The sequence below is a fragment of the Aquarana catesbeiana genome, linkage group LG12, assembly GCF_042186555.1.
Source record: "Aquarana catesbeiana isolate 2022-GZ linkage group LG12, ASM4218655v1, whole genome shotgun sequence".
Classification (NCBI taxonomy): domain Eukaryota; kingdom Metazoa; phylum Chordata; class Amphibia; order Anura; family Ranidae; genus Aquarana; species Aquarana catesbeiana.
This window is the reverse complement of record NC_133335.1, coordinates 39,345,686-39,489,864: the sequence shown is the minus strand read 5'-3', so window position 1 is coordinate 39,489,864 and position 144,179 is coordinate 39,345,686. Positions and strand designations below refer to the sequence as shown.

Here is a 144,179-nt window from a genome sequence, read left to right as displayed (position 1 = left end):
CTATACAGTCCAATCACACAGTAAATTACATTCACACAGCGGTATGATGCCTAACATGCTATGTGAAGTGAAGTTCCCAGAACCATCACATCCTGCAGAACATCTTTTACACCGTAAGCATCATGTAGACCCTACGGTACTACCAAAATGCTTAGCGGTGCAATGTCAGACGTGAAGTTGAACCACAGTGTGACATGTCATATATGGCACCGCAGCAACAAACCAGCTGTACAACACGCTTAACCACTTGCCGATCGCCTAACACTGTAAATGTACGTCATGACTTTACAGGTAAATACTAGGATTATGGCAGCAGCTAGCTGCCATAACCCCGGTATCTATTTTTTTTCTTTTTTTTCTTTTTTTTCTACAGGTGGTCTCAGCGCCATATTCGCCATGAGATCACTTTGGTGATCACCTTGTCTTAAAGTGGTTAAAGTGTTTGTTATCCATAGAAAAAAAAAAATCATGTTCCCTTAATACATGTTATGTTATACAGCACAGCACAGTACTTGTGCTGTAAAATTTGGTTCTTCTATCACCTGAAATACCTGGCTGAGCCTGTCTGGTTCTGCCCTCCCCCCCTGTAAACTGACCACTGTTTATCATGGCTGCTGAGCCCTGACACCGTGGTCAGTTTACTCACCTCCGTCATCCGCAGCTCTGCTCTCCTGTGTCTCCTGTTTCCTCACCCTTTCCTCCCTGCCTGTCAGCTCGTACCAGTGCCCCCGCTTCCTGCTTGGTGCTACAATCCTCTGTTACAATAAATGATTTGCCCCACTGTATGTTTTTTGTAAAAAAAAAAAAAATCCACCGATAAATACCTTATTTTATCACGCCGCTCGGCAGTCACGTGACCGGCAGTCTCTCTCCTCCTCCCGGCTGATGTTAGCGGGGGGATTCTCGGCTTTTCTGTCAGATCTGGAGACTGGCGGTCACGTAAGCGCTGAGCGGCGCTATAAAATAAGGTATTGACAGATTTTTTACAAAACGCATACAGTGGGGCAAATCACTTATTATAACAGAGAGGATTGTAGCAACAATACGAAGTGGCTTAACAACCAATTTTAAATTCCTGATACTCACCTAAACTGCTTTAAAAAAAAAAAAATGCTTAGGTGAGTTTATAATGCTGATTTCCACAGCGTTTACAAGAGACCAGTGTGCATGAGGCCTTAGTGGGAGAAGAGTAAATCTTGTAAGATGTCCTTATCCTCCCTAAAGGCTATAAGGCCATAAAGTCCCCCTGCCAATGATTCATCTACAATCTTTTAATCGTGCTGAGAGGCTCCAGTTTATGCTAATGATTGGGAACCAATCTCTGTGGTTCCCAGTCAAGCAGTGACAGCCAATCAGTGTTTACATGAGGTTTCTTTACAAACAAATCTGCTGGCTGCAGCTGTCACAGCCCAATACCGTGTGTTATACATTTTTCAATATAGGAACCATAAAGCCCTTCACTGAACCAGTGCAAAGTACAGAAGAATATTATTAGTTTGCATCTGTGCTGTAACCCATCAGATCTGGATGCACAGTTGACCACAAAGGCAGACCGAAATGATTTGCATGGCCACACCCGGTATCAAAAATTAGAAATGAATCCCTCGTTTTGAAGATTTGTGATTGAACTGCTTTAATAAACTGCTTTCAAAGAAAATCTGTGTTTTTAATATATTGTATCCATTCTTTGTTAATTCCAGTTGGAGGATCTCTCAGATTCATCTTTTGCGGCTTTGCATGCAAAGTGTGAAGAGACGGAACGAGCGAGGTGGGTCAGCACGAGCCTCCCACCTCAACGTCGGGGCAGCAGGTAATGTGACGCCACCCTTACTGCGGGTACAGGAAGCACACTGCTCCAGACTGGTGTTGTTATGATGAGGACTTAAGGTGTAATCGCTGTCAATCTGTTTTCCAGGACTCATCGGACATCTGAAGGCTCTATGACCCCTCAGTCTTTCTCAATGCAGCCACCCTCTCCTGACACCAGTAGCTGGCAGGCTGTGTCTGACTTCTCTCCACTCAGCCCCGATGTCTTGTCTGCTCCTCCCACACCCACTTCAAGGGACACTCCGCGTCTGATCTCTGAGGAGACGCAGAGCTCTGTGTCAGACTCAGGTTATGAAGAGACGGTAAGTGATGTAACTGGTATTTTACAGTGGAGAGAGGGGGGAGGTGTTTTGTTTTTGTTCTCCCTCCCTGAACTAAGGTGACAACTCTGCTTTTCATAAATATAGTACAGGGAGTGATCGTTGTCACCCTAAGTCAGGAAGTTACAGACAGGATCACCTTTGAAGGATAAGGTGTGTTGGGTTTTTTTTGTTTTTTTTTTTTTCAAATCTGAGTGGATCAATTGACCTTAGCACTTAGATATTCATTGAGATTTGCTAATCTTAAAAAATCTATAGGCCAAACTTTTTTTTTTTTTACTTTTTGGATAGAGTAATTGAGAGTTATAACCCATGAAAGGTTTATTTTTTTACATCTGTGTGTCATTGGGGAGATTTCCCTTCACTTCCTGTCCTATAGCATAACAGGAAGCTAGAGGAAATCCCTGCAAATTATGGATATCTCTTAGGAACCCCCAGATCACCAGAACTAGTGTCCCCTTTAGAAGATTTCCCAGCTTATTACTTTTCTGGGGACAACCCAAAATGTAGGATTTTCTTTTACATTCACTTTTAATGGTAAACAGGACAGATAGTGGGTGAATCTAAATCCTAAAGGGGACATAGACAGCAATAAAAAAAACCAAAAAACTAACAGATGTTCTAATCCAGTGGTCATCAACCCTGTCCTCAGGCCAGGTTTTATGTATGACCTTGGGGATATGACCTGTGATGTATTTAAGTTATCTTGCAAACCTGGCCTGTTAGTGGGCCCTGAGGACAGGATTGATGACCACTGTTCTAATCCATCTACCCTCTATCCAAAAAAAAAAAGTTTTGACTTTAGTTACTTTAATTCACCCATTGAACATTCGACTTGTTGATTTGTTTTTGTAGAATGTGTAGTACCAGGTGTGTACAGCCATTCATTAACTCTAGTAAAAGGCAGCATTTGTTATGGGAGCAATTTATAGTGCCACCTGCTGGCAACTTTGTAAACTTATCCAGGCTTTGTAGTTTACATTTTGTTTGCTAAAGCCTTTTTATTTATTTTTTGTGAAGATGGTGTTTAGGGCTGTCATTGACACAGTTGAAGGTATTGTTACATTTACCAGGCAGGTAGACGTGAGTTTACGCTGAAGTTGTTAGTAACACAGCAAATATTTTACTTAACGGGGAAATCGCCCATAACCAATATTTGTTTTGGTTGGATGACAGTTGAATTTTTCACTAGTTTTTTATATTTTTGAAAATCTCTAGATCCCATCTCCTGAGTCCTGAACTCTGCCCTTCTGCTGTGATCCTTATGTCCAGGACAACCCTGACTTTACTTCTGCTTCCCACCCTCATGTATTCCTTCCTAGTGACATATAGGCATTGAATGGCCCTGAAAGTCATAGCAAAGTAAACAATCTACAAAAAATGCAAAAAAAAAAAAAAAATGTAGAAAATGTAATCTGCAGAATAGTATATAGCAGGAAAAATATGAAGCGGGTGTTTGTTATTTTGGCTTTAAGTACACTGTATGCATGAAGTTTTTATTTTCCCACCTCTGTCTTTTTCAGACTGTACAGCCCTGGGAGAAGCGACACTTTCCTCTTACCTATACCCCAAAACCAGAAATTGCGGGAACCAGCGAACCTACAGACTGGGGAGGTCCGCGCCCTTCGCGCCGATTTTCCTGCAGCTCCCGAACTGCCAAAGACACAGAGGGACCCCCTTCCTCTCCGCCCTGCCCTTCCTCCAGACCGCGGCCCCTCCACAGATAAAGAACAGTGGCGGGTGAAAAACTTGCAAAGGAAAAAAAAAAAAATCTATATAAATATATATAAATCCGACAAGACAATTTGGCTTCAGAAGAATCCTCTGTTTGATATTCAAACTTTATCCCCGGAGCAGAGCGCCAGTTTCACAGTTTTTAGTGAATTTAAGAACTTTAGAGATCTGTTACCTTCTCCTCGTTATCTTTGTTTCTTGTTTTTGTTCTTTTTTCTTTTTTTTTTTTTTTTTTTTTTTTTCCTTTTTCTTTTTCCTTTTAATCAAGCTATGTTGTATGTGTGACACCGTGTACTTAACCTGCTGCCGTCCCTCCGGCTCTCTGTGTGCAGCTCAGGAGTCGGAGGTGCAGTTGCTGCAGTTTGTGGCTCCCCATTTTCCCTAACGCCTGAACAGTGTGTGCTTGTAACAGTTTGTTCATACTAGCTCCTCAAGTGCGGCTGCAGCTGAGGTATCAGAGACGAAGGGGAAGGGCTTATGGCATCTCAGATCCCACCCATGAGGTACCTCCTATGTTCTAGTAATCTTAAGAAAGCACTTATTACCACGGCAGGATGATCTAGGGCTTGGTTCAGATGCCAAGTGTGTATGTTAAGGCCTGTACTGATCACTTGAACAGGCAACATTTCATAGTCCTGATCATAGTTCAGAAAGTTTAAAAAAAAAATACATTTCTATAAAGTTTTCATTTTCTGTTGTAGCTTTATGGTGTTCCACGTGAGCAATGTCTGCTCGCTGTTTATTAGTCCTAGGATGACCATGCTTGACATGCCAAATGCCGATTATTTGAAGGATAATCAAAGGCTACTATTTAACTATGATGTGGTTACAGGGTATAAAAAAAATTAAAAATGAGCAGAATCTGTAAAAATGCCCATTTCAAGCTAAAATGTTTAACCAAATGATTTTGGTTATAGTTTTATTAGTGCCTAAAGCTGACCATACACAAAGGTACCTGATAGTTTGTTTCAAAATAATCCAAATCTTTAAGAAAGAACCGGCGAGGATAGGAATATAGGATAGCTGCCAGCGCTGACTTGTTTTTAAAGGTGCAGATTCCAGGGCTGTCATCCTGCCTGAACTGGAACAAGCCAGGACTGCAATTCTATCTTCATAGCTGTATTCTTGTTGTAGGTCAGTATGTCCATTTTGGAGCCAGGATAAAGAGCACACAACCCTGGAGCCTTCCCTTTTTAAAAATAAGTCAGCAATACATCCCACCCTGTATTTCTATCTTAACCGCTTGCCTTTAAAGTCTGTATAAAACGAAAAATCTATTTTTCAGTAGGTTTGTCATCGTGCCTCATTGGTCTTAGAGTTCCTTTAGCCTTCTGATGAGATTTTTCACTGTCACAGCAAAAGGTGGTTGCAGGTCAGCTAGCTACAGTTGTAAAGCAAGTACCAGATTCTAACAGCCTTCCACAATGCCAACCTTCCTTCTGTGATTGGCCATTTCTATCTGGGCCTGGTTGCAACGTTTCTGCTGGTACCAGTGCAATTTTGTAAAAGCAAATTATTTTGTGAATCTTTTGCAAAGCTTTTTTTTCTGAATATCCTGCCAGTAACAGCGCTTCTGTTGCAGGCTGACAACCCCAATCCGCCGCTGTTTTGTACTTAGCAGTAGCCTGCTGTGTGCACCCCTTCAGTTGGCCGGTGGGCTGGCGATCAAAACTGCAAGAGGCATTTGCAGTAGATATGATGGGCAGCCCCAATGCCTAACTGAAGGCTGACAATGCAATTAAGTGGAAGGCAATGGCTTAGCATTGGCAATAGGAAGCGCTGGTACCGGCAGGATCTTAAAGTAAGAAACTTGCAACCGGGCCCAGATAAAAATGGCCAATCGCTGAAGGAAGGTTGGCATTGTGGGTAAATTAAGGCTGTTGGAATCTGGTACTTGCATTACAACTGTAGCTAGCCGACCTGAAACAACCACCTTTTGCTGTCAGTGAAAAATCTCATCAGAAGACTGAAGGAATTAAAGGACCAATAGATCAACCATTCTTCTAAAATTCTGCTCCTGGTCTGGTTTTTCGAGACTGTCCTTTAATAAGAACGACATACTGAAAATAGATTCTGGCTTTGCATACACTTTAAGGTCCAGCACTAGATTCCACCTCCATTACCAGTCGCTCCTGACATTGTCCCTTTTCTAATTTGCATCATGTGACAGTCTCATTGCATGTAAGGTCAGCTTTATAAGACCTGGTTGACTGCAGCAAGCAATCCTTCTTGGGCTTTAGTACTTCTATAATCTTTGTAGGCTACAGCATCTTTACAGAAGAAATTGTTTCCAATTTGGTTTTGAATCATTGTGTTTTCCATTTAGACACGTTCTTTATTTTAATTTGGTGATATCAAAGTAAATACTTGCTACGTAACTGCCTGCTTGTATTAAAAATGTTGTTGCATATCCATCTTGCAACTTGTCTTCTCTTAATTCAACAAGGGTGTTGCGGGGACACTAACTGTAACCTGCAAATTGACTCAAATGAGATGATTTTCTTTTGGACGAAAGCAGGACTGGGACAAATGTGAAGGCTGCCATTGCTGTCTCTTCCTTGGAAAAAAATGCTACCTGTCTGGCTCACCTGCTGCCAGTTCGTTGTCATTACCGGAAGATATGTCAGACTTGGGTCCTGGTTTCACTGTCTTCACTTGTAGCATACTTGCTCTTGGCAGTGACTCAGGAATTTGTGAAGCCAGGCAACTAGTAATTTGAAGTGGAAGTCCAGGCTAGAACTAAAACCCCTGCATCTAGAGCCACCAACATTCTAACACTGACCTATCTAGCCCTGAAAAGAAAAAATCAGTACACATACCTTTTGTACAGGCGATCCGACCCAATCTCCAGGGGCGGAAGCTCTGCAGAGGACACCGCCGACAGCGTGAAATGAATGGGAAGTGACGTCACCCATAGACTTTCTATGGGGCTTCCATTGACTAATGTGTCCTCTGCACCCGCCCACACAGAGAAGCCGCGGCTGACAGCTCAGCGTGGAATCAGAGCTTCCGCCACTGGAGATTGGGTCTGATCGCCTGCAGAAAAGGTATGTATACTGATTTTTTTTTTTTCCAGGGTTAGTGTTACAATGTTGGTGGCTATAGATGCAGGGATTTTAGTTTTAGCATGGACTTCAGCTTTAATGTCAGCACAGTTTTCCTTTAAAGTGAGCCATATGTCAATGGCAAGTCCCTGTACTAGAAGAGGAATATTAAAGCGGTTGTATTGTCTGCTGGGTCATTTTTACCTACAGATAAGCCTATAATAACCCACCTGTAGGTAAAATGAATATCTCCTAAACCTGTGCGATTTAGGAGATATTCACTTTGCATGCAGCCGCAGCAGTGGCGCATGCGCAGTGAGGGTCCGGCGTATCGTGCCAGAATGGAGTGACGTCATCGCGGCTCCGGCCACTCACAACGCCGTAGCCGCAAACCCGGAAGAGAGGCAGAGGAAACATGTCAGCTCTCTCAGCGGTGACTCGGAGGTGATGCCGGCGCTTCGTTCTAAGGTAAGTATTTTATAATGGGCTAGTATGCGTTGCATTTTAGCTCATTATGCCTTTGCCTTACAGGTGTTTGTTTTTTGTTTTTTTGTTTTTTTTGTTTTTTTTTTGTGGGCATACAACCGCTTTAATGCCCTCTACAGCAGCCCATGTCTCGCACCCCCCATCCAGTCCATCGCTGCAGCCTCTATCAGTCTCTTCAGCTTTTAACTCCACCAGGAGTGTCTGATGACTGTGCCCCCTACTGTGCATTATGGTTTCATCCTCTGGCTCCCACGTCACCACAGCAGTAATGTAGGGGGTGGTAGATGGAATCACAACAGCAGTAGGGGATACAGACATCTGGTTCTCCCAGAGGGTGATGAATGCGAAGAGTCTTGCAGAGGGAACTGCCATTGAGAACTTTGACAGGGTCACTTTAAAGGACCACAATATTCTTGTGTTGTGAAAGAACTGCTGTTTATACCCACACCTGTACAGAAACTGAGATATTTGTCACTTTGCATCGCAGTCTATTCCTTTTATGTAAGCTGCCATGTTGGGCAAAAGATAGGAGGAATACATTGCTAGTTGACAGGTCGGGTTCACATATGTGCAGTTACGGGTTCGTACCTGGGGTCCGGTGCGTTACTGTACACCGCTTCAGGTGCAATTCAGGTCTGAATTTTAGCCTGATTTCGCACCTGAACCGGACCTAAAGATGAGCCTGACCCTTTTCCAACCTGGACCGTGGCCACCAACAGATGTGTGTGAACCGACACCATTGAGAGCCAGTCACACTTGCCTGTATCAAGGTAATTACCGCTCCAGGTGGTATCGCTTGTGTTCACACCATCCTAGTATATAGGAGATTAAGGATGTCGGCTCAGCAAAGTCAAATGGCAGAAAAATGGAAAAAGGACGGCCGCACTCCAAAATAACGCCTTTATCGAATAAAGCTTGATCCATACATCAGAGACACAGGTTCAGATGAATGCTGATGCATTTTGCACCGTTAATGGCGCTTAATCATAGCTGTAGGACTATCGATCGCAATCTGTCTTTTATACACAACAAAATATTTGATGGTCACCTGACCAATTGCATCTAATCCAGATAGCAATCAGCTGTGGTCCTGCAAGAACCTTTCACACATGTGGGGGAGGAGTAATCAAGGAGATGATCAAGGCAACCAATATGTTAGATAATATCAACCCATGAAGGAAAAAGGAACTAAATATATATAAGAATGACCTTATAAATACAGGGTTAGATTATGTTAGATTAATGGGCTCCAACAGATCGCTCTCCTTGGCACTCTGTACATACATTATATTTCCAAATCAAATGCATAACATACAGTATTCATGTATCTGCCAAATACCCAATAAAACCATTAAGTGAGGTATAAACATCAATAAAAGTGCAAGACAAAACATGTAATATAGAAATGTGTTAGAAGAGATAATATTGTAACATATTGGTTGCCTTGATCACCTCCTTGATTACTCCTCCCCCACACGTGTGAAAGGTTCTTGCAGGACCACAGCTGATCGCTATCTGGATTAGATACAATTGGTCAGGTGACCATCATATATTATTTTGTTGTGTATAAGACAGATTGCGATTGATAGTCCTACAGCTATGATTAAGCGCCATCAACGGTGCGAAATGGGTCAGCAATCATCTGGACCTGTGTCTCTGATTGATGTATGGATCAAGCTTTATTCAATAAAGGCATTATTTTGGAGTGCGGCCGTCCTTTTTCCATGTTTCTGCCACACTTTCCCTGTAATGTGAATTGGATGCAGAGAAACCCACGTCCAATTCGCATATGTGTGAACCCAGGCTTAAAATCCTGAGGATCACTGAACAGAAAATCGGATGCGTTAAAAGTCCCCCTTTCGCTCCCCAAATAAAGCACCTTCATTTAAAAATTGAATTGTCATAATATACTGAAACTGTTCCATATCTATGCAAGATACAATCTAAAGTCTTTTACATAAAACATAACTTTGGAGTAGCAGTCCTTAAATATTAAATATGAAAACCTGTGCTTAAAATTAAAAGCCCAACTTTGTGAATCTTAAAAATTATCCCTGACAGTGGGGGGGGGCTGCTCTACCCTGCAATGTTTAATCGCTCATTTAGGTCTAGGGTGCATAGAGAAGGTCTACTTACCTGATCTTAGGCGCTGCTAGACCAGTCCCCGCAGTGTCTTTTCCCCATACTCCAGCGGTCTAAATTCTGATACCATCAAGAAGACCAATGCAGGAACCCTACACTGGATGTGATGTCTGCCAGAGAATGGAGAAGTGCCATCTGCTGGGGAAACGGAGGATCTGATAAGATGACTTTTAAAAAGCTCTCTCCTAGACTAAACAAGTGGACCCCCCCCCCCCCCCCCACTGTTAGGGATCAATTTATGTTTGTGGCCTTAATAGCCGGATTCTATACGTAACAAGAACACTTAACCATCACCCGAACAGACTGGTGCTGGGAAACATCTGTGGTGTGAATTAGACTTGCCTATGAATGTTTAACAGGGCTTGCTTCCCCCATGGGCCCAGGAGGTTGGAATTAAACCTCTCATGCACCGGGCGCCTGAGGGCCATAGAATTGTATGTAAAATTTGGCCGTATTTGCCCCACCCAACAGTCAGACTTTACAAACAGCCGCCCATAAAAGTCACTTACAGGAGGCAGCTTTACACGGGTCTGCGCTGCTAGATATGAGCTTGTGCATGGGCATACACCCCCTAGGTACAGACAGACCTGCATCCAGGGGCATATGTTCTGAAAGTACCAGCATGTCACCCACGTGCAGCCACATCCTGTATTTTAATTTTTATGGGCAACTTTTCCAAATTTACATTGTGTGGCACCATGAAGCCTTCAAGAGCAACCATTTTGGTTTGATCCACTCCCCATCCATAGTAACTTAGATTTGTTTTCCTTTGCTCCTCCACTGTTCTGTTCAGCACCCGGAGCAGAAGGGAATACCTGGTACTTTTGGGTATGGGGTAGCATGAGACTCGCTCCGCTGGGAAGGCTTGCATGAAAGTGAACCTGTTGCTTTGCTCTGGTTGAAGCTCAGGTTTGCTTGGAGGCTATTGCTGGGTGCACACCATGAAAAGAAACCTTCAATTAACTGTCTAGGTTACCTAGGTTTGTTTTTTGTTGTTTTTTACCATGTTAGCAAATGTTGGGCATCAAAATCTAACACATCAAGCTTTCCTCAATCCCGTTATCCAAAGCCAGTACTAAAGTATGTCTTGCCACTTATGTCTGTGCATGGTGACCCCCATGCTTATATCTCATATTCTGTCAAGGTGGGGGAGGCATTGTGTGCACCAATAATGTGATCTCCTAGCTTTAGCCAAATGTGTATTTTTGTATTTACTGTACTTTTCACAACTGGTCACTTCATACTGGTCATCATTTTATATGTTCTAAATTCGCTGTCGATTTTCTGTCGTTCTTCCTGACCGTCTATAATATGTTCACTCACGGCTACCGACAGAAGACCTTGTCAAAGTAACTAAAAGTCTCTTTCCATGCAAAGGGTTAAACTCAGTCTGTATTTATCTTCCCCGTTACCATTTTAGTTGTATATATCGTTTTTCTTGTCCCATTAAAAAAAAAAAAAGCAAAAAAAATGTAAAATATATATATATATTTTTTTTTTTTTTTTTTTTAACCCTGTGCAGACACGGACAGTCCTCAGCACTGAAAACGTTGATGTTGTTTTAAACCTTGTCCAGTTCTAAGCATTAATAATGGCTTCAGTTCTCCAGCAAGAAATTGTTGAACATTTTGAGAACATTTAGCATTGTATAAAGGTAAAAAAAAAACAATAATGAAACACAATACTTGTATTTTGTAAATAACTTTTATTAGCTTTTCTGTTTATTTCCACCCTCCCTTTTCCCAGGCATTGTAATGATGGTTGAATCTCTATCTTTTGGGCTGTATAGAGTGATTTTTTTTTTTTTTTTTTTTTTTTTTATGTTTAACCTTTTATCCTGTTGGAGAAAAATTCCAGAAAAAAAAACAGTGCTTGAGAAAAAATAAAGAAAAATAAACAAGTTAAACATGACTGTATTAGACTTAATTTTTTTTTATGTATATAAAGTAGTGCTGGGTTCAGTTGCAAGCTGTGTACCATAGGGGTGTGTGCAGGAACTTTTCCAACACTTGGTGACTGGGTTCACGTCTACTTCAGTGGTTCTCAACTCCTGTCCTCAGGGCCCACTAACAGGCCAGATTTTATGTATTACCTTGGGGAGATGCAGACTAGAATACTGCAATCACTGAGCAGCAAATGATATCACCTGTGATGTATTTCAGTTATCTTGCAAAGCTGGCCTGTTAGTGGGCCCTGAGGACAGGAGTTGAGAACCACTGGTCTACTTTAAAAACGCACAAATTTCATAGAAGTGTTCTGTCATTTCAGAAATCATTTTTAACACCTCAAATCCAGACACTTCCAGGCCAATTTTCAACTTCCAGCGATGTCGCACTGTCAATTACACGGTCATGCAACACTGTACCTACATGAATTTTTCATCACTTTTTCACACAAATAGAGCTTTCTTTTGGTGATATTTAATCACCTCTGGGTTTATTTTTGCTATAAAAACGAAACAAGACCGAAAAATTTAGAAAAAATAAAACTATTATTCTTGGCATGTTTCCATTTATAAAATTTTGCAAACAAATAATCTTTGAAATTTAGGCCAAAATATATTCTGCTACATTTCTTTGGTTAAAAAATAACCCAAATCGGGGTTTATTATTTAGTCTGTGTGAAAGTTAAAATCTATAGTCTATGATTTTATACAGTGGCTCTAAAAATTCTACACACACCCCTGTTAAAACGTCAGGTTTCTGTGATGTAAAAAAAATGAGACAAAGATAAATCATATCAGAACTTTTTCCATCTTTAACCACTTAAGCCCTGGACCATTTTGCTGGCCAAAGACCAGAGCACTTTTTGCGATTCGGCACTGCGTCGCTTTAACTGACAATTGCGCAGTCGTGCGACGTGGCTCCCAAACAAAATTGATATGGTTTTTTTTCCCCACAAATAGAGCTTTCTTTTGGTGGTATTTGATCACCTCTTCGGTTTTTATTTTTTGCACTATAAACAAAAAAGCCTCAATTTTGAAAAAAATGCATTATTTTTTGCTATAATATCCCCCAAAAATATATGAAAAAACTTTTTTTTTCCTCAGTTTAGGCCGATATGTATTCTACATATTTTTGGTAAAAAAAAATCGCATTAAGCGTTTGATTGGTTTGCGCAAAAGTTATAACGTCTACAAAATAGGGGATAGTTTTATGGCATTTTTATAAATTTTTTTTTTTTTTTTTTACTAGTAATGGCAGCGATCAACAAATTTTTTTTTTTTTTTATTTATCGTGACTGCGACATTATGGCGGACAATTTTGGCGCGATTTTTGGGACCGTTCACCTTTATACAGCGATCAGTGTGATTAAAATTGCATTGATTACTGTGTAAATGTGACTGGCAGTGAAGGGGTTAACACTAGGTGGCACTGTAGGGGTTAAGTGTGTCCTGGGGAGTGTTTCTAACTGTAGGGGGGATGGGCTAGCTGTGACACATCACTGATCATAGCTCCCGATCACAGGGAGCGGTGATCAGTGTCCTGTCATTAGGCAGAACGGGGAGATGCTTGTTTACCTTAGCATCTCCACGTTCTTTCTCTCCGTGAGACGATCGCGGGTATCCCCACGGCGATCGAGTCCGCGGGACCCGCGATCCTACTCACGAAGCTTCCAGCTGGTGCGCACGCTATGGCACGGCGGCAAATTCAAAGGGACATACAGGTACGCCCATTTGCCCAGCCGTGCCATTCTCCCGACGTACATCGGCGTGCACCGATTGGGAAGTGGTTAATGTGATTTTATAAACTGTACAACTCAGTTAAACAAACTCAAATCTTTTAGGTGGAGGGAAGTAAAAAATAAAGTAATATGGTTGCAGAAGTGTGCACACCCTTAGGGCCAGTTCACACCATAGAAACACAGTCCGGATGCGTTCCAGATGCTTTTCTGTGTGCGCGTTTTAGATGCAGTCCAGTGCATTTTTCCCACCTTTTTTCTCCCTTTTTTTTTTTCTTGACCTTAAATAAGGACATGTGTGTTCCAGTGTGTTTTCAATGTGTTTTACAGCAGTCCAGTGCAGGAAAAATGCAGCATGTTCTACTATGCCACTGAAAACCATATAACCTACTTTCCATGCGTTTTTGATGCAGAAAAAAACGCACTGAACTCCATATAGTCTGAACTGGCCCTTAAATTAGTACTTTGAAGCACCTTTTGATTTTATTACAGCGAGAAACAAGGAGAGGGGCACCTCCCTGTGTATATATCATAAACAATTTATTATAAAAACAATATCCACTCACATGGAAAGAAGTAAAGTTGAGTTTGGGTGCATCTCTACGGCCAGAGCAGGAACACAAAAAAAATCACACCAGGGTGTTCTCACAGTGGTCAACCACTCAAGGAGTGGGCAAGGAGTCTGATTCTTCCTTGTTTTACCATATGTGGGTCTCGGATACAATGCATCGGTCTATCCAACAGGTCAACACAATTGTCAGATTGTGTGTTCATCACAAAATTGATGGTATTCACAGTGCCTCACTGTTATGGTATTCACATGTAGAGGCTGGCTTTCACCACATGATCCTATCCTGCAACTGTCCAATGTGTTGTCCGCTTAAGCCCCAACACATTGCACAGTTGCAGGATAGAATTGGACTCCTTGCCCACTCCTTGGATGGTTGAGCACCATGAGAACACCCTGATGCACCCAAACTCAACTTTACCTCTTTCCATGTGAGTGGATATTGTTTTCATAATGAATTGTTTGATATATACTCAGAGGCGCCCCTCTCCTTGTTTCTTCCTAGTTCTACTGGAACTTGCTTCTGGTCTCTCTGGTGGCAGCCCTGACACTTGCCTATTTTTCCCTTGACACTTGCCTCTGGACTATGATGGACCATATATTGTCATATTGAGGTATCTGAGCATTGCGCCTTTTGCTTGTTAATGATTTTATTACAGCACTCTTTTTTGGGTATGAGTCTATCAGCACGGCACATCTTGTCTTGGCAATATTTGCCCACTCTTCTTTGCAAAAACACTCCAAATCTGTCAGATTGTGAGGGCATCTCCTGTGCACAGCCCTCTTCGGAACACCCCACAGATTTTCAATCGGAATTCAGGTCTGGGCTCTGGTGGAGCCATTCCAAAACTTTAATCTTCTTCTGGTGAAGCCGTTCCTTTGTTGATATGGATGGTATGCTTTGGGTCGTTGTCATGCTGAAAGATGAAGTTACTCTTCATGTTCAGTTTTGTAGCAGAAGTCTTAGGCTCGGTTCACACCTAAACTGGCCACGGGTCGCACCTGTGCTTCCCTATTATTCTTTGCCTGAATTCGGCCCTGAAACGGAGCCGCAACTGCCCCTGGAGGTATGTGAACCGGCTCTGTAGAAAGTCGGTCACATCCTCCTGTTATGCGACTTGGATGCGGGAAACCTGCATCCAATTCGCATAGGTGTGGACCCAGCCTAAAGGTTTTGTGCCAATATCGACTGGTATTTGGAACTGTTGATAATTCCCTGTACCTTGCCGAAGAAAAACAGACCCAAAGCATGATGCTGCCACCACCATGCTTCACTGTGGGTATGGTGTTCTTTTGGTAAAGTGCAGTGTTTTCTTTTGCAATTATGGCCAAAAAGTTCAACAGACCAGAACACGTTTTCCCACATGCTTTTGGGAGACCTCAGGTGTGTTTTTGCAAAATATAGCTGGGCTTGGATGCTTTTCTTGGTAAGAAAAGGCTTCAGTCTTGCCACTCTACCCCATAGCCCAGAAATATGAAGAATACGGGAGATTGTTGTCACATGTACCACACAGCCAGTATTTGCCAGATATTCCTGCAGCTCCTTTAATGTTGCTGTAGGCCTCTTGGCAGCCACCCTGACCAGTTTTCTGATCGTCTTCATCAATTTTGGAGGGACGTCCAGTTCTTGGTAATGTCACTGTTGTGCCATATTTTCTCCACTTGATGATGACGGTCTTCACTGTGTTCTATGGTATATCTAATGCCTTGGAAATTCTTTTGTACCCTTCTCCTGACTGATAACTTTTAACAATGAGATCCCTCTGATGCTTTGGAAGCTCTCTGCGGACCATGGCTTTTGCTGTAGGATGTACTAAGAAAATGTCAGAAAAGACCTACTAGAACAGCTGAACTTTATTTAGGGTTAAATCAGAGGCACTTTAAATGATGGCAGGTGTGTACTGACTCCTATTTAACATGAGTTTGAATGTGATTGCTTAATTCTGAACACAGCTACATCCCCAGTTATAGAGAGGGTGAGCACAATTATGCAGCCACATTATTTTAGTTTTTTATTTTAAAAGATTTCAGTTTGTTTTTCAATTGAGTTGTACAGTTTATAGGTCATATTAAATATGGAAAAAGTTTTGAAATTATTTACCTTTGTCTCCTTTTTTTTACATCACAGAAACCTGACATTTTAACAGGGGTGTGTAGATTTTTTTTTTTTTTTTATATATCCACTGTATGTTTGAAAATAGATTAGTCCTGATGTACGGTCTAATTTTTATCCTGGTTATCCTCCTATCTAGGCGCATTTTCAGTGTCACTTACAACTCCATCTCCTCTACTCTGCTTCCTCTCTCTGTTGGGGTACCCCAAGGCTCTGTCCTTGGGCCCCTTCTATTCTCGCTCTATACTTCTTCCCTGGGCCAGTTGATAACCTCCCATGGCTTCCAATACCACCTCTACGCCGATGACACCCAAATCTATCTCTCCACTCCTCAACTCACCCCCTCCATCTCCTCGCCATTAAGATCAACAGCACAACCATTGGTCCCTCCACACATGCCAGGGTGCTGGGTGTAATTCCTGCCGCCTTAACCTCCGCAACATCTCCAGAATTCGACCCTTCCTGACTAATGACAACACAAAGCAACTTATTCACTACTTGATTGTTTCCCGCGTTGACTACTGCAACTCTCTCCGTAATGGCCTACCCTTACGCAGGCTATCCCCCCTTCAGTCTATTATGAATGCTGCTAGACTAATACACCTCACTAACCAATCTGTGACTGCTGCCCCTCTCTGCCAATCCCTTTACTGGCTTCCCCTACCCCACCGTATAAAATTCAAAATACTAACCACAACATACAAGGCCATCCACAACATCGCCCCCAGCTACATCACCAATCTCATCTGCAGATATCGCCCAAATCGTCCCCTCCGCTCCTCCCAGGACCTCCTGCTCTCTAGCTCCCTTGTTGCCTCCTCTCATGCTCGTCTTCAGGACTTCTCCAGAGCCTCTCCCATCCTCTGGAATTCCCTGCCCCAGTATATCCGATCAGCCCCTACCCTGTCCACCTTTAGGAGATCCCTGAAAACTCACTTATTCAGGTAAGCCTATCCCACACCCACATAACAACCCCATCAAATCATTCCCCCGCATCTATTACCTTTTGTACCACCACCCCCTTCCTTTAGAATGTAAGCTCTACAAGCAGGGCCCTCCTGTCCCTTCTGTATTGAACTGTACTGTGATTGTGCTGTCCCCCTCTACATTGTAAAACGCTGCATAAACTGTTGGCGCTATATAAATCATGAATAATTTCTCGTGGCCCTAAAATGCCAGGACAGTACAACTGCCCCCCAAATGGCCCCTTTTTTTTTGGAAAGTAGGCAGTCCAAGGTATTTGGTAAGAGGCATGGTGAGTTTTTTGAATTTGGTCACAATTTTTTGGAAAATTCCTTTTTTTTTTCACAAAGGTGTCATTTTAATATATATAATGTTTTAATCTTTTTACATGCTGTTACCAAAGCAGTGCAATGTTACCATAGTGACACGCTACTATGGGAGGGTCTGGATTTTTTTTTTTTTGATTGCTCATTACATGATCACTGTAAGGCCCCTTTCACATTTTCCAAATTAGTTTTTTTCTGTGCAGAGCGGGGGGGATGACAGGTCTGTGTCCGCTCCGCTTATGCAGAGTGGACACAGACAGAGCTTTCTCTTCTCTATGGGCAGCCGGATGTGAACGGCACTGACTGCCCTCTGATCCAGCCAGACGGAGGTGAACAACAATCGGCTATGTCCGGTGGACACAAGGGTTCACTGATCCTGCCACTGCGCTCTCTAGAGTGCACGAATGGGCAATGAGGGAAGATGTACGGGTACATCCACTCGCATTGGCACTGCTCCCTTCTAGCTGTGTATATATATACTATATATGAACAGGAAGCAATTAAATATTGCAATTTTCAATGAATTCTAGGAAACCTGCCATGAAGATCTTTGTTAAGCCACTTCCTGTAATAGGGTGACAACGATGTGACCCGTTTCCCAATTGTGCTCCTGTGCTGTTGCCCTGTTACATGTTCTCCCAATGAAGACTACAAGTGGCTGTGCCAGATCACATTGTACAGACATGGTCCACTGTTGTCACCAACAGGAATTCTTCCCTGGGATTTGTGCAGCAATTGTTGGAGCAAGTACATGGAGTTGGATGCAGGAGACTGCCAACACTGCGATGGATGCAACTAAGGCTAAAAAATGAGTATGGTGCATGCTGCTTTAAAAAAAAAAAAAAACATATTCAATGAAGATTTACATCTAAATAAGACAGCATTCTGATGGTTTTGAGTTGTATATTTATCTGGGAAATAGCTGTTCTTAGAAAGTTGGATAATGGACAGGTATTCCTAAAAATTGGTAGAGCAGGGAATTTTGGTCGTTTTTAGGCGTTCTTCCTCATGTCTATTCTGTGATGACCTGTTTTACTCCATAAACATGCATTTCCTGAAATTTGCAGTGGTGTCAGATGACATCAGAATTGGGTGTACTTGAAACCACAAAAAACTGGGAAAACTTATTGACTCAAGTATAAACCTAGGGTGAGAAATGTGCAGCTACTCTAAGTGGAAAAGAGGGTTAACAATGCCCATTTGCTGCCATAGGTCCCCTGAACTTCAAACTCGGTAGTTAAGGGTTCCTAGATGCCCCTAGCTGCAGCCAAAATCTGGGGTCTCTGGACCCAAAGGGTCCCGAAATGACATTGCTGCAGATGGACACAGTTGACTGAATTTGGGGCTCCGTATCTCGGGGCCACTTGGTGCTAGGAACCCCAAAGTGCAAACCCAGTGGAACTAGCACTACAACATATCCAAAGCTGGGGTTCCTAGCACCAAGTGGCCCCGAGACACGGGCCCCAAATTCGGTTTGGAAAATGTCAAGCACTTTTCTGCAGCAGAGAATGACATTTTCTGAACCGACTTTGGGGCCGCGTATCTCGGGGCCACTTGGTGCTAGGAACCCCAGCTTTGGATATGTTGTAGTGCTAGTTCCACTGGGTTTGCACACCAAGTGGCCCTGAGATACGGGGCCCCAAAGTCGGTTTGGAAAATGTCATTCTCTGCTGCAGAAAAGTGCTTGACTCGAATATAAGCCGGGGGGTGGGGGGGGATTTTCAGCACAAAAAAAGTGCTGAAAAACTCGGCTTATACTCGAGTATATACGGTATATTGTGAGTGAACAGTCCTTTTCGGTAAATTACGTCATTTTTTAATGAGAATGATGCCGCATAGCAAGGAGCATAGCCTATTGTCTGTGGGAGCCTCAGGGGCGTATGAACGTCACAATCTCCATCCTCAAATCTCAGAACAGCTTGCAATCAGTGAAGAGAATGTAGGGCCTTTTCTGAATGGAGGAGGTGCCAAGCGAGCATACAACCTTTGATTTCTCTGTTACAGTCAGAACTACAGATCTCTGTGCTGGACCAGAAGGCTGTGGGCTGAATAAACGTAAAGATTTGACAAAAGCTGCAGTAGCCAGAGATGGGGCACATGTCATTAGACATAACTTTTTGCATATTTGCACAGTAAAAATAACTAATACACCTTCAAATGAAAGCTCTGAAAGTTTTTTAAATTGGTATATTTATTGCCATTACAGAATTAGGTACGTCTGTTTTGAGCTCAGATCACACAGCCTGCAATGGCTAATATGCTCCTCAGAAACTCCATTGTTTCAAGCAGGCATGTGGATCCATAGCAGGCCAGTATGTTGTGGATTATTGAATTATCTACTGGGTGGTATTTCATCCACAACCTTAATACAGACACCGGTAAGTAGCTCTTGCTCTGCTTTCTTTGTAAATGCTGTCTATAGTTTGTTAGTAAATGAGGCTGCTTAATCTATACAGGGATAGTTTGTTGAACAGAGTTTGTGGTGGGTCATTTGTCATCGCAAGCCTGGCGAAGGGCTCTGAAACATTGCACTTGTGATCTTTCTGCAATAAAAGCTTTAGACATTTTGAAGGTCCATGGTGTGCGGGCAAATATATATGTGGCTCATTTGTACAGGTACCTCTGGTTAGATTTGGAGTTTGTGAACTAGGATTGTGCTGTTCCCCAGGGAAGGGGGTTCAGTTCTGTGTTTGTCATTCCCCCCTGTCCAGATTTGTGGTTGTATAGTTTTGTGCATGTCACGTCATATAGAAACTCCCCAGCATATGGTTAAAAGTTTTTGTGACGGACTCACCGGGGACAGAGGCTTTTGGAGGGGACTGCGTGTCAGCCTCTTGCCTACAGATTATGAGCCCTGGCATTTGGGGTACCCTTGAGGTGTTGTTACTTTGGCTTCGGGTCCTTGTCCCCCAGGACACAGACTCTGGGGACCCTGTATTTGCCATATTAGCAATAGTGACTGAGTCATACTGTTGGAACTCATACTGTGAGGAGATGCTAATATCAACTCCACTCACCTGTCTGATGTCTGCTATGTGTTTAATGTAAATGAGTCTAGTCTGGCTTACCGCAGCTTCTAAGGGTATTCCACATATTGTTGGTTGTTCTAATTAACCCTGTGTTGATGTTTATGGTAATGTGTATTGTATGTGTGTATAGGCTAGGAGACGTAAAGTCTTAAACCCAAAGGTCATGTCTCTGAGTCACCTAGTCTGGGTAAATGATTTAGTAAATTAGCTCAGGTTAATTTGTTACAGGTGTATTGTTAGAGTAATATGAGCAGGAGGGGGGAACCTCCTCTTCTACTGTATAAAAAGTCTTGTATTCTGGTTCTGATAAATGAGTCCATGTTAGCATCTAAGCAAGTCTCTCCTTGTTTTGTGCTTTGTGAGCGGTTGGAATATCTGATATCTGTATCCAGACTGGGAGGAAGCGGTATACTGACGGAAACACTCAAGCGGAGTGTGGGACGTTCCGTGACAGTTTTTATAATTGTTTTGTACTGTACAAAGGATCTGTAATCACAGACCATGGGTTAGGTGCTGCTACCTTCAGGTGATTGGACACTAGCAAAAGCTTTGTTGGGAATGGTCCCCCTGTGCACCCTTGTGTAACCCCAACTTCTCTGTAATCTAAAATCCTTTTCTACAAAGCATAACTCCTGACGAATATTCAGCTCCTTTCAGTACGGGCATAAATTTAGAAATTATAATATTGTGGCGTTAGGGCTACCTGAAATGTAGTCTTCAAGTGCTTGCAAGGCATAACTATTCAGCAGGGCTCTATAGTAATCCTGGGCCCAGGGCTGAAGGTAACCGGTTTAGAGCACTGAGCCATGGTTTACAAATTGTGATGAAGGTCGTTTCTCACTTCTGTCTGATTTCACAAAGAGGGGGAAGGAGGTGCAGTGGATGTTGAGAGGGGTCATAAGAAAATCTACAGTTCAAATAAAACAAAAACTAAACCACCTTTTTTTTTTTTTTTTTTTTTTTCGGTGGCCTGTATAGCTGAAATGTCATACTGTGTATAAAGCAGAATGTCAGTCTTTCATCTGTGCATTGCTGCAGCATGTCAGTCATTCCCTTTTTTTGATCTGTGAACCATTGCTTACCTGTTAGATGAGCAGGAAAGGGTGAGTTCCTTGTGTGAGCCTGGATGGTGTACAGCCAATCGGACACAGGTACTGAAAATACTGTATGTGATGTATGTTCTGGGACTTGGAGCAGGCATGTTTTCCTCCAAGGCCTCAATCACACAGGACTTTTTTTTTCCTATACTGCCTATGCCCATGGGGAGGAAAAAGCCTAAAGCCGCATTTTGCAAACTCGTTTAGGCGTCTTGGGCATTTTTTTTTTCTTTTTATTATTCAAATGGCCAGAATATTAAAGGGGTAATAAACCCTCGTGTTTTTTTACCTTTAATGCATCCTATGCATTAAGGTGAAAAAACTTCTGTCACTGACCAGCCCCCCCGTTTTACTCACCCGAGCCCCGTAATTCCCACGCCAGAGATGCGCTCTCCTTCTCTGCCCGTTGTCTTGGCTCTTGATTGGATAGATTGATAGCAGCGCAGCCATTGGCTCCTGTCAATCAAATCCAATGATGCAGGGGCAGGGCCGTGTCCAGCATTCTGTTTCTATGGATGCAAATGCTGGACTCGGGAGCGCGCCCGCACGGGGAGCTCCAAGGAGAGCGCTTCTCCTAGGTGGCTTCCCGATGCAGGGAGGAGCTGCGAGCCCCGTTGGGGGACCACAGAAGATGAGGATCGGGGCCACTTTTTGCAAAACGAACTGCACAGTGGAGGTTAGTATGAGATGTAAATTAAAAAAAAGAGGATTTAGTATATTCTGGCCATTGGAATGAATGATAACCCAAGCGCTAAATGTGCCTAGCGCTAAAAGCACGTTTACACATGTTCGTGGGAGCCTGCCTTTTTTTGTTCAAAATGCGCTGGCCTTGGTTTTTTTTTTTTGTTCTGCCTCTAAACACCTATGTGTGCAAGGACAACATAGAAGGGCATTTAAAAGCAGGTAAAAAAAAAAAAAAACACAAAAAAACACACCTCTAAAAGTGGCGTATTTAATTCCCTGTATGGATGGGGTCTTCAAGTCACAAACTCTTAGCTTATCCATTTGTTTTCTAACCTTTGACCTTTTCCATGCATTGTTTGTGGAAGAATTGTGGTGGATCAGATGACGGCAACCGGTGACCTCATCGATGCCCGAGATGAACTGTGGATAATCTCAATCTGGATGGCTCGCCTGTGGTTTTTCCTCATTTAATATTTATGATATACTAGTTCAAACAGCCTACATTTTCTACAGGACTACAAGGCCCAGCATTCCCTGCCATCCAATGGGATAGAAACATTTGTGTAAGTGAAATTTTTTTTTTTGATATGTGGAATTTATTGTCATCAAATGGTCCAAGCAGTCCCAGAATTCCAAGTCTCTGTAGCAGTAATTTTTTTTTTTTTAATTATCTTATGAAGGAGTGCAGTGTTAATTCCCGTGACAGTATAGACATGATGGGAGTTATGAAGACTGTCAGGAAGGGTTTTCTATACTGCAATGGGAACTGTTAGGCTGACAAGTGTGTGTTTATTACCATGAGCCAGTTTGGTTACAGTCACATAAATCCTGTACACAGCAGCTGGACTACGTATGTTTATTTTTTAATCCAAATAATGCTCTCTTTAATCTGGTGATCTGGGAACTTCAATTACTCAGTCATAATTTTACAGGCCGGGAAAGGCCACTTCCATTGTAAGCACTGTGTGTGCAAATCTTCCATGATGCAACAAGATTTTTAGATTTTTCAGATTTTCATGAGCACTTTGGAAAATGGCTCCCTCCAGTGGTATGGTGAGGAACTGCATGGCAGTGTGTAGTACTGAGCATGTCTCTGTCCCCACCAGTCCTGCTGAAGGGCTGTACTGCCAGCCAGACTGGAGATGTATACTGTGTCTGCAAGATATTCCACTGCGTTCATAAAGTATTCAGACATTTCTAAAATTCTTTTTTATGGGTACTGAGTGTAGATTTATGAGAAAAAAAAACTGTAGTATCAGGCTGCAACAGAGCAAAAGTGAAAAAAAGTGAAGGGGGTCTGAATACTTTAGGTTGGGTTCACACGGAGCGGCTCACAACAGGGGTCCGGTGCATTTCCACTCACCGGTTCAGGTCCTATTTCAGCCCGAATTGGGACCTGAAATGGAGGAAAAGACACACAGGACTCCTGTGCAATTCGCACCAGAGATGTGTGAACCGGCTTCATAGAGAGCCAGTCACAATCTCCTGCTATGTGAATTCACAATAGTGTGAACCCAGCCTTATCAATGCACTGTATATGAAAGAAAAAGGGCAGTGGTCCACCCATAAAGGAGAATTATGGACTTTAAAGCGGAGTTCCAACTGTTAAAATTTTTTATTTTTTTTGATGACTATCGTTAGTTTAAAAGTTCTATTTATAGCACTCACCTTTTCTGTGATGTATCTCCACTTAATTGCCGATTTCAAAGAGGAAGATATCTTATATTCCTCTTTCCTGGCAATTTCCATATTGCTTGTGGGCATGTGAAGCCCACAAGCACTATCTTCTGGGATCAGGTGCAGCTGAGCGACCAGCATGCACCACCCGTTATCGCGCATGCGCAGGAGGTACGGCTCACAGCGGCGTACACTTCTGACGATGCCATCACAACGGGCGGCGTTGTTGGAACTGGCGGCCGCATTGTGATGGCAACGAAGCCCTCGGCGCTGCCCACTGACTCCTGGGAAATGATGACAAGCATCTCCCAGGAGCACAGGCGCCGAGGGAAATGATGTCAGGCGCCATGGAGAGGAAGTGGCAGAATACAAAGGACCCAATAGCAACAGTGCTGAAGGGGTGAGTAAAAAAAAAAAAAAAAAATCCAAATGTTTTTGCTGATGCATAATACTGTTGATTTCTGCAAAGTTGATTTTATGGGTGGAACTCCGCTTTAAACAACAAACCTCTATAGGCCTCTCATCTACCAATGTGATGCTGCAGCTGTCCCATATCGGCTCTAAGACCGAAAATCACATGGCTGCTGATCACTGTTTTCAGTCTTCTCAGAGTGGAGAGCAGTGACTGTCAGTCATCACTCTCTGCTCTGCCCCTCCAGTGCTCTCTAGATTGCCAGGCTGGGGAGGGACAGGCGCAGCTGGCTCCAGCTCTTAGCTCTTAGAACTGGAGACAGCTGGGTGGATCCTGATAACATGGTCGGGATCCTTTCAGTGCCTGGAGCGTCTCTGTGATGGTGGGGCTTTAGGCTGATTCTGGGTCACAGGAAAGCAAAGGTACACTCCTGTGACCCACAAGAGAAGCTTTAAACATGCTGGGGGAATACATGTAGTTCTATTCCCAGCGTGTTTAAAGTTATTGAACTACATATATTCCCAGCATGTTTAACGTTATTTAAGACTAAGCCAATCAGGACTGGTTCTCCTTTTAAAGGGCTACGTTTGACAAGACAATATTTCCATTATTTTTCTAACTTTGCTTCTATCTGATCTGAATAGAATTTTGGGTGAGTTTCTGGTGGTGGCTTCTGTTACCGCCAACGTATCATTTCCCACAGAGACTTGAGTGGGGAAGGTTTTCCCACCGTAGTCCAGCTCTACCCCATCCAACAAGGTTATAACAAAGTTGTCACTCTGCTCCCTGGTCCTACTTGGTGGTAGAACTGGGTATCAGCCCTGTAGCCCACCACCCCCAAGCCATATAAGCTGTCGGCAGCTGCTTTAGTTTTACTGGTTCTCAACCTCAGCCCTTAAGTACTCACAACGGGCCATGTTTTGGGATCTTCCCTTAGATAAAATAGCTCTTTATCAATACCATGTCATCGATATTAATTTAAAGCAGCTGTGCAAAGAAAAGGAAAACCAAAAAACCTGGCCCACTGAGGGTACTTGAGGACTGCTGTTGAGCAGCACTGCTTTAGTTCACCCACAACCCTGCGCCCTTGTAGGTTTAGTGTATCATATCTACATGCCGATAGAGTTGATAAATTAGCCCCCAATAGGTAACAGACTAAATCCCAGAGACCCTGATATTTTGTATTAATAACTTTATTTCCAAATCCACTTTTACAGCAACAGACCGTGTGAACCAGCTGGTCAGACACGACACAGAATATGGACAGCCACAGACACAAGGGTGGGGTTGGGGGAGGGGAATTGATTATCAATGATGTTAACAGAGGAGAAAGGAAGGCAATACTGAAAATTAGGGAGGGGGTGGGGCTTGCTGAGATCAGACGACTTGCTTCATTGAAAACTAGCAGCCACTGCAACTTCTTCAATCCCGTATTTTTGTTAACGCAGCGAGGTCAGAGATAGAGGAAAGCTTGGCAGACTTTTGCAGAGATCCTTAGCTTATTAAAAGGCAAAACAGGGTAGATGTGTGGTTAATCATTGGCAGGATACAATGAAAATGATCAACATGCTTCTACAATGGACTTAACCCGCTCACTGCCAATGCAAAGGCCTTATCCTTCCAGGAACGAGCTGCAGAGGGTGCTGGGTGTGAAAGTGTTAGAAATCTCCTGCAATGGAAGTCTCCCTTTGCACTATTTTGGCCATACCATGTTTGCAACAGTTTTTTTTTTTTTTTGGTTTGTCCCTAACTACAGCTGGGGGGGGAGGGGGTTTGAGAGAAGAAACTTGGCAAGAGGAAGTGCCAGGCGGCCCCAAACAATTATTTTGTGCCTCCATCTGAAGAACACGCAACAGCTTTCAAATCAATCCATTACAATCTTAATTCTAGAAGATAAAAAATAAAAAAAGGGGTTAAACTGAGCAGATGCTGACTTAAGGAAGCCCTCTTAGCCTGCAAGGTGCAAATGACCACCTAGGTAGGAAACAGAAACTGGTGCAGGACATGTCATAACCTGCTCCCTCTAGTGGTGAGCTTCAGGTACTGTCAGATGTTGTATGTAGTAATGGGGTAGTGGTATGCTCTAGATCCAAACACTGTGTTCTGTTTCAGCCTATCGGGTACCAATGCAAGTGGGCACTTAGGAACAACACTCTCCTTCAACACCCATTTTAATAACGCAAACCAAAATATACATAAACATTGTTTAATACCATCTTTGCCTCTGGAGCAATGAAAAGAATATACACCTAAGATTTTCTCCCCTCTGCTACTAAGTGGGTGGAGATGGTCTTCCAAGGATGGGAAGTGTAATAAATAAGTATACAAGAGGCCCAGTTTAATTATGTAATTGAGTGTGGGGTTTTCTTTTTGTTACTTTTTCCCTTTTTATTTTACGTTAAATGTGTCCCTCGCACCCTCCAGCTCCCATCATCCTTCTTCCTTGGGGGAAGGGACATATCACAAGCCTTGTTTGGCGAGGGAGGCGGAGACTTGGTCGGCCAGTGTGGACAATTGCGGGGAATCAGACATGTTTATGCTGCCAGAAGAGGAGACGTTGCTGAGACGGCGGGGGGAGGTGTCCCCGGATGGGTTGGGAGACTTGTACACGATCTCTGCTCCGTGGTCCGTCTTGGCTTTTGCGTTCTCCCGGAAAGACAGTTTGTGGGACTCAATCTGGGGGGGCAGGAACCAAAAAGAAATTAGAGGGGGACTGTAATGTACCAGTGACACCACCAAAAACAGCATTTACATAGGGCAACCCTGTGCTACAACCCATTGTGACCACTAGGAAATGGCTGAAACGGTTTGCTGTGTGTTTTACAGAGCATGGCTCTTGGTTTGGGTTTGTTAGGATGTTTGGTATGACTCTTTTTTTTTTTTTTTTCACTTTAGCTATTATACATCATTAATTTTCATGATCTGAGAATCACAGTAACATTTATTGAGCCACTGAAAAAAAACTGTTCAGCAATATGCTTTACTACTTTCCTAATCTCAGTGCAAATATATTGACAGAGCTATTAAACTCCAGCGATGAAGGATTAGGACCTCTACTTCTTGTATGGGTCAGGAATTGAGTAGAACTCTCAAATTTTTAGATGTACATATGTGAATGTAACTCAACGTCATGCGTTTTAAGGGGAATTTTTAACAGCCCTATACAAAAACCTTATTTCTCTGGTTCATTGATGGAGACAAAAATTCAGATACTGTAATGTTCTATTTCTACCTGTGGGCAAACAAGGCCCTTCGGTGTTACTGGGTAACCTCAGTGTCTTCCTTCTGCAGAGGAACCCTCTATCCTGCTAGGTCAGCTGGGACCAGCTTTGACTGTCCTTCACCCTGATAGGTCTGCATGGGTTGATGGGGTGATACTGAGGATTCAGATCCCTGTTACTTCAGAGCATTGATTTCTGTGTCTGGCATCCCCTGTGTGGGACACAGCGACAAGCTAAAGAGAGTAGACATCATGTCTTCTAGTGGATTATATATGCCTCCACAAGCAGCTTTAGGTTTCAGCACTGGAAATGGTACAGATGGTAACTAACAATGGTCCCTCACTGGAAAGGTTCACAGCATGTTTATCTCCAGGCCCACACCATCATTAGATGGGCATTTGCCACTCTCCTCTCCTTTGCAGGAGCCTTGGCCACAGACGGAACCAACCTACCTACCAACCTTAGCCACCTTCTCCGCTGTTGAAGGTCTAGTTCTGTGCAGTCTAACGTATCTGCCTCTTTGGACCAGGTATTACCTGGTTTGATCACTCAGCCTCTCCATCAGGCAACTGATGGGATTCTTCTTTCCTCTCTTGGAGAATCTTTAGTTCTGGGGTTGCACTCTGGTGTTCCAGGACAGGTGATTTCTTCTAAATCGTGGGGTCCTGCTTTGGGCAGGTCTCCTAATTTTGTATCTGTTGGACACCATCTAGGTACAGCTATGTCTTCACCTCTGAGAACAAATGCACGTCCTTTTTATCATTGGGAGAAGTAGTCTGGTTCCTGTGCTGGTCAATGCCATGCGTCTCTGACTCCCCTATAAGGACAGTCCCCCTGAGAACTTGTTTCTCTTAACTGGTAGCCTCTGGCTGTGGAGGAGAGGGTCACACATCTAGGTGCATCTCAGATACCTGCATTGCAGGTGAAATGGGAAATGGTTAATCTTTAACTTAGTGTTTTAGGGTATGCTGTACACAGGAAGCAGTGTGGTCTTTTTACTTCCCTCTTTGTACTAAATATAGAGCATCACCTGTTCTGGCACCTTCACCGCTTTTTTTTTTTTTTTTTTTTTCTTCTTTCATGAATACAATGTATCTCTCATTGGCTGAATCAGAGATAATGATATGTCATCTTCCCATGTCAGCCAAGCAGAGGAAGCCTTGTATTCAATGATTAAAAAAAAAATGCAAGGCTTCTCCTGAGTGGCAGAGGTGTCAGAACAAGCAATGCTATATTTAGTGTGTGGAGAAGTCCCAGGAGTACTCACAGGAAGAGGATGCCACTTCCTATGGTTAGCATAGTCTACAACACTAAATTCAAATTAACATCAGGATTTTGTTGGAGCCAAGCTGGCCCCCAAAGCAAGTGTTATAATGTATTGCCATTCGTGGAGTTTAATGTTTTTTGGGACCTGTCCATCTGCAGTTAGGTACTCCAGCCCTCCCGGCCAGTTTTCAGACTTTTAACCAAAGGTCCTTCAAACACCTTCCCCATATTGTGCTTTCCCCCTATAGTGATGACATTCCTGTTCTTTGCTCCACAAATGCTAATGCTTTGCTGGATGGGGCAGGAGCCTACTTCGACCGATAGTTTGAGGTCATGCAGAGCAGGCAGGATTTGTTCAGATCTCTCTTGGGTTTGCACCAGTGGTATCTTGTATACTTGTGTGGGTGTGTTCGTTTCTTCCCCACCCCTCTCCCTGTTTTCTTCCCATCTCAGCAATCTGTGGTTAGGTTCTAGTTTACATCACCTGTCTTGTGGGTGTGTTTCCCATGGATTACCCTAATCATGGTGACTTTGTGGGATTAAATCCTGGGGTTCTCTGGCAGACTCAGGAGATACTCTAGCCCTTTGTAGGCCGTTTTAGTTAAATTTAGTGTTTTACTTAATTTTAGTTGTCTGGCCAGACCATCCCTATGACATGGAGTTCCTTCTCCTCTCTTGATCCTAGCGGGTCAGAGGCATAAAGACTTAGTCGGGCCTTCCTCCTTAAACGGAGTAGTCATATGAGGTCAACTCCTTTCTGATGACTTTTGTTCTTGTTCTTCAGCATCAGGTTGATTCTCAGTGTCCTTCATCTGGTCATAGGTTGGCAGGGGAATTTCGCCTCATTTGGGTCAGATTCAGGCGTTTGTCCTATAGGCTCCTTGGGCTGCAGGTAGTCTCTATTTTTGCATGGCCTGTTAGCAGTTGTTGCCGTTTGCCCACCTCTCAGCTAGACTTTTAGGCATCCCAACAGTATCTGAATTCTATGTCCCTTATTGGGCACCCTGTGTTTGTTTTGGTACTGCTTGCTACAAAATGAGGGATCCTGGGTAGAGGTGGGATCAAAAAGAAATCCTCTTCTAAGTATAATCTAACAATATCTGAATTCTGTATTCCTCAATGAACTCCTAAATTTTTTTTTTTCTTTCTATATAGACTAGTCACTAGACTGACTTAATAACCCCACCACTGCCTCCTAGCCCTTTAAGATGATTTAAATGCCAGGAAGCAGAGGCTGTCACAGCAGTCACATGACCGAAAGCTCCCAATTGCAAGTATGTATCAGGAGATTTCTGTGACCCTTTAGGGAAATGGTTTACTATGCTGTGAGTGTGCCCTCAGCACAATAGACAGTTTCCCTATATAGGCGCATATGTGCAGCCGTTTGGAGTTAAAGCCCACTGGCCGACAGGCCACATATTGTGCAGCCAGCGGGAAGTGCTTATGTCTCTATTACATAAATCAGGGATATGCAATTAGTGGACCTCCAGCTGTTGCAGAACTACAAGTCCCATGAAGCATAGCAAGACACTGACAGCCACAAGCATGACACCCAGAGGCATGATGGGACTTGTAGTTTTGCAACAGCTAGAGGTCCGCTAATTGCATATCCCTGACATAGGTGAAGGTTATCATACAGTTGTACTTGTTCTGTAATGTTGAATGCATTTCATCTCTCATCTAAGTGGCTTTCTTCATTCTGTACCTTAATATGTCTGTTGGTGATGATCAATCTCAGTCTGGTGTTGTAGAGGTTTTTAATAATCATCCCCAGTTTGTGTTCCAGTGGGTGATGGGAGTCTAAAAGCAGACACTGTGGGTGGTTTCATGTTGACTTCAGTGTCGTCACCCCCCCAAACATGCAATACAGTCTGAATGGGGTAATTTGGTACACAGAACAAATGACCCTTTCTTGTTGAAGGGGAAGGGGGGGGGGGGGACGGGGACGTGACTTGGACACTGAATCTTACAGGAAACCTACACACACAGACCCAGGATCTGCTTTTTGATTTCACTACCCAATGGAACAGAAACTGGAATTTATTAAACTCTGCAACACTGGACAACCAACAGACTTAGTGCTTTCAAAGTTTGTGTCTACCCAGACCGGGAGTGATTACCAATTCTATATCGGGTAGATCGATCTCATTCTATAGATGTCAAATTCTATAGACAATGTTAACAGAGCAAGGTTGTCATATCTATATGACAGAGGTGGGGATTTTTTTACATGCATGTGTACAGCATTATATTATACAGAAGAGCACTTTTAAAAAAGAGAACATTTTAGCCCCTACCTAGGCCAACTTAATTCTATGTTTCCAGAAGTAATTGCTGCATGCTGTAGCTCGGGGGAGGGGGGGGGGGGGGGGGGGGAGTCTGCAACCTGTAGATCGCAATTTACCAGTTTGATCACGGTCTGGGCTTACTGACCGGCCATCAAACGGAGTGCAATGCAGGACTACTTGTAAAGTTGGAGCTGTAGTAGGAAGCAAGTGCAGCATAAACCGATGCCCCCTCTGCAGTGCTGGCTCCTGTCCCATACGGAGTGATACCAACTGCACTCCACCTCTTATCCCGGCTAGCGGTCTCCAGTGTGGTAGCAGCAGGTCAATGGGAAACAATACACTGGGCATAATGGTATAGGGCTGTTTACCCACACTGCGCAGGTGCAGCCTTCCTGCGCTTCGCCATAGACGTCTATTATATCCTACCTGAATGCAGGAGTTTTGGTACGCTTTCAGAAAGTGCACCGCACCTGCAGAATATAAATAGTCTACGGCTAAGCGCATCTAACCCAGAAGAGTTGCAGATGTATTGTGGTGCAGGTAAGCCGCAGCTTATAGTGGGCTCAGAACAGTAAGAGTTCATTTACATTTGCATTTGGGGGGGGGTAAAACCCCATAGTTAAGGTGTGTTTTTACCACCCAACCGCATGACCTTTAGCTGCAGTGGCCAGGGGTGTACATGTCGCAGCAGGAATTATATGCTCTGTCATAGTCGGTGTAGCACCTGCCAAGCATGAGCCATTCAAGTAAATGAGGCCTCTCTGCAAATGCCCTGCAACCTTGTGCAGTACAGCTAACAAGGTTAAAGCAGGCAGCCTTATGTTGCATTCTCGCCACCTGCTTTAACCCCCTTGGACCCCGCAGAAGCATTTAGTTGCGGGGCACTTGCAGAGTGGCCCCATTTACTTGAACGAGTTGCGTTTGGCAGGCGGTAGCACCCACCAAAAGCAACAGGGGGTTGAATTCCTGCTGCATTTGTACACCTTTGGCTGCTACCTCAGCAGCTAAAGGGTGTAACCATTGGGGGGGGGGGGGTAAACTCAACCGCAGGGTTTTTTACAGCCCCCAACTTTGTGTGAACAAGTTCTAAGGGTGCCGCTGTGGACTGCAACTAAGGGCTCATTCACAAGGGCAGCAGGCATCTCTGTGCTTCTAAAAAGCGTCCGAGTGTATTTGACAGGTGGTGAGGAGGTGATACGTTGCTTCCTCCCCACCTGATTTAAACTCATGATTGCCGTGCAAAGCAGGCAATTGCGACACGGTAGTATGGCAAATGGAGGTTTAAACCAGGTGTGAGGAGGCAACACTGTGCCCGGTGATTTTTTGACTTCTCCCGTATTGTTCAGTTAGATCTTCACCTCCTTGAAGGTTGCTTACCCCTGCTGTAGCTGGATATGTTCTGGAATACTTGCTATAGCATGACCTGGATCCTTCAGACACGCTCTGCACATTGTGATTTCAGTACATGTACTATTTCATGTGTTCTCTTGTATCTTTTCTAAACAAATTGAACTGTAGTTAGTTTATGGGGACTACACATGCACAGCAAAGTCATATCTGGCAGATTTCTGATGTTTTTCCCATTAGACTTGTTTAATAGAGCTGTATAAAAGGTATCCCATGAGTTCCCTTAACCACTTGCCTACTGGGCACTTTCTCTCTCCTCTTGCCCAGGCCAATTTTCAGCGCTGTCACACTTTGAATGAAAATTGCACAGTCATGTAACACTGTACCCAAACTAAATTGTTATTTTTTTTAGACCATTTAACATTTTCTAAATAAGTCATTTTTCTTCTGCACTGGTGGGGCTTCACTGATTATCAGTGTAAATGTCCCCTGTGTGGATTTGCTGGTTATCGGCTCTCCTCACACGCGTGTCATTGGACACAGCTGGTCACGTGGTAAAGAACTGCTGATCTGCCAATCTGTGGTCAGCTGCTTCCGAAGGACACAGCCAGGGCTGGTGCAAGGATTTTTGACACCCTAGGTGAAACATAATTTTGCTGCCGCCCCTCCCCCCCCCCCCCCTTTGCCCTGCCCATGTACACCCCACCTTTTTAATGAAGTGCTCATCAAGTTTAGCCCACCAGCGCCCATCAATGAATGTTTGCTTGCTTCCATTCATTTGGGAGTCGGGACACAGTCCTCCGCCGCAGATGCGCTTCTGACACTATGTGCGAACAGAGCGGCGGCTGCCTGCTAATGCTAAGACTTAGTTGCTTGCTGCAGAGAGAAGAGAGTAGGAACACCAGTGGCCGTGCGCCCTAGCTGGCTGCCTAGTGGTAGCACCGGCCCTGGACACATCGATCACTGCCTGAGCGCGAGAACGTCATACGATGCCCTCCTGGCAATGTGCGACCGCGCTGTAGCTGTCATTCAGCTATAGCACGGTCGTGAGGAGGTTAAACTGGGTATACATGTATAGTTTTTTTTGGGGGGGGCGGTTCCCTTCAACTACAAAATAGGGAGTCCCCCTCCCTGTCAGAACACAATAGAGCAATGGGAGAGATTCCTCCATCTACATCGCTTGTGTGGGGGATCTGTTTTTTTTTTTTTTTTTTCCAGAACCCCACATCAACACAAGTGATGTAGATGGAGGTATCTCCACCGTTGCTCTATTGTGTTCTGACATGGAGGGGGACTAACTATCATCTAGTTCAGGGATATGGAATTAGTGGACCTCCAGCTGTTGCAGAACTACAAGTCCCATTAGGCATAGTAAGACTGACAGCCACAAGCATGACACAGAGAGACAGAGGCATGATGGGACTTGTTTTGCAAGAGCTTGAGGTCCGCTAATTGCATATCTCTTGTCTAGTTGAAGCGGGGGGGAAAAAAAAAAAAAAAAAAAACTATACATGTATACCAAGTTTAAGGGAGCTCATGTGATACGTTTTATACAAATTTAATGGCAAAGCCATCAGAAATCTGCCAAATATGACTTTTGTAGGGACAACCCCTTTTACCCATTCACACCAAACTAACCAATTTAATTTGTTTAGAAAAGAGAATGCATAAAATAGCACCTGGACTGAAATCACAGTGCACAGAGAGCATGTCTCAAGGTTCTTGTTGATCCAGGTCATTGGTAAATGGCTCGTAGTATTCCAGAGAGCTAGTACGTCTTCCAGAACATTTCCAGTTAAATATGACTACATACAGCATGCGCAAATACTGGAAACATACTAGATCAGTCATAAAATGCTGGTGCCTTAGGGGGCTTAAAAAAAAAAGAAAAAAACCTGTCAACATTGTTAGCGCTCTTCTGAATCCTGTATGCATGTGAAAAGCCCATTGGCTGCAGGCGCTGATTGAATGCTGGTTTTCCAGCAAAAATGTTGGACAGAAGCCGGTTGTTGGACCAGCTGAACAGACAAATGATACATACATGTACTGAAAGTGACACATGATACATGTGTACGGGAGCTTTAGTTTGCATAGGGGGCAGTAAAACAACAGGTAATTGATATGTATTTTACCACCCACCTACAAAAGAATGGTGGGGGGGGGGGGTGCGGTGCTTAGGTCCATTCACATTGCTGTGGCTTGACAAATTTAACTGGACATGTCACATTTAGCAGACGCTGCTGCTTGCCAAACACACCCATTGAAATCATTAGACCAAGAACCGTTTGTCAACCACTTGGCTGGCACACGATTACCATGCAGTATTGCAATACAAAATCCCCTTTTTAGTTTTGGGGGGGGGGGGGGGGGAAGGCAAGCAGGAAGCAGCAATAGCTCTCCCTGAACATTATTCAAAAGCCTATGAAAAGCGATTATCCACCACAGATTGCTTTTCAGAGGTGTGGTAACAAGGCCTTAGCCAGTAGTAATAAGAATAGACACCAAGCCTGTGTAACAGATTGCCTTGGTGCAACAACCTCCATCCCAAGGACACTTCTTGGACTATAGGCCCAATTCTTCAGCAAAGTGATCTGCCGCGAGGGCTTGTACAGCATTGATTTTATCTAATAGCACCTTATTTACAGGCAAGGCCTTGCAGTACATGTGTTTTCGCTTGACAAAAGGGGCCATATTTCTGTTGGAGCATTTTACATTTTATGGCAAATGCATGGTAGTACAAAAGAGGAAAAGAGCCATTGGCTGAAATAGATCATGTACAAACTCCACATTACTTGGAAATGCCATTAGCAAGTGTAGTTAAAGCGCTGTGTAAACTGTTGGCGCTATATAAATCCTGTATAATAATAAAGTTGTTCCCTCTGATTTACTCTTTTTGTAAAGGTTACGTGCTAAACATTCCATCTTCAGCCAAGTGATTATTTTCTAGTGTTGAGCTGCAAAGACCAATACCTGATTGTTGCTGAAAATATACAGTCTAACAACTGGATCTTAGTGCTTGGTTATAACATATTTGCAACTGGATGCTTGACAACAAAGAGTCCTGTACTTACCCCTTTCCAAAGCTAGTAGTTCAGGTTTATCTGGCTCCTCAGGTAGGGGGGGTAGTAAATCTGGCTCCTCGGGCAGGGGGGGTGGAGGAATGTTGGGGAACCCGTTTGGGGAAAGGCTCCCCGTTGGCTTGTCTTCATTCCCTTTCTCTCTCTGAGGGGTGAAAAGATGAGTTGGGGGTGGATGAAGGGGATGGAATGTACACAGAGGAGGATGGAGAAAGTAAAGTAGTAGCTGGCTTAGAGAGAGGGGAGCATCAGTGCCATCAGGGTTCAGATGTTCCTAATTACCCCTACGCCTTTGTGTCCTGTTTTCAATCCCATAAGCTGGCCTTACACCATATCATTTCCTTATTCGATTTCCTTTTAGATTTCCCTTTTAACTATGAAGTGCAAGGACCTGCCTGATTGCATACAGATTGAGAGTGTTTAGGTTTGACCTCATATTATATGGTTTTGGTAAATCTAAAGGAAAATTGTATAATGTATGACCAGCCTAAGGAAGCTAAATTCTGGAATATGTCTGAAGTAGAGCACACAAGAAATGTACACATGCTCCACTGTGGACATGAGATCGATCTATGCTGGATTTTGAGTATGTATGGGCAAAATGAAAACACGATTTTAGTACATTTCTGCAGTACATGCACACCTTCCCATGGTTTGATCTCTTTAAATTTACTGCAAGAACAAAACATAGGAGCCAAGTGCATTTCTGCCCAATCACCAGCTAACAACAAAGTGCCTTGGCTGCATAGAAATCTCAAGAAGTGTTACTATCCCTGGACTACAGAACAACTTCTGATCTCCATACATGGGAGGGTTCTGTAATCAAGCAGGGGAGAACGGTTTGGAATTGTAGTGCAGCAGAGGCATGGTGGTGTTGGCTCACTACAGAAACTTTGGACCTCACAGGATTTTTGGCAGATTAATAGGTATTTTTCTGTACTTGGAGGGATCCATAGGAAATCCACTTTCCTGCTCTCCCAGCCAATGGCCTTAGATTTTACAGAGATGCTGGAATCGGGCTTGAATGCTTTTGAAAAAAAACATCCTAAAGACTGTGGCTGAAATTTGAATTAGACCTTACAGTGGGAGTCGGCAACTGGTCTCCTGTGATCTACCCATCAACCTCTGGCAGGTGACAGGTAGATCGTGAATATGTCCCGGTCCACCCAGAGTGGCACATGTGCCTGCTAAGCCAAACCTAGGCTGCAGCCCCCCCACCCCTTGCATACGTGGGGCAGGGAAAGCCTCTGGAATAGCTCAGGCTCTTGTCTAAACATCTTCCGCTGACTCCTGAGTGTAGTCAGAACTCAGAGCAGATAGCCAGGCCTGAAACTAGTCAAGCAAATCAGCCTGAAGTAGCAGATGTTCTGCTTTTTATGACTCTACAGTACTAGCCTTGTTTTATCTTCATGCTTCTTTACTCTCTATTGGGGGCTTGCACTAGTTCATTTCTTTATTGGTGCTCCACCATGTTGTCCAAGTAGATCGCTACCTCTCAAAGGTTGCCTACCCCTGGACCTTACAGAGTAGAGTCAGTTATGGTATAAGGTTATAGGTGCCAATATTTATTGTGGGTAGATAAAACCACCTGACCTGGCTTTGATTATGTATGACTTTACAATTGTATGCTTACATTGTTCGTGCTAAACCTTTTACTATTATTGAACCCTGTAGATCAGTGGTCATCAACCCTGTCCCCAGGGCCCACTAACAGGCCAGGTTGTAAGTATTACCTTGGGGAGATACAGACTAGAATACTGCAATCACTGAGCAGGAAATGATATCACCTGTGATGTATTTCAGTTATTTTGCAAATCTGGCCTTTTAGTGGGCCCTGAGGACAGGGTTGATGACCACTGCTGTGGATGGCTCTATTATGGTCTGTGTCAACCTCAAACTGAATTAAAGAATTGTAAATGAGAAATACTAATTTCTCTGCTGGCACTGATGACTGGTGGAATAGGACAGACCAGGAATAATAATGTGAGAAGGCAACAGTACAAAGATGAGGAAATATGGAAAAAAAAAATGTAAACTGAATATGCAAAGAGTGGCTGTATCCTAGAAGGAAGTAATTGGCATTTTATATGAAGAGGATTTATGCCTAAAGACATACTAAGCTGCCTAATTAGAGTAAGGCCAATACATTCTGGAGTGCAGATCTTAAGTCCTGCATACTGGTGGTGCAGTCTGCACTTTATCTTTTTAATGTAGCATAGACCATATTAAATGCCATGACTTCCCTCTCACATTACAGCTTAAGAAGGGAGGAAACAAAAAGAGAATTTGGTGAGAGAGAGAGGCAATATTTTTGTAAAGCTGGCTGGGCAGAGCGGAGCCCAGGAATAGTTTTGCAGATGGGTGAAAAGGTGCACAGACTGGAGAAAAACCAAACAGTTCTGCATAGTCAGGGGGAAAAAGTGATTTCAGAGAGATTGGAGGCCCAGCAATGAGGCCTACCCTACAAAGTAAAGCGGTTCTCCTGTAGAGGGACACACAAGAATGAAGAGTATGCAGAGTAGACCAGTATTTTTGTCTAGGAGCGGAATAGATATAGCTTTGGTTCTGCAGAAAAAGTGTGAAGTAAAGCCAGGTTCTGCTCAACGCAGCTAGAGAGAAGTGCTTACAAACTGTTATTAGAAGCATCAACACACACAAAAATTCATAGAGACCAGTTAGTCATACATTGGAAGAACACTGCAGCGAGATGTCCACGGCTGCTGCCCTAAGAAATCAGCTTCTACTGCCAGCTCCAGGATAACAAGTCTTTTTGGCTGTAATAACTCAGGGGAGACATCTTGGGCTCGTTGCACTGCTTCTGACCATCATGTTAACGTTATTGTAAACTTTGGATCCAAGGACAGTAAAGAAAGGAATATCCCCCCTAATATAATCATCTTAGTCTGACCATACACAGTGCAAATTTCCTTCTGGTTGCAGGAAAAATTTGCACAATTTCCCCCCCATCAACACAGACAGTGCTACCCCCCTACTGCCCAGCCATTGTCTGCTCCCAGCGGGGACGGTGAAGCCACTAGCAATAATCAGAAGAGAATCCAGCAGGCTGGTTGTACCCAAGTTGATTGGTCGTTTCCTGCTGAACTGGCCAAAATTCAAACCATGTATGGCCAGCCTTAGTGTACACTGCGTATATTTTTTATTCCAAGATACCAGCTTGGCACACACCAGGTCTATACTCACAATGGGGGAGTGGATGCCCCCCTGCTGTGACTATGCATCCCTTTTACATTGAACAACTCACCTAAAGGGGGTGGGGACAAAAACAAAGAACACTACCCTAATTGCCCTTAAGGCTACTTTCACACTGAGGCGCTACAGCGCTAAAAATAGTGCCTGTAAAGAGTGTCTCCTGCCTCGGGCTTTCACACTGGAGCGATGCGCTTGCAGGACGGTAAAAAAAAAAAAAGTCTTGCAAGCCGCATCTTTGCAACGATGTAGGAGCGGTGTATACACCGCTCCTACAGCGCCCCTGCCCATTAAAAACAATGGGGCAGCACCGCCAAACTGCCACTGCAATGGCACTTTTGCGGGTGGTTTTAACCTTTTTTTCAGCCGCTAGCAGGGGTTAAAACTGCCCTGCTAGCGGCCGAATAGCGCCGCTTTACCGCTGACGCCCGCCACAGTGTGAAATTAGTCTTAATCACCAGTCTTCTACACTAGTGCTGAGGTGGAGGACTATGAGTAATTCACCTGCCCCGAAAAACCTTGTAATGGTGATTTCCTATTTAGGGACTGCAACTAAAAGAAAAGTATCTCCTTTTATACCATCAATTAAGTGGGCTTTAATTTAATTCTTGACGTCAGCTTTACAGAAACTAAGCCTCCATCACATTAATTTTTGTTTCAAAGTATAGCTTTCCTTAAGTAGACTGTCCACACCACACCATTCAGATGTGGAAGATATTAGTAGCTGTTAATTAGGATTGCTGCAGATGGGAATGGAAGGGTCCGTTTTTGCTCCACAAGAAAAAAAAACCCACCTCCTGCAGAAAAGCATAGATTAGAACGTGGGTGCTCAATCTGTGACCCTCCAGCTGTTGCAGAACTACAAGTCCCATGAGGCATTACAAGCATGACTCCCAGAGGCATGATGGGACTTGTAGTTCTGCATCAGCTGGCGGGCCCTAGGTTGCGCAAGCATAAGATGGAGATTAAAGTGCAACATCTTAGTAATGATAGGGGTTTTACAAGGTACCAAACACCTTTGTAAATGGTTGTCATAGCTCTTACAACAGCATTACAGCCTGGAAGGAGGATCGCATCATAGGATCTCTGCCTATGTTCATAAAGGGAGCAGCAGTGGACTATCTCATTCTGCTGGTGGAAAGGGGGACACACATTACCTTTTTGGTCCCTCCGCCAGGTGTATGAGTAATATTGTCCAGTGAGCCAATCTTAGACTGGACCTTCTCCTTAAAATCCAGCTTCTCTGATTTCACCTCTACGTTACCTCCACCTGTAACAGCGAAAAAGGGCAAGTGATGAGAAAACTTGGACATACTTCTGAAGGGTAGCTCGTCAACACTGTGACGCCTACAACAGAAATGTAACAGTTTACGTCTAGCAGACCGTTACAAAAACCAAAACTGCCCTGCCTTCCCATAAACATAACAACCGAACACTGCCCCACCCCCAAATCTATGCTAAACTTTCCCTAAGGACCTACCTACTCATATACGGTGGCAAGAGCCTGCAGTGTTTACCACCCCAATGCTCAGATCTTGTTGCCTACACAGTAACTTTCCATAGATTGGAGAGGGGATTTTATTCCGATGCTGCAAGCATGGCCCATTTTAGGTCTAGAAGATGAGCAGGCAGCGTAGACAAGACTTCTGCACCATGTCTCTACAGTTAGTTGTATATGCAAAATAGAAGTTTGGCTAAGCCTGTGCAGTTAGTTGGCCTTGCCAGGGCAAAATGCTCATGCTAGTTTTGAGGTAATTAGACCTATAATACAAACATATGTTTTTAGCCTCTCCTACAGGTTACAAGATAAGGGCGCGTTTACACCTCTAGCAGATTTTTCTTGCTGGCTGCGCCCCTATAAAGGACAGTTCTGCGCCAACTGCCTATGTAGTCAGGAAGTGAAATGTCACTAAGCAGAACTTCTACCAGTTTTTTTGTCTTCTGTGTTCTAACCCCTTTCTCCTATTTCAATTAATAAGAAAAAAAAAAGTTGTTTTGGGCTGGCATTAAACTTTTACTAGTGTTGTCCAGTTATGAAAAGAGGGCTGTACCTGGCCTGTGATGAATATTGCCCATAGATCCGCACTTGGATGTAACACGTGAGAGATCAACTGGTTTGTGTGTGATCTGCACCTGAGGATTGCAAAGAGACAATATTACTTATAAACCCCAAACAAATGTCAGCAGTTATTCAAGAATTTAGTGTCCGATCCAGCATCCAAGTGCATCTGCCACCTAAACACAGAAAGCAGCCATTCTGAGCACAGTAGAAGTGGTGTAACTGCAGCATCATCAATCCCTCTCCAGAGATTTAGTCATGGATCCTGCCCATATAATGGCAACATGCATAAAAGTGTCTAGGCCACAGGTGCATTTAAAGGGAAAAAAAGCAATACAATCAAAAGAGTTATATTTACAGGATAAGATTAGATTCATTCGTAACGATTAGAAAGTCCATTAAATGCTAGCTTGGTTAGAGAAAGCAGCTGTAAAATCTAACGGGTGTTAATATTAGGTGGAAATCTCTTGACTTGGATGCTGGTCCCTGTATTGCAGGCATACTTTGAGATCCTGTAATCATATTCACACTGCAACCATTCATAGAAAATCCAGTATTTAAGAGAGTCTTTGTGTAAATTCTGCTGCAATACCAGATTTTATCAGCAGTTGTTACTGCAGCTTAAATCTGCAAAGGCAACTTCTGCTCTAGGTAAAACTTGGGAAGTCGGGTGACCGTCCCGTATTACTGATGCCTTAGGGCAGTGATGGTGAACCTTGGCACCCCAGATGTTTTGGAACTATATTCCCTATAATGCTCATGGAAAAAAGAGAAATATACCGCGCTCAAAAGCAAAAATCAGTAAATAAGTGAACCAAAGATAAATAAAATCACTTGATAAACAGATAAACAAAAAAGAAGAGAGAGATTCCTTGAGCAGTTTGAAAAAAGATAACTGATGGGGGGGAGGCAAGTCCACTGGAGGGAGCGACCGTCCAGGAGTCGGACACCTTCACCGGAGATAGGAGTAGGAGGAGAGATGAAGAGGAATCCCCAGTTAATCACAATTGATAAGTAAATGCCCTTGCCGGAAACAGTGGACCCCCCAAATAGGATCGCAAGCACATATGGCCCTCTGCAGGGGCTAGATGGAACTCCTCTTACTTTGTAGCCTCCCGTTCCCGTGATGATCCAAGAGAGAAGGAACACTTCGGTTCGGAATTACAAACAGATGTAGCCCTCACCACGGGCTAGGCGGAACTCCTCTTGCTTCGTAGCCTCACATCCCCGAGGTGATCCAAGGCAAAAAGTGACACTTCCGGTCGGAACCATCACTCGTGGGCCCGTAGAGCCGCAAGTGTGAAGTGGCAAAAGAAATTCCGATAGTGTGATATCGTAAAAAAAGAACGTTTATTGCTAAGAGTAAAAAACACAAACGTAGGGATTGGCGTCCTCCGTACAGTACATACAAATAGCTGGCAAAAACTTAAAAGTGAACACCTGTATACCAAAAAGATCACATGGGGCGTGATGGTGTCAGTACGTAGCACCGCCCTACATGTTTCGTCACACCTGGCGTCTTTAAAGGGGCACAGGCGCCGCACTGAAACCATCACTTAAATATCAACAGAACGGTTGCTCAACTACACTGCAGAGTGCATGAGCATCATAAGAAATGTAGTTCCAAAACATCTGGTGTGCCAAGGTTCACCATTACAGCCTTAGGGTCTCCTAACGGGATCTAGAAATCCATCAAAACTGTTTTTCTTTTGAGGACAAAAAGTCCCCCCAACATCTAATAGGCTGTGAGGCTTTACCAAAATTAGTGAGGGATTCTTCAATAGAGGAATGTGCCTATCACTGTCAACGGGGGGGAGGGGGAGGGACAAGAACACGCTTGGCTAGAAACAGGGGACTTAACTTGTGGCCTACAAAAAGAATAAAGAAGAGAGCCCATTAAGGGATTTTAGAGAAAGGGGAACAGCTGACAACTAGGGATGGCAGAGCGGTGGCCAAAATTTGTCTAGATCAGGGGTCTCAAACTGGCCCTCCAGCTCTTGCGAAACTACAAGTCCAATGAGGCATTGCAAGGCTGACAGTTAGGCCCCTCTCACCCGGGGCTGTCCATTTTCACTACTCCGCTTGCTCAGCGGGGATCGCTCCATTGATTAATGACAAGTCCATCTCTGCACTCTGTTCAGGGACGGACCTGAAGGAGAGTCAGCTCTCCCCTATGGGGGGGGATCGGATGATTACGGACTGCCTGTCCGTTTTCATCCGATCCGCCAGACAGATGGAAAATAGGACATCCATCCGTCTGGATTTTGTGGAGCAGATCGGATGTCAGCGGACATGTTACCGCTGACATCCGACGCTCCATAGAGCTGTATGGAGTGACCGTTCAGATCCACCTGAAAAACTGACAGGCGGATTTGAATGGTTCGCATGTGTGAAAGTTGCCTTACAGTACACGCATGACTCCCGCAGGCAGAGGCATGATGGGACTTGTAGTTTCGCAACAGGAGGGCCGCCACTTTGAGACTTCTGCTCTAGGTAGAAGGGCATGTGAGACAGTCACCCCAATGAACTCTCTCTAGATTGTCTTACACCAAAGCTTGCAAATTATGAAATCAGAACTAGGTATTATTACTCTTTAATACAACCACATCTCATGCAGTGAGAGAGCAGTATTGCTCTCTAAAGACAGCACCATTCTATTCATAGTTTTGTAAAAATGTGCTGCTCACATAGACAATGATTTTAAATGGTATTAGATTGTATTACAATAAATGGTGTTCTTTTTTTTTGCTCTCTCTACACTGTAAACCATATGCGCAATTGCATGCAATGTAGCATACAGAACCAGTATATATAGAAACGTGGTGATTTCTGTTATTCCAAGACACTTGTTAATCCTGTAAAAAGTATAATCTCAGCTTTCAGTAGGAAGTTATTACAGTGTGTCAGCGTTGGGTGCATGCAGCCAGAATGAGAAAAATCAAAGTGCAGCAAACAAGCAGAAAGGACGCCATGATGGCGCGGCTGGTGACGGCTGATTGGTTGGTGGTCAGTGTATCTGTACGGAGAGAGTGTGTCACTCACTGCTCCTCCCCCAGGGACATGCTTCAGGTTGTCCTTGGATCCACACTTGGACTGAACAGTACTGACATCAATTTTCTTGTGGACAATCTGCACCTGCGGGAGGGAACCAGGTAGGCGCAGGTGGTAAAACAGAGCAGAAAAAGAAACGGGCAGCAGATGGCATGAAGCGGGAGTGATCGGAGTGGCGTGAAGCAGAGAGAGATGTGGAAATGTAGCAATCAAATGAGATGACAGGAAGAGAAGGTGGACAACAAAAAATTATGGCAATCAGCATGTCTTTTACAAAGCTCCTTCCCTCCTCCCTAGTTGTCTTTGTTATAGCTTTTAATTTTCATCATCTTCTATAGTAATAAACTGACAGCTGGATGAGTACTATTACCATTGTACTAGTTCATACTATAAGTCCCCATTCACACCTGAGCGTAGCGTTTTCAGGCAGAAAGTCGCGCAATTTTGTACAGGTCAAAAGGTCACCAATGTAAAAAGCAGAAAAATGCCCAAATCTGCCTTAAAAAAAAAAAAAAGTTCCAGAACTTGTTTGAGCTTCAGGCATTTTGGAGTGGAGATGTGAACCATCTCCATAGAGAATAATTGATTTTTTTCCCCCTCCAGTGTTTTGTAGCTTAAGGCTTCAAGCTACAAAATGCTCAGGTGTGAATGGGGTCTAAGGGTAGCCAATGCTACGAAGTCTCATTGGGCATGGGCCCATTGTGGCCTGACCACCAATCCAGGTGGAAGACAAGACAGGAAGAAGTGTTGGCAAAAAATAAAAATAAAAATCGACTTTTAATTAGTGTATCTGCAAAAGAAAAGCATGTAAACAGAAATCAAGTCTGCTTTGATGAATAAAATGATACACAACTGTCTAAAATTCCTAACAGTAAGCCTTTCCTGAAAGAATGATGGAGTCTGCCATTGCTGAACTTTCTGAAATTGCTAGTACCCCAGGATATTACACTAACTCCCTGACTTAAAGTAAATTCCTGTATGTATATATATATATATATATATATATATATATATATATATATATAATATCTCTAACTAATCTTGAAACTGCTCCCTCCTACCACCTATACAGACTACCTGGGGAAGGAAGATCTGTATACTTACCTTATTATCAGACCACTGCCGTCCGGCCACATAATCTGTCCCCTGTGTCAGGCAGTGCCGGCTACTGGGGGAGAAGAAAGAGCACTCTACAATGGCTGGAGTTTCTGGAAGCAGTGACATTATCCATAGACTTACTATGGCTCATCCATTGGCTTACTATGGCCCATCCATTGTCGGCGCTCCCTTCTCTCCCCTGAAGCTGCGGCTAGCAGACACAGGTGAGCCAATCACATGATTATACCCAGAGCAGCCTGAAAATAGGTTAGTATACAGATATTTCTTACACAGTTTAGGTGTTAGGAAGGGGAGGAAGCAGTTTTAAGATTTGTTAGGTATATCTCGGAATACTACTTTAAGGCACTGACCTGAAAAAAATGGGTAGACCAGGAAAGTCAAGACAGCCTTATCTGCATACTTGTTCCGGGTCAGTGACTCAAAGTATGGAAGCATGATGGCCAGAGAAAAAAAAATGTAAAGAATAAGAAGTCAAGAATGGTAGCCTCCATTTCTAACAGGAAAGGTTTCCCTTTCAGGGTACGTCTGGATAAAACATTCAATCTCTGCAATGTATGCACATTTCTTTATCTGCAAGGGATGAAACCTCCTTTTGCTCTCCTAGAAATCCAGCGAGCTCCTAACTTCTTGTATGGAGCTGACGTCCCAAGCAGTGTTGTCAGCCTTGCTGAAGTTCTCCTCTGCTGGACTACTCCCCCCTCCAGCAGAAGACAACTAGACAGGGCTGACAACACATCTTGGGATTTCATTAGAGAATTAGAAAAGTTTTTTACCTTAATGCGAGCAATGCATTAGGGTAAAAAACATTACGTTTTAGTATTACTTTAATACCTAATGGCCTCAATTATCTCCAACACTTCCACCTTGATACAGCCCTTTCTACCCAGCCCCTCTGTATTCTGCATCCTTCAATCTTCATGAAATGTTCACCAACAGACCCCGGACAATGCTCAGATACCTTGCCTCCTCCTGGCGTGTGTCGAATGTTATCAATGGAGCCAATCTTGGATCGGACGTTCTTCAGGTCTGGTATTGGGGCTGTGCTTGGGACTGGCTGAAGACGGCTTTTGGCAGAAGCGGGAGATTTAGGAGGAGTACGCACAATGGCAACCTTTTTGGGTTCCCGGCTGGGTGCCATCTGTGATGAAGATGTGCGGGATCGACCTGTGGGAGTGCTAGGAGATCCGGGGCTGCTATATCCGCTTCTGTCGCCAGACTTCGGGGATTCAGCTAGAGCAAAAGAAAAATTGGAAGGTTTTTTTTTTACGGCTTCTAAATATTTTGAAATAACAACATTTTTGAAATATTCTAGTACTGTCCTAACACACTACCCAGCCATGTAGAAGTTACCAGGATGGCTTTATGGCTGCCTGACTCATCTCTACTATGTAGTTGGGAGTAAACAGGTTAATTAATTCCCAGCTGTTATAATGGGCAGGAGTTTGTTGAAATGCCGTGCAGTGAAAGGTTAAAGGGATTGTAAACCCTCATGTTTTTTCACCTTGATGCATCCTTTGCATTAAGGTGGCAGCGCCCCATCCCCCTGTTTTACTCACCTGAGTCCTGTGATTCACACACCGGAGAGGCGCTCTGCCCGTTGCCTCGGTTCTTAATTGGATAGATTGATAGCAGTGCAGCCATTGGCTCCCGCTGCTGTCAGTCATATCCAATGATGCGGGGGTGGGGGCCAATTCCGGCATTCTGCGTCTATGGACTCGGGAGCGCACCCGCACGGTAACCCCCTGGGAGAGCACTTCTCCTAGGGGGTTATACGATGCGGGGAGGAGCTACCAGCGCCGCTGGGAGACCCCAGAAGACGAGGATTGGGGCCACTCTGTGCAAAACGAACTGCACAGTGGAGGTAAGTATGACTTGTTTGTTATTTAAAAAAAAAAAAAAAACGAAGCCTTACAATCACTTTAAGGTAACCATGTCTCTTCCAAAAAATTAAAGCAGTGCCAAAAGAATTCAGTTAAAGCGTTACAAACCCATAACAGTAAAATCAGTCTGTATATGCAGTAAAGCAGGGGTCTCAAACTGGCGGCTCTCCAGCTGTTGCTAAACTACAAGTCCCATCATGCCTCTGCCTGTGGGATTCATGCTTGTAATTGTCAGCATTGCAATTCCTCATGGGACTTGTAGTTTTGCAACAGCTGGAGGGCCGCCAGTTTGAGACCCCTGCAGTAAAGCATGCTTGTTATACTCACTGTGGAACCTAAGGGGTTAATCCTTTGCATTGTGCATGAAGGCTGTTTAATCCCGTCTTCTCTAATCCTCCCCTTCTTTCACTGTCTCCAAAAAACAACCTGATATTTACAGAGCCAGGGGACGGGCTGCACATGCTCAGTTTGGTGTGTATTGCTAGAGAGTTTTTTTTTTTTTTCCCTTGGGAGGGTGCATGTGATCAGCACAGGGCCAATCAGCACTGTCCAGACAGAGGGTCAGGGGAGAATGAAAACTCCTCCTACAAGCTTTACTAGAAACTGATAGAAGTCAAAAGACTGCTATATACTGCTGATGAGAAAGTTTTAGTAAATATAAACTGATAAAATACCTATTGCATTTCCATGTTCTGTGTACTGTGGGAGACCAGATATAGTGAATGCAGGGTCCCGGGTTTAGCAGCACTTTAATACTTGGCTGTCTCGCTGCCCACCCCTCTAATTTTTACCTACACCACTACAGGACAGGTCATGATATAAGGTCAGTGAAAGGAGCCCCAGGACTCAGTAGGGGATCTGGTCTCAGACACTCCTCACCTGGAAGTATGGTAAATGCAGAAAATTATTTGGCACTGGTAGAGTGTGAAGATCAGCAGTTGGGCATCTGGACAATTTACCGGTATTTATTACAGGCACTTACATATCGCTGTAAATTTTTGCAGCGCTTTACACATACACATGCTCCTTAAGGAGCTTACAATATAAAGGTCCCTAGCTCACATTCATACATACATATTAGGGCCAATTTAGACAGGATCCAATTAACTTCCCAGCATGCCTTCAGAGTGTGGGAGGAAACTGGAGTACACGGAGGAAACCCACACAGGCACAGGGAGAACATGCAAACTCCAGACAGGTAGTGCTGTGGTTGGGATTCGAACTGACGACCCTAGTGCTGCTAGGCGGAAGCGCTAACCACTTAGCCACTGTGCTGGCAATTGCAGATTAGGAATTAAATGTTGGTTTACAGGCACTGCAATAATTTTTTTTCCAAGCTTTAAGCAGTAGCATTTTATTACCGTTATCAGGGGGTGGAGAGAGTTAGGTAAGCTATTGTCCATTACAGCTAATGCATGGGAATGGACCAATCTACGAATAATCCCAAAAACATGGTCTTTAGGTAACTGCCACAATGGCCAGACAGCCACTTTAGACTCAGAAGTTACAGACATGGCATGCAAGACACCCTAAGGGGACGGTCATACACGTTGCGATTTATAATTGATCTAGATCTGAGCATTTGCAAACAAGCAATTAAAATATCAAATGATGCAAAGTACGGAGGAGAGATATAATCCTGCATTTCGCAATCAAATGTATATCAGTTGAATGTAAACGACCTATGAAACACATAATTTAATCGATCTGAATTACAATTGGTTCTCCCCCCACACACGCAAATTGACAAAATTAATTGAGAGCTCACTAAATTCGAGGGTCTTTAACCACTTACGACCGAGTGACGTATACATGTACTGTGGCTCTATTGGGCGAAATGATGTACCTGTACGTTATTTCGTACAATAGCCTCTAGGAGGCGTGCGCGTGCCGCTGGAGACACGGCCGCGCGCTGATTGGACAGAGGAAGAGCCAATCGGCTTTCGTTTCCTAGAGAGGCAGATCGCCGTTCTGACGGGAGAAGATGGAGATCTTGTGTTTCTGCTAAGCAGGAACATGGATCTCTGTTTTCCCCCCAGTCAGAGCACCTCCCCCACACACAGTTAGCAAGCACTCACAGAGAACACATTTAACCCTTTGATCGCCCCTGATGTTAACCCCTTCCCTGCCAGTGTCATTAGTACAGTGACAGTGCATTTTTATAGCACTGATCACTGTATTAGTGTCACTGGTCCACCAAAAAGTGTCACTAAGTGTTAGATTTGTCTGCAGCAATATCGCAGTCCCGCTAAAAATCGCTGATCGCTGCCATTACTAGTAAAAATAAAAAAATAAATTCCATAAATCTATCCCATAGCTTGTAGACGCAATAACTTTTGCGCAAACCAATCAATATACACTTATTGGGATTTTTTACCAAAAATACGTAGCAGAATACATATTGGCCTAAATTGATGAAGAAATTATATTTTTTTTATTGGATATATTTTATAGCAGAAAGTAAAAAAAATGTTTTTTTTTTTTCAAAATTGCCACTCTTTTTTTGTTTATAGCGTAAAAAATAAAAACTGCAGAGGTGATCAAATACCACCAAAAGAAAGCTCTGTATGTGGGGAAAAAAGGACATCAATTTTATTTGAGTACAGTGCTGCACGACCGCGCAACTGTCAGTTAAAAGTAACAGTGCCGTATCGCAAAAAATGGCCTGGTCATTAAGGGGGTAAAACCTTCCAGGGCTGCAGTGGTTAAGCTTGTGATTTTTATCACTTTTCATCGGTTTATTAGCACTGAATGATCAGGGATCATATCAATGTGTGTGTGTGGGGGTCACCAAAGGGTATACTAAATGAGTGTCAATTGATGAGGAACAGAACAATAGGAATTAAAGGCAATTGCAATACTTCATCACAAAGACACCCAATTCTATTAACCGCTCACCTTTTCCCATGCCGGATGGCACCTTTTTCTGATCTTTTCCGATACCTGTAATCAGGAGAACATTTTTCAAATGAATGTACAATCCATTGAACGCCTGCCACCAGGGTGCAGGCCAAGTCTGATGTGAGATCCAAAATGATAAGCAAATGTCTGACACCGTACAACAGATATGTGGTCAGGAAAGCCTCTTCTAGACACATTTAGTGATGAAATTGTGATACAATGAAACATAGAACATCATGTACAATTATATTGTTATAATACAATAATTGAACATAGACTCCAACTTAAAATACCCAATAGTTTTTTTTTTCCCTGCCATTGTGACAGAAGGTGCTTCAAGGCTGCCAGGGCACTCTCCACCCCTGGGGAGGGGAGGGATGGAGCACACTAGCTCTGGGCAGTAGAGATGTGCGGTCTTGTAGGGAACATCTAGACAGATTACTTGTGCCTAAGCTGTGCCCTGAACAATCTAAGTTTTGTTTTGAATTTTTTTTGATAAATTGCAATGAACCTCAACCAGATGCCCACTGCCTCCCAGCTGTATATCTGCTGTGTGATATCATCTAAGGCAGGCTTTCTCAACCTTTTAACCCTAGAGGAACCCCAAAAATAATTTTCATGTTTCGAGGAATCCTTCCTAAAACCAAATCATGAGGGCTCAATAGGAACAATGCTCCTTACATTGGTGGTCAATAGGAAAAATGTCCTCCTTAAAGTGGTATTCAGAACGCCACCCTTAGGCCCCTTTCACACGATCGGACTGTTCAGGTCCGCCTGACAGGCGGACCTGAACGGGTGATCCATGTTAGCCTATGGAGCGACGGATGTCAGCGGAGACATGTCCGCTGACATCTGACCCCGTCCGATCCGCTAAAAGCAGACGGATGGCCCTACGTCCAGGTCCGTCGCTGGCGGATCGGATGAGATCTGACGAAAATGGACATGCTGTACGTTTTCATCCGATCCCTCCATAGGCGGCAGTGGCGCCTGACAAGCCCCTCCCCGCTCAGTGAGAAGAGAGGGACCTGTCATCTGCCGGCTCAGCGGAGATCAACGGACTGATCTCCCGCTGAGCCGGCGGACCGAGGCGGGCTCCGTGGAAACGGAGTCCGCCTCGTGTGAAAGGGGGTTTAAAGACAGCTAAAAAGATACTTGGTGTCATGCTGCTGGCTTTGCTAAGTGGTGCTGAACCTTGAACTCTGTAGGCATCATCAAATAGGTGATTTATCAGCCACAGCTCAAGGAACACCTAGCAACCTCTGGAGGAACCCTGGTTAAGAATGGCTGATCTAAGGCACTGCGCATCCGATTGCTAGTTTCAGGATATTTGGAGTGAGATTTGGTAATGTCACTACTGTGCTCCTCAGTGCAAGCATCTCCCAGCATCTGCTATCCCTTGAATCACTACCCCAGCAGTCATCCGATTACCAGTCATCACAGGGAAGCTCTGACATGAGGCAGCAAAGCCTTGCCTCTACCAAGATGGCAGCCTCCACACAGACACCGTGCAGAACACTGTGCAGCATGGCGAGTCAATCACTGGGAACAGATCAACGGCTGGGAAACCACAGGGAATACTACGGATTAGTCCTTTGTCCTCTACCTGACTATTTTTGGGTGCAGCTTCCATAGTACAGGCCCTTTTTATTACACAATGCTGACATTTCCATACTGTAATCCATCTATTCATATAACTTCCCTATTTCACCTGTCATTTGTTGCACAGGAGGCAGCACTTGCTGCATGCAGATGAGCCTATAAACAACATAGGTTTCAGAGGAACCCAATTATACAAACCTTGAAGTCTAACCAGTCTCGTCTACAAATGTCCAATACTGGCCCATGGTCACCAATCCCAGACATATTCTCTTACTATCACTGTTTCGTGCAGATTGGTGGCTCTAACAAAAGACAGACACTTCCTACATGAGGCACCTTGCTATATAAGGCCCAGTCTGCATATACATTGACCATAACCAACAAAGCACCCATACCAAACCAGCCAAAATGGATACGCAAATCCCACAGAAAAGTTCAGACAATCAAACAACCTTTGAAGAAATCTCCATGTTACAACCAAAATGTAAATGTATTTAATGGGATTTTATGTGATAGACCAACACAAAGTGGCACATAATTGTGAAGTGGAAGGAAAATGATAAATGGTTTTCAACATTTTTTACAAATAAATATCTGAAAAGTGTGGCGTGTATTTGTATTCAGCCCCCTTTACTCTGATACCCCTAACTAAAATCTAGTGGAACCAATTGCCTTCAGAAGTCACCTAATTAGTAAATAAATAGTCCACCTGTGTGTAATTTAATCTCAGTAGAAATACAGCTGTTTGTGAATCCCTCAGAGGTTTGTTAGAGAACCTTAGTGAACAAACAGCACCATGAAGGCCAAGGAAAACACCAGACAGGTCAGGGATAAAGTTGTGGAGAAGTTTAAAGCAGGGTTAGGTTATAAAAAAAATATCCCAAGATTTGAACATCTCACAGAGCACTGTTCAATCCAACGTCTGAAAATGGAAAGAGTATGGCACAACTGTAAACATGGCCGTCCACAAACTGACAGGCCGGGCAAGGAGAGCATTAATCAGAGAAGCAGCCAAGAACTCGAGGAGCTGCAGAGATCCACAGCTCAGGGTGGAGAATCTGTCCACAGCACAACAATTATTTGTGCACTCCACAAATCTGGCCTTTATGGAAGAATGGCAAGAAGAAAGCCATTGTTGAAAGAAAGCCATATGAAGTCATGTTTGCAGTTTGCGAGAAGCTATGTGGGGGGCACAGCAAACATTTGGTCAGATGAGACCAAAATTGAACTTTTTGGCCTAAAAGCAAAATGTTATGTGTGGTGGAAAACTAACACTGCACATCACCCTCAACACACCATCCCTACTGTGAAACATGGTGGCAGCATCATGTTGTGAGAATGCTTTTCTTCAGCAGGGAGAGGTCAGCTGGTCAGAGTTGAAGATGGATGGAGCCAAATACAGGGCAATCTTAGAAGAAAACCTGTCTGCATAAGACTTGAGACTGGGGCGGAGGTTCCCCTTTCAGCAGGACAACGGCCCTAAACATACAGCCAGAGCTACAATGGAATGGTTTAGATCAAAGCATATTCATGTGTTAGAATGGCCCAGTCAAAGTCCAGACCTAAATCCAATTGGGAATCTGTGGCAAGACTTGAAAATTGCTGTTCACAGACACTCTCCATCCAACCTGACAAAGCTTGAGCTATTTTGCAAAGAAGAATGGGCAAAAATGTCACTCTCTAGAAGGTGCAAAGCTGGTAGAGACATCCCCAAAAAGACTTGCAGCTGTAATTGCAGTGAAAGGTGGTTCTACACGAGTATTGACTCAGGGGGGCTGAATACAAATGCATGCCACACTTTTCACATATTTACTTAAAAAATTTGGAAAACCATTTATCACTTTCCTTCCACTTAACAATTATGTGCCACTTTATGTTGGTCCATCGCAAAAAATACATTTACGTTTTTGGTTGTAACATGACAAAATGTGGAAAATTTCAAGGGGTATAAATACTTTTTCAAGGCACTGTAATATCTGTAGGAATACAGATAAAAAAAACGACTTTACTACTGAGCTTCTACTGCAGACCTTTCAATTTATGAGAATCCCTCTTTGAATGGCTTAAGAACAATGCGCAGAAATCTGTAGCAACCAATCAGAACTGAAATTGATTTTAATAAGTTGTTAGGGGTGTGTGATCTTGCACAATTTTGTTTTGGGTGTATATACATTTGTAGGCACTAACAAGCTGACTTACCGCCAGGGGGGGTCTTTGGGACCGCTGTGGGTGTCTTTGAAGGGATTCTGGATGTGTTGGTGGGTCCTCTGGGAGCCGGCTTACCCCCTGCATTCTCAACTCCATCCTGTTATTTGTAAAATGCAGAAATTAGCAATCAGTAGCATTAGAGAATGTTCATAGAAAAGGCACACTCAAAACTGCTTTACGAGATCTGCTTGCCATCTACATCCAATGTCCTAGTGTGAAGTAGTTCACACAGGGCAAGTAAGTGGGGTAGACATACCCCAGGCTATTCTTCTATGAGACTTGGCACTCTGGATGGGTGACGGTCTCTCTCAGTGCAGCCATTTCAAGTGTATAAACAGGCTATACAACCAATTATTTCACCTATGTCACTTCAGAGTGGCTGGAGAAGAAAGAATCGCATCCATGACTGCCCAGGAGGAGTATAAAATACTCAACCATAATGACTTCTACTCCTACATGCCTTCCCATAATTCCTTTTATGGGGACCATTCGGCGAACACCGACTTTCCATGGTCTTCGTGGATGACGTCAACCTGCCTAGGCCCCTTATATTTGTACAGGCTCTTGAAAATCTGCTCTATCGAAAGTTGATATTTCAGTTATGAATGGGCAACATTAGACTAAAACTATTTGTTAGCTTATTATATCTTTTGGGGACTCCAACAATGACAGTTCCAGTCTTGTCCAGTGTTCTAGCCACAACAATGGTGCCATACACTACAGCTGGACCCTCCCACATTAGGTAGGATCCATCCAGGGAGCCCAACGCTATCATCTGGTTTTGTACTGGCTGCAGCAAGTTGGACAGGACAAGAAATACTGATGGGGATCATTCACCATTGAAGTCTTTGAGAAATAAGCCAGCATCTGACTTAACCTGCCAGAAATCATGGATGGGAACCTATGGGCAAGTAGATACAGTGTCATCTGGAATTCTCCCACAAGGTTCCAGTGAAAACCATATTTTCCCGTTTTATATGTGTAAACTGTACTCCCAAATTTACAAGTATTTTTTTCTCTAGAAGAACTAAGTCTCCTCACATGTCGATTACTGCACAAGCACATTTCAGTGATCAAGCAAAAAAGCCAAAAATGAAAGTAAAATAATGAAAGAAAAATGACAGAATGAATGAAAGTTAGCAGTGGAGTTAATGGAATGAAGAGGATAGCCCTAGGCAAATCAAGCAGTTGTTATCAGATCTGCCACTAGCTCACGCTGGATCATTCCTTACCTTTGCCCGTGAAGGGGTGCTCAGCGGGCGGTACGAGGCTGGGGATGCCCTCTGGGTAATGCTCCTCGTGGGAGGGACTGTGGGGCTGGAAGGTTTTTTCTGGGTGGCTGTGCTAGCGGAAGGGGATCGTTTAGGGATGGTGGAGCTTCGGGCTGCAGAGTGTTTGGCAAGGGATGGAGTTGAGGATGTCTTCAGAATGTAAAACATAACATTACATGAACAGAAAAATAAAATGGTGAAAATAAAAAGGCAAAAACAAACCAAAGCTTTCTATGAAGTATGAGAATGTCGATCAGGAATTAAAAGCATGCAATATTTTAATAAGAGCATTTGGCGGCTCCCCTACTTTCTAGTGACTGGAAGACACTTGGAGCAATTTGTAAGGAGAGCAAAGAGTACTTGTGCTAGCACAAAAACAGATTGCAGGGGGTCATTTTGTAACCCGCACAACGAATCTAACTGGATAACATTTTCTGTCAGTCCACCATACACGGCCCAACCTTTGCATGCAATTCAATTGACCTTGCAGCAACCAGGTCGGGAAAAGATAAACGTGTGAGCAGTGCTATAACCATAGTTACTATGTTACGGAACTTGATTCTTGGCCGGGCCAGATTCATCTTTAGGCATACAATACAAGGACTCCAATCGCTCCCACCTCTGATTTACTATTAGTAGTAAGGCTAGTTAGTTTACACCAGGCTGGTTGACCTGCATTTATCAACAATAATCAACACAAGGGCACATAGAAAACAACTGTTTTCCATGTGTAGTTGCGTGTTGTAGTGCAGTGGTTCACAACCTCAGTCCTCAAGTACCCCCAACAGGCCATGTTTTCAGATTTTCCTTTAATTTGCATAGCTGCTCTGAATCAATATCAATGACATGGTATTGATAAGAGCTATTTTATCTAAGGGAAGTTCCCAAAACATGGCCCGTTGGGGGTACTTGAGGACTGAGGTTGAGAACCACTGTTGTAGTGCAGTCACTCTTTATATTTTGGGATCATAAAGAGACCTGAGGGAAGAGTTTAAGATTTAAAGCTTCATTTCTAAATATTCTGAAGAAACCCTTTGCTGCACGCTACTATACACCTATACATGAGGGTGTATAGCAGAGTGCAATGGGTTAAGTAAGAATTTTCCTTGTAACGTGGTCAATACCCCTTTAGCACCTGATGGGTTATATATTACATATTAAAAACAAAGGGTTGGGTGATTTTCTTACAACAGGTGACGTATAAGGTAGCAATTACGGTTCGAATGGGCAGGCTGACTGTACCAAGTTGACCGATTGATCAACTTGGGTACAACCAGCCTGCTGGATTCTCTTGCAGTTATCGCTAATGGCTGCTGTAGCCCCTAGCAATAAATCACTGTCTTCTCCCAGAGGGGATGACTATTCCCCCCCCCCCCCCCCCCCCCCCCGCCGAGAAAAGACAATGGCCCAGCAGGAGGGATTCCCCTATCAACACTGTGTTGATGGGGGAATCTAGCGAATTTCTTTCCTGTATCCCGTGGTTGCGGGGAAAAAAAATTTGCTCCCTGTATGACCAGCCTAAGGATCCTTTTACACCATACTGCACTGCATTTAAATGCATGATGATGCCCTGAAAATCCATGTGCAGTAACCTGCAAATGCATGCTTTTTGTATGTGTGTTGCATTGCATTTATATGTGTTGATGAGCATTTTGCAGTCCTGTTACCCCCAAACTCCATCCAAGACCCTTAGGGTTCCTGTACACTAGGTGTGGTACTGGGGTTTCCTGCATTTGATCAACAACAGTCACCGCAAGGGCTCCCTGGGTGTTGAGCAGTGCGAAAAATGCATACTGTATGTATTTTTACAACAGGCCAGAGCTAAACTGAAGGTGCGTGCCTTTCTATATCCTTTTTTATTTTATTTTTTTCAGATGCGTTGTGTTGCATTTACATACGATAATGTGATTAAAAATTCATATCACCACAGAGTGGTACTGTGGATACGACACTTTTATAGAAATTGCCACGTCCCGATAAATTAGATTGTTAGAAAATGGATTTTAGGATGATGGACTTTATAGGCATAACACAGATATATATTAAAAATATATTTATTACAAAAAAATAAAATCAAGGCAATTACACAAAATTTCATAAATTATTCACAAAATGTGCCTATGAGCATAGACAACGCACCACCTACATACGTATAGAATAAGAACAATTGAAAAATCGGAGGACCCGTTGATCGGAGATCACTCTAAAGTATTAAAAGAATTGAAGAGGTGACACACTACAATCTTCAATTCTCTTAATACTTTAGAGTGATCTGTTTGGTCCTCTGATTTTTCGATTGTTATTATTCTATATGTATGTAGGTGGTGCGTTGTCTATGCTCATAGGCACATTTTGTGAATAATTTATGAAATTTTGTGTAATTGTCTTGATTTTATTTTTTTGTAATAAATATATTTTTAATATATATATCTGTGTTATGCCTATGAAGTCCATCATCCTAAAATCCATTTTCTAACTACATACAATAATGTGCGTTGCATTCAAATCATGTTGCACTGCACATGTACATAGCAATATGGAGTGAATGAGGCACCTTAAGGGGTTTTGATCCAGGGAGCATATTCGATTTTTCCTTCCTTGGCAAAGGATGCTCCCTAGGCTAAAAAGGAGTTTTAGGATATTCAACTTAATGGACATTGGTCTTTTTCATCCTTTTTAACAATGCAACTATCTATGTCAGCACTGTAGTGAGGATCAGGAGGACTACCCTACAACTTGAGCTAGACAAAGCAGAACCTCACCCCCCCACATGCGTCACAGTGCACTTTAATTCATGTTCGACAAATTAAACAGGAAACCGCCAACAAAATAAAATACGAGTAAAAAAATAAAAGCATGACATCAAGAAGAAAAAAAGAGGAGCCCTGTATTTCTGGTATGGTTCTGGGTGGAGACGGCTTCACTGACAGCAACAGATGTAATAGGCATCAATCTGTGTCTGGCAAATTTCAGCACTCCGGCTGTTGACGAGCCCCCGGGATGCTCAGTTATAAACAGGAAGCTCTGCTTTTTGTAGGAGAGATTCATTTCAGGAGGGAGATGTAATGACACTAGAATGTGAACGCTGGTCATACTAATTATACATATGTGGCAAGTAGAAGGGGTTAGAGGGGCTCAATATGAAATTTATCTCTGCAATTCAAAACAAATACAGTTTATTTACTATTCACTGCCGAATTGGGCAAAACCAAGTGCATGATGGTTATGCCCACCCCATCCTGGCACTATGACCCCTTTCATAGGGCAGGAAGATGCTCTGACAATTGATAGCTGAATGACAAGGGGTGGGACTAAGTGTAAGGAGACAAGGGGCTTAAAATTTATTATTATTATTATTATTATTATTATATGTATGTATGTGCAAATCTTTTCTTCCTAGGTTTTAGATCAGGAGTGAAAAAGGGTTAGAACCCCTATCTGCTTTTCATTGCTGTCTCTCTGCTCTCTATTTGCCCTGGTGACCACTGTCACCAAGACAGAAATTCTAAATGTTACAGTTGTCTCCATAACAAAAAGGTGACACATGCTCCACGGGGGAATCATTTTCACTTCGCAGAGATGTCAGTTACCTGGTCGATCTCTGGGACAGGAGGGGAATTAAAAACCTCAATGGGTCACAGACAGGGAAAATATACCGTATATACTCGAGTATGAGCCGAGTTTTTCAGCACATTTTTTTGTGCTGAAAGTGCCCCCCTCGGCTTATACTCAAGTTAAGCACTTTTCCGGTGCAAAGAATGACATTTTTCGAACCGACTTTGGGGCCCCTTGGTGCTAGGAACCCCAAATTTGGTCTGCAAACCCAGTGGAACTAGCACTACATATCCAAAGCTGGGGTTCCTAGCACCAAGTGGCCCCGAGATATGGGGCCCCAAAGTCGGTTCGGAAAATGTCATTCTCTGCTGCAGAAAAGTGCTTGACATTTTCCGAACCAACTTTGGGGCCCCGTATCTCGGGGGCCACTTGGTGCTAGGAATCCCAACTTTGGATATGTTGTAGTGCTGGTTCCACTGGGTTTGCAGACCAAATTTGGGGTTCCTAGCAGCAAGTGGCCCCGGGATACGGGGCCCCAAAATCAGTCAACTGTGTCCATCTGCAGCAATGTCATTTCGGGACCCTTTGGGTCCAGAGACCCCAAATTTTGGCTGCAGCTAGGGGGCATCTAGGAACCCTTAACTACCGAGTTTGAAGTTCGGGGGACCTATGGCTGCAAATGGGCACAGTGAGGCATGCAAATGGGCACAGTGAGGCATGCAAATGGGCATTGTTGACCCTCTTTTCCACTTACAGTAGCTGCGCATTTCTCACCCTAGGCTTATACTCGAGTCATTAAGTTTTCCCAGTTTTTTGTGGTTAAATTAGGTGCCTCGGCTTATATTCAGGTTGACTTATACTCGAGTATATACGGTATGAATATTTTTTTTTAAAACAAACTGGCAAGGTTTTACCCTTCCTTGCTCTATTCGAAACGAAAGTTTTGACTATACATATTTTTTCCGCTCAACTTGGAGAGACGTTGCGGTCCTGTGTGTCCAAGGGGCTCCATAGGTCCATAAGAATGTACCTACTGCAGAATTATTATCACTTTAGACACTTTTTAAACAAAAAAAGTCTCTTAGCATGTGAGCCACATTTACATAAACTAATTCAATTCTATATGCCCAAAACATTTAATAAAATCATGTTGATCGCATACGTTCTGAATAGCTTCATGCACATGGTTTATAATGAAGCAGGTGACACATAGGCTATGAAAGGACTAAGAGCCACGTCTGAGGAGCTATACGTGACCCGCTATGGAATGCAGATCTGAATGGTCAGGTGCCCCCCGCCTACCTTTCACATTAGAAATTTTCTTACCTGTCCTGCTTTTTCCTGGGAATCACGTTCGTGCTTTTCTTGATCATGAGCTGCAAGAATCAAAATATATAAAAAGTCATTGAAGGATCTCACAATGTAGGAAGCCCGGGAGAGACAATAAAAAGGTACCCTGCACCCTGGAGCACAAAGCCATTTTGTGGGCAGTTCAAAAAATAAAACAGAATCCTTTTGTGGTGAAATAGTATTATCACTAGCAATGATGCTTCCAAAACAGATCTAGCTACAATAGTAAAGGAACTCCAGCATTGTTATGTTCTTGATCAATTCAGTAAAACACAGGTTAATGGTATAAGTATATGTGGTGGGTGCATCACACACACAGTATGAGCTCCATGCAACCTTTACCATAGGTGTAATCTCAATACAATGTGAAGATACTAGCATTGTGCAGATATATTTGACCTCATCTTTGAGGAGCAGTCACTGGCCAGGAAATCTGACATGGATAAAATCCCATTCGCCAGCTGAGTTTCGTCAGCCAGCCTGGTACTTTTCAACTTTTCACATCTGAAAGTGTTAACACAAACCGCAATCTCCAAATCATGTACTGCACATAATGGATCTCATCTACAAAAGGAGGACCCTTACTGTTTATGGTGGATGAAAAGCTCATGCACCTATGGCTAACTGAAGGCAGGCCATACACGGTTTGAATCTTGGCCGGTTCAGCAGGAACCAACTGAATGTGTATAGGCAGGCTGAATGTACCAAGTTGATTGATCGATCAACTTGGGTCCAACCAGCCTGCCGGTTTCTCTTGCAATTAAATCCCTAGTGGCTTTTATAGCCGCTAGCAATAACCACTGTAGTCTCCTAGTGGGGATGGCTGCCCCCCCCCCCCGCTGGGGGAAGATAATGACCCAGTAGGAGGGATTCCCGCATCAACATGATCTGTGTTGATGGGGGAATTGAGCGAATTTCTCTCCTGCAACCCAGGGTTGCAAGAAACTAATTTTCTCTGTGTATGGCCGGCCTTACTCATTTGTTTTAGGTTTACTGGTCTTTTATAACACTGATAAATAAGGTCCAATATGATTAGGAAGTGCTTCTTGGCCATTCTTTCCAATGTTGCCCAGTGGGGTTCTCATTAACAACTCATGTCATTGATCAGCGGCTGCTTCTTAAGCTGGCTACACACTATACAACTTTTATACAATTTTCTTGTACAACTTTCCTTTAGATTTACCAAAACCATATAGTATGAGGCCAAACCTAAACACTTTCAAATTGCATGCAATCGGGCAGGCCCTTGCACTACATAGTTGAAGGTAAATCTAAAAGGAAATTGAACAACAAAAGTTGTATAATGTGTAGCCAACTTTAGTTATCTAATCAAAGGGTGGGGAGGTGACCAAGTTGAACATGTACTAGTTAACTGTAGTAGAAGTTAAATTACTGTCCTAGCTGGGTCTTCTGACACAGCTTTATAAACCTCAGGACTGGACCGACAGAAATACAAATTCTTTGGCAACTCAAACAACTTCCACGTATGTGTTTCAATTGTGTATTTAGAAGTTAACTCACCTTTAAATGTCATCTCCTCCTTACCCTGACTGTGAGGACAAAGCTGCATTGTTGCCGGTTCCTAACTAAATGGAGTTGGCTCCAGGCCTGACTCACAGTAAGACAAGTAGAAGATTTACATCAAACCTACCATGCTTTATTAATAAACAAGCCCCAGAATGTGTTGTGGTGTCACCGCTTTCTAGTAAACTAAATCTGATGCACATTCAGGCTGCCCACAAAATGGCTCCCAATTCAAGCATATTTAGAAGGCATAGGGCAATGTGTGAAGTATGCTAACTCCTAATAACCAATCAGAATACAGCTTCAATGTTACCTGCATGAATGAAAATGTATTAATTTATGGTCTTTCATTCACCATTGTTACACTATTTACAGCCTTATTAAATATGTTCAGAAAACTACAATTATCATCTATGTTCTATTCTATTGTGTTCTATTCCATTGCTCCTCAAATACAATGACATTTTATAATGATCAGAAACGCACACTTTCTTTTTTCATATTATTAGTACTGTGCTCTGTTTACTAGGAAGCTAAAGCGTCTGAAGCCCGGGAACATTCAGTCATGCAAATAATTGTTAGTCACAGGAAGATCGGAGACAAACAATGGTCTACAGTTTAATGTTCTGCTTTACACCAAACCAAAATCATAATCCATCTTTACAACTGTTTAAACGGAAACTAAGTACTATGTATACCTAAACTGAACACCTAAACTGAATACGTAACACAATGCCGTTCAATTTTAAGGAACTTGAAAAAACAGCCATTTTGCTGAAAAAAAAAAAAAAAAAAAAATCTACTAATTAGGTCAGCCTTTCTCAATCTTTTTACCCCCAGGTGAACCCTTGAAATCAATTTCATGTCTTTTGGAACCCCTGCTAAAACCAATTCATAGGAGGCACGTTGAAAAAGACCTCTTACACTGGTGGCCATTGGGAAGAATATCCTCCCTTACACTGGTGGCGAATGGAAAAAATGTCCTCCCTTACACTGGTGGCCATTGAGAAGAATGCCCTCCCTTACACTGGTGGCAGATAGAAAAAAATGTCCTCCCTTGCACTGGTGGCCAATGGAAAAAATGTCCTCCCTTACATTGGTGGCCATTGGGAAAAATGTTCTCCCTTACACTGGTGGCTATTGTGAAGAATGTCCTCACACTGGTGGCCAGTGGGAAGACTGTGCTCCCTTACAGTACATTGGCGGTCAGTGGGAAGAATGTCTTCCCTTGCATTTGCGGTCAGTGGTTAAAATATCCTCCCTTGCATTTGCGGTCAGTGGGAAAAATGTCCTCCCTTGCATTGGCGGTCAGTGGGAAGACTGTCCTCCCTTGCTTACACTGGTGACCAGTGGTGGTCACGATGCCCCACTTATAGACAGAAATAAAGATCATAGGTGTCATACCACCAGCTCTGCCAAGTACCTGGGAACTATGCAGGCACCATCAAATGGGAGGTCATCCAGCCACAGCTCAAGGAACCCTTAGAGAACCCCAGGGAACCTCTGGAGGAATCCTGGTTGGGAAACACTGCTTGAGGTGCTCCCTATAGCCATAACAGACACATGTTAAACCCCAACTGAACTTTCAATTTAAATCTACATTTCAAGTACATCAAAACCAAAAAAGGTGTGCAAAGTCTTACAATTTATATTCTTTAGAAAGCAGTCACAGGATAGTTATTTAAAAAAAAAATGATAGTTATTTTTCAGCTACATCCTGTGAGATTTGTAAATTACAGTCACATAATTAAATTATAGATTTATAGATTATCTGAGTGTTAAATCTTTGTGATTTGAGCCTATTGTTTATTAAATGTGTTTATTACCAAGATAAGCCAATTAGGACAAAATAATACATTATAGGACTTTGCAGTGCCATTTTGTCCTAGAAGAAAAATCTCCAAATCAGTTATTAAAATCCCAAATGCAATGGCTAAAGCAATAACCATACTGATGTTGTTGTATTCCCGTCTCCCCTCAAGTATATATCCGGTAACCAGACAGAGGAACAGCAGCATAAATAGCAGAATGCTCACTGGTGGGTCGATGTATTAGCACGATTAAGCTGTTGTGTATTTTTGGATTATGCTAGTGCTATTTTATTTGTATATCCAGTCATCATGTTTTATATAATGTATGCCTCATGTTTAGAACCAGTGGAATGTTTATTTTCCATCCCGCCAGGATATACACTGCTTCAAATATAGTTTAAAAGCCAAGGCCCCCATACAGTAGAAGTTTAACTGGTGACATCATGGCAGATGTCAAGATTAACCCATTTCATGACTTTCACTGCTGCTGGACATTTACTGCAGAAATACACAATTGTACATTTACATCACGTTTTTCTTATTGTTTTTATTGACTTATAAATTGAAGATCACCAACCAAAATGTTCCTTTTTACTTATACAGCCATTGTATTATTTTTGAGGACCCCCAGAGGTGAGATCTTGAGCTTCCAACTCCATTCATCTATCCATTTCTTTTATTTAACCTACTGGAGAATGACGGAGAAGCACTGGACTCCACTGGGAAGGGGACCTGGCAGTGCTGGGATGATTAACAGGGAGATCAGGTTTCTACATCCCCCCAAAAAACTATGCTTGGACACACATCCAGACTTTTCCTGGGTCTACCCTAGTGTTCTCCTCAGGGTGTTTGTATCTAGACCAACCTGACTCTGTTTCCTCCATTCAGGCTACATGACTACAACTATGGAAACAAGCAAATAATCTTGAGGAAATTAGTGTGAGGCTTCCTCAAAGCCCAATTAAACGTTTAGTTTAATTAGCTAAATACATTAAGTGTGCAGTCTTACCGTTTATTTACTTCAGAAAGCAGCCATAGCTTGAAAAAAAAAAAGCAAGCCTGCCCACTACCATCATACTGCAGGGAAGGACCCTTGCTCTCGGAGTGGAAGCAGAACCTCTAACATAGAGAAAGGGTCCTTCTCTGCAGCATGCTGTCATGGAACAGGCTTTTATATTCAGGCTGTGGCTACTTTAAGAAAATAAAACACAAGACATAAACACCTTTTGTTTTGCTGTACCTGGAATGTATTTAGAAAATTTAAACTGAAAGTTCAAGTGGGCTTTAACCACTTCCCACCGAGCCTATTGTTGAATGACTGCTGGGCAGGACATTAGTCGTTCTGGGTGGATGTCATAGGACGTCCTCCCAGAATAGACTGCGTTGCGGCGTGATCTGTCACCGGCTGTGTCCGCCGGTCAGTGTACCTGCTCACTGCCGGTATCATGTGACCACTCACAGCAGATCACATGACAGTTGTAAACAATGGATCACTTCCTTTCATGCCATTCGATGTGTACAATTGTGTTGCTAGCTGTGATTGGTCATTGTGATCACATGGTACAGACCGGGCCTATCCCAGCCCATCTGTACCATGTGATTAGCTGTGGCCAATCAGCTAATCACAACAAACCACACTGAATGAATCAGTTTCATTCAGTAAAAATGGTTGCTTATAACAGTGAAATTCACTGGTATAAACAATCACAATGTGTAAAAAACAAACAAATCGTGATCACTTCCCCAGAGTAGTAGTGTGTTACTATGGTAACACTATATTGCTCTGGTCACAGTGTGTGGTTTTTTTTGTACATACGGTCACTAGTCAGTGTCCCTGATCACCACCACACCCATTATATGATAATGCTGTACTGCACTGGTGACAGTATGTAAAAAAATTAAAAAGAAGTGAAAAAAATTACAACAAAAAAAAATGAAAAAAATTACAAAAAAAATACCTTGGACTTTCTACATTCCAAAAAGGGGTAATTTGGGGAACATCTGTGTTGTCCTGGCATTTTCAGGCCTCAAGAAATGAGATAGGCTGTCAGTAAATCACGATTGACTGATTTTCAGATATACACTATATTACCAAAAGTATTGGGACACCTGCCTTTACACCCACATAGACTTTAATGGCATCCCAGTCTTAGTCCGTAGTGTTTAATATTGATTTGGCCCACCCTCTGCAGCTATAACCACTTCAACTCGTCTGGAAAGGCCTTAGAGTTCCCTTCACTGGAACTAAGGAGCCAAGCCCAACCACTGAAAAACAACCCCACACCATAATCCCCCCTCCACCAAATGATTTGGACCAGTGTACAAAGCAGGGTCTATAAAGAAATGGATGAGCGAGTTTGGGGTGGAGGAACTTGACTGTCCTGACCTCAACCCGATAGAAAACCTTTGGGATGAATTAGAGCAGAGAATGCGAGCCAGGCCTTCTCATCCAACATCAGTGCCTGACCTCACAAATGCACTTGTAAAAGAATGGTCAAACAATCCCATAAACACTAAACATAAAAAGTGGGTAACAGATTCCCATAGACACACTCCTAAACCTTGTGGACAGCCTTCCCAGAAGAGTTGAAGCTGTTATAGCTGCAAAGGGTGGGCCAACTCAATACTGAACCCTACGGACTGGGATGCCATTAAAGTGCGTGTAAAGGCGGAGTGTCCCAATACTTTTGGTAATATAGTGTATATATATATATATATATATACACACACATACATACATACATATACACATACACACCATAGTTTGTGGACTAGTTTGTGAATATACACTGACTTGGGCTATTTTCACCAAGGAAATGCAGAATACATTTTTGCCTAAATTTATGAAGAAAGATTATTTATTTGCAAAATATTATAACAGAAGCTAAGATGAATGAGTTTCCTTTTTTTTCAAAAGTTTTGATTTATTTAGCAATTAAAAAAAAACAAAAAAAAACAGTGATGATTAAATACCACCAAAAGAAAGCTCTATTCATGTGAAAAAAAAAATGATAAAAACGTGTACAGTGTTGCATGACAGCGCAATTGTCATTCAAAGTGCGACAGCACTGAATGTTGGTCTGGGCAAGAAGGGGGTGAAAGTGGGCAGTATTGAAGCGTTTAAAGTGAACATGACATGGCCCAAAACATTTAAAACCAACATATTCCTCTAAGAGCAGGCACTAAAGTCTGAACATACTTTTACTAGTCACCAAAATGCCTTCTATGTATTCATGTAACCACCAGAACCCCAACATGCATTGTATACAGGCCTCAACTCCAGCTTCAAGTCAAGAATCAGGCTTTCCTCTCACGTGGCAACTTAGAAACCAATGTGGGCTCCTTTCTATTGACTGTTGAGGTCACTGCAATAAATTCTGGGCTGCCAATGGATGAGCAGGAGCTTGGACTTGGTATTACCTTGCCAGCTTCTGAGCAACATCTAAATGTTGTAAGCACCACTGAGTTTGGACACACCTTCTTAGTCTATGCTAGGAGATCCCAGACATCCAGGGCTAATAGGCTACCGGGCTCCATACACAAGCACCAAGCCGGGTATTTGTTGCATGGTATAATACACCACCGAGTGCAGGTTACAGTATTAGGCAACACGGTCAATGTAATGCCTTTTGAATGGCTCTCCCAGATGGATCAAAAATATAAAATGATGAAACCTCTGCGTAATCTTCATTGGAGCTGCATAACTTAGACCAGCCTTTCTCAACTGGGGTGCCACGGCATCCTGGTAGAGAAAAGCCGTCAGGTGAGACCGATCCCCAGCCAAACTCTACATCGGCACTGGGAGCTCGGTCAGAGTGAAAACACTCAGCAAAGAGGGGGGGGGGGGGGTAGTGTGTTCTGTACTCTCTGCCTCCCCCTACAGTGAAGTACCCGGCTGTGTAAGGGAAGGTACTGTACTGCAACTTTTTAAGAGGATGTATACATGTGTACACATGTTTCTATGTGCGTGTACACCTTTGCATATGTGTGTTTTTATGTGTGGGTATGTTTACAGTTGGGGAAAAAAAAATAATTTGACCCCTTGCTGATTTTGTATGTTTGTCCACTGACAAAGAAATGATCAGTCTATAAATTTTAATGGTAGATTTTTTTTGTTAACAGTGAGACAACAAAAATATCCAGAAAAACACATTTCTAAAAAAAGTTATAAATTGATTTGCATTTTAATGAGTGAAATAAGTATTTGATCCCCTGTCAGCAAGATTTCAGGCTCCCTTGTGTCTTCTATACATGTAAGGAGCAGCTATTAGGAGCACTCTCTTAAAGGGAGTGCTCCTAATCTCAGCTTGTTACCTGTATAAAAGACACCTGTCCACAGAAGCAATCAATCAGATTCCGATATCTCCACCATGGCCAGGACCAAAGGATGTGAGGGACAAGATTGTAATCCTACACAATCTTTCAAAGCTGGAATGAGCTACAAGACCATTGCCACGCAGCTTGGTGAGAGGGTGACAACAGTTGATGCGATTAATCACAAATGGAAGAAACACAAAATAACTGTCAATCTCCCTCTGTCTGGGGCTCCATGCAAGGTCTCACCTTGTGGAATTTTAATGATCATGAGAACAGTGAGGAATCAGCCCAGAACTACACGGGAGAATCTCATCAATGATCTCAAGGCAGCTGGGATCATAGCGACCAAGAAAACAATTGGTAACACACTACACCGTGAAGGTCTCAAATCCTGCAGTGCCCACAATGTCCCCTGCTCAAGAAAGCACATGTACAGGCCCATCTGAAGTTTGCTAATGAACATCTGAATGATTCAGAGGAGAACTGGGTGAAAGTGTTGTGGTCAGATGAGACCAAAATCAAGCTCTTCGGCATCAACTCAACTCGCTGTGTTTGGAGGAGAAGGAATGCTGTTTATGAACCCATGAACACCACCCCCACTGTCAAACATGGAGGTGGAAACATTATGATTTGGGGGTGTTTTTCTGCTAAGGGGGCAGGACAACTTCACCGCATCAAAGGGACGATGGACGGGGCCATGTACTGTAAAATCTTGGGTGAGAACCTCCTTCCCTCAGCCAGGGCATTTAAAATTGGTCGTGGATGGGTTTTCCAGCATGACAATGACCCAAAACACACGGCCAAGGCAAAAAAGGAGGGGCTCAAGAAGAAGCACACTAAGGTCCTGGAGTGGCCTAGCCAGTCTCCAGACCTTAATCCTATAGAAAATATGTGGAGGGAGCTAAAGGTTTGTTACCAAACGTCAGCCTCAAAACCTTAATGACTTGGAGAGGATCTGCAAAGAGGAGTGGGACAAAATCCCTCCTGAGATGTGTGCAAACCTGGTGGCCAACTACAAGAAACGTCTGACCTCGGTGATTGTCTCAAGGGTTTTGTCACCAAGTACTAAGTCATGTTTTGCAAAGGGGTTAAATACTTATTTCACTCATTAAAATGCAAATCCATTTATAACTTTTTTGAAATGCGTTTTTCTGGATTTTCAGCAGGGGATCAAATACTTTTTTCCCGTCACTGTATATATGTGTGTATGAATGTATGTTACTTTTAATCCTGAACCCCTATTCCTATACTGTCAGAACTGCTTTTTTATGGCAGGTTTGTAATAGCAGCAAGGATTGCCACCCCTCTGAAAAGCAATCCATGCTCAGATTTTTCACAGGCATTTGACAGGTGTTAAAGGGGCAATACGTTGCCTCATCACCACCCGTTTTAACCCCATAAATGCAGCATCACCACACAGCAACAGCGTGCAAGGCACACAGTTGCAGTGGTGGTTGCAGTACAGCCCCATTCACCCTGAGTATACATCCAGCTGCGGACACAGCATGAGTACACCACCAGTTGCTTCCTCTGCAGGTAAAGTAGGAGCAGCTGGGGTTGTAAAAACAGTTCAACCACGTGGTTTTACCGCTCCCCAACCTCACACGTGAACAAGCCCTTGGTTCACATCTGTGTGGCTGCATGTAGGGCAGCCCATTCATTTCAGTGAGCTGCCCTACCCACAGAAATGCAGAGAAAGAAGTCCCTGACCCTTTTTTTTTTTTTTATTGCACCACACCAAAAACACCCCGCGTTTGCCAATATGTGGGGTACCATTAAGAATTAATGGCACCCCTAAAGAGCAGAGCATTTCGCGACACGCAGTAACGTGAACCAAGCCTTGGACTGGGGTGTCCCGAAACTGAAAATACTTTTCAAAGCCAGGGCCCTGACTGGAAAAAAGGTTGAGAAACACTGACTTAGACCAACAGGTACTTAACAACTGTTGAAAGGCAGCAGTTGGTCCCATTGAAGATAGCTCTGAGCTGCATGACACAGGGAACATTGCTTAACTTAACATTTTCTACAGATATACCATGTGAAGGAAAAAAGTCAACATACCACTGACAACAAAATAATATAGAAATCATTTTGAACATCTAGAATGCACACTACAGCAAAAACACAGTTAAATCTAAATTAAAGGCAGCTAATCTAAAGTAAAAGGGCTTGTCTATAGATCAAATAATCAGCTTAAAGCAAGGAGGATCTAACTCAAACACCAAGTGATTCATCATCAAACGGAGAGGGCACCAAGGTTAATATGAAAACTAGAGAAGGGGAAATAAAAAAAAGAAAAAAAAAAAGAAATGCAATTTTCCCGAAGTTCTTTGTTATAGCAGAGCCGTGGTAACCCACTGTCTAAGTGCCTCTCAGTGTTAGATGAGCACACATGATGTGCACAGTGGCCAGACATGCAGTGAGGTGGGGGTAGACAGAGACCATGCAATTATGTCATGCTCTATGGGTGACACAAAACCAACCATCTAGAACAATACTGGGGAAGGGTGAAAAGGGAAGGTAGGGGATGTGCACACCTGCATGTGCGTCCTTCAAGCAAGTTAGAAAAGCAGAAGGCAGCCATGGGAGGTCAGAGAAGGCTTTAGTAGACCAGCCATATTAGAAGTCAACTGGAAACACACCTCTGAAAACAGGAACACGGCTGACAGGTATTCCAGACCCATGTGGAGAGATTCTCTTTCTGGGGGCCACCACAGTCTCACTGCTAACTGGAGAAAGCTGTCCGGAGATTTCTTCACTAGGTGTGCCTGCAGCTTCACATGGTTCTATTTTGTTCTCACCGTCTATAGTTCTGTTGGCATCGACCTCCACTTGGTAAACAGACACAGAGGGCCGTGGGCGAGGGAGGACCAACTGGTCTTCTGCAGAGAAAGTACCAGCTGCTAAGTCAACATATGGCTTCTCTCCTCCTTCCTCCTGTTTATCGTTCAGTTCAGTGAAAACAGAACCATCAAGCAGCTTGTTGGCATCCATTGTCGTAAAGCTTTTAACCACTAGACCATTTGTCTGAGGCTTTGGAACAAGAGGTGACTCTTCCCCAATGCCTCCAGAACAAACAATGTCCTGCTCCAACTCTCCACCTTCATCGCTGTGTTCCTCCCATGAGATGTGGTTGCCTTCATAACCATCTTGATCATATTCTTTGCCGTTAGTTCCCCTGGATAAGTCATGCAGTTTATCCGGTCTTTCTGAAGGTTCTGTAACCTCACCACTTATGGCAGTCCACCCTGAACTGATATCTTCGTATGTGTCTCCAGTAACAACGCAATAGTCTTGTGGGTGGGTTTCCTTCTCGGTCCAATCGGAAGTTTCAGAAATGTCCGCCAATTCCCGTTGCGATTCCGTTTCTGGAGTGCTGCCAGAAAGCTCCTGTGCCTCTGTCTCACCTGTGGCTGCTGAGGGTTTAATTTCTGGGGTTCGGGTAAAAATGGCAAGTTTGATGTAGTAAAATGAAACATGTAATGAATGTGTGTCAATGACTGCTATACAAATCAAAAACGGCTAACTCAGGGCTGGCTGAGATCCAAGAATTATACAGCAAATGTGCATAAAACATTATACATGGCACCAATATGTCCAACCTTGATCTATGAAACCCAAATATGAAGGTGAAAATGAAAGGGATCAGGTGCCGAACAAACTTTAGATATTGTGTTACAGTATGCAATAATAGATTATACATTTACACTTTACATCTACAGCTGTACGGCCAACTATAAAGCTGCAGATCATCATCATTGTTCATGCATTGATGATTAAAGTGTTTATAAACCTATGAAGGACAATGTAATATATTGCAGCTTAACAAGTCCTACATTTTGGTGATTGCATTTGTTTACATTTTTCCTTTTTATGTTCACTTGGAAATCCTGCCAGTAACACACTTCTTGTCCTAGGGTGGCAACGCTCATTCCCTGTACTGTATATAGGGAGAAGGAGCATTGACACCCAAGAGAGGAAGTATGCAACACCTTCCACTATGTTCACAAAGGTGAACGGGGCATGGCTGATAAGACTCTTGGGATTTTAGTGCAGCAGAGGTACTATGCTTTTGGGTCTCTACAGGTTTTCACTGATCAACTGGCATTTTTTGCACGTATTGAACAGATACAACAAAACACTTTTAATAGTATACAGTATTTAATAGAACAAAATGGAAAAAATAAGGGACCTTCGTTGTTGGGGTTTACATAAACTTTAGGGTTCATGTCTGCATGTTAGACATATTACTCTGCCCTTTGAGGGAAGTTTTAGACTAAGTGACAATCCCCAATCAGAGACCTTTCGAGAAACACAGAGGGGTCCTCACTTGCTCCAATCAACCTCTTGGCATCAGAACCCCATCTTCTGTTTACAATGCATCCTATTCTGATTATACATAAGAGTTGCAAGAGGGAGAGGACTTGTCTGTGTTCCTGTCACCAATTACAGATGCCCATTAGTGACTGGTTCTCTTTAGACAATCATTGCTGAATATTTTGTAAGCTCCCAGGAGCAGGGCCCTCCTAAGCTTCTTGTATTGAATTGCAGTGTAACTGTACTGTCTCCATTTATACTGTAAAGCGCTGCACAAACTGTTGGTGCTATATAAACCCTGAATAAATCAAATGAAAGCAGCCATAAATAAATAAATTGAATAGGACTGCACTCCTTCCAGCATTCAACCTTGGTAACAGATGAGTGCGCATAGTGACTGCAGCAGATGGTGCCATGCAGGGCTTTTTTCAGCTGGAACTTGGTGGAACTCAGTTCCACCATCTCTGACTCAGGCCCTCTGCTTACAGCTCACCACTATCACTTGTAAACACAGAAGTCCAGCTTCTGTGTTTACAAGTGACACCTTGACTCTCCACGGCCTACCGTAGATCTGATCTCCTGATTGGCTCCCACTGAGTACAGGATGGGGACAAGGGAGATGCAGGTGCCTGGGGTGCAATGAAGATGCCGACACACCCATTAGATCTCCCTGCAAGTGAGAGAGGTAGAGCCACCTACAGTGTGTGGGGAGGTACTAGAGTCGGCTGGGTGCTTCAACTTAATACAGCAACAAAAGTAAGGTGGAAGATGGTGGAGCTTTTAAGGAAGGGGGAGAATATGGGGGCAGTAGAAGGGGTTGCATGTAGAGGTCAGAGCTGAAGAAGGGTGAAAGTGAGATGTGGATGGGGAATGCAGAAGTTAGCACTCTGCGTGTAGCGCACCCCTGAACTCTGCACTCTGTATGCAACGCAACCTTGAACTCTGCACTCTGTGTTACACCCCCCCCCAACTCTGCACGTAATGCACTCCTGGTATTTAATGCCCCTTTAAGACCCTCTCACTGTTAGTGAAATTTGACCACCTCCATTATTTGATGCAGTTCGGAGGGTTTGTGTGTGAGGGGAGTGGCTCGTGGTTGAGTTGCTGCACCTGTTTTCTGAGAAAAAAAGCCCTGGTGCCATGCAGATCACAGTGAAAAGATGAGACATCACCAGCACTCCATTGCAAACATTTACACTCTTTTTCTATTTGTGCAATGATACAGAAGTCAAATAAGCCATTGTTTTGGGGCCATGCAGTGTCCCTTCCTCAAGTTGCCTTAAGAAAGAGACCATGCATGGCCCCGAAACTTTGGCTTACTTGATTGATGTGTATATATGCTTGCAATGGAATGCTTGCGACATCTCATTTCATAGCAGTAAAGAAATGGTTATAACCACAGACACACATCGCTTTTGTGGGCTGCGATTCCTAGCAACCAATCAGAAATTAAAGTTTATCAATCTGCTTACTAAATTGATAAACAAAACTGATACCCATTTCAAACCAGTCATCATACTTTGGTAAAATATAGCCATATTACATAATATTCAGCAACATATGTATTAACACTGCAGATAGTGCTATCAAAATTCACTTTACTCAAGGTTCCAGTACTAAGTGGATTCTGATTTGTTATGGACCTGGTTACGGATCCTCTCCTTGTTTTATTATAATTTGTGGGCGGCAACCAACCAAGTTCTGTGCTTTGCACGCTCTATCCACCATCCTATATAACTAGGTTACACAATTGCATATGCACAGCCTGTTCACTGGGTTTGTCTCCAATAGAGTCATCCTTGGATGCTCTCCGTTGGTGAGAAAAAGAAGATGCCAATTATTACTTAGATGCCAAATTTTTCTCAAACAACTCTTTTCAGCATGATCAGACCATTTAATAATCCTCCATACTTAGCTGTAGAATGAACACGCACCAGTGACTGTACCTTTGGCTGCATCCCCTGCAGCCTGGTCTTCTTGGCTGGGAGTGTCTCCAACACCAGCTTCCTCTGCTGAAGGACATAAACAGAACATCAAGTAAATGGCTCTAGGTGCCCATAAACTGGCCACACACACACCAAGATTAAACCAGGCTCTGCTGATACGGGTCGAACATGCTGAAGAATGCAGGCTGGAGAGCGCCTTGAAAGCAAGATACTCATTATGAATGATTCCAGCACAAAGCCAACTGTTGAGTGCCATACTTAGCCGGGGCATAGTCATGTGACCAGATCTCAGCAGGAATAGAAATAAAAGTATAATAGGGTACCAGAAAAATGCTGCGAGAATCAGTTCAAGCACAGAGAGAGAGAGAGAGGGGGTTAGAATATTAAAGGAAGAATCAAAGAGACAGAAGAGAGATGTCCATTCCAGAAAGAGGAAAGCGGTCATGCACAGTGTGCAGAAGAAGCAAGATCAGGCTAAAGGAAGATTTATCGGCAAAGGCGATAGAAGGTGGCAAAGTGAAGAAGTTCAGGGCTGCAGTAAAAGAGGGCTAAGGATCAAGAAGAATGTATTTTTAATTAGTTTTAAATTAGTGCTGGTAGGGAGAGACTGTTATAGGTTTGGAAATCTGTATTATATTCCCCCAAAAAATTATATATAAAGTCAAAACTTTCTTTTTTCGTTTTTGGATAAGCAATTTTGGGAAGCGTTCATGCCTAAAAAATTTCTTTCAGTTCCTGACCCAGAGACACAACAGGATGTAAGAGGAAAGGGTTGAATGAAAGAAAATGAATCAATTCCCCCATTCACATACTCAAGTTGGATGGGGGAATCCCTCCCACAGTGCTATTGTATTCTGACAGCGGGGAGAGTGCCGGTGGCATTGATCGAGCAAAAAATTTCTAACAGGCTGGTTGTACTGAAGTCGATCAAGAGATAGTCTTCTGTACAACCAGCCTACCCATAGTTGGATCAAATTTGGCCAGTCCCTGCTGAACCAGCCAAATTTCATTCCATCTATGGCCGGATTTAGACAAATGTCACCACAACAAGTGTTGGGAGAAATTTATTCTATTTCTGTTTATTTTTTTATTTAGTATTTACTCATCACTTTCGGTCACCTCGATAGGTCTTACCAAGACAAATAGAGGTGGAATCTCCCCATCAAGTTTGCCATCCTTTTATACTCTATCCAAAAAAATTTTAACAAAAAAGTTTTGGCTTTGGATATGCTTTAAACTGTACCTATACCGAAACAGACTAAACTGATCCACGAATGTAAACACAGGCAACCTAGACATACTTTCTCATACCTCAACCGATTTTCAAAAAACACCCAGGTGCATTAATATGCAAATACCGACTTTTATGTGGAAGTCATCACTTAGACCTGCTATCCCCAGTGTCTCGCTGTTGGTCAGTAAGGTCATCCATGAAATTGGTAACTGGTAGCTAGACGCCAAAGGGTCAAAAGACCTACAGATGTCATTATTTGCATAATGGTGCAGAGTCTTCACTATCGGCATGGCACCTCTGCCTGCGTTTCAGCTCAGAGATCAGTTTAATACTTAAAATTGTAAAAATATTTAAAACTTGATAATCATTTTTAATATTTAAATAATACTAATAAAAAATGAATTTAATATAAAAATGTAAAAAGAAATATATATATATTTTTTTTAGAGATATATATATATCTATATATAATCTCTATCTATTTAATCGAGAGAGAGAGAGAGAGAGAGAGAGAGAGAGAGAGAGAGAGAGAGAGAGATTTTTATTTATTTTTTTACATAAAAATGTAAAGATATTGAAGAAGTGAGTCATTTTCAGTATTTAAAAAAATTAAAATATTTAGGTCACAGATTTAAAAAAAAATGTAACATAAAAAAAAAAAACGACATGATTTAATTTTTTTTTACAAATTTAAAAATATTAAAAAATGGATAGTCGTTTCTAATATTTTTAAAATTGCAGCTTTTCATAAAATAATCTATGGTATTCCTGCCATAAAGGATCCTTTTTCAGGCACTTCCTGTGACAGGGTGACAATGTTTTGTCTCAGTCTCCCCACTGTGTCGTCACCCTCTTACATGTGCTTCTGGTGGAGACTATAAACGTTTTTTCCAACGTTTAGAACGCAAGCATGTTCTACCACTGACAGCATCAGGAAGCCCATCGTGAGTGATGACATGCAGCTGCTGCTGGAGCAGATGTATGTAGAAATTGCTGCGGAGTGCCTGACACAGATCAGCAGCATGACTATACAAAAAAAATTATGAAATAAAAAAGGTAAAACAAAAAAAAGTATTCATGAATGTGGTAATTGTGAGTGTTAAATAGAGATTCACTTGTAAGAGGAATTTCTAAGCAGGAAAATTTGTATGTCATTGTAATTGAGCTTTTTGTTCAATAAATTAATAATCTGCTTTTTAACAAATAATTGATCCAAAACCAGCTTTTAACGCCTAAATTGGAAGCATGCCCTTTGCAAGGATTTAGAGCAGGAGAGCAGAGCACAGCCACACAAGCCAAAGTCAGAGGAACATGGTGCTCCCAAGCACAACCTTGGCAAATTAGCGGTTAACTTGGCCAACTTCTGCCTTACCGGTGGTAGCCTCAGGGATCTCAGTGTGACCCTGTTCTTTTAGTGCTTCTCCATTGGCTAGATCCTCCTCTAGCACTGTGGCCCCGTCTGTAAGAGGATGATAAGACAGCAGGCATTAAATGTCAGCCGAGCAATAATCCTAAAATATGCGGAACGTCCCGTTATAAGCCCTTGCAAGTCAGCGCAGTTATCTTGTCGCCAGCTTTCATAGACTGTCAGACAAGGTTCTAATTTGACAGGATTTGTTCCCAACAATGGGGATTACTTATATACAAAGTGTAAAAGTGACAATACTCACAGTCCTGTAGCACATAATGATATGATAAAGCCTTTTTTTTTATGTGTATTATCTGTTAGGCAAGGCATAGGTCATATGCGGTGGTTTGGGGTCAGGAGAGGACCTTACCTTTAAACTTTTTCTATTTTTGCCAAGTTCTCTATACTCTGATCTGCTTTATCTCGGAAAAGGAAGGGGGTGGCAAGAGGACACTAGCATAAAAAAGATCCTACACAACTTTGTTGATTGGACCTTCTCTAGTCTTGGGTACCTCAAAATTGGTCTGAATATGGTCTGATCCTGCTAGCTAATGTTTATGACAACGATATTTATTCTGTGGGTGCAATTTCACAACAACCCTTTGCGTATCATGCACTTCATTGGATTTGAACCCAGGACTAAGAGTTGTAAGTATGGCAATTTTTGTACCTGGTTTGTGCATTGTTGCCGCCCAAGCTGTACAGTGTTTACTGTATATTTTCAGTACTATACATGGGTACCTATTTGGGGCCAAAAACATGGCAGTAAGGTCTGTGATAGGCTGGCCATTTTTACAAGCCAGTTTGACTCCGACCTTGTGCTTGCCAGCAATTTTCCTCTTTTATTTGTACTTTTACAAACATTACTGCAAATCTGTATCTCAGGGTGGTCCACTAAGTTGTGTCCAGCACCCATCTGACCTAACATCCAGGAAATGAACTGTTTTATATCTTTTTTATTACAATGAAGACCCTATTACTATTAGAAGTCATCATGACTTGGCCTTAAAACAGCGCTGAAGACCTGGTTCCTTGTGCTGCCTGAAAGTACCCTTATTGGCCTGGAAACTGATCCCTGTGGACCCCTATAGACCCAGGCTGTAATTGGGGGTCACGTCATCTTTCAAAATTGACACCAAGCCCCTCCTCCTCCCAATGCTAATCCCTCTCCCAGTCACTTGACAAGTGTTAGGACTTCAGTGGGCATTAGTGTCAAGGCATTATTTTTAACTTGGGCCTAGGCTCCAAGGGGCTCCAACAGGGAGATAGAGATAGAAATAAAGGCCAACACAGATTAGTACCTTAGAAGAACCTTGAAGTTAGGTCAGGTTCATTTTATTTTTTATAGGACTATAGGAGTGGAAAATGACTAGATAGTGCAAATTTAGCAATACAGCTGAATGTTAAACTGTAAAGATGGTCTCCCCAAGTCTGAGCCCAAGTGGTCTTGGCTGCCCATTCCCATCACACTTTCTACTTTAGCCTGAAACATTCAAAATGGCGGACAACTAAGAAACACAATGCTAGATACGATGTCAAACCCTTCTCTTTATATATATATCTGAGAACATTTACAAACATATTTACTTATGTTATGCGGCACTCAAGTACAGTAACCTAAATTTAAAGCCACCTTGGGTCATTAAAGTGGTTGTAAACCCTTGCATATACCCAGTGAACTGACTAGCCTCAAGTGATACACAGAGGTTAAACAAATCCTCCCATACAAGTTGCACCTGTTTATCTGAGGTCTTCTCTTTTCTACATCTGTTCAAGGTGCAGAATGTACAGTGGGGAAAATTATTATTTGTTCCCCTGCAGATTTTGTAAGTTTGCCCACTTACAAAGAAATGAAGGGTCTATATTTTTTATCATAGGTGTATTTTAAATGATTGAGACAGGATATCAAGCAAAAATCCAGAAAAAAAACACAATACAAATGTTATAAATTAAGTTGCAGTTCAGTGAGTGATAATTATTTGATCCCCAAGCAAAACATGACTTAGCACTTGGTGGATAAACCCTTGTTGGCAATCACAGAGGCAAGACATTTCTTGTAGCTGGTTACCAGGTTTGTGCACATCTCAGGAGGGATTTTGGTTCACTCTTTACAGATCTTCTCTAAATCCTTAAGGTATCTTGGCTGTCGCTTGGCAGTCGCCTGGCAACTCGACGTTTCAGCTCCCTCCTATAGGATTAAGGTCTGGAGACTGGCTAGGCCACTTCATGACCTTAATGTGCTTCTTCTTGAGCCACACCTTTGTTGCCTTGGTATGTTTTGGGTCATTGTCATGCTGGAAGACCCATCCACGACCATCTTCAGTGTTCTGGCTGAGAGAAGGTCTACATCCAAGATTTCACAATACATGGCCCTGTCCATTGGTTCCTCAATGTGGCAAATTTGACCTGTACTTTTAGCAGAGAAACATCCCCAAAGCATAATGTTTCCACCTCCATGCTAGACTGTATGGATGGTGTTCTTAGGGTCATAGTCCCCATTTTTCGTCCTCTAAACATGGCGAGTCTGGTTAATGCCAAAGAGCTCAATTTTGGTCTCATCTGACCACAGCACTTTCTCCCAATCCTTCTCTGAATCATTTGGATGTTCATTGGCCAACTTCAGATGGGCCTGCAAATGTGCCTTCTAGAGGAGGGGGACCTTGCTGGCGCTGCAGGATTTCAATCGAGGTCAGCGTATTGGGTTACCAATGGTTGGTTTGGTGACTGTGGTCTCAACTGCCTTGAGATCATTCACAAGCTCCTCCCGTGTAATTCTGGGCTGATCCCTCACTTTACTCATGATCATCCTTACCCCATGAGGCAAAATCTTGCATGGAGCTCCAGACTGAGGCCAATTGATGGTTATTTTGTATTTCTTCCATTTGCAAATAATCACTCCAAGTTGTCTCATTCTCACCAAGCTTATTGCTGATGGTCTTGTAGCCCATTCCAGCCTTGTGTAGGTCTACAATCTTGTCCCTGATGTCCTTTGACAGCTTTGGTCTTCCCCATGATGGTGAGGTTTGAATGAAATAAGAGATTCTGTGGACAGGCGTCTTATATACACATAATGAGTTGTCGTTAGGAGCACCTTCTTAAATTGACAGGACTAATCTGTGTACCACATGAGCACATACTGTAGCCAGTCTGTGGGAGCCAGAATTATTGTTGGTTGGTAGGGGATCAAATACTTATTTTAGTCACTGAACTGCAACTCAGTTTATAACATTTGTATCATGTGTTTTTTCTGTTTTTTTTCTTGATATTCTGTCGCTATCATTTAAAATACACCCGTGAGAAAAATTATAGACCCTTCATTTCTTTGTAAGTTGGTAAATTTACAAAACCTGCAGGGGATCAAATAATTATTTCCCCCACTGTATATGGCTTGTCTAAGCTTTCAGAAAACAGAGGACTGAGAGCTGAAGTTACACACTGCAGATCTCAGTGAGAAGGGCTCTAAGAGCTGATTGGAAGGAAGGAACACACCCCTTCACACAGCACACAGAAACGAGGTGAGGCTGTCAATCACAGGCTGTGTGCTGGAGCGCTCCCTCCTGTGTCACCTTTTTTCTCTTGGCATTAGGAAAACCTCTCAGAACTCATGCAGATAGCTGAGGGATGAAGACAGCAGACAGAAATGACACCTAGTGCTCTTAATTGGGACAAGTACACACTACAGAGGGATATGCTTTATTCATATTTTATGTCTGAGGTTTACAACCACTTTAAAGCTGAACTCTAGAAATTCAGTCAATTTGTAAAATGTGCAGCCATACAATGCATTAAAGTCCAACAGGTACTGCAACCCCCTGGACTTCTCTCGCTTTATCTTACATCTGACAGTTTTATGGAGCGCCGGGAGAGAGCTATCACACTATAGGAGCTCTTTGTATTATGTAAATTTCTTCACAGAATACAAAGGCTTCTGTGAATGGTCAGCAGAAGGGAGGGTGGGCAGAGATGCTGTGTGTGAGAAGATGGAGTCTCTCCTGTGAGAGCGCCAGAGTGTAGTGAAGGCTATCTTCCCAGAGTTCCATAAAACTGTCAGATGTAAATTAAGGAGATAAGTCCAGGGGTGGCATGCGCCTTGTTGGACTTTAACTCATTGTTTAAGCACATTTTACAAAAGTGGCTCAACTAAAGTTTTTTCCCCTCTTTAAAGTACTGTACAGTATGTTTTTGCTTGGATATGCCTTAAATACCCTTTTCATTTACTAGAAATGTGCTTCCTACTATGCTGACAGAGCCCCGACCTTTATCACAAGTGTCCTAAGACAGACAGTAGTACAGAGGAAGAGGGAGGTCGTGTCTGACCAGGCCTATTAGATTATGGCCGGGCAGGGTGGTTACACTCTGGTACTTTCTGGACAGGGAATGCCAAGAAAAAGTGCAAGAAACATTTTCTGGGAAGCCAATATCAGACGAGAAGTTGTTAGGTGGGCAGGAAACGTTTGTGGAATCGCCTCTGTTCTCCAGCTTTTGGTTTGCTTCCATGATACACAATACATGGTACATGTTGGGAGAAGATCATCTTTAAGGGTCGGATATTTTACAATTTAATAAATGTGTAATGATTTTCATACAAAAGCTGGTTTGTTGAGTTATCCTAATGTTCCTGCAACGAACTGAAGAATATGAGCTGGTTACCTTCTCTATTCTAGATTTGGCTCAGCCCTAGTAACCGAGAGTGTGAGAATTGTACGGAATGTCAGTGCATCCGGTCCTGCTCTGAAATGTGACCCTGATTCCCAGGAAGGTTCATGAAACACATTATTGGCATATTAAAACCAGCAGACTATCTCACTCCACGCTGATCTGAGGAACGACATGATGGGAACCTCTTTACCTATCTAATATAATACCTTGTATATCACTAGGTGCACACCATACAAGTTGACTATGGACACCTAGTTCCAACTACATAGGAATTAACGATTATCTTGGAAAACGAGGAGGACCGTCCTCTGGGATTATATGGGTCACAATGACCATTCAATGTGTTTCTATATTGATGTTTTTGACTATTAACCGTGAGTGTTCTTGCTGAAACTTTTCCTGAAGAAGCGGGTTATCTCCTGCGAAACACAAACTGCGTCGAAATTATAGCTCACTGTGCTCTACTATAGAGGAGCCACCAAGAATCTGTATTCAAGGAGTACTAGATGGTTTTGGTTATGTTTTATGTGCAGTTTGTGTGTGTTTTGTATGTTTTTTTTGATATGTATACATGTGTAATTTTTTATCATATAATAAATATTTTTTGACACTTTTTACATAAATTGGGTACCGTTATAGTCCTTCTACTTAGTTTGTTAGGGTCCATTATTTTGTATATGAAGCGACATGACCAAAAAAGCAGGCAAGCTTTGATGTTGTGTTTGACCTAATAAAGAAGATCATTTTAGACTATTCGTAGGCTGTATTTTTCAAGGTACAGCCATAGAATTGCACCAATTATTCCCCACATGTAAACTGAAGCAGGTCCCCCTAGTTATTACCCTACAATACCAGCAGGGCTACAAAAGAGATCACATAAGAACAATTATGTCGTCAAACATCACTGGTTGGTAGTGCAGGGTACTGCCTTCATTTTACAGCATGGGGAGGATACAATTTATTAACGGACTTACTTGTTTTCTGTTCAAATTGGGGTATTAGGCAGCCCATAGATGGATCTTTTTTTTTTGTTGAACCATTGCGGTGAATGGAAAAAAAAAAAAAAAAGACCCAATTCCCCCATCTACATAATCAAGGTGAATGAGAGAATCCTTCCCGCTGAGCTATTGTATTCTGACAGCGAGGAGACTTCCAGAAGGCTATAGCCCGCAGCACTGATTGAGCGGGGAAAGTCCGACAGGGGTTAGTTATACAGATCTATCAATCCTTCCATAGGAAGTGAGAGGAAATCCCTGCTAATTAAGGGAATATTTTGGGGACCCCCCAGGTCACCAGAACTAGTGTGGAAGATTTCCCCTTTTTTACTGTTCTGGGGACAACCCAAAATTTGGAATTTGCTTTAACTTTCACTTTCAGTTCCAATGATAATGGTAAACAGGACAAAGAGGGGGTGAATCTCTCTAATGGGGACACAAACCGTAATAAATCTAGGTGTTCTAACCCCTCCTCTCTATCTAAAACAAGTTATATTTTAAATTTAACATCGGAATCAGCTTAACCATACCCAAGCTTCCAGCAACAAAAGTTGATAAGACAGTTTCATACTTATGTGATGCCAGACATTGCATGTGATTCGCACCGCATTTCTGTGCACATCACATGCGATGTTTGTGCGATGCGAATTCAGTCATACAGTTTGTATTCGCACCAAAATCGTGCAGGACATCTTTTTTGTCCACACTGGAATTGGATCGCATGGGTGTTCAGATCCATGTGATCCGATTCCATCTGATTTCACCTCTCCCACGGGGGTGTCGTTAACTTTATATTGACACCTGCAGTGGTTCGCAGAAAGCAGAGCGAACTGCCTGTAAGTCAGATGCTATACGGGAACCCGCACAGGGATCGTTGTGGTTCCTGCATTGCACCAGTGTGAACCCAGCCTTAAAGGGATTGTAATTTTCTCCTCTCAGGCCCACGCCCGCGCTCATGGCTCCTCCCCCCTGCTGAGTGCTGCATGGTTCGTGCGTGCTCGCTCCTGAGCTCTCATGCACAGCGCTGGATTGAGATTGGGTTCAGGTAAGAATAAAGGGGGGCTGAGGGGAGGCTGCACACAGGTTTTTACCTTAAAGTGATTGTAAAGGTTAGTTTTTTTTAAAAATAACAAACATGTTATACTTACCTGCTCTGTGCAAGGGTTTTGCACAGAGCAGCCCCAATCCTCCTTTTCTGAGGTCCCCCGGCGGCGCTCCTGGCTCCTCCTCTTCATCGGGTGCCCCCTCCGAAAGCCGTTTTCCATAAGTCCGGCTGACACAGACAGCCAGAGTTGGCTCCACCCCTGGCTCCCGTGTCACGGTATTTGATTAACAGCAGCGGGAGCCAATGACTCCTGCTGCTAGCAATCTATCCAACGAGGACCTGAGACAGCGGCTGGGGCTGCTGGGCTCATTCGCATCGCTGCAACGATCGGGTTCAGGTAAGTAAAAGGGGGGTTCTGTGGAGCTGCTGCAGCACAGAAGGTTTTTCACCTTAATGCATAGAATGCATTAAAGTGAAAAACACTGAGACTTTACAACTGCTTTAAACACTTAAGGACCGAGCCTCTTTCTAAGTTCTGGTGTTTACAAGTTAAAAACATTTTTTATTGCTAGAAAATTACTTAGAACCCCCAAACATTATATATATATATTTTTTTTTTTTAACACCCTAGAGAATAAAATGGCGGTCGTTGCAATACTTTGTCACACCATATTTGCGCAGTGGTTTTACAAGCGCACTTTTTTGGAAAAAAAAAAACACATTTTTGAATTAAAAAATAAGACAACAGTAAAGTTAGCCCAATTTTTTTTATATATTGTAAAAGATAACGTTACGCCGAGTAAATAGATACCCAACATGTCACGCTTCAAAATTGCGCCCGCTCGTGGAATGGTGACAAACTTTTACCCTTAAAAATCTCCATAGGCGACGTTTAAAAAAATTCTACAGGTTGCATGTTTTGAGTTACAGAGGAATTTTTGTTCTCGCTCGAACGATTGCAACGATACCTCATGTGTGGTTTGAACACAGTTTTTGCGGGCGCTACTTACGTGTGAGTTCGCTTCTGCATGCTAGCTCGGCGGGACGGGGCGTGTTTAAAAAAATATATTTTTTTCTTATTTATTTTACCTTTTATGTTTTTATTTTTACACTTTTCTTTAAAAAAACAAAAATTGTGTCACTTTTATTCCTATTACAAGGAATGTAAACATCCCTTGTAATAGAAAAAAGCATGACAGGACCTCTTAAATATGAGATCTGGGGTCAAAAAAACCCAGATCTCATATTTACAATAAAATGCAATAAAAAAATAAAAAAAAAATGTCATTTGAAAAAAAATAAAAATGTCCCTTTAAGAGCTATGGGTGGAAGTGACGTTTTGACGTTGCTTCCGCCCTGCAATGATATGGAGATGGGTGGGGGCCATCTTCCCCTCACTCATCTCCATGCCTAACAGGAAGAAGAACCTGATCGCCTCCGCCACTGCCAACAGCTCCGGTAAGTGGTGGAGGGCACCGGAGCGTGGCGGGAGGGGGGGGGCACCCCTCTCCCTCCACCGATAAAAGTGATCTTGCGGCGAATCCGCCACAGAGACCACTTTTAACTGAAAGCGGGCCGCCTGCTGAAGAAGAGGATACTGGAGTTATGGCAGCTAGCTGCTGCCATAACAACGATATTCCTCTTCAAAGTAGCGATGTAAAACGACGGCGGGCGGTCCGTAAGTGGTTAATGCACAGAATGCATAAGGATAAAAAAAACCTTTTGAATTTAGAACCAATGTAATGGCCTCACAGAGGTCCTTGAGAAACAAACTGATGGGTGATTAAAGTTAACCTTCAGTTCAATTTTTTTTTTTCAGCAGCTGATTCAATCAATCAACTTACTGAGTATGCAGCTTCTTTATCCTTGCCTATGTTCCAGTAAGCTGCCATGACTGCTGCCTCTGGTTTCCTGTTTCAGGGTGGCTCCTTTTTCTTACAGCATCCTATGGAGCCACACTTGCATGCAGAGACTACAGTTGTGTATCTATGCTGTGTGCATCAACAGAAACACACAGCCCCAAAGCCTAGGATGGAAAAGCATTCCCCTGCTCCTTCCTCCTCCAAGCTAACAGACTTGTTGCAGACTACGCTGTCCACTGTTAACACTTTTCTGTAAAGACTGGAAGCTCAGGAAAGCAGCACAGAGAGCAGGAGCCAGCAGCATTGCAAAATGTAAACTGCAAGTGCTGGAGTAAGAGATTTAACAATTACTGGGGAATGTTTATTTAATTGTGTTCAATGTAATAAATGAAAAAACTAATTTATTACCACTTTATGCAAACCAATATCTCCATACAGAAAATATCAGTTTTGGGTAGACCACCTTTTTTTAGGAATATCCAAATGGATGTCATTCTAACCCGCACGTTCCACTGCTGCGTTTTAGGATGAACTGCGATGCATTGCAGCAATGAAAGATGCAATGTCACTCTAAACCTGAATCATGCTGACACACAAACTTCAAGGTGTCTGTCACCCCCAGAAAACCATCAGCAGGAAAATCACTTAAAATAAAACTGCGCTGTACCATTTACCTCCCAGAAGGCACACGACCCTGGAAAAAAAAAAACTATAAAAACCCTCTCCGGTCAATAACGGAGACTCAAAATGAAATACAGATGATGAGAATAAACAAGATGAAAAGCTGCTGAAATGGCTTCATGTTCCTGTAAAGAAGAAAATGGTTTAATTCTGTGAATACTGGGAAAGGATTCTACGTACTAGAAGAACTCCAGGCAAAGCAAAAAACACCCCTTAGCCCCCGTTCAAATTCGACATGAAAATCGCATGCCAAATATCAGCCTATTGCAGGCAACGGCATTGTCCAAATTGGTGCGACGCCAACTTTGCAGCGCCGCACTGATATCCACAAGTAGTTCCTGCACTACTTTTGTCGACTTCGGGGGCAATTTCATCAGACATCTGTGCAGTGAAGCTGCACAGATGTCTTTCAAATCGCCCCCCAAACTCACACTGAAATGCGTGTTTGAAATCGTGTGAGTTCAGCTGAACTCACACGATTTCAAACCCGCATCCAGTTTTGAAATACAGTAAAACCTTGGTTTGAGAGCGTTTTGCAAGACAAGCAAACTTTTAAAATAAATTTTGACTTGATATACAAGCGATGTCTTGATATACAAGTAGCGTCATGTCACAACTGAGTATAAAAGAGAAGAGAGGCGCCTCTAAGTGTAGCAATATGGTTATATTTAATGAAGGTACAACATTTAGCAACTTACATGATTGATGATTAAAAGAGGCACATCTAAGTATACAGGCATCCGGGGTAAAGATGTCCACATAGACCATCCTCCTCACCATCGACGTCATCCCTTCCACTCTGCGCTCCACAAGCGGTTCAATCACTCTTCTGCAGGATAGTCTTCCCGGTCATGATTGCAGACTGACAGCGGTGAGAGCCGGCGGTGCGGAGGACGGTCTATGTGGACAGGTTTACCCCGGATGCCTGTATACTTAGATGTGCCTCTTTTAATCATCAACCATGTAAGTTGCTAAATGTTGTACCTTCATTAAATGTAACCATATTGCTACACTTAGAGGCGCCTCTCTTCTCTTTTATACCCTGTAGCTCCTGCTGGATGTTGCTTCTAAACCCCTTGTGGAGGCTTCCATTTGTGGATGGACATTTTATGGTTACACAACCTGGTCAGTCTTTTTATATGGACTATAAACTGAAGGACCTATGAATAAATGGTTGTGGAACGAATCATTTGAGTTTCCATTATTTCTTATGGTCAAATTCGCTTTGATATACAAGTGCTTTGGATTATAAGCATGTTTCCGGAACAAATTATGCTCGCAATCCAAGGTTTTACTGTAATTAAAAAAATATTATCAGGTGCTTGTGTGAGCAATCCAAATTCCCGCTAAAGTCTATCACCGGCTCGACACAATGATAAAACGGCGTCCTTAATCCTGGTCCAATTAGCATGCTGGGAGGGGGAGGTAACTAAAGAAGCAGATTCTGGCAGATCCGTGAGTACCATAACTAGGATTTTGGGAAAGCTGAGAAGAGGGTGTTGAACAGTGATCATGGAGGATGCTGGTAGCTGTAATAGAAGGCAGGCCATATACCTGGGCTATAAAAAAGGTAAGATCTGGAACCTATGTCTTTTGCCTGGAGTCCAACAAGTACACTCTAGCTCTATTATTGATTCTATTACATACGGGTTCTCTACCACGGCTCTCACCTACTTTTAAACTGAATACCTTACCTGGCAAACTACAGTCATAAGGCTCCAAAAGGCTCACACAATCATACAGTTCCTCAATGCCAGCGAGAGGGGCCATTGGGATTCGGTTATGTGTAGGGGGAGGTTGTGAGCAACAAAGCAGTGCTGCCACACAAACAACAGGGGCGCCAGCAAAATGGAAATGAAACAAGACATGTTTAGGTAGAGAAAATCAGAACAGAGAGGTTGAAAAGGGATATAAATGTTAAAAAGTAGCACCTTAACAAAAGCAGCATGGAACAAGTGCAAATAAGATAATCCCACCCCCCAAACACACATTCTATGAGTCTCAGCAGGAAGCAGGATAGATAGATTAGATTAAATAGATAGATCTATCTATCTATCTAACTATCTCAGTTTTCTGATTCATGCACCCCTTTTGTAGCCTGGTCCCTGTATATTCCCTGTGATCGCACAGTCTCCCCTCCATATTCGTGTGGACCTACCTGGTGATTTCCTCTGATGTCTCCTTGGCGAGTTCGATGGGTGATTGGACAGAATGAATCATAATATATAATTGGTATTACCTGCTGTAATTGTAAGAATGACCATTGATTTATGAATATGATCTTATCACTAGAGCTATATGAAAACTGGTCTGTAGAAATCCCCTGAAGAAGCCAATGTTGGCGAAACATGTTGGGATACAACATCAAGTATTATATATATATTATATATTATATACCAGTGATTAATACGATCTGTACTATGGTTCGCCAATAGTTTTTATTGAACCCATCATTTGTTGTTGCTTTATGTAATAAAATTTCTAATTTTAAATAAACTATGTATATTCCTTGGTCGGAGGGACCGTTATAATCCCAATCATCCTATTACTACCATTTTCTCAACTACACTGAAGGATTACAGCAGTGTCACCTCCCTGCCCCTATGATGCCAACTGGTCAAGTAAGGAGTAACAGCACCCAGATATGATCACCCCTGTACAATCTCCTGAAAGCAAAAAGCAAAAGAGCCCAATTGCAGTTTTACATGCCGCATCCAGCTTTACCTTTGTTGATTGCAAAAAAAAAAAAGAAAAAGGAAGAAGGACAACCACAGACGTTGTACAAATAAAAGGTATATTATCTGACAGCTTCTACAAGTGTGGACAGTTACAATTATTGTGCCTTGGCCACAGGATCTCAACTCACCCTCTCCATGTTGTAGTGCAGATGGCAGCCGGATGACACCCTCCTGGCCATGGTCCGCATAGTCTATGGCAGACCCTCCGGAGCCGAACTCATGAGGGGACCCGTCAGCAGCAACATGGTCCCCCACTGCATCGTAGTCCTGGTAATGATCAGACATCCTGGAGCAAGGTCAACCTGTGAGAAAGATATTTTTTATTAACATCAACCAACATCATACAACATCAACCAACACAGTGACAGCCATCCAAGCAGTGGCGCACTACCAGCACAGTCAGCCAGGAGGCACTGTGATCATATAAACAATATTCAGAATTTACTTTACATTGCTTGACAGAAGCTGGCATCAGGAAAATCTCAAAGATGCTAATGTGCTTTTATGAGCAATTGTTCCTTTCCCCGCAGGGGAACGTCAATTATGGTGCACTGCCAAGGAGCAGAAGGAGTACAATGACTGTGCTAGGATAGACAGCGCAGACAGGAAACACTCGCAGCGTCTGCAAAACCTAACATAGCCATCAGATTTATTAATGTGGACACCCCTGTTAGGATTGGTTTATAAACTGCAGATTCGTTCCACAACTCTGATCAAGGTTAACGAGTCCTGGAACTGACCTAACAACTAAGAAGAGGGTCAAACCTTTGGAGAAGATCAATAACCTGGACCTCATGGGAGGAACATGTCATCCATTCATGCATGGGAAGCATAAACCAGAGAATCTGACTGAATGCTTTACAGACAGTTCATCTTTTACTATCAAACTCAATTTAATCACAGGCCGCACCAGCAGTATGGTTGTCCTCAAAGGGTGGTTGTATCTGGGGTGCGTTATGTACAGAGTTCAGGGTTCATGATTAAGCTACGTACAGAGTGCGGAGTTCAAGAGTGCATTACGTACAGAATGCAGGGTTCAGGAATACGCTACATAAAGAGTGCAGAGGGGTATGCTGTGCACAGAGTGCAGAGTCCAGGTGTGAGCTACGTACAGAGTACAGTTACAGGGGTGCCGTATGCACAGAGTGCAGAGTTCAGGGGTGCCGTATGTACAGGGTTGAGGATTAAGCTACGTACAGAGAGCAACGTTTAGGATTACGCCACGTATAGAAAGCCGAGTTCATGAGTGCAATACGTACAGAGTGCAGGGTTCAGGAGTACACTACATAAAGAGTGCAGAGGGATGTGCTGTGTACAGAGTCCAGGTGTGCACTATGTACAGAGTGCAGTTCCAGGGGTGCCGTATGCACAGAGTGCAGAGTTCAGGGCTGCGCTACCTACAGATTGCAGGGTTCAGGAGTACACTACATAAAAAGAGTGCAGAGTTCAGGGATGCACTGTGTACAGAGTGTAGGGTTTAGGGTTGCTCTATGCACAGTGTGCAACTCCCCCCCCTCCCCCCACCACAAAGCTTCCTTGCATCTCTACTCTATCCCACCTGGCCCAGGTCTAGTACCTCCCTGTGTAGGCAGGGAGATCATTCTCTCTCTCCCGGATCCTGGAGATCTGTCCCTGCCGTGTGCAGGGATCTGTTAGATCCAGGAGCCGCTGAGAGCAAAGCTGTCCCTTGCAAACACAAAAGGCTTCTGTGTTTACAAGTGACAGCAGTGAGCGGGAGTGGAAGGAGAGAGCCAGAGGTGGAAGAAAGGAGTTCCGCCACGTTCTGGCTGTGTGGACCACATGACAAGGCCTGGGGGACTGGATTAGGCCCCCGGGCTGTGTTTGACATATGTGCTCTAAAAGGATCAACGCTGTATTCTGATCAAGAGCTCCATCCTCAAAGAGGGCATTAAATGCCATAAAGACACTAGGGGCATATTTTAAAAAATCAGTAAATGTGACTTTCACCAAATATACACTGGTGATGAATCACTAACTTAAAACACATGCACCTGGGAGATTCACCCTAAATGTGAATCACTACAGGCCCACCTGTGCTTTGTCCACACAACTCAAATCAGCAGGTTCACTTTAACGTATCCCTCTCCAGCGGCATATACAGTTAGGTCCATATATATTTGGACACAGGCACAATTTTAGGTATTTACCAAAAACATATCCAAGCCATAGTTGAGCACCCGAAAATGGAGGGGGGGCTGTGTATAAAAATGGTTGTAGTTCCTAAAATTTGTACTTGATATTTATGTTCAACCCCTTGAATTAAAGCTGAAAGTCTGTAATTCATTTGGATGGTTTCATTTTAATTTTATTCTGGTGGCAAACAGAGCCAAAAGTATGAAAATTGTGCCCGTGTCCAAATATATATATGGATCTAACTGTACTTACCTGTTGATTCTTTGCTCTGTTCAGCATCTGGAAGTGAAAGGAAAGTCCTCTATAAGCTATGAGTAGTTGGAGTCACAGCTTTTACAGGACTATGGGCTCCCTGAGAGCAATGACTGGCCCAGCCACATTCTACTCCATACCCAGAAGTGCCAGGTATCTCCTTCAAATCCCAGCACTGAACTGAGTGGAAAGCGAAGTATGTTAGTAAGCTAAGCTAGGAAGTCATTGACCTGCAACAAGCACGTACATATCAGTGTTCCCAGAGTCTTCTACGCATGCTTGTTCCAGGACAGAGACTTACCAGGATGAAAATAAAAGACTTGCAACACCTTCATGTTCCAATTCTCAAGCAGTGTTCAGTGGGGGTGACTGACCACATAGTTTAGCTCCACTCTACTATACTCTGACACTAACTGAAGCCCAACTAAAATCCATAGACATCCTGTACTTCAGTGATCATCAACCCTGTCCCCAGGGCCCACTAACAGGCCAGGTTTGCAAGATAACTGGAACACATCACAGATTATATCATTTGCTGCTCAGTGATTGCAGTATTCTAGTCTGCATCTCCCCAAGGTAATACATAAAACGTGGCCTGTTAGTGGGCCCTGAGGACAGGGTTGATGACCACTGCTGTACATCACAAAAAGTGATACGTTTACAAAAGGCCAGTGATGCTGCAAGAAGCTTTGTCGCAGGTCCCAAGCTTGAGTCAGGATGGGACTGGAAGTACATGCAGTAGGACCCAAGCCTGTGTCCAGATGAACTCAAGACTTGGTGTGAATGCATGTGGAGGAAGTTGGGTCCCAAGTCTCATTCCAGATTGCTCAGAGGCAGTTGGTCCCAAGCCTTACTTCAGACGGGCCTGGGGTAGCTGCAGTGAGTCCCAAGCTTAATCCAGATGCGCCTTTAGGTAATTCCAGTGGGTCCCAAGCCTTACTCAAAATGGGCCTGGAGGTAGCTGCAGTGGGTCCCAAACCTCAATCCAGATGGGCCCAGAGATATATGCAAAAGGTAATTATTCCAATGTCCTCAGTACTTGGGTTAGCCACCAGAATGTCAGTCTTCTCAAAGATCTTCCAATAAAAACATGACTGTTTTGGTCAAATATGCATGCTTATACACAAACTGTGCTGGAAGCAAGAGGGAAACGTCTCCAATGGGGATAAATATGTGAAGTGAGGGGCGTGACAAAACACATTGGGGTGGAGGTACGTAACGTCGTCATGCTATGACCGAAACCTGGAGGTATCCGTTTTTTCTTTTGATGCGATGCCAAGGATGCCTCTTAAGAGGGCATTGTATTAAGGTGGCAAGTTATTCCCAGTGCACAGGATTAAAGTGCACTTTCATTGTGAGAGTAAATGCATGGGTTTTATTACGTGTTGATATAAAGAGAGCATTAGCTTTAAAAACATACCACATGATGATGGTTTTTTAATTCAGCTATATGAGCTATATGGATTGGAAGAGGTTTACTCGTGTCCTTTGGAGACTAGAGTCGGATTCATTAAGAGGATAGTTTAAACATCTGGAGAACCCCATGGAGCTGTAAAGCCCTAATTAAAGGGCAAGGCACATGTTGACCTATTGATACTATAGGTCAATACTTTAAGTAGCAGGTGGTGTGATTGGTTACGGAGAACTTTTCGAGGTGGCATTTGGACCAGAAATCACGCAGACACGGCTTTGCTTTGTTTTTTTAACACTTTATGAAAATGTGTGTGTGTTTTTTTTAATAATATAAAATACATTTGATGTATTTATATTTAAATAACTGAAAATACAAAATATACAAATATTGTTTTTATGTTATCTTTTTGACATGAAATGATATATAATGATTTATAATATGTATTGAACAATTGTAGAGCACGTCATTATATGGTAGTTGGAGTATATATGTAATTTATAAATCTTGGGTTTAGTTGGCATATTTGAACATAGATCATCACATTTAGGTTTTTGTGCTGCATTATATAGCAGACGCGTTTTGGAATGACGTGGGAACAGTGTTTAGCAGCAATAATCAACTATTTTTTTGATATTAGATAAACAGTGGTAGCGCAGTGAATTTTATGGGGGGTTTTACTTTGTAAATATGTCAGAATTTGCATATTTGGGGGCCCTGGACTGCCAATAGATAGAATTTATGATTTATAGGGACACTCCATGGTGCCGCCATACTTTAAAACGGAAAGATAGAGATTTTATTTAGAACACAATTAAAAACAAAATGGCAATGAAAAAGGACACGATGATGAGCGTATCTCATAACAGCAGATATATTCCTCTTCAGTCTAGTATTTATAGAGCCCAGAGGATGATATTCATGAGTCATGTCTGTGCTGTAAATAAGATGCCACTTCTCCGTGTGATTCTATTTATTGTCCTCTGTTTTATTATTGTCGTCATGTGCTTCAATTAGATGCCACTCGCCCATAAAAACCTGATTTGTGATCTCTTTGGAATCAGAGTTAAAGATTTTACAGACACATAAAAAAGGACTCATTCATTGGGGCAATCATGAGATGCAATAATACACCACAACCAATCAGGCTTCAGTTTGCTGCAGCCAGACCAGTTAAAATTGTTTTTGATAGGTTGCCTTTATTACTAGACTTTAAAATATAATAAAATTGCCTTAAAGCCCAACTCCTGGCAATATTTATTTTAATCTTGCCGGTGATTAAAATAAAGAAAAGCTTTCCAGCTGCAATAAACCTCTTCTCTGGCACAATCCCCCCACATTAATCCAATTTCACCACTAGATGTCCTCAGTTTTCTGGGTCCGATAATGTTCGGTATCACTTAAAGCGGAATTCCACCCAAAAGTGGAACTTCCGCTCATTTGTCTCCTCTCTCCCTCCGGTGCCACAATTGGCACCTTTCTGGGGGACAGGATACCTGTCTTTGACAGGTACCCTGTTTCCACTTACGGGAGTCTGCGTCGCTGCCCATGACATCACCGCGGGGCTCCCTCCTCCTCCCCCTGTCGCCGGGCCAGTAGGAGAGAGGAGCGGGGCCTTGCACATGTGCAGTAGTGTTCCCGGCGTCAAGCCATAAGGCTACACTGCCGGGTTGCCTTACCGGCAATGGCGGCAGCAGCAACCGACAGCTGATGGAAACATCAGCTGCGGTGCCGACGTTGCTGGACTCCAGGACAGGTAAGTGTCCTATTATTAAACACCAGCTGCTGCAGTATGTGTAGCAGCTGGCTTTTAATTAAATTTTTTTTGGGCGGACCTCCGCTTTAACTTGAAAGACTGAGGGCATACTGTGAGTGCAAAGTATAAACAGAAAAGTCAGTGCTACTACCCATACAACACATAGATAGCAGAGCTCCCAGGTGCTCGATCCACAGTCGCTGGCTGAGTAGAGTAATGCAGAAAAAATTATCCGCACCCTGGTTGTTGGTCTTAAAATTTCTGCATTTTATTGAATAGCCACAGTGAACAAACGCAGATTAAGTCAGTGGACATGTTTCAGCCTATAAGGCCTTAGTCATAATTAGTGGGTTATGACTAAGGCCTTATAGGCTGAAACGTGTCAACTGACTTAATCTGCGTTTGTTCACTGTGGCTATTCAATAAAATTAAGAAATTTTAAGAGCAACAACCGGAGTGCGGATCATTTTTTCTACATACTGTGAGTGTGCTGGGTTGCCCTGCCCATTCTAATGATGCAGAGTGAAGTAGACTTCATCACATCAGCACTACTCTCTGCATTACTGAGGACCGGTCACTGAGAGAAGAGGAAGAGGACCCCGCACATCAAGTGTTCAGCATTTAGATTTTGGAAAAGGGTAAGCAAATTAAAAAACAGCAAACCATACAGAGTGGGGTGCTCCCAGGGGGGTGCACTGGAAGGTTACAGACCACACACAAGTTACAATCTGATGGTACAATCTCCTTTATATTTACCACCCGATTCCAGGGCCCTCTTGGTTAAATAAAAATTAATTTAACTATTTTAGGTGGGCCCTCTCACTCACTGGCACATTTGAAGCTGTGAGACCACCTTCTCTGCATTACCGAATTAGCCAATTTAAAGTGTACCTGTCTGTACAATCTTACTGTTTTCATTCAGGTCACAAAATAGCTACAAATATGGCGCCTTCTCTACAAGTGCGCATTACCACATGCCAGAAAGGAATCGTGAAAGAGTTGTCCGGCACCGTAACAGGGTGCTGATCGGTGCTCATAGTTGACCTGAAAAGTGAAGCTGGACTGCTGCAGCCTTTTTCAGATTCACTCCAACAGGTTAATATATTTTACTGTCAGCCACCGAGAAGCAAACAATTCTAAGCTTGGAGATGTAATGAACCTCGCGCCACCACGGGAGACAACATAACAATATGGTGCCTTTCTTCTGTGAAGTGGAAAAGAAACTTAAGTGCTTAGAGGGAAACTCCGCTTCAATTTGTGACCCAGATTCCATTCTGTACAGAGCCGCTTTTATGTGTGAGGCAAGCTGTTCTATGAATATTTTAGAGAGGATGGATGGGGTTCAGGGACAATGGCCTTGAGTAAAAAAGAACTTGTCATAGCAAAATACCTGTGGAAAAAGCCTCGGACATGCTCAGACTTTGAGCCAAATACAGGCCCTGAAGCAGTGAGGCTGACTACATTTTGCTTTGTGGCCTTGAATTAGTCTGCAGCTTAAAAAGTCAGAGACTGGTATTTTATACCTGATGCTTCTAGCAAAAGGTATTTTGATTTGTCTGCTGTTTAAAGTGTATTTGTCATTTATAAAAAAGCATGACAGATTTGTTTAGGTGATGGTCCAAGACTGCAGGCCTACTACAGAGGATTGGTCAGAGACTGCAGACCTACTACAGAGGATTGGTCAGAGACCGCAGGCCTACTACAGAGGATTGGTCAGAGACTGCAGACCTACTACAGGAGGATGGTCAGAGACCGCAGACCTACTACAGAGGAGTGGTCAGAGACCACAGACCTACTACAGGAGGATTGGTCAGAGACCGCAGGCCTACTACAGGAGGATGGTCAGAGACTGCAGGCCTACTACAGAGGGTAGTCAGAGACTGCAGGCCCACTACAGAGGATTGGTCAGAGACTGCAAAGAGAAAAGAGAATACAGTAGATCGTAGTAAAAAATAAAATGTGAAAGAAATAGACCAAACCATTTAACTAGCAGATGGCAGTGTAATCCATATATTGTCTTCACTGGTTTCAGCAGCAGTTAAGTACGGTGGTGTGGTATAGCAGTTCTAGCAGTATACAGTATCTCACAAAAGTGAGTACACCCCTCACATTTTTGTAAATATTTTATTATACCTTTTCATGTGACAACACTGAAGAAATGACACTTTGTTACAATGTAAAGTAGTGAGTGTACAGCTTGTATAACAGTGCAAATTTGCTGTCCCCTCAAAATAACTCAACATATAGCCATTAATGTCTAAACCGCTGGCAACAAAAGTGAATATTTGGGAATATAATTGGGCCCAATTAGCCATTTTCCCTCCCCGATGTCATGTGACTCATTAGTGTTACAAGGTCTCAGGTGTGAATGGGGAGCAGGTATGTTAAATTTGGTGTTATCGCTCTCACTCTGTCAAACTGGTCATTGCAAGTTCGATATGGCACCTCATGGCAAAGAACTCTGAGGATCTGAAAAAAAGAATTGTTGCTCTACATAAAAGATGGCCTAGGCTATAAGAGGATTGCCAAGACCCTGAAACTGAGCTGCAGCATGGTGGCCAAGACCATACAGCGGTTTAACAGGACAGGTTCTACTCAGAACAGGCTCTCGCCATGTTCCACCAAAGAAGTTGAGTGCATGTCCTCAGTGTCATATCCAGAGATTGTCTTTGGGAAATAGATATGAGTGCTGCCAGCATTACTGCAGAGGTTGAAGGGGTGGGGGGTCAGCCTGTCAGTCCTCAGACTATACGCCGCACACTGCATCAAATTGGTCTGCATGGCTGTAGTCCCAGAAGGAGGTGTCAAGCGTGTGTGGCTGCAACCAGGTGAGGGGTACAAAGGCAAGTGTGTGTTACCTACAGTCAAGCATGGTGGTGGGAGTGTCATGGTCTGGGGCTGCATGAGTGCTGCCGGCACTGGGGAGCTACAGTTCATGGAAGGAACCATTAATGCCAACATGTACTGTGACATACTGAAGCAAAGCATGATCTCCTCCCTTTGGAGACTGGGCCACAGGGCAGCATTCCAACATGATAACGACCCCAAACACATCTCCAAGACGACCACTGCCTTGCTAAAGAAGCTGAAGGTAAAGGTGATGGACTGGCCAAGCATGTCTCCAAACCTAAACCCTATTGAGCATCTGTGGGGCATCCTCAAGATGGAAGGTGGAAAAGCACAAGGTCTCCAACATCCACCAGCTCCGTGATGTCATCATGGAGGAGTGGAAGAGGACTCCAGTGGCAACCTGTGAAGCCCTGGTGAACTCCATGCCCAAGAGGGTTAAGGCAGTGCTGGAAAATAATGGTGGCCACACAAAATATTGCCAATTTTGGGTCCAATTTGGACATTTTCACTTAGGGGTGTACTCACTTTTGTTACCAGTGTTTTAGACATTAATGGCTGTCTATTGAGTTAATTTGAAGGGAAAGGAAATTTACACTGTTATACAAGCTGTACACTCACTACTTTACACTGCAGCAAAGTGTCATTACTTCAGTATTGTCACATGAAAAGATATAATAAAATATTTACAAAAACGTGAGGGATGTACTCACATTTGTGAGATACTGTACACATATGGTGGTGGAGAACATTTTTCTGACCTTGTCATTAGTGTGGGACTCTGAACAGTGAGCCGAGGTGTTCCCAGGCTCTCCCTGCATAACTGTGACATGACACAGAGCCAGTCCAGGGACACTTCTACTGTTCCAGGTCATGGTCTGATCAGGTCTGAGTAACAAATGTGCAGAGAAAACACTGACTGCTGGGGGCTTGAGAGCCGGGCAATAAGTACCAAAGGACCCCAAGCAAAGCACTGGAGTCGTAAATGATACATTGATCCCATCGCTTTCTTGTGAAATACAAATTGCTTTTTATGGTTTTTGTACAAAGTGGCAGCTTTTAGTGATGTTAGCAAATAATCCTCTAAACTATGGCTTAAAATAATAGTTCACAACCATTCTAAAATCAGTCCAGTTGCTTTATCAAACCTTTCCCACTAGAGCGGTCATTAATCAGGCTCTGATGGATGCAGCTATTCTCTCACTCTTGCGCTGTGTATCGGTTCTATGAAGTGACTGGATATGCCCGGCTTGTCTCGTTGGTTAACATTCATATATAAGGAGGAGGAGGAAGAAAGAATGCATCTTACAAGTACTAGCGCCAGTTATCTGGTTGTAGTATTTATATAGGGCGGCCACATTACAAAGTACACAAATCCATTTTTACAAATCCCCGTGTTAGAAAGAGAGTACAGTCGGATGTCCCTACCAAAGTCACACACAGGTGTACCCTAAGGTCATTTTAGGAATAGCCTACAAATAGGTTTTTGGGTTGTGAGGGTTAACTGGGGAGCTTATTTTTAACCCACACATGCACAAGGAAGACCGACAAACTTCCAAACAGATCGTATCCTTGGGGGGACAACACCAGAACTGTGCAAGGCAAAGACACTTGCATCTGACAGTGTATGTCCAGACTATATACAATGTTTATCTCAGCTAATATAGAGATGCATGTGCATGCTAAAGATAAAGTCTTTTCCAAAAAAAAAAAAAGGAAGGATGCGTCAATGGGAGAAATTAATATGCCTTAGCCCATGGTAGTTGCTGATACACAAAACTCTATGGTGGGAATACTACCATTAACCAAATTTAAAAAAGCACTATGTTTATAAAGAAATTAAAGAGAGAGAAATATAAACCTTGGAAAAAAAAGGAAAAATAGCAAGTTTGATTACAGACCTACCTTTTTATATAGAGGCCCCTTGCTACAAGCCACCCGTGTTCCAGCTACCAGAATACGCCTATGTGGCCAGACGAGGCTCAGCAGAGATAAAATTCGGAAGGGAGGCCTCTTCGGTTTATCTTGTCCCACAGGGAATCCTCCTGACAGAGCTAAATGCTTTATCTAGAGGCAGCAGGCCCCCTCTCGCTCTCACACTTCAGAGAGTCAGCAATTTATCTAGGGGAAGTTCTCTGGCAGAATGGGCACACTAGCAAATATTGGGAATTATATTCAGTTACTGACTGCACACAGGGAATCGGGAGGGTCATGTGGACACATAACAGCAGGCAGTGTTTGCATTCTTCTGGATCAACACGAGAGATATATGAGCTAGAAGTGCACCCGTAATACAGCAATAAACATCACACTGAAGAAAGAGGTTAGGCCAGGGAGATTTTGTACTTGGGTCCTTACAATGAAGGTTTTAGTGTACACTGGAAGTGTCATGTTTGTGGTGAACCTGTGGACAAAGGGGGTGGGTCCATGACAGCCTGAGCTCAAAGGAAGTGGTCTAAATAATGCTGGCTGTCACTGAACCCTGGAGACAGAAGAAGACAGGTCCAAGACAGTCTGGGCTCAGAAGAAGTGGTCCGAATTATGCTGGCCGTCATTCAACTCGGAAGACTGAGGACAAATTGACAGCCTGGGCTCAGAGGAAGTTGTCTGAATGATGTTGGCTGTCATTCAGCTCAATAATAGGGATCGGGACCATGACAGACTGGGCTCTGGGGAAGCAGTCTGTAATGGACCGCTCCTCCACTTTCCATGTTGAATGACAGCTAGCTTCATTCAGTCCACTTCCTCTGAGCTCAGGCTGTCATGGATGTGTTCTCAGTCTGAGTTGAATGACCGCCACCCTCATTCAGACTGCTTCCCCTGAGCCTAGGCTGTCATGGACTCATCCTCAGAGGAAGTAGTCTGAATGATGCTGGCTGTCATTGAACCCAGAGGACTAAGAACAGGTCCATGACAGCCTGAGCTCAGAGGAAGTGGACCAAATAATGCTGGCTGTCATTCAACCTGAAAAGCAGAGAACGGGTTCATTACAGCCTGGGTTCAGGAGGAAGTGGACCGAAAGATGCTGAACGTCATTCAACCCAGAAGACTGAGGATATCTAGTGGCAAGGAGGAATTACTGAGGGGGACAGCTATGAATTAAGTGAGGACTGCTTTACAGCCCACCTTCCACCAGCTGGAAATCAGTTGAACACCCTGCTGCACTGCAGTCACCATCCGGTGTCAAAGTTTACCTTCTGCTTATCTCTATAAACTGTTTAAGTAGACTTTTGGTGTTTTAGGACATGGGACAAGCATGTTCATTCTGCCTCATCTCCCACAACACAGCAACACCTGGTGCCTAAGTACTGTCACATTTGGAGAGGGGACTTACCCAATTCTACAGGGCTTTAGGAAATAAATAAATAAATCGCTATTTGCACACATTCCTTGTGGGGTTTGAAGGCAGACCTGGGGGAGCAGAAGTTTGAAGATAAGCAGAAGTGATGAAAAATTGTGGGATAGCTGGGTGGTACAGCTATTAACAGTTCATCATCATTTCAGGACATCAATATACACAGTGTTAAATACTCCCACAACCTAAACCTTCTAAGAATCGCCATCATTCCAGAATATTCGATGTAAGCTGTATTTAAAGTGTACCTTTACAACGGTCTACATTCACATTTGCTCTCCTTTTAAATTTAAGTGCATGCTGATCCCCCTGAATAATATTGCAGCAGGACTTGCAGCACCAACAAAGGACCAGATCGGTTGCTACAGTCTGTCCCATTGGTCCCAATCAATGGTCCCATTGATCCAAGTTAATGGTATACCTAGTCACATTCATCTGGACTTGTTCTGCAACACTGACTATCCTCTGCCACTCATCCAAGTAGTTTTTCCTTAGTTTCCTACTCTCAGTCCAGAATTTAAGAGGCTATTAGGACTTATAGTGAAAAGTCTTCAACAGACAGAGAAAATCCAGTTGAACGAGACCCACTACTACCTATAGTGAGGGGAAAAAAGGCATTTGATCCTCTGCTGATTTTGTACATTTGCCCACTAACAAAGAAATGATCAGTCTATAATTTTAATGGTGGGTTTATTTTAGCAGTGAGAGACAGAATAACAAAAAAATCCTGAAAAACACAACTTGGTACATGGTGGCAAAATCCTTGTTGGCAATCACAGAGGTCAGACGTTTCTTGTAGTTGGCCACCAGGTTTGCACACATCTCAGGAGGGATTTTGTCCCAATCCTCTTTGCAGATCCTCTCCAAGTCATTAAGGTTTTGAGGCTGACGCTTGGTAACTCGAACCTTTAGCTCCCTACACATATTTTCTATGGGATCAAGGTCTGGAGACTGGCTAAGCCACTCCAGGACCTTAATGTGCTTCTTCTTGAGCCACTCCTTTTTTGCCTTGGCCGTGTGTTTTGGGTCATGGTCATGCTGAAATACCCATCCATGACCCATTTTCAATGCCCTGGCTGAGGGAAGGAGGTTCTCACCCAAGATTTGACAGTACATGGCCCAGTCCATTATCCCTTTGATGCGATGAAGTTGTCCTTTCTTCTTAGCAGAAAAACATCCCCAAAGCATAAATGTTTCCACCTCAATGTTTGACGGTGGGGATGATGTTCTTGGGGTCATAGACAGCATTCCTCCTCCTCCAAACACGGTGAGTTGGGTTAATGCCAAAGAGCTAGATTTTAGACTCATCTGACCACACTTTCATGAAGTTCTCCTCTGAATCATCCAGATGTTCATTAGCAAACTTCAGACAGGCCTGTACATGCGCTTTCTTGAGCAGGTGGACCTTGCGGGCGCTGCACAATTTCAGTCATTCACGGTGTAGTGTGTTACCAATTGTTTTCTTGGTGACTATGGTCCCAGCTGGCTTGAGATCATTGACAACATTCTCCCGTGTAGTTCTGGGCTGATTCCTCACCGTTCTTCTCATGATCATTGAAACTCCATGAGGTGGGGAGGAACTGTCTACTGAACAATGGAGAACTATATGGTCTTGTGCAGCTAAGAGCTCTATATGTACACTTCATAAGGAAAACACTTATAAAAAGGTGCTAACACCATCTCGCTTACACATCATATACCCATCGGCTTCAAGACCGGGGCACGTTACTCCATATTTATTGGAACTGCCCAGCTCTCCAGCCCTATTGGCGCTCAGTACAGGGGCTTCTCCATCGGCTGTTTGAGGTGAATATCCCCCTCTCCCCTAAGCCGTTTCAACTCTGCCTTCTCCCTCCTAAACTCCCCGGATTAGCAAAAAAACTGACCACACATATACTCACAGCAGCAAGGTGCTTAGTGGCCCTACACTGGAAAAATTGACACCCCCCATCACTTTCAGACCTCTATGCCAGAATTAAAGATGTGGAGCTCATGGAGTCTACGTTGGCCCGCTAAGAAGACTATATGGTTCCACATACGGCAATTTGGGAGAGTTAGTATCTCCGGGTGGAACCCCCTTGATTGCTTGGGGAACCCCCTGCCATGTGGGCTGAGTCTGTGCGGGATCCTAGAGTGACGAGTCTAGCTGGTTGGATTTATTTTTCTATATACTTTTTCCTCCTCTTTCTCTCCCCCTTCCCCCCTCTTTTTTTTTTCTCTTCTATCTCTGGAAGTGCAGACCATGCAATCATAGGATAATTATTGTCCTGATAGTATGTTCAACTGATGATCAAGGTCTGCCTATAGGCATTACTACTGTATTGTGTTCACACTTTTCAGAGCCGTATTTCAGCCTCTTATTAAATCGGCTATGCTTCATGTTTGATATTTGCAGGATGCATCTATGCTACCCACATAAGTTTGTTGATTTCTCATTATTTTTCATCCCCCCCCCCCCCCTTTTTTTTAATTATTATTTTATTTCATTACCCCGCCTGTATTTGTGCCTTATATTTTTGTATTGAAACGATCAAAACTTAAATAAAAATTGTAAATTCTAAAAAGAAAAACTCAACCTTGCATGGGGCCACAGACCGAGGGAGATTGACAGTTATTTTGTGTTTCTTCCATTTGGGAATAATCGCACCAACTGTTGTCACCCTCTCACCAAGCTGCTTGGCTATGGTCTTGTAGACCATTCCTGTCTTGTGTAGGTCTACAATCTTGTCCCCGACATCCTGGGACAGCTCTTTGGTCTTGGCCATGGTGGAGAGATTGGAATCTGATTAAAAGCTTCTGTGGAAAGGTATCTTTTATACAGGCAACAAGCTGAGATTAGGAGCACTCCCTTTAAGAGAGTGTTCCTAATCTCAGCTCATTACCTGTATAGAAGACACCTGGGAGCCAGAAATCTTGCTGATTGATAGGGGATCAAATACTTATTTCACTCAAATCAAGCAAATCAATTTTTAACTTTTTTTTTTTTAAATGTGTTTGTCCAAATATTTTTGTTGTTATTCTGTCTCTCACTATTAAAAAAAAAACCTACCATTCAATTTTATAGAATTATTATTTCTTTGTCAGTGGGCACATGTACAAAATCAGCAGGGGATCAAATACTTTTTCCCTCACTGTATACAGTTTAAATTACTGTGAATTAAGCATCTCAATGGGGTTCAGGGCAGGACTTAGGGTGGTGGGGGCCCCTGAGCTTGAGTCACTTTCGGGCCCTACCTTCTTTACATATGCACAGCTCTATAAAACAGAAATAGAAAAGGACAAGGTGCGCCAGACTCAGTGCAGTATTAAAGAACTTCTGTTTAATTGGACAAGACAAAACAGCCAAATGGCTATTCAAAAAAGTAGATAATATATAAGCGTATAAGTTGGGGATACTGTACTGGTATTCGTCCTGGGTCCACGATTAATAAAAGCAATAAAAATGGATAAAATGATAACCGTATTTATCGGCGTATAACACGCGCTGGCGTATAACACTCACCACAAGTTTAGGAGGGAATTTTAAGGAAAAAAACGTACATTTAAATGCCCATCAATGCAGCCTTATCTGTGTCCACCTGCAGCCTTGTCAGTGTCATTTGCAGACTTGTCAGTGTAGCCTTGCTCCAGTGTCATTGCAGCCTTTCAGTTTAAAAATGGCGCCACCGAGATACAGAGTCGGATGACCTGTGTCTCTCGGCGGTTTTCGGCCACTCTCGGCGGCTTTCGAAGCGGCCAGGGCCCGCGTGGCCCCCGGGCTTGAGCCCAGTCAAGCCCAATGGAAAGTCCGGCCCTGATGGAGTTCTTATGGAGATAAAAACACAGTTCTGTACCATAGCTCATACAGGTTTGTGAAATGGGGTTTCCGTGCCTCTTTCTTTTTGAAAAAGATGAGGAGCTTACTAGCAGAGGCATTCATTCCTGCATAAAAGCTTCAAGCTGCTTTTAAATTTTCCAAGTCAAATGATGGATATCAAAACTACAATGTTAACAAACCTCACCAAGGATTGTAATTGTTTTCTGTACATCGTATTCCCTGTCTAAGGCTAATGGATGAGATGTGTTCCCATCATTCTGAATCACCATGCAGCTGTCTCGGCACCATATTAAAAACACAATGCTAACAAGGCAGCAGGTTAACAGACCTGTCAGTGGGATGTCAGGGAAAGCCACAGGACATTTATCAGCAATGGAAAACAGTAATGTTGCAGGTAAAAACCATTAAGCAGTCAGATTTAAGTATTTACATTGCGCTAATAAAGTAACAAATAGCTGATTGGTTGATCAGGGCCACGCCGCTATGTTCCATCTTACTGGATGAGCCCCAGTGTTCTATAAAATAATGAGCAACTAGTAAAAGATGAACGCAAAGTATTTTGGATTTCTGGTAACAATGGTCACCAGGAAATAAAAGGATGTTGAATTTTTCCAGCAGGCAAACAACAATAAAAATATGACAGAGGTTCTCAACTATCCCTAGTCTACTCCAAAGCTAAAAAGGAAGAGTTATGGACCTTTTCAGAATAGAGACTCAACGCTGTATACCTAAAACCCCCTGTCTTTTCCAGTTCGGTCAAAGGTTAAATCATTAGTTTGGAGGTATTGGCGAAAACTGGAGAAACCGGGAGAGGCAAAAAAAAAATAAGTATTGTCACCAGAGGTTGCCTAGCAAGAATTTGGTTGGGAATTTTGTTTTCCCAACAGGTTTCAAATGGACCTTGCAGTGCCGCTCAAAGTTGAGACAGATACCTCCCCTCCGGTTGCAGTGAAGGGAGCTGGCGTCAGTGCACCAGAGGTATAAGAGCATTATCAAAGATAAGAAAAAGCGCCTCTCACCAACCCATTCAATTAGTACGTACATGAATGTAGCCTCAGCCAATGGCGCTCCAGCCGCACCCCCCGCACATGTTTGTCTGTGACCAAGCCCCGGTGAGCAGGGAGAAAAATGTCAGGGGAGTGTGGCTGGAGAGGTGCTGGCTGAGGCCACATTCATCTACATACTAATGCATTGGGTTGGTGAGGTTCTTCTCTTTGATAATTCCCAACTGGTTTGCTTTAAAATAAAGAACCAAAGTCCTTCTGTGGAAAACTGTAAGAAGCTAGAGTTTCTGGACAAAAAAGAAGCATGCAAAGTCTCCTCTGCCAAAACAATTGTGGCTGGAGTCAGTTCTTATGTACGCTGAATGGCCCATGCATCATATTAACACCACAGCTCATTCTTGGCATGCCAAGAACAGAGCTAGGTGCCAGGGAAAATACACATCAGTGGCTTTCGCCACGAGGAGTGCCGCAGGACCTGGACAAAGCAGCGGGGGATAGACGGATCAGCAACTGGAGCGTGGACCAATCAAGACTAGACCGGGGCACACTTGGAGGTAAGTGCACAATAATATGCAAGTATGCTGTAGACAGTATGGTGAGATCCCACCCAACCCATGCAGAATTGAGTTCTGCTTTAAATTCTGTAATGCATCTCTTTAGTAACCGTCAAGTATATTCATGCTCAGCGTATAAAAAGAGACAAATCTGCCCAACTTGGAACTTGTTGTTTTGTGTATGCTCCGATTTGTTGAGCTGCCTTTGTAGTTCTGATGATGTTTAAGTTACCAACAAACTTATGTAATTGTATCTTGCATTACCCCTGTATTGTTTTGTATAATGCAACTTATGGTTAAATGAAGGAATTACTAAACTAAAAATAAAAAAAGAGAAGCAAGGAAGAAGAGGAAAAACCATTACAGAAGAAGGGAAGTGTAACCCCATGGTTAGGACATATTCTATCTAGTATTATATATACTCCTCGGGGGGTACTTAGGGGGGCACTTCTGCTGGGTAAAGTTATTTCACATTCAACAGTCTGTTTTATTCTAGCAAATGCAAGTTGAATCATTTGTAAACGTAAGAAGGAAACATTGAGGAAGAATTGCAGTGCAATCATTATCAGTGCATAAGCAATAGTAACTTATGTGCCTGTTCTATGCGACTTTTGATCTTATAAGGATAACTTCATGCCTTTCGTTTATCAGTACTTGTGTAGTGTAACAGGATTTCCAGGTCCCAACAAAGCGAGGCAAGGAGCCCAGCATGCCCCTACCTACCTGTAAGCAGTCTCTGTCTAACCCTTTGTTCTCTGGATGAGTACATTCATTGGTCTCTCCTCTGTATGGATGGTGGCAGAAGGCGCAGGCACTTTCTGTGTGTCATATGTGCAGTTACATGAGCCGGCAGTGGAGCAGCTTGAGTTACATCAATCCTTCCTGTGTCTCCTCTATTAATAGCTCCAGAGCTGGAGGGGGCAAGCTTTACAGACAGACCTACCAAAAACTGTCACTTCCATAGGAGCACAACACAGGCTGGAAACCACAAACGTCACACAGGAGAGGGGCACATACAGAATAATGAGCACGCACATTTGCAGTGGGTAGGATGTAAAACTTTCATTGCTTTTTGTAGAACTAGAAGCCACATGAACTTTATGACCTTGTTCTGGGTTTTTAAGCATAGGATTTCCAGCATGTGCCAAGCACTGAGCAGCAATGCCCCCGAGCACACTGAATGGACAGGAAAGGGGACAAACCAACATAGAGACACTGAACTATACCATCCAATATCACAGATGAGTTTAAAGCTGAACTCCAGGCAAATCTCTAAATACACCATTGGAAGACACAGATTTGATTTCTCTTATCTGCCAAAAGATTTCTAATTCTGTCCAGCCATTTTTGTATTTGCTACACATCTGCCAGGCAGAACAGCCAGGAAGGTGACATCGCTTGCCCTGTCAGAGTTAAGAAATACACTGGTGTCACCTCCCAGTCTACATCCTGCCAACTGGGTAATGTACAGTAGGAGAAACAACACCCTAATATGTCACCAACTCGTGCAGAGTCCGATTAGATTCTAGTGTGGTCCCTCTCCCTGTATAAGTGCCAATGTGCAGGAGATGACCAGAGGTTAATATCAAGAGCAATTCGGGTACTTCTGATTCTATGTAGTAACACATTTTGCTATTTTTTGGGGAATACACAAATTCATTAGATGGTGTTCAGCTTTAAAGGAAGCTTGTGTTAACAGAAATATTGAGGTTGCAATTGCGTTATTTCCTTCTGGAAACCCTAACTGACTGGCTGTCCAAGGCTTCAGTACTTTGGTAGTTACTGATCAGAAAAAAGCGTGCAGCCTGCGAACTGGCAAGCTTTGAAGGAACTGGGTAAGCATGACAACCACCCACTTTTTTTTTTCCTCCTAATTGTAATGCTTGCCATTGGCAATCTGTTGGCAGGTCCATGTCTACTGACAAAAAGTGGACTGTAGTCACCCCAAATCAGAATGTAACTGCCTTAAAAGAGAAGAATAGCACACACCAGCCTTTCTATACAGGGAGAAGCAGTAATGCTTCGCTCCCATTCTGCACTGAGCCTCCTTAATCCCAATTAAGCAGGGTGGGGAAGAGCTGAATGCCTGTATACAGCTTTGAGTGTTGAGGGACATTTAGGTTGTTAGTGAGAGTGTTACTAATGGAAGCTTATTTCCATAATGACAACTCTTCGAATGAACCAAATCCATGAATTATAAAAGAAACCTTGCTATAATACAGGATGAGCACATAGCAATGAAATATGACAACAAGCCCAATACACCCTGAAGAATGACATGCATACTATGGGGTATAGGAAGCAAAAAGAACAAAAAAAAAGGAGGAGTGGTCCAAATGAGGTTTCATCTGTCATATTCTATAGACCAGTGACAACTTCATAGAATAGTGACATCTTAGGATTGCATTGTTTTCCAAGGTTCATGACCCTCCATGTAAAGCTGGCAAGGATGTTCTACCACTTAGGGCAGCCTTCAACTCTTTACTGCTGAGGAAGTACAAGCTTCAGCAATCCCACGACACCAGGCCATGCTGGGACTGCTATTAAATTTATGCTGAAGTCCATCGCTTTGTTACACTGATTAAATTACTACCTCATTTTCAGAGGTATCAGTCTACCCTACCAATGTTTTCCAAAGACATATGCTCTTCCTTCATACTAGATAGAGACCGGTGTATTAAAGCTTTCACCCAAAACTGGTGCTTTACTTCTGGATGGAGGTCAATGGAATTGATCCCTTATTAATTTATTACAGGTACTTATATAGCACCATCAATTTACGCAGTGCTTTACATATATATTGTGCATTCACATCAGTCCCTACCTCAAGGAGCTTACAATCCAAGGACTCACATTCAAAGGGTCAATTTAGACAGGAGACAATTAACCTACCAGCAGGTCTTTGGAGCGTGGGAGGAAACCAGAGTACACAGGAGGAAACCCACGCAGGCACAGGGAAAACATGCAAACTCCAGGTAGGTAGTGCCCCGATTGGACTCAAGGACTCCAGTAGTCAGATCTTTCTCCCCACCTGCTGCAGCATTCACTAGAAGGTCCTGCGCTTTCTTCTGGATAGAAAATACAGCGGGCAAGGGGTATGGATATGGTTCCCAAGATGTACATTGAGGGCAGCTGATCCAAAAATCTTGATAGAAGTGTCAAAGAAAAGTAGCAAAAAATAAAAATAAAAATAAAAATAAAAATCTTCTCCAAGAGGTCCATTACCTAAAAAGCATAGCAAAAAACTGGAGCCTCACATAGCAGGTGGGGTTATATGGGTACACTGGAGGCAGGTCCTATTAAAGCTTTTGCCAGTGTCCAAACACTTGAATGTAGTGACACATAACCCATAGTCTAAGAACCAACCCATGACCCGAAGTGTACATTTATGATAAAAACATTGCAAAATGCATCTGGCACCCACACAGGGGTTTTCCCCATCCTAGCATTCCCACTCCAAAACACATAGCCATATCACAGCAAAATGTGACGTCACAAAGCTACTAGGTTACTGGGACACCACTCTGAACTTGTGAAGGTTTAGACACAGCTAAGCTGAGAAGATCCCAATTACCGTGGAGTATCTATTACCTACGTTGTGCAGTCACCAGCAAGAATACCACAAACGTGATCAGAGCTACCACGTATACATATAGGATTACAGGGCAGGATAGGCTGGATCCCTGATTTAATTTCACAATACAGGAGCAGAGACCATGTTGTATCTCTGGTTAGGCAGATCCTAAATATGAAGGTAACAGAACAGCACCTCTAACAAGGTCCAAGAGTTTGAAGAACACAAGAGTACCACACTCATGATTTTAGAGTTTAGAAATATTTATATATAAAAATCAAGAAAAATTAGCCAGCGTGTTTCAGGAGGTTGCAGAGAGCCCCCTTCATCAGGGCTTAAAGTGCTGGATGGGGTGAAAATGGCAGACTCGAAGGAGTTTGTGAAGTTGTGCAATAAAATTGCTCCTTTTCTTAAAGCAGGCTTCAACAGTTGGTTATTTAGAAACACTACATATACATGAAGTTATGGTGCTAGCTAAACTTTTTTAAGCTTTGTGGAAGGGTTAGAACCCCCCATCAGCTGTTTAGAACGGTCTGTATTCACCTGCTTCCTTTGTTCTGGTAACGAGAAATCAACATTTTATGATCGCCACTGGATCAGGAATGAAGAGGAAATACCTGTTCCTGTGGCAACAAACAATTTTAAAATAATTCTGGGAAGATTTCTTCTTTTGGTATGGTTTTTCCAGAGCAGAAAATTAACAGAAATCTCCAAAATGAAACAGAATTTTAATAAAATAATAATAAAAAGAAAACCTGACAAGGGTTTGAGTCAATCCCTACTCTATTGAAATTAAAAAAAAAAAAAAAAACTCTGGACTATAGGTGCACTGTGAATAGCGTGGTACACCCCATCTAGATTCCAGCTGAACTGCTGTTAGTGGTAGTGTTGCGGTAAAAGTATTTTTTTTTTTAGCACAGAGCCCCTGCACCTTAGCATTGTTTGCAAAGGGTTACCATCAATGCCAAAGCCGTTTTGAGTGAAGGTAACGCAGGTGTTCACCTTCCCAACACAAGTGGTGCCTTTCCAATACACTGCTAAAAAGCAAAACAACCCTTCGAGTCAGGATAAGAGAAACATCTTGTATTACATCTACAAGTGTCTATAGCAAGACAACCTTCCAAAACCACATTCTTCCCCAGTGACCTATTTCCAGCCGCGTTTTGCACATTTTACATCCAGATGAATAATTTTTATACAAGGTGTTAAAATGTTCTTAATTCCATCAGCAAACATCTACAGAGACGCTTCTAGAAAACCTGCTCAAGACCAGCAAGGACCCCATTCCGGGATTTAATAGTTGACATCATTACATCTTCCCCTCTCCCACATCTTCGTGTTAATATTTAATATCGGCGGATGGCCCTTGGAGGGATGAAATCACTTCCCAGAGGTGTGTAAACACTCACAGACCCCTAGGTAATATTCTACTTAATGTGTTATTTGTCAGAGTACTGAAATTGTGCTGAGCCAGCACTGGAAAAGGTGCAGCCTCTGCTCCCGTTGCTGCCGATCACATCCTCTCCTCCGCTACTTACAAATGCAGTACACATCGGCAGGATTTAGCTAGAAGCCAAAAAAAAAAAAAAGCAGGCTTTTGTTCTTTAGGGGCTTCCATGTTAACCAGAGACACAGCCTATTCCCTCCTAACAGTATTACGGTTGCACTTCTAGCAACAGCGAAGTTTCGCTTCCCCTAAATGGACATGGTTACCCAATGTGTGTATATTGTCGATTACAGTAAACTTGGTACGGCACTGACTCCAGTATTCTGCTTCCTTCAGAATTTAAATATGTTTGATAGCAGATTTGACTGTTAAAGTATTGTAGGCCAATTACCGGGGAGGACTTAGATCATTTGAGATCATGTGCTTGGATGGGGGAGGTCATGGGATGGAATGGAGAGCCTACTGTGTTGAGCCCCGACAAAAATAAAAGCTTCTAGTGTGTAGTTAATCATATCTCATTACACCTTCATTTAGTTAACAGCATCATAAATATTGCATGTACGAGTGCAGAGAGGAGGCCAGCCAAGACTTATGTTGGTACATTGGGTTCTTGGCCTCCTACCCTAGAAACAGGCCCACAAGAATGATCACTATAGCTCTTGGAGTGAGGTGGGGTGCACAGGCATGGCACCAAGAACTGTATATATGGCTGCTGTAGGAAGTGAATTGGCAGAACTGTGGTTATGGGCTTCTGTCATGGGGGGGGGGGTGGGTGGTAGGGATGGAGAATATTGTATACATGGCCACTGTATGCGAAGGGAAAGATGTTCTGCCACACAGCTAGTAAGATTTATCCAGACGTATCCTAATATGTTCTAGCTTATTAATAAATAAGACAAAGTGTAATGTGCAAAATGGAATAGTTTATCACAACCAGTCAAAAAATAATTTGCATTGGGCAAGACAGCTACTGTATTTCTCTAAGTTTTAATAGCCCTAAATTTTAACATAGCAACTTTTTTAAAAAATATATATAAATAAATAAAATAGGGAAGGATCTCACACCAACATTTTTGTGCTGGAGGAGGTACGACCCCAGAGTGGGCCAAGAAATAAGATCTAAGATCTTAAAACCAATATCCCCCAATAGTGAGGAATGGCAGCACTTACTAACAGCAATGCAATGTATAACAAAACCATATAAAAATAAAAATGAGAATTGTCTTAATTGTACATTATTCCACATGTGTATGTGCTCAGTGTTCATAGCATTCCAGATTCAGTTTGGTGCAAGAGAAAGAAAAAGCGATGGTGAAGATGGTGTTTCCAGGCAGGATAGCTCCAGCCAAAGGAAGAATACCGGAGGATAAGGACAACACAAAGCACTCACCAGATCGCACTGACCCCTTGATTTAACAAGCGAGTCGACGTGACGCTTTATGTCTCCTCCTGGTAAGGTATTGCTCTCCTCCTTCCTGAATAGTCCCCCAAAGATTCAATCCTAATAAGGAACTCTGGAGTATTAACAAGTGGCATAGATTAGGAAAAGAAAACAGGGCTTTATATAGTGAAAGCACCGTTAATTCAAAAATAAAATTGTAAAAAAAAAAGAAAAATTAAATAATGTATTATGCTCTCACAGCATAATAGTTTCAATAGATTAAAACGTATCTCTCCATCATCCAAGATGGCTGCCGGAATCAACCACTGGTACGAGATGGGACGTTGCCAGGAGTTTCCACCCAACGCATTTCATCATAATTGTGTGACGTCTTCAGGATCTGGCCTAAGATCTTACACTCAAAAGGAAGCTCTCCCTGTGTCTGCAGGGGTGTCCCCTAGGATCCCTGGGAGTAGTCTATAAAGCATCAGAAGGATAAGAGCACCGCCAACCTTAATTCAGACCAGTAATTCTTTTTTTCTTTCTCACCAAAAAAAAAAAAAAATCACCACACACAATCACACTTGAACCCCCCCCCTATTAATCAGTGCTTGTGCGCTGGCAGATTTTTGTACTGGACAGCTGTAAAATGATAGGGATAATATGAGATCTAGGTCACCAGACTGTATAAAAGAAATATTTTATAATATATTTTTGACAGTTCGCTTTGTTTCCACTTAATACCAGGCCAGGATTTCCCAAACTTGGTCATGGAAAGCTGTGATCTTCAATGGACAGTCTACACTGAGCACCAGCAGAGCCATTAAGGTCAGAGATGTCAATCAAACACCGGCGGCTACTGACAATGCTTTCAGGATTTTGATTAGTCTAATTATCATGCAATAAACCAATTAATGTTTCTACATAAATCATCCCGGCCAGGAATTCCCACTGAGGTCTATCTATGCTTGCTGGGCTGCCTCTGACCTGCTGCAGTTGTTGGCCCTTGTCATGGGAAGAAATGGAAATGATTTATAAAAAAAATAGCTGGGTTATTAGTTCTGCTCCAGCTACACTTACAAATGAGAAGTTCAGTGATAAGGGCAAGTCAGATAGCTGCAATTCCACCATTTTACTATTGAGGAAAGGGAAGCCCTCTGATCCTATGTGTTATGCAGAATTTCCTGGGAGAAATAATCTTCATCTGGGACTTCCAATCATAATTACATAGTTAGTAAGGTTGAATAAAGATATGATACCAAACTGAAAATTGCCATCAGTTGTCATCTGTAAAATAGCTGCAGGCCAGCAGGAGTTCCAAGTAGGAGATGACCACCACCGAGTTATATATGCACCTCAATGCAAAGTCAACAATGTTTTAGCAATGTTTACTATGTGCAGTTCTCCAAACCTGCCCTTTAAAATTACATCCCTCCTCTTCTTGATCCACTCTGGGCAGCCTATGGCTCACTCGCTATTTGATCTTGGACAGGGCAATATTTTTTTTTGCGAGCTGACCCCTTTCTCCAGTAAGATGTCCACATCAAGCTCAAATATACACAAAACGTTCATTTTCCAAAGTATGGATCCCTCTATGCATGCGTTCACATTGTTCCACTGTGTTCTAGTGCGTTACTGCATACGAGTTAATGTGCATTATAGTAAAGCAGCCCATTCATTTTAAATGAAGTCCAGGATGAAATATTTACGAGGCGTGGGGATTTCTATGCTTATTCAACCAATAAATGAAGGAATTGTCAATTAATTTTAATCTCCATAGCTTGCATGAATGAGGCTTCCGAAGAGAACAGATCTCCCTTAACCGTGACCAAAAAAAAAAAAAAAAGGTATAAAAGACAATATCCATAGACTGGGATTTTACAGGCATCCAGACTATTCATTTATAAAGATACAATTATTATTGTCACATATTATAGCACATCAATTAAAAATAACAGACAAATGTTAAAAAGATAAGGGATCATAGCAACAGCTTAAGTATAGTATTCTCATATTCTGACACTCTTCTTCATATATTATTGTACATTCACATCAGTCCCTGCCCTCAAGGAGCTTACAATCTAAAGTGCTTAACTCGCATTCACACAGTATCTCACAGAAGGGAGGTTTACCCCTCACATTTTTGTAAATATTTTATTATATCTTTTCATGTGACAACACTGAAGAAATGACACTTTGCTACAATGTAAAGTAGTGAGTGTACAGCTTGTATAACAGTGTAAATTTGCTGTCCCCTCAAAATAACTCAACATACAGCCATTAATGTCTAAACCGCTGGCAACAAAAGTGAGTACACTGCTAAGTGAAAATGTCCAAAATTGGGCCCAAAGTGTCAATATTTTGTGTGGCCACCATTATTTTCCAGCACTGCCTTAACCCTCTTGGGCATGGAGTTCACCAGAGCTTCACAGGTTGTCACTGGAGTCCTCTTCCACTCCTCCACGATGACATCACGGAGCTGGTGGATGTTAGAGACCTTGCACTCCCCCACCTGCCATTTAAGGATGCCCCACAGATGCTCAATAGGGTTTAGGTCTGGAGACATGCTTGGCCAGTCCATCACCTTTACCCTCAGCTTCGTTAGCAAGGCAGTGGTCGTCTTGGAGGTGTGTTTGAGGTCGTTGGACTACTGCCCAGCAGCCCAGTCTCAGAAGGGAGGGGATCAGGCTCTACTTCAGTATGTCACAGTACATGGTAGCATTCATGGTTCCCTCAATGAACTGTAGCTTCCCAGTACCAGAAGCACTCATGCAGCCCCAGACCATGACACTCCCACCACCATGCTTGACTGTAGGTAAGACACACTTGTCTTTGTACTCCTCACCTGGTTGCTGCCACACACGCTTGACACCATCTGAACCAAATAAGTTTATCTTGGTCTCATCAGACCACAGGACATGGTTCCAGTAATCTATGTCCTTAGTCTGCTTGTCTTCAGCAAACTGTTTGCGGGATTTCTTGTGCATCATCTTTAGAAGAGGCTTCCTTCTGGGATGACAGCCATCCACACCAATTTGATGCAGTGTGTGGCGTATGGTCTGAGCACTGACAGGCTCACATCCCACCCTTTCAACCTCTGTAGCAATGCTGGCAGCATTCATACGTCTATTTCCCAAAGACAACCTCTGGATATGATGCCGAGCACGTGCACTCAACTTCTTTGGTCGACCATGGCGAGGCCTGTTCTGAGTGGAACCTGTTCTGTTATACCACTGTATGGTCTTGGCCACCATTATGCATCTCAGTTTCAGGGTCTTGGCAGTCTTCTTATAGCCTAGGCCATCTTTATGTAGAGCAACAATAATTTTTTTCAGATCCTCAGAGAGTTCTTTGCCATGAGGTGCCATGTTGAACTTCCAGTGACCAGTATGAGAGAGGGAGAGCAATAACACCAAAATTTAACACACCTGCTCCCCATTCACACCTGAGAGCTTGTAACACTAACGAGTCACATTACACCGGGGAGGGAAAATGGCTAACTGGGCCCGATTTTTTACATTTTCACTTAGGGGTGTACTCACTTTTGTTGCCAGCGGTTTAGACATTAATGGCTGTGTGTTGAGTTATTTTGAGGGGACAGCAAATTTACTGTTATACAAGCTGTACACTCACTACTTTACATTGTAGCAAAGTGTCATCTGTTCAGTGTTGTCACATGAAAAGATATAAGAATCTATTTACAAAAATGTGAGGGGTGTACTCACTTTTGCGAGATACTGTACATACATGCATTCTAGGGCCAATTTAGACATGAGCCGATTAACCCCCCAGCATGTCTTTGGAGTGTGGGAGGAAACCCGAGGACTGGGAGAACATGCAAACTCCAGGCAGGTGCCATGGTTGGGATTCGATCCAAAAACCATAGGGCTAACCCCACTTAGCCACTGTGCTAACACACACACACATAAAATTAATATATATATATATATATATATATATATATATACACACACATATACATACACACACACACATAGGACCTATAAACTGTACAACTCAGTTAAACGAACTGAAATCCTTTAGGTGCAGTGAAGTAAAAATAAAAATAATAAAATATGGTTGCATAAGTGTGCACACCCTTAAAACGAAAACTCTGTTGCAGCACCTTTTGATTTCATTACAGCACTCAGCCTTTTGGGTATGAATCTATCAGCACGGTGCATCTTGACTTGGCAATATTTGCCCACTCTTCTTTGCAAAAACACTCCAAATCTGTCAGATTGCGAGGGCATCTCCTGTGCACAGCCCTCTTCAGATCACCCCACAGATTTTCAATTGGATTCAGGTCTGGGCTTTGGATGTATGCTTTGGGTCGTTGCCACGCTGAAAGATGAAGTTCCTCCTCATGTTCAGCTTTCTAGCAGAAGCCTGAAAGTTTTGTGCCAAAATTAACTGGTATTTGGAACTGTTCATAATTCCCTCTACTTTGAGTAGGGCCCCTGTTGCATCTGAAGAAAAACAGCCCCAAAGCATGATGCTGCCACCACCATGCTTCACGGTGGGTATGGTGTTCTTTTGGTGATGTGCAGTGTTGTTTTTGCGCCTAACATATCTTTCGGAATTATGGCCAAAAAGTTCAACCTTGGTTTCATCAGACCAGGATTTCCAGCATGGTTTGGGAGACATCAGATGTGTTTAGATGGCAAAATTTAGACGGGCTTGGAAGTTTTTTTCTTCGTAAGAAAAGGCTTCCGTCTTGCCCCTCTACCCCATAGCCCAGACATATGAAGAATACGGGAGATTGTTGTCACATGTACCACACAGCCAGCACTTGCCAGATATTCCTATGGCTCCTTTAATGTTGCTGTAGGCCTCTTGGCAGCCACCCTGACCAGTTTTCTTCTCGTCTTTTTATCAATTTTGGAGGGACGTCCAGTTCTTGGTAATGTCACTGTTTTTCCATATTTTCTCCACTTGATAACTATCATCACTGTGTTCTATGGTATATGTAATGCCTTGGAAATTCTTTAGTACCGTTCTCCTTATACCTTTTAACAATGAGATTCCTCTGATGCTTTGGAAGCTCACTGGGGACCATGGCTTTTGCTGTAGGATGTGACTAAGAAAATGTCAGGAAAGACCTACTAGAACAGCTGAACTTTATTTGGGGTCAATCAAGGGCACTTTAAATGATGGCAGGTGTGTACTGACTCCTATACAACATGAGTTTGAATGGGATCGCTTAATTCTGAACACAGCTACATCCCCAGTCATAAGAGGGTGTGCACACTTAGGCAACCACATTATTTTAGTTTTACATTCTCCCCCTTTGTTTTTGAGTAGTGCAGTTTATAGGTCACATTAAAAAGGTGTGCAGATTTTATATACAATTTTTTTTTTATCTTAACAGATTCTCTGCATTAAAGGAAGAAAAAAAAACATCTTTCCTAGCCCCCACTCCATCCTTATACATTTACCACTGGCTCCTGTCACCTGTCCAGCATCGCTCCCCTTACTTCTTGCTTTTCAGACACTGCGGGCAGCAGGAGCCATAGACTATCACTGGCGTCAGTCAAACTCCTGTTAGGAGGGACCAGAGTGTGGATTTCTGGTGCGGTGTGTGTCTATGGATGCACATAGTCCAGCTAAGAAACGTGCGCATGCGGGTGTCTCCTTAACACCTAGCTTGCCAAGTAGGCACCTGGAGCCAACAGCAGGTTACATCGCCAGCAGGAAACTTCCTGAAAAGCAAAAAATTCTGCTTTCTGTGCAATATCATCGCACAGAGCAGGTAAGTGTGCCCTTTGTTAATTTTATTTTTTTCTTATTACACTTTAGTATTATTTTTCAATTTAATAGTTCACAATTCAACCATAAAAAAAAAAAAAAAAAAGAGAGCCAACGCGTCTTGGGGGCAACACGCTCCTTTCATCAGGGCTTGGGATAAAGGAATGAAGACTTGAAAGGTCTCAAAACTGAACCTGGGGAGATCTAAATTAAGAATCTATATCCACTCTGATAATCCTTCTGAACTCCAGACATGCGCTTCGGTCAGCGGTAGTAAAACCACAGTGACCACAGTGTATATCCAGAGTTCAGAAGAAGTCTCAGAGTGCATATAGATTTTTAATACAGGTCCTTCTGGTCTAGTGCAAGTCTTCATTCCTTTATTCCAAGTTGTTGCCTCCAGCAATGTGTTGGCTGTCTTATGACTGAATTGAAAAATGCAGATGGTAAAAACAGGTTTGCACCCATTTGTGTATGTTTTTCATGAATTGTGAATGGGCTACCAATGTGCCTCAGCTCAGGTTTTAGCACACATGTAGCATTTTGTCAACACCCTGCACCACAAAGCATGAATGGTTCACAACTGTACCATATAGTGTAAATGGGCCCTTAAATATTTAACATACAGCTAAAAAAAAAAAAAAAAAAAAAAAAAACCACAACGTATCCAGGATGGCTTAAAGCGAGGCAATATGACACATTCTGCTGTGTTAAGGGCTACAGTAAAGGACAAAGGAAGAAAATCAATACCTTATGCTCTACAGCTGCTGTTCTGCAGTTTCTAAAAAAAAAAAAAAAAAAAAGGATACGTACTGTGTGGAGGTAATTATGTTCTGCCCTGAAAAGTCAGTGCCAACCAGCTTATTTTACAAGGAAACGCACAGAGCGATGAGGATGTATAAAGCCCAATAAATCACAGCAGCAACATTTCACCTCCCAGGTTCTGAGACATTTTCCAGCTGAAGTCTGCACAGCCAACTTCATCCCCGATATTCACCTTTGCTGTGCTTCCCTACCGTTTTCTGTGCTCCCTCATCATTATGCTTGCATGTCAGAACTCTTGGAAATGCACAGTACTTTAAAGGTATAGGGGAGCATGTCACCCGCTCTCCTTCCTCTATGACTTATTGCCTGAGCAACCAAATGCCAGGCCCAAGCACAGTCACGTGGCCAGGAGGGAAGGTCCTCAACCATGCGGAGGCATCGATCTAACACAAGTCTTCGAACTTTGGGTTAGGGCAGTCTAACAGGGCAGCAGATGAAGGTAAGTACCAGTAGCAGAAGAGATGGACAATTAGGAAAAACGGTTACTTTGCTCTAAGACTTGCAATGTGACAAGTCCCCGTAAACCTCTTCAGCCCCGGAAGATTTTACCCCCTTCCTGACCAGAGCACTTTTTGCGATTCGGCACTGCGTCGCTTTAACTGACAATTGCGCTGTCATGCGACGTTGTAGCCAAACAAAATTGACGTCCTTTTTTCCCACAAATAGAGCTTTCTTTTAGTGGTATTTGATCGCTTCTGCGGTTTTTATTTTTTGCGCTATAAACAAAAAAAAAAAAAACCGACAATTTTGAAGAAAGAAAAAACGCATTATTTTTTACTTTTTGCTATAGTAAATATCCCCCAAAAATATATAAAAAAAAATTTTCCCTCAGTTTAGGCTGATAATATGTATTCTACATATTTTTGGTTAAAAAAAAAAAAAATCAAAATCGCAATAAGCGTATATTGATTGGTTTGCGCAAAAGTTATAGCGTCTACAAAATAGGGGATAGTTTTATGGCATTTTTATTATTATTTTTTTTTTTTTATTAGTAATGGCAGCGATCTGCGATTGTCGGGACTGCGACATTATGGCGGACACTGGACAATTTTGACACATTTTTGGAACCATTGGCATTAATACAGCAATTGCGATTAAAAATGCATTGATTACTGTAAAAATGTCACTGGCAGTGAAGGGGTTAACACTAGGGGGCAGTGAAGGGGTTAACTGTTCCCTGGGAGGTGATTCTAACTGAAGGGGGAGGGACTAACTAGAGGAAGTGACGGATCGTGGTTCCTAGCTAAAAGGGACACACGATCTGTCACTCCTGTCAGAACAGAACAGGGAAGTGTGTTTAAACACTCGTTCCTGTTCTGTGTCTCCTGGTCACGATCACTTGTGGCCGGTGGTCATCGCGACCGTCGGCCACAAGCATCGGTACCCCGATGAAGTTCCTCTTTATTTCATTACAGCACTCAGTCTTTTTGGGTATGAATCTATCAGGATGGCACATCTTGACTTGGCAATATTTGCCCATTCTGCTTTGCATCTCCTGTGCACAGCCCTCTTCAGATCACCCCACAGTTTTTTTAATCGGATTCAGGTCTGGGCCATTCCAAAACTTTAATCTTCTTCTGGTGAAGCCGTTCCTTTGTTGATTTGGATGTATGTTTTGGGTCGTTGTCATGCTGAAAGATGAAGTTCCTCATGTTCAGCTTTCTAGCAGAAGCCTGAAGGTTTTGTGCCAATATTGACTGGTATTTGGAACTGTTCATAATTCCCTCTAAGGCCCCTGAAAACAGCCCCAAAGCATGATGCTGTCTCCACCATGCTTCACGGTGGGTATGGTGTTCTTTTGGTGATGTGCAGTGTTGTTTTTGCACCAAATATATCTTTTGGAATTATGGCCAAAAAGTTCAACCTTGGTTTCATCAGACCAGAACACATTTTCCAACATGCTTTTGGGAGACATCAGATGTGTTATTGCAAAATTTAACCAGGCTTGGATGTTTTCTTCACAAGAAAATGCTTCCATCTTGCCCCTCTACCCCATAGTCCAGACATATGAAGAATACGGGAGATTGTTGTCACATGTACCACACAGCCAGTACTTGTCAGATATTCCTGCAGCTCCTTTAATGTTGCTGTAGGCCTCTTGGCAGCCGCCCTGACCAGTTTTCTTCTCATCTTTTCATCAATTTTGGAGGGATGTCCAGTTCTTGGTAATGTCACTGTTGTGCCATATTTTCTCCATTGGATGATGACTGTCTTCACTGCGTTCCATGATATATCTAATGCCTTGGAAATTCTTTTGTACCCTTCTCCTGACTGATACCTTTTAACAATGAGATCTCTCTGATGCTTTGGAAGCTCTCTGCAGACCATGGCTTTTGCTGTAGGATGCGACTAAGAAAATGTCAGGAAAGACCTACTAGAACATCTGAACTTTATTTAGGGTTAATCAGAGGCATTTTAAATGATGGTAGATGTATACTGACTCCTATTTAACATGAGTATGAATGTGATTGTTTTATTCTGAACACAGCTACATCCCCAGTTATAAGAGGGTGTACACACTTATGCAATCACATTATTTTAGTTTATTTCTACTCCCCCCCCTAAAAGATTTCAGCCGCTGATCAAAAAAAATAATTTTCCAAGTCTGTTTGACAGAAGCCACACAAGGATCAAAATTCAGCCGGTCCCTGCTGAACCAGTCAAATTTCTATCCATCTATAGCCAAGCTTTACGCACTGGCAGCCTAAACTGCACGGTCTACTATGAGCATTGAGGCTATTTGTCCTCATTAAAGGCTGCCTAGTATTGTGGATGTTTTCACCTTATTACACAGTGTAGAGAATGTACCATTTTTCAGACACACCCTGTCTGGTTGACTTTCACTGTGATAAAGGGATCAGCAGGGCTCCACAGATAAACTAAGCAGGAAGCGTAACCTGCCTATGTACTGAACAAACTACATATAAAATTGATCACAAAAAAAAAAAAAATATATAGATAGATAAAATATAGATATAGATATAATCTGGTTAACGCAACTTCCTCCTGCAAGAAAAAGCTGGCACTAGATCAGTTTTTCTCTTAAATCTTGATCCCGACTGATACAAGGCCTCATGTTACATACAGTTATCAATAGTATTCTGCCTAATGTACAACATCTAAATCTGCGAGACCTGATCACAAAGACCTGTACCTCTACATGTGCCTTCGTACCTCACCTCCCAGTTGCATGGCTACTACCCTGTTTCCCCGAAAATAAGACCTAGCGTGATTGTCAGTGATGGCTGCAATATAAGCCCTACCCCCCAAATAAGCCCTACCCTGTTTCCCCGAAAATAAGCCCTACCCTGAAAGTAAGACCTACAAGGACTTTAACTAGGATTTATTTGGGGGGTAGGGCTTATATTGCAGCCATCACCGACAATCACGCTAGGTCTTATTTTCGGGGAAACAGGGTAGGACATTTGTTAATTTATCATAAACCGTGCGGTTTATTGTCAAATTGCGTATCCCGGAGGTAAATCTTTAAAAGGGTAACGCCACTTTCGTGGGAAAAAAAAAATAGCAAATAAAGAAAAAATAATATAGTGTGTACAATTGTGATACAAGTCATATTGTAATTGAATGTTATTAAAAATGACCTTTCCTTTTCAATCTGCAGCCGCTGTAATTTTCTATGAATGCAATATGGCTACCTGGAGCTGTTCTGTACACAGAATGTATACTGACCACAGAAACACCATTTCCTGCTTTTGTGATTGGCCCACCAATTTTCCCAGAAGTCTGCCTAAGATACAAGTCAGATTTCAGGCATCCCCTGCAACTAAAATGTCATTTTTGGTGATATATTTCCAATATGAACACATCTAAAGGAATACAGGCCCAGCAGATTTCCTCATTAGTGCTCTGCAACTGCCACAGCTGACTGATATTTAAGAAAACACTACCATAAGTGCCGGTTCATATAGGGGCGACTTGTCAGGCAACCTAGCCGCCTGACAAGTCGCCTCCCGTTCTGTACTATGGAACCGTTATAATAGGAGCGACGCAAGTCGCTCCGACTTAGAAAAAGGTTCCTGTACTACTTTGGGGGCGACTTGGGGCGACTTGCATAGACTTCTATACAGAAGTTGTTTTGCAAGTCGCCGTGGAAGTCGTGTGCAGGTCGCCTCAGTGAGGCGAGCTGCAAGTCGTGCCGCCCTTGTGTGAACCGGGGCTTAGACTCACTTAGCACAGAGGCACAGACAAACACACATGGATTTATTCAGAATAACAAAAAAGGTAGGAATCCGCAACAAAGGTTGTCATAATCTAGGCAATGTACATAGATCACCCAGGGAGAATGTTCTTTTCTCAACAAAAGTGGAGTTACGCTTTAACCACTTGCCGACCGCTGCACGCCGATATACATCAGCATAATGGCAGCGGTGGGCAAATGGGCGTACCTGTACGTCCCCTTCAAGAGGCGGGGATAGCAGGTGTGCGCATGCCCACCATGTACAGCATGACCATGCCTGCAGGACCGCCGGACTCGATGTCCGCCAGTCTCCCGCTGATCGTGTCACCGAGCCTCAGAACGGGGAAGTGCCTATGTAAACAAGGCATTTCTCCGTTCTGACTTGGATCATGACAGAGATCACTGCTCCCAGTGATCGCTGTCATGTGAGTGGAAGCCCACCCCCTCCACACTTATGACCTGTACATACTGTCGGATTTTCCTACGGAAAATGTGTGATAGGACCTTGTTGTCGGAAATTCCGACCGTGTGTAGGCTCCATCACACATTTTCCATCGGAATTTCCGACACACAAAGTTTGAGAGCTTGCTAGAAAATTTTCCGACAACAAAATCTGTTGTCGGAAATTCCGATCGTGTGTACACAAATCCGACGGACAAAGTGCCACGCATGCTCAGAATAAATTAAGAGACTAAAGCTATTGGCTACTGCCCCGTTTATAGTCCTGACGTACGTGCTTTACGTCACCGCGTTCAGAACGATCAGATTTTCCGTGTGTATGCAAGACAAGTTTGAGCCAACATCCGTCGGAAAAAATCCATGGACTTTGTTGTCGGAATGTCCGATCAATGTCCGACCATGTGTACGGGGCATTAGAATCACTCCCTAGGACACACTTAACCCCTTCATTGCCCCTAGTGGTTAACCCCTTCCCTGCCAGTGTCATTTACACAGTAATCAGTGCATTTTTATAGCACTGACCGCTGTATAAATTACAATGGTCCCAAAATGGTGTCAAAAGTGTCCGATGTGTCCGCCGTAATGTCGCAGTCCCGATAAAAATCGCAGATCACCGCCATTACTAAGAAAAAAAGAAAAAAATGAATAATAAAAATGCCATAACTCTATCCCCTATTTTGTAGACGCTATAACTTTTGCGCAAACCAATCAATATACGCTTATTGCGATTTTTTTTTACCAAAAATATGTAGAAGAATACATATCGGCCTAAACTGAGGAAAAAAATAGGTTTTTTTTTATATATTTTTGGGGGATATTTATTATAGCAAAAAGTAAAAAAAAATGTGTTTTTTTTTTCAAAATTGTCGCTCTTTTTTGTTTACAGCGCAAAAAATTAAAGCCGCAGAGGTGATCAAATACCACCAAAAGAAAGCTCTATTTGTGGGGAAAAAAGGACGTCAATTTTGTTTGGGTACAACAGCGCACGACCGCTCAATTGTCAGTTAAAGCGAGGCAGTGCGAATCACAAAAAGTGCATACACACACACCAAGATGGTCTCTCCTGCATAACATTCAAATAAAAACTACAGTTATCCCACAAAATATGGCAGTAACATACCCCCCATGATAATTAGGATCCCCATTAGTATATCAGTCACAACACGCTGGAAATAGGAGGCTTTTTTTTTCCCCATCGGATGAGATCTGTCCCCGTCTTGGGCTGTGCTCCCAGTAACAACGCCTGTGAACCTGACTGCTTTAAGCACTGGATTACAGCGACATTTGTAATCCAGAGTGTCCCCAGAGTACTTCTCTATCTGAAAGGCAAAATGAATGCCCTACATGTTTAGGGAAGAGCGACAAATGACGGCACTGCAACATGCCAATGCCTTCAAGGAGCACTTTTAAGGAATAAGTGCACCCTCCAATGTTCCTCACATCTGATTAATTCAAATTTCACACAACCGAGACGTACACTGCCTGATCTGCCATGTCAGGATAGGCCATTTTCTACTATTTATAGGACACATGTCCAGGCTGGCTAGCACACACAAGTACCTGCAAAGCAATGCAAATGCCCCCTCGTACCCCAAATTAAGCCCCCACAAGATAAACACACAACAGCTGCTGTAAGCTTACTATTACCAGTAAAAGGTGCAGAGATCCAAAACACTAGGACTGATACTCAGCTGGTGATAACAGTCTTGTGGAAGCAATCACGTGAGAAAAAAAAAAAAGTTGCACGAGCGCTCCTGTATATAATAGATAATCGGTCTCTGGCTACACTGCGTCCAAGACTCTGCAAAGTTACTTCATTGGTGGCTATAGTAAAAGCCCAGCTGTGGGGCATTACTTGTCTTTAATCCAGAACAGTCCCCTACAGTACCTCTTTTTTGCCACATGATGTCCTCAGTCTACTGGGCTAAATGACACCTAGCACCACTCAACCAGGAAGACGGAGGAAAGGGCGTCATGGTTAGTTCTGTCTGCATATCTGGAAAGCAAATCTGAACGGGTAGACTTCTAATAAGTCCCCAAGGGCAGCAGGAGGAAGGGGAAACAATAAAAAGGTATAATTGCAAACTTGCTCGTTGGCCTGCATATGTTAAAGGAGCTTTGCTGTTTAAAAAGTGCATTTCACCTTTACATTTCAAAGAAATGAATGCACCTGAGGGGAGAGGGGTTTCATTTGAGTCACCTCTGGGTCCTATTCCAGTGATGGAAGAGGTGTACACATAGCACATCTTCTTCCTCCAGATCTCGCTGCCTATTTAAGTGTCTCAGACAGGTGATTTCCCCATAGACACACATTATTAGAGCTGACAGCAATCAGCAGCAGGACTTGAAGGTTTGAATGGCAGCTGTGAGCTGAACCCCCCAACCCCTCTTTACACACATTATTTGTCTATGGTTCTTCAGCTACAACTTTACTTTTTTTTTTGCTTTGGATACAGAATAGAAGGTTAGAGCCTCTTTTTTACTTTGGTTCTTGTCCCTCTTTAGAGATTTGCCCTTACCTCCTGTCTCAGTGACAGCATAGCTCCCAACTGTCCCTGATTTGGAGCAATGTCCCTCTGTCCCTCTTTCCTCCTCATTTGTCCCTCATTTTGGTCTGATCTATATAGATGTAAATTAAATGCACTTTTTATCTATCAAAAAGTGTTTTTCCAGTGCTAAACTTTTCATCCGATTTCTAAATTGCTGCATTTGTAAATTCCAAAAGCCAATATAAAAAGGAATAGTAGAGATACAAAAAAAAAAAAAAAAAAAAAAAAAAAAAAGCACTAGTGGGTTTAAATGAATCTTGTTTTTTTGTACAATTCTCCTTTAAGGGGGTGTGGCCAGGGGTGTGTCCTACTATGCCTGCATTCTTTTGCTGATAGGTGTCCCTCATTCCCATCTCAAAAAGTTGGGAGGTATGGGGGCAGTCGCTGAGGCGGGAAGTGAGGAAAGACCTCCAACAGGGGGCACAGGTAGCACCCATTGATCCTGCCAGTAACACACTTCCTGTCTTAGAGAGACAAGGCTCCCTCTATATATTGGATGAGCAGCATTGTCAGCCAAAGACTACAAAACACCTCCCCCTCTCCTTCTCCATAACATATCTATCATACCCCAAATCTAAATATTTCAAACAGATTGTTAATATTTGGTTATTGCACAAGAGCACACAACTCACAGCATACCTTGAATGTTGTTTTAACAGCTAAAAATCGACGAGTTTAGGTTTAGGTTCTGCTTTAGATCCATTCAGGTGCATCAAAACAAAAAAGGTGTAAGGCCTACAGTTTGTTTTGTTTAGAAAGCAGCTACAGCCCGAGTAGAAAAGCCCGTTCCCTGCCAGCAGGCTGCAAAGAAGGACTGCACCAAAGAAGTGGTCTCTCTGTAGAGGTCATACATACCCCAGCTGAGCTAGAGCTCTCCAATAAGCAGGAAACATGATCTCTGCTGATTACAGAACTCTAGGTCCAACCTCTTCATATAGACCACTGCTTCCATTCTTGCAGCATGCTGGCAGGAGACCAGCTTTTTTGCGCTGAGGCTGTGGCTGCTTTTATAGGAAATTATCTGTAAGATTTTGAACACCTTTATTTTCATTAACCAGGGAATGTATCCGAATGATATGAGATGAAAGTTCGGTTGGGCTCTAAAGCTGAACTTCAATCAGATATAAACAGACAAACTAATGTAGCTTTGTATTCAATAAATACACCAATATATATGTATTTTTTTAATCCAAGCAGGGCAAGTACTTGAATTTCACTTGGTATTAACCACCTCTAGTTTCTCTACAGCAGAGCTCGGACTGGAGGGAGGCGAAAGCACTACAAGGGGCCAAAGACGAGTTCAGTTCATCAATCTGCTGCTTCTCCTTTCACGGTCAAATTACAGATTAGGGGACGGACAAGACAGGTAAGTATACTTACCTGCAGCAGAAAGAAAAATGTTCCTCTGCACCGCCAAGCAAAGCTGGGCTGTGGGGCAGAGCTGTTTAACTCTCAGGACTGGATTGATAGTAAAGTAAAACATCCTATTGCAAATATATATTATATGTGTGTTTAGTGGTTTGCCAGGAGGTCAGCTTTTAAAAGGTTTCTGAATAACTCAAGAAGATATACTGTAAAAGGATCGTGCAAGAACATCAATACTTAACCTGCTCTAAATGATGCAAGGTCCTGCTTGTACTTGTCCTATGCAAGACGAGGTCCTGTGTGTCTGAGGACAGCGCCGTCTCATACAGTCTATGTTTCCAGCAACAAGATGATCCAATACAACCTCTAATACTACATTAGTAGAAGGGAAGGATGAATGAGATTGCTATGAGCAGCAAAGGACCAACAGTCACTTGTTATGAAACATTCAACTCCCAAAAATGATGAGTCTGCACTAATTTCATAACCAGCTTCAGAAGTGTAAAGTGCCGTAACCCATACTGAAGAACTGGGGTCAGCATTGCTCAGCAACCTTTTCCACATTAACTGACAATTTACAAGCATTAGACCAGTGTTTCTCAACTCCAGTCCTCAAGGCACCCCAACAGGTCATGTTTTCAGGATTTCCCTCAGATGAAACGGCTGTGGTAATAACCAAGGAAGTGAAACTGATCAAATCACCTGTGCAAAATAATGGAAATCCTGAAAACATGACCTGTTGGGGCGCCTTGAGGACTGGAGTTGAGAAACACTGCATTAGACAACACGCATTCCAGAGAACAATAGTCCACCGTAGTTGTTCGGTTTATTTTTTTTAAACATAGCTGTACTGTTAATGGCAGATTTAAAGATCATCCCCAATTCCTGCACTTTCACCCCTCAGATCATAGCCAATCCCTGCACCTTCACCCCTCAGATCATAGCCAATCCCTGCACCTTCACCCCTCAGATCATAGCCAATCCCTGCACCTTCACCCCTCAGATCATAGCCAATCCCTGCACCTTCACCCCTCAGATCATAGCCAATCCCTGCACCTTCACCCCTCAGATCATAGCCAATCCCTGCACCTTCGTCCCCTCAGATCAGATCCAATTCCTGCACCTTCACCCCCTCAGATCAGCCCCAATTCCTGTACCTTCACCCCCTCAGATCAGCCCCAATTCCTGCACCTTCACCCCCTCAGATCACTCCCAATTCCTGCACCTTCACCCCCTCAGATCAGCCCCAATTCCTGCACCTTCACCCCCTCAGATCAGCCCCAATTCCTGTACCCCTCAGATCAGCCCCAATTCCTGCACCTTCACCCCCTCAGATCAGCCCCAATTCCTGCACCTTCACCCCCTCAGATCAGCCCCAATTCCTGCACCTTCACCCCCTCAGATCAGCCCCAATTCCTGCACCTTCACCCCCTCAGATCAGCCCCAATTCCTGCACCTTCACCCCCTCAGATCAGCCCCAATTCCTGCACCTTCACCCCCTCAGATCAGCCCCAATTCCTGCACCTTCACCCCTCAGATCAGCCCCAATTCCTGCACCTTCACCCCCTCAGATCAGCCCCAATCCCTGCACCTTCACTCCCTCAGATCAGCCCCAATCCCTGCACCTTCACCCCCTCAGATCAGCCCCAATCCCTGCACCTTCACCCCCTCAGATCAGCCCCAATCCCTGCACCTTCACTCCCTCAGATCAGCCCCAATCCCTGCACCTTCACCCCCTCAGATCAGCCCCAATCCCTGCACCTTCACCCCCAATTCGTGCACCTCCACCCCTCAGATCAGCCCTGATTCCTGCACCTTCACCCCCAATCTCTGCACCTCCACTCCTCAGATCAGCCCTGATTCCTGCACCTTCACCCCCTCAGATCAGCCCCAATTCCTGCACCTTCACTCCCTCAGATTAGCCCCAATCCCTGCACCTTCACCCCCTCAGATCAGCCCCAATCCCTGCACCTTCACCCCCTCAGATCAGCCCCAATCCCTGCACCTTCACCCCCTCAGATCAGCCCCAATCCCTGCACCTTCACCCCCTCAGATCAGCCCCAATCCCTGCACCTTCACCCCCAATTCGTGCACCTCCACCCCTCAGATCAGCCCTGATTCCTGCACCTTCACCCCCAATCTCTGCACCTCCACCCCTCAGATCAGCCCTGATTCCTGCACCTTCACCCCCAATCTCTGCACCTCCACTCCTCAGATCAGTTCCAATTCCTGCACTTTCAGACCGCAGACCAGCCCCAATCCCTGCACCTTCACCCCTCAAATCAGCCCCAATCCCTGCACCTTCACCCCTCAAATCAGCCCCAATCCCTGCACCTTCACACCTCAGAGCAGCCCCAATCACTGCACCTTCACACGCATACCTGTGCAACCAGCAGTTTTACTTAGAGGAGTAAAAGGATAGGCGGGCCGACTTCTGCACAGCATACACTAACAGCCACCGCTGAGCCCACGCGGGTACAGCATTGAGGGGAATTTATTATAACTGGAGCAGACGGAATCTGGAGTGGCTATGCATGCTTCCATTTTCAGCTTGTTCAGTTACACTTTGAAAATGAAAGATAGAAGCCAATTGGTTGCCATGCACAGCTGCTCCAGATCTGATAAATTCCCCTCATCATGTGCTTGATTGCTGTAGGTTGCGCCCCCTGCTGTAGAGAATATCTCGTGTTGCTTTAACAACATTTTGGCCCAGCACTTTGTTTCCATGGAGATGAGGCCTTGTCCTAATGAATCCTGCTGAGTTCAAGATTCTATAGACAACAGCACTAAAAACAATCACCAATCTCATATTTTCAACTAAAAATATCCAGTGACACCATTCCTGCCATGTCATGGATAAAGTGAGACAATCCATTGGACAAGCATTCCTGCTAAAAAGGGATATTTATCCCTGACAGACAAAGCTGGTCCTTCAGCAGAGATAGAAAATGCTCCTGTCAATGCTAAGCGAGAAAAATGGCCTTCCACCTCAAAGCTGACACACAAAGGCAGCAAGACAAAAGCCTGCGTGGACAGGTGGATGATGGGAAATCCACGCAAATAGAGGAAAAAAAAAAATAAAAAAAACCACAAGTAAACCTAATCATCAAAAAATCTCCCAATGTTTTTAAATTTCAGCATAACGATTCCAGTCACACAACGAACTCTACAGTCTACGGGGCCCTGTGTTCTAAAAGACCAATCAGGATACATCCTGTCTGTGCTGAGAAAAATCTAAATTAAGCAAAAACTGCAATGTGCGGTCATCTGGCATCACCTAGCACCAGTAAACGGAGGCCTGGTTGCTATAGGTTACGGAGCAAGCCAGCATTTTCTGACTGGTTGCTATGGGTAACATCTCCATTTGCTCAAAAAAGCAATGAGGGCTCTTCTACACCAGCCTGCATGCTAAAAAGCAGGTTGGTGTACGTTGCATAGAGGGTGGTGCTTTGCGCTGTCACAACCCAAGGCACCATTTATCTTTTTCTTTAAAAAAAAAAACTTTATTGAAATGTTGCAAAACAAAATTGACTTTACTTCCCTATCTGAAAGGACGGGAGCCTCTCAAGACGCACTTAATCCCCCCACAACCGCCGAGCAGGTTAACAGGGATGGACCGAGTCGGTGGACTGTGCAGTTCTTGCGCCTGATGCAACTTACCTCAACGCAGTGTTATGGTGTGATCAGGACACATAGGGAACTATTGTATTCTAGGTGCCCTGGTGTTAAGCATGCCTTAGGGCTCCTTCACACGGACTTGTCCGTGTATGGAGCCCACTCTGCTCAGCGGGGGATCGCTCTATCAATCCCCGCTGAGCAGGCAGATGACAATTCCGTCGCTGCACAGTGTCAGAGCGCCGCTCTCCCCTATGGGGGATCGGATGACGGCGGACCATAGAGTCCATCGTCACCCGATCCGATGACGGATGGAAAAGTAGGTTTATCCTCCGTCACACTTTTTCGGATCGGAGCGGGTCGGATGTCAGCGGACATGTCATGTCATGTCAAAAAAAAAAAAAAAAAAAAAAAAAACACAAAACGAGGTAAAAACGCGGTACTTGCGTTTTGGATGTGGGTCCATTGAATTCTATTACATGCAAAACGCTGCATTTTGCATGAAAAAAAGTCCCCGACCCTTTCCAAAAACGCAGAGGCACAAAAATGCATTGATGTGAACATGTTCCATAGGAACCTATGTTAAAAAATTCCCATGCATTTCTGCAAAATGCATCAAAAAACGCATTAGTGTGAATAGAGCCTTAAAGTGGTTCTGAGGCCAGGTTTACACTGGTGCAACAAACACTCCGACATTGGGAGCTCATGTCACATGACGCGTGAAAATCAATGTTTCCCTATAGGAGCCGTCTTAACTGCTTTGACACAAGTCGGTCTGACTTTGAAAATGCTCCCTGTACTACTTCAGCCCATTGACTATCATTGAAGTCGGATCAAAGTCGGATCGCCATCTTGCATGATCCGACTTTGGCATGCGACTTTTGCTCTGATGATCTTGAGGGTGGACCCCACGCCAAATTTTAAATAAAAAACCGGCATGGGTTCCCCCTCCAAGAGTATACCAGGCCCTTCGGTCTGATATGGATTTTAAGGGGAACCCCCTACGCCGGAAAAACGGTGTGGGGGTCCCCCCACAATCCATACCAGACCTTTATCTGAACACGCAGCCCAGCCGGTCAGGAAAGGGGGTGGGGACGACCAAGCGCCCCCCTCCCTCCTGAACCATATCAGGCCGCATGCCCTCAACATGGGGGGTGTGGGTGCTTTGGGGGAGGGGAGCGCACTGCGCCCCCCCCACCCCAAAGCACCTTGTCCCCATGTTGATGAGGACAAGGGCCTCTTCCTGACAACCCTGGCCGTTGGTTGTCGGGGTTTACAGGCGGGGGGCTTATCGGAATCCAAGAGCCCCAGATCCCAGCCCCCCACCCTATGTGAATGAGTATGGGGTACATCGTACCCCTACCCATTCACCTGGGGGAAAAAAAAGTGTCAATTAAAAAAAAAAAAAAAAAAAAAAAAAAAACCCACACTAGACCGGTCTTTAAAGTATATTATTAGGCAGCTCCGGGGGTCTCTTCCGACTTGGGGGCGTCTCTTCCGACTTCTCCCCTCTCGCTGGCCTCTTTTCCAGGGCTCCTCTGCTATCTTCTTCTCTTTTGCCCGCTCTTTTGCTAGCGTTGGCCTGGTCTTCTCCATCGTCTTCTTCCCTCCGGTCTTCTTTCGATGTTGACGCGACGCTCTCTCCCGATGTAATGCCGTGTGCGCAACGACTTATATAGGCATGGGGCGTGGTCACTGGGTTATGTCATGGTGGCTAGCAAAAGAGCGGGCAAAAGAGCAGAAGATAGCGGAGGAGCCCGGCAGAAGACACCGGAGAGCGGGAGAAGAACCGGAGACCGGGAGAAGAGTGGAGAAGTCGGAAGAGACCCCCCCAAGTCGGAAGAGACCCCCGGAGCTGCCTAATAAATTACTTTAAAAAACGGTCTAGTGTGTTTTTTTTATTGACACTTTTTTTCCCCCAGGTGAATGGGTAAGGGTACGATGTACCCCATACTCATTCACATAGGGCGGGGGGCCAGGATCTGGGGGCCCCCTTTTTAAAGGGGGCTCCTGGATTCCAATAAGCCCCCCCCGCCCGCAGACCCCGACAACCAACGGCCAGCGTTGTCGGGAAGAGGCCCTTGTCCTCATCAACATGGGGACAAGGTGCTTCGGGGTGGGGGGGGCCGCCGTGTGCCCCCCTGCCCAAAGCACCCACACCCCCATGTTGAGGGCATGCGGCCTGGTATGGTTCAGGAGGGGGGGGGGCGTGCGCTCGTCCCTACCCCCTTTCCTGGTCGGCCGGGCTGCGTGTTCGGATAAGGGTCTGGTATGGATTTTGGGGGGACCCGCACGCTGTTTTTCCGGCGTAGGTGGTTCCCCTTAAAAGCCATATCAGACCGAAGGGCCTGGTATACTCTTGGAGGGGGAACCCGTGCCGTTTTTTTATTTAAAGTTTGGCGTGGAGTTCCCCCTCAAGATTCATACCAAAAACAGTGCCTGGTATTGGTGGGGATCCAAGTCGGATCCCCGTTAATTGAAGTCGGATGCATCTCTGACTTCAAGTCGCAGGGCAAAGTCGGATTCAAAGTAGGACGAGTGTCGTGTCGCACCAGTGTAAACCCAGCCTTAGGTTTTTTACATTAATGCATTAAAGGAAAAAAAAAAAAAAAAAAACACAACACCACCTGAGAGCAGCTCCTACCCCTCCAAACCCCCCATACTTACAGTGCATCTGGAAAGTATTCACAGCACTTCACTTTTTCTATATTTTGTTATGTTACAGCCTTATTCCAAAATGGATTCAATTCTTTATTTTCCTCAAAATTCTACAAACAATACCCCATAATGACAACGTGAAAGAAGTTTGTTTAAAATCTTTGCAAATTTATTAAACATAAACAAACATAAAAACATAAAAAAATCCTATGTACAAAGTATTCACAGCCTTTGCCGTGACACTCAAAATTGAGCTCAGGTGCATCCTGTTTCCACTGATCATCCTTGAGATGTTTCTAAAACTTGATTGGAGTCCACCTGTGGTAAATTCAGTTGATTGGACATGATTTGTAAAAGGCACACACCTGTCTATATAAAGGTCCCACAGTTAACAGTGCAAGTCAAAGCACAAACCAAGCCATGAAGTCCAAGGAATTGTCTGTAGACCTCCAAGACAGGATTGTATTGAGGCACAGATCTGGGGAAGGGTACAGAAAAACTTCTGCAGCATTGAAGGTCCCAATGAGCACAATGGCCTCCATCATCCGTAAATGGAAGAAGTTTGGAACCACCAAGACTTTTCCTAGAGCAGGCCGCCTGGCCAAATTGAGCGATCGGGGGGAGAAGGACCTTAGTCAGGGAGGAGACCAAGAACCCAATGGTCACTCTGACAGAGCTCCAGCATTTCTCTGTGGAGAGAGGAGAACCTTCCAGAAGAACAACCATCTCTGCAGTACTCCACCAATCAGGCCTGTATGGGAGAGTGGCCAGACGGAAGCCACTCCTCAGCAAAAGGCAGGGCAACCTGCCTAGAGTTTGGCAAAAGGCACCTGAAGGTCTCTCAGACCATGAGAAACAAAAGTCTCTGGTCTGGTGAAACAAAGATTGAACTCTTTGGCCGTAATGGCAAGCGTCATGTCTGGAGTAAACCAGGCACTGCTCATCACCTGACCAATACCATCCCTACAGTGAAGCATGGTGGTGACAGCATCATGCTGTGGGGATGTTTTTCAGCGGCACGAACTGGGAAACTAGTCAGGATCGAGGGAAAGATGAACGCAGCAATGTACAGAGACATCCTTGATGAAAACCTGCTCCAGAGTGCTCTGGAGCTCAGACTGGGGCGAAGGTTTATCTTCCAACAGGACAACAACCCTAAGCACACAGCCAAGAACAACAAAGTGGCTATGGAACAACTCTGTAAATGTCCTTGGAGTGGCCCAGCCAGAGTCCAGACTTGAACCCCATTGAGCATCTCTTGGGAGATCTGAAAATGGCTATGGGAGAAACTGCCCAAAAATAGGTGTGCCAAGCTTGTAGCATTATACTCAAAAACTTGAGGCTGTAATTGGTGTCAAGGGTGTTTCAACAAGGTATTGAGCAAAGGCTGTGAATACATACAGTATGTACATGTGATTTTTTGCCTTTTTTTTTTTTTTTTTTAAATAAATTTGCAAGAATTTCAAACAAACTTCTTTCACGTTGTCATATGGGGTATTGTTTATAGAATTTTGAGGGTAATAAAGAATTTAATCCATTTTGGAATAAGGCTGTAACATAACAAAATGTGGGGAAAAAAGTGAAGCGCTGCGAATGCACTGTACATGAGCCCAATCTCCATCCAGCAATGTGCATAAGAGCAGTGGCTCTCTCCCTCCTCATTGGCTCAGAGACAATAACAGCCAGCGAGGAGAGAGCCGGGGGCAGAGCTGAGCCGGGCTGCCACACGCAGACGGCTCGGGAGCGAGCCCACATGAGTGCCCCCATAGCAGGCATCTTGCTATGGTGGGCACTCGGTGGGGGGAGAGGAGCCAGGAGCGCCAGCGGGGACCGGAGAAGAGGAGTATCCGTCTGCTCTGTGCAAAAGCATGGCACACGGCAGGTAAGTAGAACATGTTTATTATTTAAAAAAAAAAAAAAAAAAAGAAAAAATGCCAGCAGAACACAATGATTACGGCTAGCAGCTATAGCCGCTGGCAGTAATTGCATGTAAAAAATATGACATGCTAGTTGTACCAAAGTCAATCAATTGATTGACTTGGGTACAATTCAGCCTGCTCATAGATGGATCGAATCTCGGCCGGTCCCTGCTGAACCGGTGGAATTTTGATCCATGTATGACCAGCTTAAAACAGAATGCCACTGCAAAAACATGCCCCATGCAAGTGAATAGGGGCCGCACCGCAACCATTTTGGAGGGTTTAAGCAAACAGTGAGGAAACGACATATTGCATCATCGCCACTGTCAAGTGCAAAGGTGTTTTTCAGAGCGGCAACCGTCTAGCCACCCACGTGAAGGAGCTTGAAGAGCAAGTATTATTACCATAATGACCAAGTGGACTCCATAAGGAACCCAAAGCAACTAATCAAAGATCACTCTGCTGAAGATGGTCCAGTACAAGATGGAATCTGACTAGTTGCTATGGGTTACTGTGAAGAATTTGCACTTTGCGATAAGAACACATTATGGAATATGACCTTGCATATCCTGGAAGCTGGTAGTGGTGAGCCTTCAGGCTTATATTGTAGTCCATTAATAAAACGCACGCACAGATAATAGGATGAGCTACAGTCAGGGCTCCTATGGCCTACAATATAACTTAATCCATGATCCAATTTGATCTTCCAGCTATAAAAAAAATAAACCTAGTTTATAAAGTGATCTAACTGTACATAAAGAATGCCAGTATGGCCCTGCTACAAAGTAATACATTCTTCTCTATATAGGATGATCGAAATAGAAAAAGGTTTCATTTAATAAAAAAAAAAGAAAAAGAAAAAGAAAAAAAAAAAAAAAAAAAAAAAAAAGGTATTAGAGAGTATATCTTCCATTACAATATAATGCAAGCTTGTGTTCTCGCAGAGGGATATGGATGCACTCGCTCAGGGCTGACTACAAGACAAAAGGATATTATTGGTGCGCTCACAACAAATCTGATGCTTTGATAGCGGGATATAAAACCTAGAATTAAATGCTTTGGCTGTTGTGTAACACAAAGAAAGAGAGCGAGAGAGGAGAGGGGGAGAGGAGCATTGCCAAAGCCAGGGACAAGAGACACTGTCGGCCCCCTTGTGTATTCCAGAAGGGGGAGGGAAGCAGAAACAAAAAGAAAAAAAAAAAAACACGTGAAATGGTTTTGGAGAGTAAACTACCAACAGATGTGGCGAAGGGGCTCTGTAGGACCGAGCGTTCGGGGCTGGGAGAGAGACAAAAGCCGAGATTGATACAGCCAGGGAGGGCGCAGCGCGGACTGCTGTGCGAGAGAGATAGACGAACATCTGCAAAGTGGAGCGACATTGTGCTGCAAGGGGTGTGTCCACGCACAATATCATATAAGAAAAAAAAAAAAATGAAATTAAAAAAAAAAACAAAAAAAGCAAAACAAAAACACTGATGTTGCTGTATGTGGGCATTGTTTAATAATAATAATACCCAATAATAATAATTTTAAAAATATTAAAAATATACAAATAAAAAAAAAAAATAAAAGCACTGTAGCCGATATTACAACACTAGAACATCCAATTACACATTCTCTAATGAATACAAATTAGGCATGGGATACTTGGAAACGGAAGAACGAGAGCACAATGTGAAATTCCTGCGTCCTACCTACCGCACAGCGAGGGCATGCAACGCCAACGCCCCTCAGGAGCCATGCTGCTGGTGCCAGATGCTAGCAGAGAGCAAATGACCCATCTATATTCAGCATGCTCTGCGTTTAATCAGGATTATGTCACCATGCCTGTACACTGCATGCCACAGCATCCCGCCTGCATGCCCACCAGTGCAGGAATAAGCCGGACGTTAAATTATACCTAGTGCTGGAAAATGATCCCCACTACTTCGTGCATTACATAGGAACGGACGCTGGACAATAAATTATACCCAGTGCTGAAAAATGATCCTTACTTTCTATAGCAATATAAAGGAATGGATGTAGGGTACCACTACCAACCAATCCCCAGTGCTGAAAAATGATCCCCACTTTCTATAGCAATATAAAGGAATGGACGCTAAACCATGCCCAGTGCTGGCAAATGACCCCCCATTTCTATAGCATTATATAGGAATGGATGTAGGGTATCAACTAATACCCAGTGCTGGAAAATGATCCCCACTTTTTATTGTAATACAACTGGAACAGGCACTGGACATTAAACAGTGCTGGAAAATGACCCCCATTTCTATAGCATTACATAGAAATGGACGTAGGACATCATCCCATTCCTATCGCTGTAAAATGACCCCCTGCTTTCCATATCATTATATAAGAAAGGACACGGGATATTAAATGACACCCAGTGCTGGAAAACGACCTCTGTGTCCTATAGAATTACATAGGAACGGACCCAACCCCATTACATAGGAGCATCATGGAACAATACATGGATTAAAGAGCCCCCGATCACTCCTGTGTTCACCTCTACCCTACACACAATGCACGGTGCCGCTACCAGAACACGTATGTGCACGATGGGATGGAGTGAAGGGGGGGGGGGGGGAGGAGTGTGATGCAGATAAGCAGAATTTAACCCCTTCTATGCCCAGGACAGACAGCAGAGCTGGATCTGCCACACCTCGCAGTGGCAGCACAATCCGCCGCCTCACTTCAGCGCTTTTAACCTATTTAGTGCCGCCACATGTCTTTACATTTCTGGAGGGGGGGGGGGTGTTAGATATGTCTTAGGAAGATTTTTTTTTTTTCCCCCAAAGATACGAAAGGTGGTCGTGGTGGAGGATGGGGGTGGGGGGCTCCTGGAGATTCTATTCTTTGTTCTCGCTTTGCAACCGGCAGTCGGTAACGGTGCACATGGTGATGGTTGTGAGAAGGTGCATAAAGAACAGTAGTATGACCATACAGTCATCGATCATCTATAGATCTATATTTATGGAGATGATAGATGCACACACATACATACAATAGAATGTTCATGTGCCCCATGCTCTCCCCCCAGAGTGATGACAGCACCACCACCCCCCCCCCCCCCCACACCCACCCAGTACTATGGAACGACAGTGCACATCACCCCCCAATACTGGGGGGGGGGGGGGGCGCATGTGTACTGTTCCCTCTATAGGATTTAGGGGGCAATGTACACTACCCCCTCTATAGGATTGGGAAGGCAGTGTGTGCACGTGTGCCCCCCCCCCCCATCCTATAGAGTGGACAGTGCACATCACCCCCCCCCCATATTAGGGGAGGACAGTGCACCCCCCCTATCCTATGGAGGGGACAGTGCACATTGCCCCCTAAATCCTATGGAGGGGGCAGTGCACATTACCCCCCCCCACCAATATTAGGGGAGGACAGTGCACCCCCCCCCCCTCCAGTACTATGGAAGAGCAGTGCACACCCCCCTTCATAATAAGAGAGGGCAGTGCACATCGCCCCCCCCCCCAATACTGGAGGAAGGTAGTGCACATCACCCCCCCCCCCCAATCCAATGGAGGAGGGCAGTGCACATCACCCCCCCAATCCAATGGAGGAGGGCAGTGCACATCACCCCCCCCCAATCCAATGGAGGAGGGCAGTGCACATCACCCCCCCCCCCAATCCAATGGAGGGGGGCAGTGCACATCACCCCCCAAATACTGGAGGAGGAGGGCAGTGCACATCACCCCCAAATACTGGAGGAGGGGGGCAGTGCACATCACCCCCAAATACTGGAGGAGGGGGGCAGTGCACATCACCCCCAAATACTGGAGGAGGGGGGCAGTGCACATCACCCCCCAATACTGGAGGAGGGGGGCAGTGCACATCACCCCCCCAATACTGGAGGAGGGGGGCAGTGCACATCACCCCCCCAATACTGGAGGAGGGGGCAGTGCACATCACCCCCCAATACTGGAGGAGGACAGTGCACATCACCCCCCCCCAATACTGGAGGAGGGGGGCAGTGCACATCACCCCCCCCAATACTGGAGGAGGGGGGCAGTGCACATCACCCCCCCAATACTGGAGGAGGGGGGCAGTGCACATCACCCCCCCAATACTGGAGGAGGGGGGCAGTGCACATCACCCCCCAATCCTATGGAGGGCAGTGCACATCACCCCCCCAATACTGGAGGAGGGGGGCAGTGCACATCACCCCCCCAATACTGGAGGAGGGGGGCAGTGCACATCACCCCCCCAATACTGGAGGAGGAGGGCAGTGCACATCACCCCCCAATCCTATGGAGGGCAGTGCACATCACCCCCCCCCCCCCCCAATACTGGAGGAGGAGGGCAGTGCACATCACCCCCCAATACTGGAGGAGGAGGGCAGTGCACATCACCCCCCCAATACTGGAGGAGGAGGGCAGTGCACATCACCCCCCCAATACTGGAGGAGGAGGGCAGTGCACATCACCCCCCCAATACTGGAGGAGGAGGGCAGTGCACATCACCCCCCCAATACTGGAGGAGGGGGCAGTGCACATCACCCCCCAATACTGGAGGAGGAGGGCAGTGCACATCACCCCCCAATACTGGAGGAGGAGGGCAGTGCACATCACCCCCCCAATACTGGAGGAGGGGGCAGTGCACATCACCCCCCAATACTGGAGGAGGACAGTGCACATCACCCCCCCCCCAATACTGGAGGAGGGGGGCAGTGCACATCACCCCCCCCAATACTGGAGGAGGGGGGCAGTGCACATCACCCCCCCAATACTGGAGGAGGGGGGCAGTGCACATCACCCCCCCAATACTGGAGGAGGGGGCAGTGCACATCACCCCCCAATACTGGAGGAGGACAGTGCACATCACCCCCCCCCCAATACTGGAGGAGGGGGGCAGTGCACATCACCCCCCCCAATACTGGAGGAGGGGGGCAGTGCACATCACCCCCCCAATACTGGAGGAGGGGGGCAGTGCACATCACCCCCCCAATACTGGTGGAGGAGGGCAGTGCACATCACCCCCCAATACTAAGGGAGGGCAGTGCACATCACCCCCCAATACTAAGGGAGGGCAGTGCACATCACCCCCCCAATACTAAGGGAGGGCAGTGCACATCACCCCCCAATACTAAGGGAAGGCAGTGCACATCACCCCCCAATACTAAGGGAAGGCAGTGCACATCACCCCCCAATACTATGGAGGAGGGGGCAGTGCACACCCCCCTTGTACAATCCTAGGACAGGACACCCCCATCCACAGATGCAGATCATTACACGGACACACACATGCCCGGTGCACACCGTTCCCCATCCCCGGTACCTGGCCGCTGCTATCCTGGTGGTGCTGGCCGGTGTCGGTGTCTCCTCGGTCCGCAGAGCTGGAGGAGCAAGAGGGAGGCGGGAGCGAGCGGCGGGGACGCGCAGGGGGAGCTGTCAGGAGAGTCGGGTCACGTGAGGAGAGGGGGAGGGGATGGATTAGACAGGAGGACACATGGTACGGACAGAGATCGTACAATGACAGGAGACCATCACTGATCACTAGTCCCAGAGACAGTCCTTATTACATACAACACAATGACATCCCCAGGGTCCCAGCACTGAGCCCCCCCTCCCTACACATGCACTCTACACGGGTGACTCGGCACAGCTTTGCAGCGCTAACTCCCCGTATTGCGCCGTGCAAAGTCAATGGCGAGGGGCGGAGCCTGCGCGCCCCCGGCCACTGGAGGAAAACACCTCTCGGACTTTGTACCGAGCCTGAGACAGTGCGCGCGGCCGCTCGTTCTGCTCCCGGAGGGGGCGGGGTAGGCGGGGTGCGCGCGCGTGAGCGCGCGGCAGAGCAAAGAGCCGCCTGGTCCTGCTGCTGCGGCGGGTTGCCATGGAGACAGGATCAGCAGCAGTTTCTCCTCCTCCCTCCCCCCTCCATCTTCCTTTGTGTGTGAGGATCCCTCCTCCCCAATGGGAGACCCTCTTCTCCCTGGGTGTGATAGAGGACTATTCCTCCAATGTCATTGTATGCTTCTATGGCAGTGTGATCCCTGACTACAAAACACCTCCCCCTCTACATGTATGATATGTACAACACTCTCATTTCACATTATCACACCATATACTGAAATATGACACTGCATGGTCTACACACCAACCAATCAGAAGGTCCCTCTGCTCTCCTATACTGTCTCAAATATATATATATATATATATACTGTGTATATACAGTATCTCACAAAAGTGAGTACACCCCTCACATTTTTGTAAATATTTTATTCTATCTTTTCATGTGACAACACTGAAGAAATGACACTTTGCTACAATGTAAAGTAGTGAGTGTACAGCTTGTATAACAGTGTAAATTTGCTGTCCCCTCAAAATAACTCAACACACAGCCATTAATGTCTAAACCGCTGGCAACAAAAGTGAGTACACCCCTAAGTGAAAATGTCCAAATTGGGCCCAAAGTGTCAATATTTTGTGTGGCCACCATTATTTTCCAGCACTTCCTTAACCCTCTTGGGCATGGAGTTCACCAGAGCTTCACAGGTTGTCACTGGAGTCCTCTTCCACTCCTCCATGATGACATCACAGAGCTGGTGGATGTTAGAGCAGGGCCGATCCTAGGGTCACAGACGCCTGGGTGCAGAAATATTTCTGGCGCCCCCACATGGGCGTGGTCATCTTACCAACTCCTCCCCTTTACAAATGATTCTATGGCAACGACTCAAATACAGAGCTGCTCCCCTAAGAAGTCTTTGTTACCCTGAAATCCTCCCATGATCTCTTAACAATAAAGAAAATACAGGAAGAGAGAACACTAATGAGACCTGGAGGGGAACCTCTCTGATGCACACAGAGAGGGCTTCTGTTAGAAAGAGTCCCCAGACATAATACAGGATATGGTCAAAGACTGCAGACATGATACAGGAGATGACCAGAGACTGCAGACATGATACAAGAGATGGTCAGAGACTGCAGACATGATACAGGAGATGATCAGAGACTGCAGACATGGTACAGGAGATGATCAGAGACTGCAGACATAGTACAGGAGATGATCAGAGACTGCAGACATAGTACAGGAGATTATCAGAAACTGCAGACATGATACAGGAGATGATCAGAGACTGCAGACATGGTACAGGAGATGATCAGAGACTGCAGACATGATACAAGAGATGGTCAGAGACTGCAGACATGATACAGGAGATGGTCAGAGACTGCAGACATAATACAGGAGATAATCAGAGACTGCAGACATAATACAGGAGATGATCAGAGACTGCAGACATGGTACAGGAGATGGTCAGAGACTGCAGACATAATACAGGAGATAATCAGAGACTGCAGACATAATACAGGAGATGATCAGAGACTGCAGACATGGTACAGGAGATGATCAGAGACTGTAGACATAGTACAGGAGATGATCAGAGACTGCAGACATGGTACAGGAGATGATCAGAGACTGCAGACATGGTACAGGAGATGATCAGAGACTGTAGACATAGTACAGGAGATGATCAGAGACTGTAGACATAGTACAGGAGATGATCAGAGACTGCAGACATGGTACAGGAGATGATCAGAGACTGTAGACATAGTACAGGAGATGATCAGAGACTGTAGACATAGTACAGGAGATGATCAGAGACTGCAGACATGGTACAGGAGATGATCAGAGACTGCATACATAGTACAGGAGATGGTCAGAGACTGTAGACATGATACAAGAGACAGTCAGAGACTGCAGACATAGTACAGGAGATGATCAGAGACTGCAGACATGATACAAGAGATGGTCAGAGACTGCAGACATAGTACAGGAGATGGTCAGAGACTGCAGACATGATACAAGAGACAGTCAGACACTGCAGACATGGTACAGAAGCTGGTCAGAGATTGCAGACATGATACAAGAGATGGTCAGAGACTGTAGACATGATACAAGAGACAGTCAGAGACTGCAGACATAGTACAGGAGATGGTCAGAGACTGCAGACATAGTACAGGAGATGATCAGAGACTGCAGACATGGTACAGGAGTTGGTCAGAGACTGCAGACATAATACAGGAGATGGTCAGAGACTGCAGACATGGTACAGGAGTTGGTCAGAGACTGCAGACATAATACAGGAGTTGGTCAGAGACTGCAGACATAATACAGGAGATGATCAGAGACGGCAGACATAGTACAGGAGATGGTCAGAGACTGCAGACATGGTACAGGAGTTGGTCAGAGACTGCAGACATAATACAGGAGATGATCAGAGACTGCAGACATAGTACAGGAGATGATCAGAGACTGCATACATGGTACAGGAGATGATCAGAGACTGCAGACATAATACAGGAGATGATCAGAGACTGCAGACATAGTACAGGAGATGATCAGAGACTGCAGACATAGTACAGGAGATGATCAGAGACTGCAGACATAGTACAGGAGATGATCAGAGACTGCAGACATAATACAGGAGATGGTCAGAGACTGCAGACATAGTACAGGAGATGGTCAGAGACTGCAGACATGGTACAGGAGATGATCAGAGACTGCAGAGATAGTACAGGAGATGATCAGAGACTGTAGACATGATAGAAGAGACAGTCAGAGACTGCAGACATAGTACAGGAGATGGTCAGAGACTGCAGACATGGTACAGGAGATGATCAGAGACTGCAGACATGGTACAGGAGATGGTCAGAGACTGTAGACACGATACAAGAGACAGTCAGAGACTGCAGACTCGTGGCGACTCTGCTGGGTAGCACCCAGATCTGTATTCTGGCAGTGACTCCATTCCTTTCTCTGCCAGGGATGGCGCTAGGCTGTGTGTCTTTCCCTCTGGTGGCGCAGGGCAGTGGGGTTTCCTCTCTGATGGTGTTCCCTCAGCACTGTCCTCTCCCTCTGGAGTCCTGGGTGTACTTCCCTGAAAGCTTTCCCAGGCTCCTGTATCTCTCTCTCTCCCATTCAGCTGAGCATGCTGTGTGGGCTGCAGTTTCCGTGTTACAGTGGGGCTGCCAGTCCTCGGGACTACATGTCCCACAATCCTCTTCTCTGCTCCTTTTTCTATTCTATTTTTTCACTGGTTGATATGAAAGCGGGGGAAGAAACATAGTGAGAGGCTGTGATGGCCAGCGCCGCTCACTAGTATAGCAGTGCACGTGCGGAGGAGAGGGAGAGGCAGGGGAAGGGGCGAAAGAAGAGCCCACAGCTGCAGTGACGTCACTAGGGTTGGTATCACCAGGTGCGGTATAACATGGTGTCACCCCCCTTCCACCAATTTTAGTC

General features: G+C 43.7%; 2 protein-coding genes across 17 annotated transcripts in view; one reads left to right on the top strand and one right to left on the bottom strand.

Annotated features, from left to right (window-relative positions):
• Window positions 1–6,295, top strand: part of KANSL1 (KAT8 regulatory NSL complex subunit 1) — a 175,080-nt gene extending 168,785 nt beyond the window's left edge. For all 7 annotated transcript variants that reach the window (XM_073607623.1, XM_073607630.1, XM_073607624.1 and 4 more), the window contains 3 exons: window positions 1,701–1,810; window positions 1,916–2,129; window positions 3,671–6,295. In XM_073607623.1, coding sequence (XP_073463724.1) covers window positions 1,701–1,810; window positions 1,916–2,129; window positions 3,671–3,874 — 528 coding nt within the window. In that variant the 3' untranslated portion in view covers window positions 3,875–6,295. The remainder of the gene's footprint in view (window positions 1–1,700; window positions 1,811–1,915; window positions 2,130–3,670) is intronic.
• Window positions 6,296–25,280: 18,985 nt separating this feature from the next.
• LOC141114125 (microtubule-associated protein tau-like) lies at window positions 25,281–140,622 on the bottom strand. Of its 10 annotated transcripts, XM_073607619.1 has the most exons (15): window positions 140,214–140,622; window positions 88,168–88,341; window positions 76,024–76,110; window positions 73,406–73,483; window positions 69,797–70,585; window positions 59,479–59,528; window positions 54,559–54,747; window positions 53,318–53,423; window positions 49,517–49,561; window positions 45,697–45,968; window positions 43,611–43,703; window positions 40,561–40,642; window positions 39,667–39,779; window positions 35,297–35,447; window positions 26,641–26,779 (listed from the first exon to the last, which is right to left on the bottom strand). In XM_073607619.1, the coding sequence occupies exons 2-15, from the start codon at window positions 88,322–88,324 to the stop codon at window positions 26,775–26,777; spliced, it is 2,217 nt and encodes a 738-aa protein (XP_073463720.1). In that variant the 5' UTR covers window positions 88,325–88,341; window positions 140,214–140,622; the 3' UTR covers window positions 26,641–26,774. The 10 variants fall into 10 exon arrangements, with proteins under 10 accessions (XP_073463717.1, XP_073463718.1, XP_073463713.1 ...); XM_073607616.1 differs by lacking the exon at window positions 35,297–35,447 and having other exon boundaries at window positions 25,281–26,779; window positions 73,406–73,480; window positions 140,214–140,613; XM_073607617.1 differs by lacking the exon at window positions 35,297–35,447 and having other exon boundaries at window positions 25,281–26,779; window positions 73,418–73,483; window positions 140,214–140,612.
• Between the last annotated feature and the right edge of the window lie 3,557 nt (window positions 140,623–144,179).

Bases quoted from the DNA above. Each gene is read 5' to 3' on its own strand.
- LOC141114125 (XM_073607612.1), bottom strand. From the start codon at position 88,324: ATGTCTGATCATTACCAGGACTACGATGCAGTGGGGGACCATGTTGCT. The intron at 49,562-53,317 runs GTAAGTCAGCTT...TCCTGATTACAG, and splicing joins CCCAAAGACCCCCCCTGGCG to GTATCGGAAAAGATCAGAAA. The intron at 40,643-43,610 runs GTGAGTGACACA...TGCAATCCTCAG, and splicing joins ATGTCCCTGGGGGAGGAGCA to GTGCAGATCACACACAAACC.